General features: G+C 37.7%; 2 protein-coding genes and 2 pseudogenes across 3 annotated transcripts; 3 read left to right on the top strand and 1 right to left on the bottom strand.

The window, feature by feature from the left end:
• Positions 1-6166: 6166 nt before the first annotated feature.
• On the top strand, positions 6167-74942 carry BSH (transcription regulatory protein SNF5, putative (BSH)). Its single transcript, XM_010242503.3, has 10 exons — positions 6167-6411; positions 6632-6720; positions 9759-9853; positions 12197-12268; positions 12379-12426; positions 12562-12645; positions 71060-71098; positions 71238-71320; positions 71512-71574; positions 74545-74942. The coding sequence occupies exons 1-10, from the start codon at positions 6362-6364 to the stop codon at positions 74642-74644; spliced, it is 723 nt and encodes a 240-aa protein (XP_010240805.1). The 5' UTR covers positions 6167-6361; the 3' UTR covers positions 74645-74942.
• Positions 61243-70033, top strand: LOC148800665 (uncharacterized; annotated as a pseudogene).
• Positions 74943-76965: 2023 nt separating the features above from the next.
• Positions 76966-79592, bottom strand: LOC104585573 (pentatricopeptide repeat-containing protein At5g40410, mitochondrial pseudogene; annotated as a pseudogene). The gene has a single exon (XR_016085955.1). The product of XR_016085955.1 is annotated as a pentatricopeptide repeat-containing protein At5g40410, mitochondrial pseudogene (transcript).
• A 16058-nt stretch (positions 79593-95650) lies between these two features.
• LOC104585605 (agamous-like MADS-box protein AGL80) lies at positions 95651-96558 on the top strand. Its single transcript, XM_010242541.2, has one exon. It carries the CDS (start codon positions 95654-95656, stop codon positions 96377-96379), a length of 726 nt encoding a protein of 241 aa, XP_010240843.1. The 5' UTR covers positions 95651-95653; the 3' UTR covers positions 96380-96558.
• The last annotated feature ends 25293 nt before the right edge of the window (positions 96559-121851 follow it).

The raw sequence follows: 121851 nt of genomic DNA, 5'->3' as shown, positions 1-121851 counted from the left end.
TGCCAAGTCGGTTGGGGTGGCTTGTCTCAACTGCCAGGGTGAAACCTGAAGCATAGGTAGTGCGGGTTTGCTTGAAACCTTAAACTTGACCATTTTCCAGTTATGCCCTGGACCTTGGAGATAGATAGGCAAAACTGAAAAGTTACACCTGACCCTTAGACTTGATTATGGTACTGCATTAGGTATTGGATTGGGCTGTCTTTGATATGCCAATCAGTGAGATCTTTAGAGGGGGTCAAAACCTGGGTATGTTGGGGCAGTCCAAGAATTCACCTGAGTGGGTGATCATAGTGACATGATCAGCCCCTTTGTTGGACAAAGTGAATAATCGGGGAATGCACTCTTTCTAATGGAAACCTAAACCGCTGGCAGTTGATTTCAAATTTGTTGAGATTTGTTTTTGCAAACTATACTTATATAGAGATATACATATATATTATGGTTTCACAAAATGTTTTAATTCCTAGGATCCATGTGAGTAGAGAGTGCAACACTGTACCTTGCAGCCGAGGGAGAGGTCCTCTCTTGTCAGGCAGTGTTTGATCATTATGGGATGAGAGGTTAAGTGTAAGACCATTTAGAGCTTTTATTTAATGGGCTAATCTCACATCTTCCCACAGTCCTTGGGCCTTCATAAGATAGTTGGACCCAATGACCATTTAGTGTAAATGTTGGGCCCATTAAGAGCTTATACTGATGGACTCAGGGGTTTACTGTATTCAGCAGTGAATTCGGCCAGGCCTTGTAACATAGGGTAGGCTGAATCCATGTGGATTATGCGGAGATCAATGATAGAGTCCCACACCATACAAAGAGAGCCAAGCTAGCCAGCACTTAAAGGGAAATGAGTTTGAAAGCTTAATGGGCCTAAAGCCCAATTCAAAGTAGGTTTAATTTGATTAATTAAATAGGGGTGAATCTAGGTATGGATCAACAGATAAGGATAAGAGGACAACTTTTATCCACTTAAAGAGCCCAGATCCAAATAAAGATTTGGATTAGGAGAAGTTGATCCTGATCTGTAGATAAGGGATAAGCCTTATCACTTAAAGAGTCCAGATCCAAATAAAGATTTGGATCAAGAAACTCCTAATCAGATTAGAAGGTTAACTCTTTAAGGATTTTATAAAAGGAGGGTGAACTGGAAAAATGTTACACAGTTTTTTGCTTTCAGTTCTCTCTCCCTCTACTCTTGCCGCCCTACCCTATTCGATCTCCAGTTCTTGGAGTGATTAAGATTGGATCTTGATATTGATTCTTGCTAGTTGAGTCAATCTTGAACCTGTGCTCACATCCCTAGTTGATTCTTGCTAAAGAATTAGGGTTCTTGCTAAAGAATTTCCTTGTTGATCCTACCTCACCCTAAGTTGTGTCATATTTAGTGGAGGAAGGATTTGGTAACTTTTTTGGGCGTGAAAACCTACGTTGGGAGGAGCTTCTTGTGTGGATTCCGTATAAGGTATTCATCTCCCTAATATTGGTTTCAGATTTGGTCTGGTTTGTTTCAAGAACGAACATTGAAAAATGCAGTTTTTCTAAATCAAGGAATAGGATTCCCGGATGGAAGAAAGAAATTTTTTAAATTTCGCCTAGCCACCCTGCATGGTTCGGCCATCCATATGATGGATCTCCCTTCCCTTCAAATGGTTAGTCAAGGAATATCAGTGGGGTGGTAGCATTTATACTAAAAAGGATCTCAAGTTGAAACCACAATATTGGAATGTTAGGAATGTTGGTATACTTGCTATTGAAGCATGGCGACACAATAGGTAGCACATGCATCGACAAACATGCTCAACATATAAGGTGGAACATTTGCAGAAACAACACATCACATTAGTGGGTGCATGTTTGGCAGCATCATGGGTAAAAGCTGCCATTATATAGGATAGAACATGATCAAGACCTTGTGGCATAATAGGAAAGGGACCCCTTGAAGTGAATAGAGCATAAACCATGGCATGGTTTGAATAACCCTAACTCGAGAGGGAGTTTATAGGCTAATATGGTGAATTTGTTTTCCAAGAAAGGATCCCAACAACAGGTGAAGACCATCATAGCGTGTTTGGTAGCACCACTGAAAAGTTACCAAGGAGTGGGTCAAGCCTTTGATGTAAGGAGAAGACGAGGTGGGCCTCCTTGAAACATTACACACACAACATCTTTAAGGTTCAACACACACAAAGGGCATAGCCATTGCGTGGTTTGAGCAACCCTGAAATGGAATGTAAAGTCTAGGTAGGCTGGAATGGTGAAATAGTTTCATATTAGACATGGAGACCAGCATAGGCGAGACCTAGGTTGACCAAGCGACTCTATCTGCAACAAGGAGCAGCTAAACTAGAGTGTGTGGATAAGGTAGGACAAACACTCATTCACCAAGGATCTCATTGCCGAGGACAACAATGGATTGAGTGGGGGAGCCTATCATGGTTTGAAACAGGCTTAATCTATTTGGTAAACCTCCAAAAGATTAACATCTTCTTTGATAAGGGGTGGTTGACCTCCTTGAATGCCTACCCATGAAATTTCAAAGACCAACATCCCTTGTTGGGTAGTCTAAGCTTGTAAATGGTATTCGAAAATTCCACTTCAAATTCGATAACTGAATTAAACGAATCAAATTACATAATTCGATTGGGATGAATAGTCGAATTCAAATGTGATTTTAATACCGATTATTTAATCGAATCAAATTCAAATATTAGGCGATTCAATTTGACAAATATTTGATTCGGTTATAGGTATTGTAAATATATAAATAATATATCTATATATTGATATTTGTGTTATTGAATATTCATTTTTAAATATTATTTTACTACTGATTGAATGACAAACCATGATGATTTTTTATAAAACCGCCTTTTGTAATATTATTTTAATAATTAAAAATCGATGAAATGACAATTCATAGAGAAGCTATCATTAATTTTTGAAAGAAAATTTGATATTTTAACATTTTTAAGGGGAAACCCGCCCATCTCTTTTGTCTTTACTTTTTGATTTGATTTTCCTCTTCGTTTCTCTCCATTTCCATTTGGCTATTCTTCCTAGTTGCAGATCTTGAAATCCCTCTTCCGTCTTTTCATCTCTCTTAGGCGGTGGTCAGCAAGGGATGGTAGCCATCGGTCTCTCTCACACTCTCACTCTCTCTCTCACACACACACAAGCAGTGGTCAGCAAGCCATAGGATGGCAGCCATGGTTCACAACTTAGAGGTTTGATGAATCATATCTTCAAATATCTCACCGGAGAAGCACCATCGATCACAAGTTATAGCCATGTTGAATTATGCGACTCTATGATAAAAAACCTTTAGCAAAACCACGGTTGTTCACATTGTCATCACTCTCGGCATTGAATACCTCTCTAGATCCATCGCCGTTGTCCTTCCGTCTTGCAACATAAGAACATTTTTTTTCCATTACCGTATGGGATTAAGAGACCAATCTTGAATCCCTACTTTGTTTTTTTATTTTTGTACTTGAAATTCAAAGTTTATTTCTTCAATATTAAGATTGAGATTGTTAGGAACCTAATCTCTACTAAGTTTAATGGTTTATTACAACAGTATTGTCCTAACATCTCACTGCCACCGATATGCTTTTATTTTTATTGTATTCATTTCATGTCAATCGAATTTGAGTTGAATTCAAATATTTGATTTACTAGACGAATTCGAATTCACTTGGTTGTTTTAAAGATCCGTCGAATATCCAATCGAATTTGAATCGTCCCTTGCGTAATTAGTTTTTACTTTGAATCAATCCATATTTGATTTGAATTCAATTGGATATCCAATTGGCCTAAGGCAGGCTTAATTAATGGCGACATGATTACTAGGGTTCTTCATGGATACACAATCACTCATGGGGATAATGCTTGGATCAATAATGCACATTGCACATGAAGCGAAAGCTTTGCATGTGGGTTTAGCCTAAGCATGCCCCTACACTTCGCCATTCCCATGTCTAAGTTGATCAAGTTATCTTGTCATCCAAGAACACATGTGTTCCAAGGCCTAATGGTTGCCTAGCATCTAAACATTGGCATAATTCCCCTTTGGCATGTAAATGGCACCTCCCATGGACTGAAAAGGACACACACATACACACATACAAAGTCTTGGCCATGTGTACTTGAGGTCATGATTTAATTCCATTGACTTTGATGGAACCATTCAGCAGGTTGACACATGATTGTTACACACAAAAGACTTGTCCTAGCCGCATAAGCCTAGATGCTGCATGGGTCATTGCACAAGTTTACCCCATGACACTTTGGCCTTTGAAGATGATTGATTCCCTAGTCTTCTAGTGGAATGTTTTGGTTACGAGTGAACAGGAGACATAATTGTTAGGACTACAAATCACTAATAGACTACGACATTTTGTGGGGGCCTATTGCTTGTAGCTTGCCTAGTGTGATTAAAATTGGAAAGTCATGGACTTAAGACATATGGGACTTTTGCTAGTACACGAATCATGATGATACATAGACTTGTAATGTGGATTGTGCTATGCTGGCACAACATGGATTGAAGGTGACATGGACGCCATCTATGCCATGTTGTGTCGGCCCTCAAGCCTAGGTTGGCTATGCTTGGGCAACACAGTCTCCCTCCCAGGTTAGACCCAACACAACCTGTGGCCCGGTTCGCAATTGTGTCGGGCCGTGCCATATCGGGCCATGGAGGCTAGGCTTAGGCCGGTCCTATTTTTTTTTTCTAAACTAAGAAAAATTAGAAAAAGATAGCATATAATAGCAGAAAATTAACATGAATAATAAACAATAAGTTGGAAAAAAATGTGAAAATTTTATTTCATTTCAAATTTAATGTGTACAAAGAATAAAAAATACATTGAAAAATAATACAATGGAGTTGAATTAATAAAATGATAATATTGAATATAAAAATTACAATGTGATTGGATTATTGGAAAACATTACAAATAAAATTGAAAATAAAAAAATAAGAATACAAAAAATATTGATTCAACACTTTTTCAAGTTTTATGTTTATCATCTATATTTGGTGAACTATCAGTTGAGGTGTCATGTCCTCTTTTGTCTTGTAGCCTATCTTCTGCATCTACCTAATCCTTCAAGTAGATGCACATCTCCAAATATTGATCATTCAAGCTCCTCCTCCTCTTTCTAGTTTCAGGTTAGATGCCACTGTTGTGGCAGCTGAAATCATGTCTGCATTTTTTGCAAATTGCTTTTCTTCCCTTTCTAGGGATTTCCTCAATCTCAAACATAGTCTAGACATCACTAGTCCTTTTCCTACCAGAGCGGGACTTGGCATTACTAGATTGGGCTTCATCAACAAAAGGAAAAGGATTCTGGGAAGAGTCAGCCATCATAATGAAAATTAAAATTTAGAAAAAAATAAATGTAATCTATTGCGTAGTCAATCCAACTACTAGTATCTGATGAAGCTTTCTAACCCTCTTAGGTTCTCAAATTGGCAAATTATAGTATCTGATTTGGGATTGAGACACTTGAAGCAAACTCCTTGTTGAAACTTGGAAATTGGAATAGAAAAATAAAATTGAGAAAATTAAGAGTTAGGAATATGCGAGTATGTATATTGTAGAGAGTAATAGAATAAGAGAATATGTAAGATAGTGTGAGAGTTGTGTGGTGAGAATGAGGGAGGGTAGGGTATTTATAGGAATTGGGGGGATTAATTTGACTAAAATACCCTTTAAAACTAGCTATTTATGACGGTTGAAAGGGGCATTTTAGTCATTTTAGGGGTTATACACATTATTTGACTTAAATGCCACTGAATAGCTAGTTCACGGGTATTTAAGTCATTTTTTATCCTATGATGCAAAATACATAAAACCCCCTCATGGCGGTTTATAGCTATTGGGGTATTTTATTCAAAATTTCAAAAAATAAAAAGACAAATATACCCACCCCTTCTAATGGCTATATTCACATGACGCACTCGTGCCGTGCGGTGCTGTGCCTTGAAGGCCCGGTCCGCTCCGCAGCCTAGGCCCGGCATTGGCATGGATTCTGGAATCCCTGGATTCCGCGGAACTGTAGCGACCGTGCTGTGCCACGGCCCCTGTTGTGCTGGGCCGTGCTGACCCGCCACCGGACCGGCCCACATTACAGCTCTAAAATTGATACAGCCAAACCCAAACCCATAAACCATAGAAACTAGAAAGGGGAGTCCTGCTCGCCGGCAACGGGCAATGGGCAGATAGATAGTTTCAACTTTCAGAAGATTATCAGGATTCAGGATCAGTCACTGGAGTCTGATCCTCGGAGAGAAAGAGAGACGGTGGACAAGAGAAGAATATTAGAAAAAGGCGAAACATAAAGATCAAATTCAATAACCATGAAATCTCTCCCAGCAGTCGCTTCCAAGCCACCTATCAAGTTTAGACTGTAAGTTCTCCTTCCACCGACCCCTTCTCTTTCGAATATTACCCTTTCTTTTTCATGTCTATTCTTCTTCTGGGTCTGTTCGATTTTCTCCTTTGGTTCCTGAACTTGTATTTATCTTAACTCCTACCCAGAAAAAAAACCTTCGAGATTTCTTTCCTTTTTTTAAAGCCTTAAAGCCAACTTCAGTAGGTTCATTGATTTATGTCCGCAAATTGTACAGCCCAACTGCTGAAAATTTAGTTCCGATTCGTTTGGATATCGAAATCGATGGGCAACGCTTCAAAGATGCGTTTACATGGAACCCTGCTGGTAAGTTTGTTGTGGTTCAATGAACTTAGTGTGGATATTTTCGAAGCCATGTGACGGGACAAATTGGTGATGCCGTTCGACACAATTGGAATCCATGTTCGGTTCTTCTACCCCATTGTGCTTGCATTTGTCTGAACTTGATTATTAAGTATAACTGAAACCACTCTGTTAATATCACTTATGAGCAGGATAAGACAAAAATGATATTGAACCTTCGTCGAAGACTCAAAACTAAATTCCCTTTCTGAACTTTCTGGGCCATAGCATGGAGTCTAGTAATTTCCCTGTTGTTTAAAAAGTATTGCTAGACCTAGGCACGCATTCTATCACTTTCTGAAAGAAAGAAGACTGATGAAGAAAGAACTAACCATGCTCTTGTACCGAATATTGATGTGGTTCAGGTAAAACGTTCTAACGGGGCTGAAATTACTAGACAGTTAGGCCTTTCTTCCATCACCATGGACGGTGACTCAGCGAACACCATCAAGAGGATGGGGAAGCAGGGGAACGGGCCTTGGAGACTGGCCTATTACCTCTTGGAAGCCAGGGACACAGATGCTCTTTTGCATACCATGTTTAGATGGACCCCCAGAGAGTTAAACACGTTGGCCGATGGCTTAGCTAAGTCAGGAGTTCAAAGGGAGCTATAGTATAGTGATAGAATACTGCCTTTGTAACTTTTTCGGGGGCCTTTTTAGTGTCATGTACATCCCCTCATATACATCTTGCCTTTTGCTAATATAATCAGTCACACGTGGATACAGTGGTCCTATTAATATCTATACATAAAACATTCTTAGTATGGACAATGCTTGTGATGTCACAACTCAGTGTGATTTCCTAATTTCTATTTTGCTAATCTGATTAAAAAAAACTCATTGTTTTTCTTATTCTTTTACTCCACACTCACAGCTATTAAACCTTTTAATCCCATAGTGTCCAAATGAAACATGCTTTCATTTCATTTCCTCTAACTTTGAGATTCCTTTTGTAAGACTAATTACACTTTTTCCCATGATCCCATCCCAAAGTAATATTCTTTCCTGTCTCAAGTTGCTTAAGGCTTAAACCTTTGCAACTACCCCAGCCTTTCTCCTTGGACCAGAAGCTGGTGAGGAGTCTATAAAACTTCAAGCATAGGGAGTTCTTAACTGAACTGAAGAACTTTGAAGTTAGTGACTATTTAATAACAACTCAAGTGGCTCAACTGAATGGCATATTGCTTTGTTTTTTAATGAATATGCTGTTAAGGATGCTCTTGAATATTTTGTCCACTAAATGGCATAGCAATGAGTCATTAAGTTCAGCTAATTCAGACATTTTTAAATGGTCCCATGGATTTTTAATTTATTTTTCATAGCCATTCCTGTAGAGTGTAGACCATGTTAACCAGTTAACCTGCCTCTTACCATTTCCTTTTATGATATCTGGCATTTAAAACAGAAACTACACATGACCCACAGGGAATGTGTTACTTGAGCATAACTTATAAATAAAATAACTATTAAATTGTAGACCTCATTTACAATTTATCGTAGAAACTACACATGACACACTTATTTATCATAGATGAATTGACTAAACATATTTAGGAGGAGGTTCCATGGTGCATGTTGTTTTCTGGTGACATTGTTTTAATTTATGAAACGAATGAATGATTAAATGAAAAATTAAGTTTATGGACAAACACCTTAGAAACAAGAGGTTTTAAAATAAGTAGGACTAAAGTAGAATATATGATATTGTAAATTTAATGATAATAGGAGTGCATATTAGAGTACACTTAGGATTGGAGACCAAGAGATAACTCAATGTGACCTTTTCTGGTACTTTGGTCCAATAATTCAAAACAAGGGAAAGATTGAGGAGGATGTCACTCATAGAATTAGAACAACATAGGCAAAATGGAAGGGTGCATCTGGAATCATATGTGATAAGTGAATACCACTTTGATTAAAAGGAAAATTCTATAAAACAATTGCAAGGCTAGCTATGTTGTATGGAGTAGAGTGTTGGGCAGTCAAGAAACAACATATCAAAAAGATGAGTGTGGTAGAAATGGATATGCTGAGATGGATGAGTGGAAAAACTAGAAAGGATAGGGTCAGAAATGAAGTCATTCGAAGGAACCTAGGTAGGAGTAGTTCCAATAGGTGATAAAATGAGAGAAAATAGACTAAGATGGTTTGGTCATGTGCATAGAAGACCTTTGACAGCACACAACATCTATAAGAAGTGATTTGTTGCAAATTGAAGGGGCTAGAAGGGATAGGTAAAAAGGACATGGGTTGAAGTGGTAAGAAATGATTTAAGAGCAATGGATATGACATTAAACAGAACAGAATAGCGAAGCAGGATTCATGTAGCCAACCCCATATAGTTGGGATAAGGCTTGGATGGTGATGATGATATACAGAATATTATCTGAATCAAAATTTGTACTCACTATCCATGATGCGTAGATATGGATATTGGCACAGACACAGATACAAGAAATGGGAATATGATTCAATAACCTAAGATCCTGTACGTATATGTATATATATATATCCAATTTTGACTCTAATGTTCTATTTCTTTATGTAAAATGGCTGGAAATTTTTCTTGCTTAAATATTTTTTTAAGAAAGGCTACAATTTGCCTCTTTTACAATGAAACTTTGTTTTCCTTGTCATTTATCAAGACTTCTTATCTTGCCAAATTTCAATAATCATTAGACATCTAACACATACAGTTTTTTATAGTATAATTTGTTATACATACTTTTTTTTTTTTTGTTTACAAGGCATACCATTTCTTAATGCTATAAAGTGTACTCTAGAAGTGTCTATGCAGTGTCTGGTGTTGTATTGGTATGTGCTCTGTTTTTTGAACACTAGTACACTAGGCATGTACAAGTATCAAGGTGTCATAGCTCACCATCATCTTTCTGCTGTCACTGACCGTTTTTCAACTTCAGGATATATCTGTAACTGTTGACTTCTAATCCATTTCAAGACTCCAAGTAAGTTGTTTTCCATGAATTTTTAATCTTGCAGATCCAGATTCAGAGGTGGTAGTATTTGCCAAAAGGACGGTGAAGGACTTGAAACTCCCTCCAGCATTCATAACGCAGATTGCCCATTCTATTCAAGTATGATGATTGGAATTATGCCATGCACAGTTAATTACCCATTCTAATAGATGTATCCACAGTAACAGTTACTGTTCAAAAGATGATTGTCATCCCTCATGGTAAAATTTAAATGATTGTAATGTAAAGACTGAGATGTTGGGCAAGGGTGGTAACTAGAATAATCATTCTAAGCCTTATCCCAACTATATGGGATTGGCTACATGAAGCCATTCTGTTCTATTTAGTGTCATATGCATTATTAAATTACTAGCACTTAAATCATTTCTTACTACAACTCAAGTCCTTTCTGCTCTGCCCCAAGCCCTTCTAGCCCCTTCAACTTGCAACAGATCACTTCTTGTACAGGTGCTGTAGATGGTGTTCTGTGCATGTGAGTAAAACCATCTTAGTCTACTTTCTTTCATTTTATCACCTATTCACCTATTGGAGCTACTCCTAGGTTCCTTCAAATGACTTTTTTTTTTTTCTGAAGAGTAAGAGAAAAGATTTCAGTAAACAAGAAAAATAATACAATCTGAGAGGTGTCAATTTGACACTTCAACAAAAACAACTAAAAAAACAGCTACTCCACTGTGAACTGATCAACATTACAAGCTTGAATCTCAAGAATATTCCAGAAACTCTCCCCCAATTCTGCCCAGTTAACTTGAGCAAAATCAGGGAGAACCAAAATCCAATCCAGCACTAGTTTTCCAACTGACTCCACCAGCACCTCAATGCTCTTTGATTTGTTTTTGAACAACCTTCTGTTCCTTTAATTCCAAATGGTCCAACACACAGTAAATGGAATACAATTCCAAACTATCCTTGCTTTCCTGCAATCTCTAAGCTTTGGCCAACTAGAAAACATTTCTGCTGTAGTTCTTGGCTGAAATGCTCTTACCCCAAATAGGAAAGAACAAAATTTCCAAATGACTTCATTTCTGGCCCTATTCTTTCTAGTTTTCCACTCATTTTTTGGAAATGTTGTTTCTACTACTACTATTATTTTTGTTACTTTTTTTTTTGTTTGAAAAAGTAAAGTATATTGTATGAATTGAAAAGAAAAGTATGCATGTATGGTCCTTTGTACAAAGAGTTTCTGTACATTAACATTTCCATTAAAGATCCCCAAAAAAGTCTTGTTTTTGTTAGTGTTAGTGCTACTGTTATTGTCTTCGTTATTAAATTTGCATAGCATGTTTTCTGTTTTAGTCCATATTATAAAACATCATGTTTCTAAGGTATTTGTCCAGAAACTTAATTTTGCATTTAATCCTTTGTTAGTTTCTTCGTTTAATACAATTTCATCAGCAAATAACAAGCACCACGAGACTTCCTCCTGAATATGGTGCAAGCACGTTCCTTCGAAAGTGGCTTTCTTTGTTTGGGCTGCATACCTGAACACGATTCTTACAAGAGACAACTTGATTAGGAGGGGAATGATGATTAAGTCACCTAGGTGTGTGCTATGTAACAGGGTAGAAGAATCAGGTGTCCACCTATTATTGCAATACAACATTTGGGTGAGGATCTTTAGGATTTTTGCATTCAGAAGTTGCTGCCCAGCCTCAGTGGGTTCTTTTGTGAAAGGGTGGTGGATACAATGTTTGAGTAAGAAAGGAAAAATTTTCTGTTATTTGATTCCAGGTGCAGTCTTCTGGTTGATATGGCAAGAAAGAAACTCAAGGATATTTCAAAACTAAGGCTGTCAAAGTGTGGCAGAAAATTGTGGGAAAACTGTGTTCTTGGTCATCAGCACAGTTAACTGTTGATAGTTCTTTCTTTACTTCTCTTTTTGGCTTTGAAAATCTGTTTGTAATATCCAGTGGGATAGTTGTTTGAATGAAATTTGTACTCCCCATTGTACAGCCACTGGTTGTACATGGTTTCATTTTAATGAATTGATACTTTACCTCTTCTAAAAAAGTTAAAAGATTTTATCAGCTGAGCAAACAAACTGATATTTCATTAGTATATATCATCTGAAGACAAAGGATTATTTAAGTAGTACCCAGGTGACATTCAAAAACAAGAGATATATGATAAAAAGAGCCATTACTCGATGTTGATCCCAGCTATCTAGGATTTGGGAGGGGCAGACTGGATACCGGCCTAACCTTTAGCACTTTCTTGAACGAAGTGGTCCCTTGTTACCCTGAGATAACATAATAAATTGTTTAAATAGAAGTATTGGTAAGGCATCTGAGACGCCAAACTTTCAGGAGTGGCTGAATGGGAAGTCCTTGTTATGTCCACTTCTCCATCATTTCCTTTTTTATCTTTTATTTTTTATTTAAAGAGATCTATTAATAATCCAGCTTTTTGTCCATCTCTAAATTCTTTAGGACTTCATTGCAGACACAGCTGGCTGAATTTCGATCATATGAAGGGCAAGAAATGTATACAGGCGAGAAGATTGTTCCAATCAAGGTTTATTTAATTTATTTCAGTTATAAATTTCTAAGGTTTCCTCTCCCCTGTTAGATTTTTTACGATTACCATGTGGACTTCCAACTGTGCTTGTTCTTTCCTTGTTTCAGCTTGACCTTCGGGTAAATAGTACCATCATAAGAGATCAGTTTTTGTGGGTAATATCACTTTCTGTAACTGGTTTCTTCTATTCTGCATCATAAAATTGGATTTAGTATGTGAATATTAAAATATTCATAGTAAGATTTTGTTCTCCTTGTTTTATGTATTTTGGGTTAATTATCATGTTACAGGACTTAAACAACCTTGAGAGTGATCCTGAAGAGTTTGCAAGGACCTTTTGTGAGGATTTGGGCATTGTTGACCCTGAAATTGGAGTAAGAAATTATTATCAATGAACTGAACACTTTTTGGATTTTTCTGCCTATTCTTTATGACAAGTATATTTTAACAGAAAATCTGAACATTGTATACGAGTGTGCACATGGCATGGAATGACATGCTTGTACATATAAAGCTGGGGCTATAAAATGGGATTGTTTCTCTAGATCAGTAATTGTTCACCTTTTCAATTCCTTATTATGAGTCTCTGACTATTTGGGGCAGGCTGCATTTCTTTTGATAGGTAATTAAGTGATTCTACTAATAATGTAGAAATAAAGTAGATGAAAATAGCTGCAGTGTTACTTTGAAGATGAATGTGAAAAATTCCAATTATCCTTTGGAATCCAACATTTGATGAAAAATTGGTTAGTCTTCCTCCATATGACCACACAAGACATTCTTGTTTTCCAATTTCAAAATTTTGCATCCTAAGCTGGTATATCCTGATAGCCTTCCTTGACACACACCAACAACCACATGAAGTCTTATACTCTTGGAGAGATTTTTTTTTTTGATCAGCAACACAAAATTGATTCATTAGATTAAAAAGAGGTACAACAAAGATTTGTGGGCACAAAAAAGCCCACCCAGAAACTATTCACTATTTACAGAATTGCCCAGAACATAGAGCGTCTTTGAGTTCCTTGCTTTGCCAGACCATCAGCCAAACTGTTTGCAGACCTCCTAATCCATCTTATTTGGATCATCATATCTTTAGAAATCTGCTTGAATCTCCTGAATTCATTCCTTAACTTCCATATGATTCCTTCCCCTCTTTTCAACCAGCCCACAACTACTTTTGAATCTCCTTAAATAATCAGCTTAGTAATCCCCATTTCTTTAGCTTTTTCTACTCCATAGACTGCTGCCAATAATTCTGATCTCACCACATCTCCATGCTGAATAGGACCTGTTATGGGCCCGGGCGTAGGATCGCGTCATGGGTCGGTCCACGGGGAAAAGCTCCTGTTTTCCCTTGTTCCTCCCCTTCCTAGCTGAACCTATCTTGGCGTCCTAGAGGGTGATTTGTCCAAGAGATCACCGAACTCTCCTTTTACTCTCTTTCTTGACTGGAAATTTGATATCCTCATTCAATAATGGGGTCTCCTTAAATAGGAGATTACAAGAGTCCTAATCAAAAGGAGTTTCCTTGCTGAATAGGGAGACTTCCAGTTCTATCTTGCTAAGGATAAGATAAGCTAATCCTAATCTGATAAGCTACTAACAAGATAAGATAAGAGCAATAGTATAAGATAAGAACAAGCAAGATGATCTAATCTAATTTAGATAAGGCTGCTGTTGTCGAACTGGGTAGGATGAGAATCATTGAATCACTGCTGCTGCTGGCGGTGGGTCAGGTGCCTGTTGCTGCCAGTGGCGACGGTACGTCTTCCCGAGGAATGCGTCCATAACAGGACCTGAGTACAAAGCTAGAATGTTTCCATTTTCTCCCCTAATTACCCCAGCAATACCCGATGGTTCAGGATTGCCCATACAATTACCATCAAAGTTTAATTTCTTCCACCCAACACATGGAGGAGACCAGGCCTCATGAACAATCTGTCTTCTAGACGAAGAACCTGCAATTATTCCCCACGATCTGCAGAAATCTTCAACCTTAAAGTCAGCAAAGAACTTTAAAGTGCTCACCCAATGTGCTACTTTGAGAGTAATCACCTCAATCACAGCTTCTTTACTTCTTTCCTTGTCTTCAAAGATTCTTAGATTCCTTTCCTCACAAATTGTCCAAATCACTGCTGCTTTAGTGCACCTCCACATAATTCTGCCTCTTCGTTTAGGGCAGCTGAAAAGGTGAGAGCTAAAAACACCTTCCAAACAATCAGGGGGAAGCCAACTGCATCCAAAAAGAGATGAAAACCACTCCCAAATAGAAGTAGCAAAAGAACAGGAGATCAAAAGATGAAAGGCAGTCTCACCATACAACTTACATAAAGAGCACCAACTTGGGGACAGACACCACTTTGGTCTTTTCCTTTGAAGCAAATCACAGGTGTTAATGGATCCATGAAACACTTCCCAACAAAAAGCATTAACTTTTGGAGGGATGGGCCGAGAGCATATCTCCTTAACAGGGAAATGAGGAGAGGGGGTGGTGGAGGTAAGAGATTTCAAAAAGGACTTACAGGAAAAAGAGCCCAACTGACTAAGGGTCCACACTCTAGAATCTGAACCACCCTCCCCCAAACATACTGAACTCAACAGAAGAAGCAAAGCTGAGAAATCAGAAATTTCAGATTCTCTCAGATTTCTAGTGAAGCCAAGATTCCAACTCAGGTTTGAAAGGTACGAGGAAGAGCTGATAAAATCACAACTAGGTTTACCTTTGAAACTAGAAAGCTCAAAGAGAGAAGGAAAAACCTCCGAAAGGGGGGCTTCCCCTACCCACATATCCTCCCAAAATCTTATTTTCTGACCCAAAGCCAAATCATACCTTATGTGATTGAGGAACACAGGAAGATTGTCATGGATAGCCTTCCAAGGAGCAGCCAGAGTAGCTCTATGTAAGCAGCCCACATCCCAACCGTTGTTTGACAGCTCATGGATACTTGAAATAACTCTAGTCCACAACCTCTAATTTTCTTTAGGAAATCTCCAAAGCCATTTACTCAAAAAGGCTGAGTTCTTCAACTTAACATTTCCAATGCCTAGACCCCCCTCAATCTTCAATTGCATCACCTTATCCCATCTAACTAAATGATCTTTCTTCCCTTCACTAGGCTCCCAAAGGAAACCTCTCATTATCTTTTCAACTCTCTTTACCACAGCTCGAGGCCTGAACTTCGCCTTTTTCCGATCCACTCAATCAAGGGATTGTAAATACTCAAGTCTTTTATTACCGTTTCATCTCGTGTCCTTTTTGTGATTCCCCTACCTCTTCCTCTTTTAGATTCATTTACTTTCATTAGGTGTGGAGATTTTTCTTCCTCTTCATAGAAATAATCAGTAATAGTATATCTTTGTGAGTTTGTGTTGAGATGGTTATATAAGCATATAGAGGGTATTATGGGTATTTCCATTGTATTGGACTTGTAGGAGGGAATTATCCATTGTTATTGTATGGAAAATTATGTACTTTCATGCTATGTTCTCATAATGAATAAAATATTGGAAGAGAGGGTTGTGGGGCATACTCTCACCTGGACCTTCTCTCTTCTCTCTTCTTCTCTCTTCTCTATTCTTCTTCATTCTTAAACCTTAATCACATCATCTAATAGATCTAGAATAACCAAGTCTTTGTAATGGAGGAGCTGAAGAATCAAATTTGGAATTTTCTGTATTTTTATATATTTGGACAGTATGGGTACTTTCATCATTTTAACTAGTCCTGTGTGGGCCTGGGCTATAACATCTTGCTCCTCTAGTTTAGTAGGGCTTGTCTTTCAATTTTCAGTTTATTTGCATTAGTAGATAGAAAGTTATGTGTTTCTTGATGCACAAGGCAAGGAGTGGCATTTTTGTAATTATGGTGAACAGTATTCCAGGCCAAACAAGTCACTCTATAAATAGATGTATTCTCTTCCCTTTGAAGCTAATGAATGAATGAAAATTTCTTTAGAGCAAGTTTTCTGTATGGAGTGATTCCTACAAACCCTAGAGTGATTCTAGGACCCCTTGGAGTGATTCCTTGGGATTTCTTTCTCTTTTCTCTTTCTCTACCCTTTCTACTCTCTCTCTCTCTCTCTTCTCTCTCTTTTTTGTCTTGTGATAGTTTGTTCCAGCCCTACTGCATCAGTTTTGGTATCAGAGCTAATGGTTAGTCACCATGTTCTCACAAAGTGACCGATTCTATGGGCCTAGGGTATCATTTAAACAATCTCACGAGTCTAGAATCAATGATGATAGGGTTTTTGAACCATATGAAGGGTCTATGGTTGATTTACTTGAGAAATTGGTGGAAGAAAGTAGATCTGGTAATGTCGGCTATAGGAGTAAGGTTTTCAAGAATGTTAGAAGAGAAAGGGAAGTGCCTAATTTCAAGGGAGATGAAGATCGACAAGCATTCTTTGATTGGATTGCTATACTAGAAGAATATTTTGATTGGCATGATATGTTTGAAAAACAAAGATTCAAATTTGTACACATGAAGCTCGCGGGTATTGCTAAAGTATGGTGGAGAACTCTTGAGTAGCGACTAGAAAATAGAGGTGAATATCCTATTACCACATGGGCAGAGATGAAGAGGTATTTGCAAGAAAAGTACATTCCACAATACTTCCTTGATGATCTATGTTGAAATAGTTTATTTTATTTCTTGTCTTTTAGTCTTGTCTTGGTAGGGTCTGTTTGGTTGATTAATGTCTTTTTTATTTTTCTGATTATTGTACTTCACTTACAGAGGGGCACAAGGGTCTTTTCCCCTTTTATTTTAGTCGCCCTATATATACTAATAGAAGCTGGCGCCGCCAGCACTGTTCCATTGCCAATCTCATCTTCTCTTCTCCCTTCTCTCTTCTTCTCTTCTCTTCTCTTCCTCTTATTTCTGGCTGGCCACACTGTCAAGATGGTATCAGAGCGGGAATACTGACTGAGAGAACAGATCGAACAGGCTTCCTTCCTTTTCCAACTTGCTGAATCTGGGCGGAACAGAGATCTGAATCTGGGCTGAAGAAAATACATCTACGACTGGTACGTCCTTCCTTTTTTCTCTTCCTTACCCTCCTTGGTTGTGGACCAAGTGAAAAAACTAAATGAATCTGGGCTGCTGAATGCTGTCAGACCTTTGCGAGGTTTATACCTCTTGTTTTTTTTTGGATCGTGTGATCCTGTTCCTGTGTTAAAGTGACTGTAGGTCAAGGATGACCTATTATCTCAATTTTTTGGCTTGATTATAAGTGTTAAGGATCTCTCCTGCTGATTAATGTTCTTAGACATTCTGGAAGGCTGGTAGGTTGAGACTGTTAAACCGTACAGGTCTGAAATCTGCCGAATCTTTCCTTTTTTGTTCTGAAATTGGTACTGTATGTGCTCAGACTGATTTCAAACCCAAGTGTGTGGGTGTGGACTGAGTACGTGTGTGGAGCAATTTTATTTTTGGAGTAAGGAGGGATCCTAAGTCCAGTGTTTGGGACTAATTGTCTGTTTTGACCATGTCATTTGAGAATTCTGCTACATCGGGGGTTTCGGGAAATCATAATGGACTGAATGGGGGAATGGATATGAGCTTTCCCATGGCTGTAATCCCCTTCGATGGACTAAACTACCTTGAGTGGTCTAGGGGAATAAAACTCTACATTACTGCTAGGGGGAAAATAGGATACATTAATGGGAAAGTGAAGGAACCAAAGGATGGAAGTGCTGAATATGATAGGTGGAACCAAGAAAATAGTATGGTTATGTCATGGCTCTTGGTTTCCATGTTGCCACAAGTAAGAAAGACATTCATGTGGGCTGAAACAGTTTGTGAAATATGGGAACAAGCGAAGTCTACTTATTCAGAGCAAAGGCACTATGCCAAGATATACCAACTGCAAGCTGAGTCCTCTACTTGCAAGTAGGGGGAGAGGAGTCTCTCTGTGTACTATTTGGATCTGACATTGATCTGGAAAGAACTGGATCACTATTAGAATGTAAATTGGAAGTGTGATGAAGATGCAAAGGCATACAAGTCACTTGTCTCTCAGCAATGTGTATTTGCTTTTCTCTTGGGGTTGAACCCTTCATATGAGTCCATGAGAGTACAGATTTTGGGAAGTAAAGACTTGTCATCAGTTCATGAGGTTCATGCCTTAGTCCAATCAGAAGAGAGTAGAAGTGTGATGAATTGTGCGGAGGGTGAGCCAGTTGCCCTAGCTGTCCGGGGAAGTATAGATACTGTTGAGCAAGATCAAGAGAAGAGAGGAGAGGAGAGGAGATAGAGAGGAAGAGAGGAGAGGAGAGGCGAGAGGACTGAAAGCCCCAAAAGAATACTGCAGGCGTGTGCGGTAGATATTATTTATACTAGTCTAGTCGTACAACATAAAGATTGGTAAAATTACAATCATGCCCAACTTGTCACAGAGATCATGATGTTTGGAATGGTTTAGCCCCTTTGTAAAGATGTCTGCAAGTTGGTTCTCAGAGCTGACATAGGGAGTACACATTTGCCTGTGATGACTTTCTCTCTGATAAAATGCTTGTCAACTTCGATGTGTTTTGTTTTATCATGTAGCACTGGATTGGCAGCAATGCTTATAGCTGCTTTGTTATCACAGAATAGAGTCATAGGTTTGTCTACTAAGAAACCCAACTCACTCAACAGATTCTTTATCCACATGCCTTCAGCTACCCCGTGGGCCATAGCACGATATTCAGCTTCAGCACTGGATCTAGCCACCACGTTTTTCTTTTTACTCCTCCATGTAACAAGGTTCCCTCCTATAAAGGTGCAGTAGCCACTAGTAGACTTTCTGTCACTTTGAGATCCAGCCCAATCTGCATCTGTATAAACTTCAACTTTCAAATGCCCGTGCTTTTGAAATAACAAGTCGGCGCCTGGAAACTTCTTTAAATATCGAAGGATTCTCTCTGCTGCTTCAAGATGAGAGGACCTAGGTGCATGCATGAACTGACTGAGGACACCAACAACATATGCAATGTCTGGACGAGTCGTAGAAAGGTATAACAATGTCTGAAACTGTTTCACATCCTTGAAAGGTTCACCTTGGCTGTCACCTAATTTATGGTTGGGGTCAATGGGAGAGTCAACTGGCTTCACCCCCATCTTTCCAGTGTCTTGAAATAAATCTAGGACATATTTCCTTTGAGAAATGAAGATACTCCTCTTTGATCGGGCAACTTCAATTCCAAGGAAGTATCTGGCAGGTCCTAGATCCTTCACTTCAAACTGAGTGGCAAGAAAAACCTTCAACCTCTGAATTTCATCCTTTCAGTCACCAGTAACAATTATGTCATCCACATATACAATTAAGGCAGCAATTTTACCTTCTCTTTTCACAAACAGTGTGCGATCTGATTGACATTGCTTGTATCCTCTCTGCTGAACCACAACATGGAATCTGCTGAACCAAGCTCTTGGTGATTGTTTCAGCCCGTATAAAGACTTCTTCAACTTGCACACTTTCTTTCTGTTCATTGCCTTGAGCCAGAAAATCAGGGGGCTGAATCATGTAAACTTCCTCTTCAAGGTCACCATTCAAGAATGCATTCTTGATGTCAAGCTGATGTAGATCCCAATCCAGATTAGCAGCAAGAGAGAAAAGAACTCTAATGGAGTTCATCTTGGCAACAGGGGCAAAAGTTTCTGCATAATCAACTCCGTACACTTGAGTAAACCCCTTTGCCACTAAGCGAGCTTTATACCTCTCCACCGTTTCATCAGCCCTATGCTTGACAGTGAACACCCATTTACATCCAACTGGAACCTTTTCCTTAGGAAGATCAACAAGTTCCCATGTGCCATTTTTATGAAGGGCATTAATTTCTTCCTTCATGGCATTTGTCCATTCAGGAACTGAAAGAGCTTCTGCCACATTCTTGGGGATAGGGACACTGTCAATAGAGGTAAGGAAAGCACGAAATGAGGGTGAAATGTTCTCATAGGAAACAAAGTTGGAAATGGGATGTTTAGTGGTGCACAATCTAACACCTTTCCTATGAGCAATAGGAAGGTCAAGGTCATTAGCAGCAGAGGAATCATTTTCAATAGAATCATTAACATCATTGGGAGCCGAGTTACCCGAGTGAGTATGATCCTCTCCCGAGGAGTTTGGTGGCACTGGAGGTACAACTTCTGGATTCTCCATAGCTCTTGAATTTGATTGGCCTTTGTGACGACGAGAAAAGACGCAAAAAGGCGGAGGATCAGGAAGAGAAGGGAGCTGAACCAGTTTCTCCTCATGCTTACACTCCCCTTGAGGAGAAACAGGATAAAAAGGCTCATCTTCAAAGAAAGAAACATCCATGGAGACATAGAATTTCCGAAAAATAGGATCAAAACAACGGTACCCCTTCTGAGTGAAGGAGTAACCAAGAAATATGCAAGGGATAGCACGAGAATCCAATTTCCCACGGGTGGGAGACAGATTTTGGACAAAGCACCGACAACCAAATACACGAGGAGGAATAGAAAGAAGGGGGGCCTTAGGAAAGAGAAGCTGATGTGGGGTTTTGTAGTCTAACCAATGAGAGGGCATACGATTTATGAGGTAAGTAGAACAAAGAACAACTTCAAGCCAAAAACGTTTGGGGACATTCATATGAAGTAGTAAACCCCGAGGCACTTCAAGGAGATGTCGGTTCTTCCGTTCGGCCACACCATTTTGTTGCGGTGTGCGGGCACAAGAGCTCCAGTGAAGTAAACCACGCGAAGCAAAGAATTCAATGAGATCACTATGAAAAAATTCTTTTGCATTGTCTGACTGAAAAATTTGGATTTCAATCTGAAATTGAGTGAACCGCTGGAAATCTTGAATGATTTTTTGTACTTCCTCCCTGGTTCGCATCGGATATACCCAAGTATATCTAGAATAATCATCAATGAGGGTAATGAAATATTTGTAGCCACTCTCAGATGGTAAAGTAACAGGGCCCCATACATCAGAATGAACAATGTGAAAAGGAGATTCAGATTTACAATTTTTTTGAAGAAAATGAGTTCTACAATATTTACTTAACTGACACGTTTGACAAGAAAAATCAGAAACCGACATTGACTTAAACAGTTCTGGGAATACAACTTTCAAAGACTCAAAAGACAAATGACCAAGGCAACAATGCCATAAATAAACTTTACTCTTACAGGACTGACTCATACTCTGTAACATGAAGACCAGCCCTATTCTCCAGCATGTAAAGTCCATCAACCATATGTCCCCTACCAATCGTCCTCCCCGAGGCCAGATCCTGAATCACACAATGAGAAGGGAAAAAAGTCATGGAGCAATTTAAGGAATTAGTAACACTACTAACAGAGAACAAATTAATGGGAAATTTTGGAACATGAAGGACATCAGAAAGGGTAAGACCAAGAGGAAGAGAGAGAGTTCCTTGAGAGCAAGAGAAGAGAGGAGAGGAGAGGAGAGGAGAGGAGAGGCGAGATGACTGAAAACCCCAAAAGAATACTACAGGCGTGTGCAGTAGATATTATTTATACTAGTCTAGTCGTACAACATAAAGATGGGTAAAATTACAACAGTACCCTTGCGGTACTAAACCTGTGTACAATAACATCTGTCAACAGATACTAATGTCGGAGGTTCCTTTAAGAAGGGTGATTCACAGAAGAGAGCATATGACAAAAGTAAACTTTGGTGCACTCACTGCCAGAAAACAAGACACACCAGAGACACATGTTGGGATCTCCATTGAAAACCTAAATGGGCAGAGGATTTGGGTAAGAAGTTATCATCTGATCAGGGTAAGAAACCAACTCAGCAAAATAAAAAAAGGTATAACTCAGCTAATATGGAATCTCAAGAGACTAGTCCCAGTTCTGACCCTAAGGAAGAGATTATCAACTCCTTTCGTGACCATTTGGAGTTAAATGGTAGGACTCTTCGCCAGATAGATTCTGGTCCTACCCCTTTTACCTCATTTGCGTCTACATCAGGTAACACTGCCATTGCTCTCTATGTGTCATCTCATACATCTGATTCTCCTTGGGTAATTGATTCTGGAGCCTCGAACCACATGACCGGTAAGTCAAATTTATTTCAGGCATACAACCTTCTCTTTGGGAGAGATAAGGTGAGACTGGCTGATGGTTCATTCTCCACCATAGCCGACCAAGGAACCATATCTTTCCCACTTGGCATTACCCTTTCTAATGTGTTGCATGTTCCTAAATTGCCTATAAATTTACTTTCCATTAGTAGTATCACTCACTCTTTGAACTGTTCAGTTACATTCTTTCCATCTTCATGTGTGCTTCAGGATTTGGCCTCGGGGAAGACAATTGGTAGAGGAAGCATGGTAGATGGTCTCTACATGTTGGAGAATAAAGCTGGTCTTGCGGTTACAAAGTCCTTGAGTTCGTCCTGTGAGAGTCAAGCCTATTTATGGCACAATTGTCTTGGTCATATTTCTTTTGAGTCATTAAAAGTTATGTTTCCCAAGTTGTTTAAGTCTTTGTCAGTGAGTCAGTTGCAGTGTTAGACGTGTCAATTGAGTAAGCATTGTAGAAACTCTTTTCCTTTGAGAAATAAAAGATCTGAATTTCTGTTTCATATTGTCTATTCTGATGTTTGGGGCCCTGTTACTCTACCTACTGAGGTTGTTTATAAGTACTTTTTTACTTTGATTGATGATTAATCTAGATATACTTGGGTTTACCCTATGCGATCTAGAGATGAAGTGCCTAAAATTGTGAAAGACTTTCAATACATGGTGTTCACCCAGTTCCACACTGAAATTCATATTTTCCTGTCAGACAATGCAAAAGAATACTTCCATAGTGATCTCACAGAATTCTTTGCTTTGAGTGGATCTATTCAACGAAGCTCTTGTGCTCGGACATCCCAACAAAACGGTGTTGCTGAAAGAAAAAACCGGCACCTTCTCGAAGTAGCTCGTGGCTTGTTACTCCATATGAATGTTCCAAAACGTTTTTGGATGGATGTTGTTCTGTGTGCCACGTACATTGTCAACCGTATGCCATCTCGGTTACTAGAGTTTAAGGCCCCACATTAGCTTTTGTTTCTCACAGCTCCGTTGTCTCCCATTCCAATGCGTGTTTTTGGGTGTTGTTGCTTTGTTCATAACTTGTCCCCTACTCGGGGTAAACTTGATCCTCGTGCTATTCCTTGTGTTTAATTTGTTTACCCTTTATCCCAAAAGGGGTATCGTTGCTATGATCCCACCTCTCGTAAGTACTATCTCTCTGTTGACGTATCCTTCTTTGAGAATCAACATTTTTCTCGGTTTCTCCCCAGGGGGAGAGTAGGGATGATGAGAAACACATCCAGGCTCAACTACCTCCTCTACCTGATCCTCCTCCATTCCGTGCCTTTTTCCGTCGCCACAAAAGCCAGTAGAGTTCAAGAGTCGTGGAACTTGACACTATGCAACCAACATCATCAGATTCACCGGAGGCAGATCCTTCTCATAAGCCAGGTACACTTGTTCCTATTGATATGCTTGCACCTCTCAATGTTGATTCCCATGTCATTAATGATCTTGATGTTCCTATTGCTAAGAGAAAGGGTGTTAGATCCTGTACCACTAATCATTCTATCTATCACTTTGTGTCCTATGACCATATTTCACTTTCATATCGTGCATTCCTCTCTTCTGTTGATAGTATCCCGATTCCTAAGAATGTGACAGAAAGCTTTATCCAAACCTGAATGGACAGATGCAATGAAGGAAGAAATTGATGCATTACACAAAAATGACACTTGGGAGTTGGTGGATCTTTCTGAAGGGAAGGAACAAGTGGGTTGCAAGTGGGTGTTCACAGTGAAACACAAGGCTGATGGAACTATTGAAAGGTACAAGGCCAGACTAGTGGCAAAAGGTTTTACACAGGTATATGGAGTGGACTATGTAGAGACATCTGCCCTAGTAGCTAAGATGAATTCTATTAGGATTCTTCTTTTGTTGGCAGCAAACTTTGACTGGGAACTTCACCAATTGGACATTAAAAATGCCTTCTTGAATGGTGACTTAGAAGAAGTGTACATGACCCAACCTCCAGGTTTTTGTGCCAAAGGCAGTGAGCAGAAAGTGTACAGGTTAAAAAAATCTTTATATGGGTTGAAACAATCATCTCGAGCTTGGTTTAGTAAGTTCCACTTAACAGTTCAACAGATGGGGTTCAAACAATGCCAGTCAGACCACACACTGTTTGTGAAGAAAGGTGAAGGGAAAGTTGCAGCTTTAATTGTGTATGTGGATGACATGGTGATCACAAGAGATTGGGAGACTGAAATAAAGAAACTAAAAAAATTCTTAGCCACTCAATTTGAGGTGAAAGATCTAAGACCCTTACGTTTCCTTGGAATTGAAGTTGCCCGCTCTAGAAAGGGCATCTTTATTTCTCAACGGAAATATGTATTGGACCTACTAAAAGATACTGGCAAGCTTGGGGTGAAACCAATTGACTCACCAATTGAACCTAACCATCAACTGGGAGACAATTAGGGGGAGTTCGTGAAAGATGTGAAGAAGTTTCAGACCTACGACTCTTGTATTTGTCTATGACTAAGCCAGATATTGCTTATGCAGTGGGCGTCCTTAGCCAGTTCTTGCACAATCCTAGGACAACTCACTTTGAAGTTGCAGAGAGGGTCCTTAGATACCTCAAGAAGTCTCCTGGAGCTGATTTGTTGTTCCAGAAACATGGACATTTAAAGGTGGAAGTATATACTGATGCTGATTGGGCAGGGGCAGTTGATGACCGAAAGTCTACCAGTGGGTATTGTGCCTTTGTAGGAGGAAATTTGGTTACATGGAGAAGTAAGAAGCAAAGTGTGGTGGCTAGATCCAGTGCTAAAGCAGAATACAGAGCCATGTCTCATGGGGTTGCTGAAATCATGTGGATAAGAAACCTATTAGGTGAACTGGGTTTTGCAGTTAGTAATCCTATGTCACTCTATTGCGATAATAAAGTTGCTATCAACATTGCAACTAATCCAGTCCTCCATGATAGGATGAAACACATTGAAGTGGACAAGCATTTTATTAGAGAGAAACTTGTGAATGGAGACGTATGCACTCCATATGTCAGCTCAGAAGAACAACTTGCAGACATCTTCACCAAGGGTCTTCATCATGTGCGGCATAATGATTTGTGTGACAAGTTGGGCATGATTGACATTTATGCTCCAACTTGAGGGGGAGTGTTGAAATAGTTTATTTTATTTCTTGTCTTTTAGTCTTGTCTTGGTAGGGTCTGTTTGGTTGATTAATGTCTTTTTTTATATTTCTGATTATTGTACTTCACTTACAGAGGGGCACAAGGGTCTTTTCCCCTTTTATTTTAGTCGCCCTATATATACTAATAGAAGCTGGCGCCGCCAGCACTGTTCCATTGCCAATCTCTTCTCTTCTCTTCTCCCTTCTCTCTTCTTCTTCTCTTCTCTTCTCTTCCTCTTATTTCTGGCCGGCCACACTGTCAAGAATCTATATCAATGTTTTAAAAGGCGTGCCTAGGCGCAGAGGCGAGGCGCTTTCCAGGTTGAGCACCTCACCCAGGCCAAGGCACACAAACCTTGAACAGTTGCTCGCCTTTGCGCCTAGGCGTGTGCCTCAGGCCAGACGACTGGCGGCCCAGGCGAGCGCCTGTATGATATACACAATCCAACTTAAAATAGGATTCAAAATTATATTAAAAAATAAAAAAACACAAAATAGGAAACTTAGAAAAAAAGGAAGTTGAATTGACAACTCTTTGCCAAAACAACCAAAAGAAAAAAAAAAGAAAATTTGGAGGGAAGACTTCCTTCGTCGAAAAGTTAGACTCCAGAAGACAAACCAAAGGAAGCTGAATCTCATTCAAGCTCAAGTTTGTCCAGTCCAAGCCTGAATTGAACAAAGCTAACAGTATCGGCCTATCAGGTATGTTATGTTTTTTTTGTTCTTCTTCTTCTTGCGGTAGTTGGCAGTCCAGGCTGAAATAGGGGCTCCGCCCTATTTTTCTTCTTCTTCAGCCTCTTCTTCTTCATACAATACATGCATAAAAATAGGGGCTCTGCCCCTTTTATTTTTTTCGATTTTTCTCAGTAAAACAGGGGCTCCGCCCTTTTTATTTTTTTTCGATTTTTCTCAATAAAATAGGGGCTCTGCCCCTGTTATTTTTTCGATTTTTCTCAGTAAAACAAGGCTCCGCCTTCTTCTTCTTCATAAAAATAGGGGATCCACCCCATTTTTTTCAGTTTTTCTCATTGAATTGAAACATATTGCTTTTCAGTTTTTATCATAAAAACAGGGGATCCGCCCCTCTATATGTGGAGTTGACTAATTTCAAGCAAGGTATGCTATCTGTAGTTCAATATATGCATAAGTTTGATGAATTATATTTTAGATGCGACTTTACAGAAAGTGAAAGGCACAAATCACTTCGTTTCATTAATGATGGACTAAGGGATGATACCGAGAATGAATTGTGTACAATTTAGATTTATGACTTAGATCATGCTTTTGAATTATTTCTGAAGATACAAAAGAGGCAGCTGATTACAATAAAGAATTTGAAGCCAATGAGAAGAGAGTACAAAGTTTAAGATAAAGATGATTTCTTGCATGTTGATGCCCCTCCTAGAGCTAAAGTTGTGAATGAAGAATTTCAAAAGGGTGCTGGCCAAGAAAATATTAGAATTGTTGAAGAAGGAACTTCCAACACCCATGGTCAGCTTGAGGCTAATGATCAAGAAGAGATAGAAGTGGAGCAAGTTGAAGAAATTCAGGTGCAAGATGCAAATGTGTTGGTTGTAATAGATGTTAGTAAGGAAGTAAGTTATGACTTTACCTTATAAGTTCAATGGAACCAATTCAAGAATTACAAGTTGACATAGTACAAGTTCCACCAACATCAATAATGGCAGAAGTTCAAGAGTTTGCTGAACAACCAAGGGGAACTGAACACATAGAGATGGAGATTTCTCAACTAGAGATTGAAGGAAAAGTTCCAAATGTTGCAGTTGAGATTTTGGATATGCAAGTTCATAGTGATAAGCAAGGGGAAGATTCACCACAAGATAGGCTGATTGGTGATGTAAGTGGTCAAGAAGCTAACGTTATTTATTATTTAACAATGAAGGTTATGGAAAGCATTATTTCAGACATACATTGCTTTCAAGATCCATTTATAGCTATGTGTGTGACATCTACTCTGCAGTCCAAGTATGTTGAAGTAGCTATGGGAATTACTACTTTTGTCATTGAGGTACACCAACTTTTTTCATCCTCAAGTTCTTCAAAACTGAAGGACGAGTATTTTTGAACCAAGGGAGAATAATGCATGAGTTGAAGAATCAAATTTGGAATTTCTGTATTTCTGTATATTTGGATAGTATGGGTATTTTCGTCATTTTAACTAGTCCTGTGTTGGCCTGGGCTATAACATCTTGTTCCTTTGGTTTAGTAGGGCTTGTTTTTCAATTTTCAGTTTATTTGTATTAGTAGATAGAAAATTATTGTGTTTCTTGATGCACAAGACAAGGAGTGGCATTTTTGTAATTATGGTGAACAGTATTCCGGCCACACAAGTCACTATAAATAGATATATTCTCTTCCTTTTGGAGCTAATGAATGAATGAATGAAGATTTCTTTAGAGCAAGTTTGAACAGTATTCAGGGCCACACAAGTCGCTATAAATAGATATATTCTCTTCCTTTTGGAGCTAATGAATGAATGAATGAAGATTTCTTTAGAGCAAGTTTGCTGTATGGAGTGATTCCTACAAACCCTAGAGTGATTCTAGGACCCCTTGGAGTGATTCCTTGGGATTTCTCTCTCATTTCTCTTTATACTCTCTCTCTCTCTCTCTCTCTACTCTCTTATTTTTGTCTTGTGATAGTTTGTTCCATCCCTATTAGAGGTGTAAATCAGGCTGTGCTGGCCGACACGCAGGTCGAGCTGGGCTGTGCTTCCCTCCCTTGGGACAATTTTGGGGGTCGGCCCGGCACGGCCCATGGCCTGAGCCCATGCGAGCACATGCCATTCCGTGTTGTGCAGGTTGTGCCGTGGGCTTGGGCCGGGCCAAAAAGGTCCAAACTTTTTTTTTTTTTGTTTTTTTTGACATTTTGATTTTTTTTGCTAAGTAAAACTAAAATACTTAACTTTCCTTCGAAACAAATTGAAAAAATAAAAAATCTAACAAAGAAATGAAAAAAATACTTACTAAAATACAAAATAGACAACAAATTGGAAAAATAGAGATTTTATTTCATTTAAAATATAAAAAATTATAAATTGAAAATAAAAAGTTACATTGTTGAAAAAATAACAAATAATTTAAATAAAATTGAAAAAAACTACACCATCTCCTTGACTTCAATCATCTGTTTCATCAGGCATAGTAGTGTCATGCCCTCCTTTGTCTTGTAATTTATTCTCAACATCCAACAAATCTTTAAAGTAGATGTCTTTTTCTTGTTTCTCATGGAAGAGAAAATGTCTGCCCAAGTGGCCAGTACCACCCTTGCTATTGAAGCTAAAGTCAATCCTACATTTTTGGCAAATGGCTCTTTTTCCCTTTCTCTCAACCTCCTCAATTTTAAATACTTTCCAAATCGGGATAGTGAAGTTATTGTTGGGGAATTGGTTTTAGGAGGAGTTGGCATTTTTTAATTCTAAAAAAATAATAATTAATTTAATTGCGCTTACCTAGATGGTCGGATTTCCGGTTCAAAATCTCAACTTGATTTCAATGGTTGAAGGCTTAAAGGCCAAAGCCTCCTAAATTTCTAAGTGTATGATAGTATGAGATGAGAGACTGAGAGAGTATGACAATTGAAAAGAGAATTGCTGAATTGGTGTGATGAGAATGGTGGAGGATAGGGCTATTTATAGGAATTGAAAATAATTCAATTGCCCAAAATACCCTAAAAACTAGTAATTTTTTAATTGTTTGGAGGGCTATTTTGGCATTTATCACTTTACCCAAACACCCCCAAAGTCCCAAATTAGTTGTTATATTATAGGATATAGCTGTTGGAGGGACATTATTATCTTTTTCTTCTCCCAAAGCCAAAATACATAAATACCCCCTATATAGCTATTTATAGGTTTATAGTTGTTGATTGAGGGGGTATTTCTGTAAAAACCCCTACAAAAGCTGAAGCTAGCCATTTGGGGGTCCCCTAAGGGCCCCAACGGCTAGTTTTCTCGAACAGGCTGCACTCGGCTTGTTGTAGGCCCGCAGGTTGTGTCGTGTCGGCCCATGGACCTGAAACCCTTGGCCCAGCAAGGCCCACGTGCCGTTGTTTTGGGCTGCAAGCGGCACGGTCAGATTTACACCTTTATGCCCTATTGCATCACTTTGGACATGATGTAGAAGAATTTTCTTCTCCTTTTAAAGGATGCTTTTTTTATGTTCTATAATCCATTATGTTTGGGGTTTCGGTTCAGTATTTGCACAAGATGCATGAGGCATATGGTTTCTTGTTAGAATTAAGGGTCCATTTGGTTTGTAGTCAGAACCAGAACCAAAATCCTTTGGAATCAGAATCAGAATGGTCTATTCCCATAGTTTGTTTGGTTCAGATAGGAATGGGAATGAAAATTGGAATCGGTAGGAATGGAATTTCATTCTCAAGGGAGGGGCAGGGAATGGCCATTCCCTCAAATGGGGGAGTGGCATTCTAGCAGGAATGGGATTGGGATTCCGATTCTGCCCAACCAAACAGTTGGAATTGGAATAGCCCATTCAGATTCCAATTCCAGACTCCTATTCCTGCAAACCAAACGAGGCCTATATTTACAAATTTAAACTATATTAACATTTTCAAATCAAAAGACAAGGGCAACCTCCACAAGTAGGTTTGATTGATTGCTAAAAGGTCACTTCATTATCATGGCACTTGTATTACCATGCTATTATGGAAGTTATTTTTATTATAGAGACATGTCTAAGTGAGATTCTAATTAGGTTATAAGCTACATATTATTTATCTTCTCTATCGCTCTCTACCCAAATTCATGCAGTTTATGAAGTTATGAATGGCTTCAGTAGGGTGAAGGATGTTGAGAAGTTAATGGAAAGGTTGGAGTTCTTACATAGGTGTTTAGTGGGTCAATTCATACATTCAGATCCAGAAACCATTGAGTGGAGTTGGTTTGGCTTCATATTGGTGAGAAAACTGAATGGTGACTTGTTCTTGTTCAGTTTCAGGAGAAAGGATAGTGCACATTGGATCTTGTAAAGAAGTATTCAACTAGGTTCTCAGGATTGAGGCTAGATAGATGGGTGCCAAAGGTTGGACAGATGAAATCTTCAGATGAGAAAACATATGTTTAAATCCAAAGATGACAAAAATAATTGAATGTTTAACAGATCTCAGGCAAATAGATTCCATGAAGTTATTTCCAATTGTAATTTGACAGTGATGCATGAAAAAGGAAATAAATACACATGGAGAAAAGGAAACTTAGAAAAAATTGTGTTCTGACTACGGATAACTGGAGAACCCAATGCCTAGAGGCAACATTGGAACACCTCCCATTTCTTAGCTCAGATCATGCCCCCCTCCTCACAACTATAAATGGAATTAATTGGGGTCCAAAACCATTTAGATATGAATGCATATGGAATTTGGACCCCTTGGTTAAGGAGGTTATTAAAAGATAATGGGAACAAGAATATAGAGGTTCAAGAGGAAGCCAATTCATAGCCAAAACTAGAAAGCTGGCTATGGATCTCAAAACATGGAATAAAGAGAAGTTTGGTAATATATTAGTAGAAATCTACTGAATCAGAAAACTATAAAGAAAAGAAGTGTTTCTTGTGGAAGAAGAAAAAGAGAAGAGAAGAAGTTGAGAAAGAAAGAGAGAGCAAATCAAATCTGGCCGCTCTCTCCATTAGTATTTATACTTTAATTAAAAAAGAGAGTACATTGACTAATATTCCCTTATAGGGCGGCTAACACATAAAACTGCATATAAAACTAATAAACATCACTCCAAAGGGTCCCAACAAGTGTTTTGTGGTCCCCACTTCCCATCTAAACAAATAATAAACAAAACAACTAATAAATCTGCACAAAATCCTTAACACTCCCCCTCTAGTTTGTTGTAAATGTCATACATTCCCATCTTGTGTAGGTCATGTTCAAGCTTGTTCTTTGCAACCCTTTTGGTGAAGACATCAACTAACTATAACTCAGAGAAGACATAAGGTAAGCAAACTTCTTCAGCTGTCGCCTTTTCTCTTATGTAGTGTCTATCAACCTCAATGTGCTTTGTCTTGTCATGTTGAACTGGATTATGGGCAATATTGGTTATAGCTTGGTGTTTTGGAATGGTAGAATACTGATGTATTTCATTCTATTGCCAATTGGCATATTTATACAGTAAGCTGCTGCAATAAATAGAAAGAAAAGAAAATAGAAAGTACAAGAATAGAAAGAAAAACTTTCTAAATCAATCCTTCCACAATCCTAGGAATATATACAATTCTATTTTTACACAACTACCAAATATAGATCTGCACCAGTAACCCCACGTTTTCCAACACTCCCCCTCAAGCTGGTGAATAGAGATCCTCCATTCCCAGCTTGGCTATAATTCTTCGAAAGTCTGTACTATTGAGCCCTTTAGTAAGTACATCGGCCAGTTGTCCTTTTGTAGACACATAGGGAGTGCAAATCAACTTGCTGTCCAGTTTCTCTTTATAAAGTGTCGGTCAATTTCGATGTGCTTCATCCTGTCATGTTGAACAGGATTGTGAGCAATATTGATGGCTGACTTGTTATCACAATATAGTTTCATAGGCTCTTCTCGTGGAATCTTCAGGTCTTCTAAAATTATCTTCAACCAGAGTAATTCACACACTCCTTGTGCCATAGCCTTGAATTCTGCCTCTGCACTTGATCGAGCCACTACATTTTGCTTCTTACTCCTCCAAGTGACTAAGTTTCCTCCCAAGAAGGTACAATAACCGGAAGTGGACCGTCTATCTACTGGAGATCCTGCATAATCGACATCTGTATATGCTTCAAGAGCCAGTCCCCCATTTCTTCTGAATAAAATTCCTTTTCCTGGATTGGCTTTCAAATAGTGCAGAATTCGATGAGCAGCCTGCAGATGAACTTCTTTAGGATTATGCATAAACTGACTTATTACACTTATAGCGTATGCAATATCTGGCTGTGTATGTGCAAGATAAATGAGTTTTCCAACCAATCTTTGGAACATCTCCTTGTCTACACTTGCATTCTCGCTGGGTTCTCCAAGTTTATGATTGGGATCTATAGGCGTGGAAGCTGGTTTACATGCCATATTTCCTGTTTCTCTCAAAAGATCAACAACATACTTTTGTTGAGAGATAGAGATGCCTTGTTTAGAATGTGCTACTTTGAGAAAATACTTTAGTCTCCCCAAGTCTTTTATCTCAAATTCTCTAGAAAGGCAGTTTTTCAATGCTTCCTTCTCCTTTTTATCATTCCTAGTAATGATTATATCGTCCACATAGACTAATAGTGCAGTAACTCCCCCTGAGTCTGTGTGTTTGATAAACAATGTGTGGTCACCTTGACTTTGCTTGTAACCTGTACTAAGCATCACCTTTGTAAACCTTCCAAACCATGCTCTCGGAGATTGTTTGAGGCCGTACAATGCTTTCTTCAACCTACAAACTTTGTTCCCCTTAATGCCTTCTCCAAAACTCGGTGGAATGTCCATGTATATCTCATCTTCTAGATCACCATGGAGAAATGCATGGTTAGCAACCAAAGACAGCAACACCCTTACTGTATTCATTTTAGCTACTGGGGCAAAAGTTTCCTGATAATCTACCCCATAAGTCTATGTATATTCCTTGGCTACCAGTCGTGCTTTGTACCTTTCTAACGACCCATCAGATTTGTACTTAATTGTGAACATCCATTTACAACCTACAGTCTTCTTGTTTCTTGGTAGATCCACAACTTCCCATGTGTTGTTCTTTTCTAGTGCCTCCATTTCCACTCTTATGGCTTTTCTCCACTCCTTATTAGAAAGTGCCTCGGCTAGAGTATTAGGAATTGGAATGGTGTTAAGGCTGACTAGAAAACTTTAATGGGATTTAGAGAATCTTTGGAACGATATAGATTTGGCTAAAGGGTACAATGGGCGTTTGGTACATTCTCTGGTTCCTTTTCTCAGTGCAATAGGTAGGTCATACTCAGACTGTGAAGGTGCAAGTTCAGGTTCTGCATATCCCTCAGTTCCAGGATTAGGAGTTGAATCTTGGACTTGCACAAGTTGAGGATCTGGATTTCTTCTCTTAGAGTAAACTTGCATATATCTCACATCATCATGCACATCATTGGTGGGGTTAACAATGTCTGAATTTGGTTCAATGGTTGGGTTGTTTGACTTTTGTTGAGACTCGAGAATGTGGGGCTCAGAGGATTGTGACTTAGAGGGATGTGATTCTTGACGGTTGGATGACTGTGAGGAGGGTAATACATCTAAGGAGCTTAGATCCGAGGCCTTATCTTCCATTAATGAGGGCTCCCCCTGAAGATAAGGTTGAGCGAAAAAGGATTGTCCCTCCTCAAATGTGACTTCGATGGAGGTGTAAATTTTTCTGGTGGTTGGATGATAACATTTATAACCTTTCTGAGTTGGAGAATATCCCAAGAAGACACACCTGATTGCTCGTGGATCCAATTTTCCCTTATTATGGACATGAACAAAGGCAATGCAGCCAAAAATTCTTGGTGTGAGATTATTTGAGGTTCGAATATTAGGGTAGAATTGAGAAAGGACTTGTATTGGGCTTCGATTGTCAAGAACTTTAGATGGTAGTCTATTTATGGTGTATGCAGCAGTAAGGACAGCTTCCCCCCAATATTGTTTTGGCACCCGGTTTTGAAAGAGAAAGGCTTGGGTGGTTTGCAAAAGATGGCCATTTTTCCTCTCAGCTATCCCATTCTATTGGGGAGTGTTAACATAGGAGGATTCATGCACAATGCCTTGTTTCTAAAAAAATGGGGACAAATTCTGATTAAAATAATCTGTAGCATTATCAGATCGAAACCTTTTAATTCTCACACCAAACTGAGTTTGGACCATGTTATGAAAGTTGAAAAGAATGGTACCCACATCAAATTTAGACTTAAGAAGAAAGATCCATGTGACCCTAGTGCAATCGTCAATAAAGGTGACAAACCATCTAGAACCAGTAATGTTGGGAATTTGAGAAGGGCCCCATATATCCGAATGAATCAAATAAAAAGGAGTTGAAGATCTTTTATTGCTAATTAGGAAAGAAACCCTTTTGTGCTTAGCAAGTTCACAAACATCACAATGAAAGGTTTCAACATCAGTTCCATTAAACAAGGAAGGAAACATTGTTTTTAAAACAGGAAATGAAGGATGACCGAAACGGAAGTGATGACGCCAAATTAAATCTTTATTGGAGGTAGATAAGAATGACTCGTGTGTGACATGCATAACAGTGTGAGATGGTTTGCTGGTTGCTTCAAGGTAGTAGAGTCCATCTCTCTCTTTAGCAAGTCCAATCTTCTTCCCCGAAACCTGGTCCTGAAATACACAGTAAGAAGGAAAGAACACAACATTGCAGTTCACATCCTGGGTGAGTTTATGTATAGAGATAAGGCTAGTGGATAACTTAGGAACATGAAGCACATTTTTAAGCAATAGGGATGGAGTAATTTGAATATTCCCAATCCCTGCCACTGTGGTGAAAGAACCATCAGCAACGGAAATTTTTCAATTACTAGGACAGGGTGTAGAGTTGAGAAAATGTAGTGAAGAGGGTGTCATGTGGTCAATAGCTCCAGAATCAAGAATCCATGGAAAAACACTAGCCGAGGCATGTAATCCTAGAGATAAAGACTCACCTAAGAGAGCAAGAGAGGTAGAACCACTTCCTGGTTTCCAGGATTTCAGGAAGCTCCTTAGCCTTTCAATTTCTTCATCATTAAATGGTCCCTGACTTGAGTGTTCTTGCTGCGGGGTTGTGGAGACATTATGGGCATGTTGAACTCCTTTTGGAACTCCTCGATTTCCCCATTCCTTGCTGGATGTGGGTGGTTTCCCATGAAGTTTCCGGCACCGATCTTTTGTGTGTCTGGGCTTCTTGCAATAGGTGCACCAGAGGTTATCATTAGAGTCACGGGTAGTTGTCTCATGAGCCAAGTTGTGATTGTTCTCACCCTTTGAACCACTGTAACTTCCTCCCCTTGCCACCATGGCTGAGCCTTCGGGATCTTTAGGCTCAAGCATGATTCCACAGCGGCTTTCCTCAGCTCTGACAAGGGCTATGACTTCATTCAATGGAGGCACTTCTTCTTTGCCAAGAATTTGTATTCGGACCTGATCAAATTCAGCATTCAGTCCGACCAAAAAATCATACACCCTATCTCTTTCAATAAAATTCTTCAAGATCACAGCATCATCAGGGCATTTTGTCTAAAGAACCCGATAATGATCAAGCTCATGCCATAAATTTTGTAGCAGATTTGCATACTCTGTAACACTTCTGCTCCCTTGTTTGGTTGCCACTGTCTTCACTTTGACCTCATAGACACGAGCAACGTCATGGGCTTTGGAATAGGTTTGTCGGATAACATCTCAAATAGCCTTTGTAGAGGGAAGAAACATACAAGTATCACTGATCTCGGGTGTCATTGAACTCCACAACCATGACATAATCATGGAGTCCTCTTCATCCCAAGCATCAAAATTTGGTTCGCCCAACTTTGGCCCTGTTCCAAGAAGGTGACTAATTTTTCCTTTTCCCTTCAAATAGGTACGCACTAGTTGTGACTACTTCAAGTAGTTCTGGCCATTCTGCAAATCACTAGTGTGAGGATGAGAATTTGTTGCTCCTTCATCGCTTTGGACGGGAGCACTTGTTGCAGTCATGTCGGACATTGTTAATGGAGGAAAAATAAGGCCAGCAGGAAAGGAGAATAAAGGAGGGAAGAACTGGCCGAAATAAAGGAGAATAAAGGAACACTTCTGGTTACAGATCAACACTGAAGGTCAGAAGAGAAAGACATGAAAAACTGGCAATGAAGGCCGAAAAAAATCTCAAGGTTGACAAACCCAGAGCTCTGATACCATGTTTTGGAATGGTAGAATATTGATGTATTTCATTCTATTACCAATCGGCATATTTATACAGTAAGCTGCTGTAATAAATAGAAAGAAGAAAAAATAGAAAGAAAAGAAAATAGAAAGTACAAGAATAGAAAGAAAGAAATAGAAAGAAAAACTTTCTAAATCAATCATTCCACAATCCTAGGAATATATACAATTCTATTTTTACACAACTACCAAATATAGATCTGCACCAGTAACCCCACGTTTTCCAACACTTGGTTGTCACAATATAACATAATGGGCTCTTCTGCATCTATCCCTATCCCAATCTCACTGAGGAAGGATTTAACGAAAGTAATTCTGAAACACTTTGGGCCATAGATCTATATTTGGCCTTTGCACTTGACTTAGCCACCATTGACTGCTTTTTACTCTTCCATGAAACCAGATTTCCTCCCACAAAGGAGCATATGAAGGAATGAGAGATCCATCATATGGATGGCCGAACCCTGTAGGAAGGTTGGGCGAAATTTCAAAAATTTCTCTCTCTCCCATGTGGGAATCACAATCCCTATTTTAGAAAACTACATTTTTAAGGATCAATCTTGAAACCAAACCGGACCAGACCTGAAACCAAAAAGGGAGTAGAGGGATATACTTGATACGGAGTAATAGTAAACCCCCAATGAAGGTGTTCACGCCCAAGGAGAAGACCAAAGATTCCTTCCACCGAAGATGACACGGTGTGAGGTGAAGCAGAATCAGCAGGACGGTTCTTCAGCATGAACCGAATTCTTCAACAAGAATATGATGTAGGGCTGGTGAGCACGACTTCAGATTGCCTCTTCTAGCAAAATGCAATATCAAGAACCGTTCTTGATCACTCCCACTGGTGGAGATCGAACTGGGTAGGGCGGCAAGAGCAGGAAAGAATAAGAGCAGAAGACAATTGCAGTCAAACTATGTTGTCTCTCTCTATAATTTAGCAGACTGTGAGTGTGTTTCGAGGTCCGCCCTGCTCTCCTATTTATAGCCTTAAAGAGAGGATCTCCTAATCCCATTAGGAGTTTCCTAATCCAAATCTTTTATTTGGATCTGAACTCTCTTTAAGAGATAAGGATAATCCCTTATCTTATCTGCAGATAAAGATCAGCCTTCCTAATCAAATTAGGAGTTTCCTGATCCAAATCTTTATTTGGATCTGGACTCTTTAAGTAGATAGGGATAATCCCTTATCCTATCAGCTGATCCAAATCCCAGAACCGCCCTTTATTTAATTAATCTTATTGAGCTAGTTCAAATTGGGCTTTAGGCCCATTAAGTCTATGTGCTCACTAAACCTCTTAATCTGCTGCCCAGTTGGCTATCCTTGTATGGCGTGGGACCCAAACATTGATCTACACATCATCCACATGGGTTCAGCCCAACTTCTGTTACAAGGCCTGGCCGAATTCACTGTAGGAGGCAGTGAACCCCCAAGTCCATCACCATGGGCTCTTAATGGGCCCAACAGTTACACTAAATGGTCCTTGGGTCAAGCCACCTTATAAAAACCTAAGGACTATGGGCAGATGCAAGATTAGCCCATCAGGTATTACCCTCAATGGTCTTACATTTAACCTCTCAGCCCATAATGATCAAACACTGCCCGACAAGAGAGGACCTCTCCTTCAGCTGCAAGGAACAGTGTTGCACTATTTACTCACATGGATCCCGGGAATTAAAACCTTTTGCAAACATTTTGAAACCATAATATATATATGTATATCTCTATATAAATATATTTTGCAAAAACAAATTTCAACGGTTGAAATCAACTACCGACAGTTTAGGTTTCCATCAGAGAGAGTGCATCCCCGATCATTCACTTTGTCCAGCAAAGGGGCTGATGCTGTCACTATGATTACCCACTCAGATGAATTCTCGAACTGTTCCAACATACCCAAGTTTTGACCCCCTCTAAGGATCTCACTGATTGGCATATCAAAGACAGCCCAATCCGACACGTAGTGTAGTATCATAATCGAATCTAGGTGTCAGGTGTAACAATCCAGTTTTGCCCATTTTTCTCCAAGGTCCAGGGCAATGCTAGAATTTTGGTCCGGTTCAGGGTTTCAAGAAAACCCACACTGCATGTACCTCAGGTCTCACCCTGGCAGCTGAGATAAGCCACCCCAACCAACTTAGTGGCACATTAGTGTCAGCCTTGGCAAGATAAATCTCCCCTAGATCTATCCAACGGCTGTGAAGATACTAAACTAAAATGGGTCTCATATGTGTCCAGCTTAAGGGTATTACACAGAAACACACCATGATAACATGAATCAAATATGTAATTTATTCATTTACATTAAATGCCATAATGTACATTATTCTGATTGGAGCTAAGGGCATACACTATCTAACAGCATACCCCTGATGTGGATCTCCTATTATCTAGATAACCTGGCCAATTTGCATTTATATAGGTCTCCAGTTTCAAATTCCCATGATCTGAGAATAGAATTCCTCTGTCAGGATGCTTCTTCAGGTATGCAAGTATCCTATCAATGGCTTCCCAGTGCTGAACTTGAGGAGCATGCATATACTGACTCATAACACTAACATCATAGGAAATGTCTGGGTGTGTCATACATAAATATAGTAGCCGACCTACCAACCTCTGAAATCTCCCCACATCCTTAACCAACTCACCATCCAAAACATTAATCCTGTGGTTCGAGTCAATAGAAGTATCAACTGGTTTAATTCCTAGCTTCCCAGTTTCCTGTAGTAGGTCCAACACATACTTCCTTTGAGAGATGAATATCCCATGCTTGGATCTTGCAACCTCAATCCCCAGAAAATATTGTAGTTCACCTAGATCCTTAATCTCAAATCATTATTGCAGTGACTTCTTAAGTGCATCAATCTTCCTCAGATCATTCCTTGAAACAACTATATAATCCACATACACAATCAGTGTTGACACAAGTGCTTCTCTCCTCTCCACAAAGAGAGTGTGATCTGACTGGGTCTATGTGTATCCAAAATGGATCAATGCGCCCCCAAACCTGTCAAACCATTTCCTAGGTGATTGTTTCAAATCATATAATGACTTTTTCAGCCTGCAAACTTTTCCCTCTCCAACATTCTCATAGAAACTGGTAGGATGGTCCACATATACCTCCTCCTGCAAATCACTATTAAGGAATGCATTTTTAACATTAAGTCGGAAGAGCGGTCATGAATAAGTAGCTTGTAGAGACAATAGGATCTGAACTAAGCTCATCTTAGCTACTGGTGCAAAGGTCTCTAGATAATCTATACCATAGGTCTATGTATACCCTTTTGCAACCAACATTGCCTTGTACCTCTCTATGTTGCCATTAGCCCTGTATTTCACAGTGATTATCCATCTACATCCAACTATCTCCTTGTCTACAAGAAGTTCAACTATCTCCCATGTTTGGTTCTCAATCAAAGCCTCCATTTCTTCTTGCGTAGTTGTTATCCACTCGGGTTTGGAGAGTGACTCAATATAGGGAGGTGATATGGCACTATAGGAGAGATGGTGTGAAATGCAATGGACTGTACGCTTTCTCTTTCCATTGCGGAGTGCAATAGGAAGATCAAGATCAACTGCAACATTAGTGTTAGGTACAAAAACATCATCTAGGGAAGAAAGGAAGGCACGGTAGAAAGGTGATATGGCACTGTAGGAGAGATGGTGTGAAATGCAATGGACTGTACACTTTCTCTTTCGCTTGCGGAGTGCAATAGGAAGATCAAGATCAACTGCAACATTAGTGTTAGGTACAAAAACATCATCAATGGAATTAGAGGTAATAACAAACTCAAGGGAAATGCTTGGAACTGTATCAGCCAAATCTAGAACCTTGGATGGACTGATAGAGAGTGGTGCAGGTTCTTCTACTAGAGCATGTGTGGAGTCAACTCTCTTGCGTTGGTGCTGAAAGAACTGTGAGGCAGGCCGTAGTGGATCACATAGTGGGACTGTAGCTAATTGACATGATGAAGGAATAGGAAGAGGAATAGATATAGATTGTGATCTCTCCTCCCCAAAACACTCCCTCTGAGGAGAACCACTAGAGAAAAAGAATGTAGACTCAAAGAAAAGTAACATTCGTAGTGACAAACTTGTTCCCCGACACTGGATCATAACAACAACACCCCTTCTGGTTTTGAGCATACCCAAGAAAAATACATTTCTTGGCCTTATGATCCAACTTCCTACGATGAGGACCAAGAATGTGAACAAAATAAATACACCCAACAACTCTTAAGGGTATATGAAATATCTCCCCATTTGGAAAAAGAAGACTGAATGGCACTTTAAACCCTAGGATGTGTGAAGGTACATGGTTAATCAGGTACACAACCGTGAGAATTGCATCCCCCCTAAAACGAATAGGAACTGAAGCACACACCATAAGACTTCTTGCCACCGCCACAATGTGTCTATTTTTCCTCTTTGCTGTTCCATTTTGATGTGGTGTTTAAGCACAACTACTCTAATGAATCATCCCATGCTCCAAAAAAATGTGGCCAAATCCTTCTCAAAATATTCTCTAGCATTGTTTGATCCGAAAACCTTAGTCCTCACTCAAATTTGTGAGAATCATCTGGTAGAACTAACGCACCAAAATAGGCACCTCATACGTGATCTCATTAAATATATCCAAGAGTATTGAGTGCAATCATCCATAAATAAAAGAAAATAACGATAACCGTCCATAGAAGAAATATGATAAGGTCCCCAGTGTGAACAATATAAAAAATAGAAGAACTTCTTTTATTACTTGGTTTAAAAGAATGTCTACAATGCTTTCCCAACTGACAACTTTCACACTCTAGACTAGATAACGGAATAGACTTAAACAACTTTGGAAACAAACATCTCAATGAACTGAAAGAAAGATGACCCAAACGATTATGCCAGAGCATAACCTGACTCACTAACTTTGATCCATTACTACTACTACTAACATGGTGGCTCTGATGTCTCAGAATCTCATCTAGAAGGTAGATTCCTGCAAAACAATTACTAGGAAGGAAAGTCACTGAACAGTTCATTTTTTTTGTTAGGCTATTCATAGAGAAGATTAGTGTGAAGTCTAGGAACATGAGACAAAGGACAAAGTAATGCCATCAATCACCCTAACTGTCCCTTTCCTAGCAATGGGAATGTGGGAATCATTTCCTATAGAGACCCTATCTCTACCAGAGCACAACTGGTAAGAACTGAAAGTATATTTGTAGTGCCAAGTTCCTTAACCATTTGTGAGCATAGATTCACATAACCTTTGAACATCATTTAAGACATAAAGATTCTAAGAATGGTATAACGATAAGAGAGGTGCTTGTTAGATCAACATAAGGAATTAGCGATCGGTTAGAGGTTCTTCATAGAAGTTTGGTTGGACGTTTCGTTAATTTTGAACCAAATGTGGAAGACATGTGGACTTGGGTAGTCGCTGAATGGAAATCGAGCAATCACTTCCTGGTGAGGAGACTCAATGCAAGTTTCTTCCATTTTTCCTTTAGTTGTGAAGTTGAAGCTCTTGCTATTCTTTATTGCAATCAAGAAAGGCGTCGTTATCCAGAATTAAGGTTGGGGAGAGGGAATTGGGGCTTTCAAGTTTCGTTTGGATAAATGTTTATGGAATTCCGTTGCATGCCTGGAGTTTTCAAACTTTCAGGGCGGTTGAAGACACTTGTGGCAGTTTTAGGTTCGTTGATTCAAGGACCATCGACTGGAAGAATGTCGTCTCTGCTTGTATCCTTATTGAGGTGGAGGAAATCCATCTTGTTCCAACTTCTTTGTTGCTCCATTTTGGAGAACCGTATGATGTAAGAGTGGTGGTGGAAGGGTCTTACCCTGGGAGTTGGTTAGACAATATGGATCTGTGGAGGGAGGAGTGGAGCACTTCTTCTCATTCAACTGGCTTGAAGTTGCAGAAGTCGAATGGGCTCCAAGGTGAGGAAGAACTAGAGGTTGATGGAGAGGGCACTTTTGGAATAAATCAAGCTAAATATGAAAGTGGGGTTGGTAAGTTGGGGCTGATCAACTTTTGAGATTTTGGGAAGGTGAAGAGAGACAAATCAGGGGAGATTTCAAAAGAGGTGGGGTCCACTTGATATTAAAAAAGGGTGGCCTGTGTGACTTAACCTTTAATGTCGATGGAGGGAGGGCTGGAAGTGAAGGACACTTGGCAGTCCAAGAGCAAAAAGGATGGGGCCTGACGAGGGAAGTAATCAGGTATCTTCGAAGATGTACGAGGAGTGGACCATTAGTTCCTCTAGGGTCCATTTTCGATAGCCCAAAAATCCACTTGGAATGTTGGGTTTAAAATGTAACAGGAGTAATTTTCCTTTTAAACATTCAGAAGGTTTCAGGTGGAGGAGTCTGAACAAAATCTCCTCAAACAAAATTAAAAGAAGGAAGATCGATGGGAGTTGGTAATCTTCAAGTACAGAAAAAGAAGAAAAGACACTTTGGTGAAGACAATGGTGAGAAGCACAGGAAGCAATGCTGCCTAGATCTCCAACATAAGCAAGAACGCTTTGGATGGTTGCGATCAATTTGTGGAGGAAGATGAATCTATGATCCAGAATGCCTTTATGTCATTGGGTTTTGATCAGACGAAGAAAGCTATTACCAATATCCCAAAAGAGGTCAGTGCAGAAGAGCTCGGGGTGAAAGAGAAGGAGAAGCATGGTTTGAGTGGGATTGCTGTGGAAGATTTAGGAGGTAGTTAAGGGAGTAACGATAGAGGAATTGTTAGCCTGGATGTGGCCTTTGGCACACTTCCCCAAGTTGAGAGAAACAACTCTAATAATCGGCTTTTTGAGGAAGTGGTGGTTGGAAGGTTAGGCGTGGATCTAGGACGAAGGAGGGTGATAGAGACTGCTACAGTTAACCCAGTTGAAGAGTTTCACAAGAAACTGTATAGGGCCAGGAGAATACACACATCGTTCACATAACCAAGGTCTTCTCCCATTTGAATTTTGGTTTGGTGGGGATAGGACCTACAAAAAATTATGAAAAGGTTTATAAAAGAAGAGGAAGGAAGGTATTGGTAGCTCCAATTTCGAAGTGGCTGGAAAGGCAAATGCTTGGGTTCTTACGAGTTCGATCTCTTAGGTTGGAACAACTGAACATGAAAAATAAAATGATTCTGCTGGCAGTGCTGAAGTAAGTTTTCCTGTTAGAAGCCTTGAAGAGGAGGAGAGGTCTAGAAGAGTCCCTATCAAGAAAGTTGTGGAGAGAGAGGTCGAAATAGGTAAAAGTCTTGGTTTATTCTTTTGGAGGGATGAGGAATTTGCTAAGAGGGCCTTTGAGGAGTTTGAAAGAAAGAGGACAGACGGGAGGTTGAAGAAATTGGAAGCTAGAGAAAGAGGTGACAAGTGGGATGAAGAAGATGATGGGCAGGTTGAATGTTTTGAGGAAGAGGATTAGGAAGCTTTGGTGTTTGGGCTTTGTTTTAGGATCATTTGATTAGGAGCAGGGTGCAGGTGTTCATTTTGGAGTTTTCTCTTTGTTTTGAATGTTTTTGTATGTCAGTGTCTTTGGGTCTATTTTGGTGTTTGTCTTTTCTCTCGGGTAATTTCTTGTCACCTTTCCCTTTGTATTCTCTTTTTATTTTAAAGAATTTTTCTTTACCCTTAGAAAAAAGAACTAAAAAGGGTAGACATATTGGTCATGTGCTCAGATGCTTCCTTCTTACAAGGGTAGACATATGAACTACATGTATGAGCAAAGGAAGTAGTGTGATTGGCTCCTGCACTCTACTGCTTGCCTGCTTGAAGAACTAGAACTAGTCGAAAGTCATTCTTACTCATAAGCTGTCCATAATTCTCCAATTCAGTTTTGACTGCTATCACTGTAGTGGACTCCAAGTCGGCTTAGGTGAGAGGTCCTGAAGAGTCTCCAATAATTGCCACGTTTGCATTTCCCTTCTTGTTCTTGACCCGAGCTGGTATGAAATGTGGATGGAGCTTTTAATAGGTGTCTCTTGTATGCTTAGGCTTCTTGCAGTAGTCACACACCAAGTCCTTATCCTCCCTCCTAATCTCACTACTCCTCCTGTCTCCATTTGGCTTGGGTTTGACTGTACTAACCATAGCTGGCTGGTCAATCCCTGAATGTCTCAACATGACATTCCTCCTGCTCTCCTCTCTAGATACAAAGGCGTAGTTTTGAGAAAAAGTCACACTTTCTCTAGAAAGGATGTATTGCTTGAAAATATCAAATTCAGGGTTCAGTCCAACCAAGAACTCAAAGACCCTATTCTTCTCCACCAATTTCTGATAGGTTGTTGCATCCTTCGTACTCTCCCAAACCATAGCCTCTAAGTGATCTATCTCCTGCCAAAGTGTTTTCAACATGGAGAAATATATAACAAGTGGTTTATGTCATTGTTTTGTATCAATCACTAGATTCCTTAACTGATAGGCTCTAGCTACATTCTATTTCTTGGAATAGGTTTCAGTCACTCCATCCCAAGTCTCCTTTGGAGTATTAGCCCACAAAATTTTTACCAGTGTGTGGTAACATAAAATTACATAGCTAGGACATCACCATGTAATTGTCTTGTACCCACAGGGAGGAATCTGTATCAGGTTTCTTCTCCTCCCCAGTGATGTACCCCAATTTCCCATGAGCACCAATAGCTATCTTGGCTGATTGTGCCCATTCTAAATAATTTGTACCATCCAATTTTATTGTGGTAATAATCCCAGACCCAAAAACATCATTGGTACTTCCTACACCCAAACCCAGGTTACCGGTTGACTTCTGCTCAGTACTCCAACCCTCCATTTCAACTTCAAACAACTCAAAAATAAAAAAATTAACCATGTAGAAAGCCTCCAAGATTAGATTGATATCACACAAGGGTAGAAGACCTTTTTGGAGGTAGAAAAACCTACCCATTAAGAAACCTCTCTTCTCCCACCTCTCACTGGAGGAAAAGTGAATCGATCTCTCTAGAAGGCTCAAGAACTGCCAAAAACTAAACCGCCCCCTATATAAAACCTAGAGAAGTCAAGAAAAGTCTAAGCACCCAATACTAGGTCAAAAATGAAGAGTCCAACTTGACTAGGACTCTTCCTCTCACTCCAGTTATTCTTGATTTTGATGCCAAAACACAGATCACCCTCTTGATGACTGAAACCCACCAAAAAAGCCAAGAACTGGGCAGTCTAAAGTAGATCAATGAGCCCTTTATCTCCTCATGCAATCAACTAATTTAGGACTGCATGGATGAACTCCAAGAAACCCTAGTCTTGCTTTGATTCCAGGTAGAAATCTGCTGAATAAAAAACTGTAAAGAAAAGAAGTGTCTCTTGTGGGAGAAGAGAAAGAGAAGAAAAGAAGTTGAGGTAGAAAGAGAGAGCAAATCAGATCTGGCTGCCCTCTCCATTAGTATTTATACTTTAATTAAAAAAGAGAGTACAATGACTAATATGCCCTTATAGGGCGGCTAACATATAAAACTGCATAAAAAACTTAAAAACATCACTCCAAAGGGTCCCAACAAGTGTGTTGTGGTCCCCACTTCCTATCTAAACAAATAATAAACAAAAAACAATTAAAAAATCTGCACAAAATCCTCAACAATATTCCAAGAAAAGTAGATCTTAGATCTCTTGGGAGTAGTACAACATCAACTAAGTGACACTCGAAGTGGGGAGTTAGCAAAGAAAAGTCTCTTCAGAAAAGATTAAATAAAATATTAGAGAGAGAGGAGCTGTATTGGCTACAAAATGGGGATAAAAATACAAAATTATTTCATATGATCTCAACCATAAGGAAATACAACAAAAATTACCAAAATTAAGAACTAGAATAATGAATGGGTTTCAGATCCCTACCAAGTCAAAAAAGTTTTGACTGAGGCTCTAAAGGACAGACTAAAGCAAGAGAGCACGGAGAATAAGGATCAATTTTTGGAGATAATAGGTCAATCTCTATTAGAGGAAGAAAATGAAAGTCTAGGCAGGTAGGTCCAGGAGGAAGAAATTCTTGAAGCTTTGAAATCCATGGGTGATTTCAAAGCTCTAGGTCCAGATGGATTAAATGCAAATTTTTACAAAAACCATTGGGGTATAATTGGAGAAAGTGTTAAACAAGTAATTGAAGTTTTTTTTTTTTTTTCATTCTGGGAAATTAATAAGGATTTAAATAGTACTTTCATTGCTTTAATCCTGAAAACCAAGAAACTAGAAAAAAGCTGATCATTTTAGACCTATAAGATTATGTGATGTTATATACAAAATAATTGCAAAGATCCTAGTAAATAGAATAAAACCAATTCTAGCTAAACTAGTCTCTCCATTCTAATCGAAATTTGTCCCTGGAAGACAGATTGTGGACAATAGTTGTAATGTAATATAATTTATAATATACAACAGACTTAGAAATAGAAGGAGACTCACTATTGGTCATCTCTTGGGCCAAAAACATCACATCAGTACCTTGGAAGCTCAAATTTATCTTCAGAGAAATTGACACACTTGCAAGGAAGTTCAACTCTCAGTTTGGTTGGGTCAAACGGGATGCAAATGGGATGGTGGATACCCTAGCAAAACAAGGGGCAAATAGATCTTCATTGTACTGGGCAGAATTGTAACTAATTGCTGGAGATTGCAGTTTGTCCCTCTGCAATCTTTATCTATTGTAACTTTATTTGTCTGTTATTAATGAAAGTTTTTTGCTGATAAAAAAAATATAACTTGTAGTATATTCAAAATATATAATTATGTTCTGTTATAACATATTTTTTATTTTATTTTATATTATAATTGTTAGAGTTGACTATATAGGGGTAGTTTTTTCTTTTCAGTATATTATTAGTGTGATGTAATGTTTATTATGTTCAAGTTTAAGTTATATGTTCCATACTTAATTAGGGGCATAAGAGTCTATGTACTTAATAGAAACATATAAATACAATATGACCGACTAGAGAATTGTCTTCTTCTCTAGATTGAACCAGTTTTCTCCTCCTTCTCTTCTTTCTCTTTTCTCTCTTTCTTTTGTCTTTATTCTCTGCTAACCTAGGGCTGAAACCAGTACAGATTTGTTCTGTAACATGGTATTAGAGCAAATATAAATAGTTAAGGTTAACCCAAAATTTCCTTGTTCGTCTTCTGCCCTAGATCTCTGCAGAGATCTCATCGATCCCTTGGAGTTTCACAGAAAGGCTGAAAAGGAGTTTTCGTTTTTCTTTCTTGGAGGTTTTCATGCCTCAAGTTGGTTCTGTGGTGCTTGTTTCATGTGGTTTGTAGAAACCCTCTAATTGATGGATCGAAGAGGGCTGTTTTAGGTGGTGTGGTGATCGGATCAGTGTAGTACTGATTTATGAAGTTCAAACAAGTAGGTTGTATGGGTGATACCATGTGAGATAGGTAGTAATCAATTGCAGGTCTGGTAGTATGTGTTTTGGTGCATTTCGGTATCTTCTATGGTGCTGAAACAACAGGGCTGCAATGACAGTTAGGGTTAAGAAAGGTAAAAAAAAACACGTGCAGTGTGGTGGTTAGCAAATGAAGTGGTGTGAAGTACTAGTGAGTGGAGTTTTTTTTTTTCTATGGCAGCCATGGCAGCAATGGGAGGCAGCAGTGGACATAAATCTAGTGTTATGATTCCCCTTGATTATCTTTAGTGTGCAAATGACCTCTATTAAGTTGAATGGTGAGAATTATGTACCTTGGGAAAAATTTGTAGAAGTTTTTCTTAGGGCTAAGAAGGTGAAGCATGTGACAGAGGAGAAACCCTTAGCCGACTCTCAGGGTTACAATGAGTGGGAACAAGAAGATGCATAGATTATAATATGGTTGTGGAATAGTATGGAACCAAAGATTAGTGTGAATTTTATGTTCTTAGATATAGCCAAAGAGATTTGGGACCATGCAAAGAAGCTGTACTCTAGACAAGACAACACTACCAAAGTATATCAGCTTTACCAGGAGTATTTTAATCTGCAACAAGGAAATCAAAGTCTTGAGGAGTATTATGCTAGTATGAGGAATCTTCAGAATGAATTGAATGTTTATCATCCCCCTATATCTGATGTTAAAGTTCAGCAACAACAGAGAGAATAACTTGATGTAACCAGATTTCTAGTAGGGTTGAAGTGTGGATATGAATCGGTGAGAGCATAGATACTAGGCGGATATGCTCTTTCCTCTCTGGAGGAAGTGTTTGCTCGTCTCCGGAGGATTTCTGTTGGACCTCCAGAACATCCTACTGTGACTGATAGATCTGCCTTTGTAGCAACTAGAGCTGGAGGTCGTGGTGGTAGAGGAGGAGCTCGAGGAAGTCAGCTAGGTCGTGGTGTAAGTAATGGTCCCATGTTCAACCGTGGTGGTGGATGTTTTGGAGGTCGGGACTCAAGGGAAGCATGTGGTAATGGTGTGAGGAGGTGTACACACTGTGGTATTGAGGGGTATACTATCAAATTTTGTTATGATTTACATGGGCCATCCTCTACCTGGGCCAATCATTCGGTGGCTAATAGTGGTGGTACGAGAGGTGAAATTCAGCATAGTGATCCGACACCTTCTACACCCACAGATGTCTTTGGGAAAGAGATGATGAGTGTTCCACATGATGAGTACGAGCGGTTTCTTTAGGCTACATCACAACAGAATACAACTACCCTTGCCCACTCAGGTATGGCTTGTCTGGTATTCTAAATCCTCTCATTAGATTACTGATTTTGGAGCTTCCGATCACATGACTGGGACTCCAGGTGTATTTTCTTTTCTTTCTTAGTCCCCTACTTAACACACAATTACCCTTGCTAATAATGGCTTCACATCTACTATCTGTGGTGATGGTAATGCTAACCTAGACTCCTTACCCTTGTCCTCAGTTTTGTATGTTTCTGAATTTCCTTTTAACTTTATGTCTGTTAGTAAATTAACCAAGTTTATTAATTGATCCATCGCGTTTTACTTTTCCTCTCGTGTTTTTTAGGATCTCAATACGGGGATGAAAATTGGTGGAGGGCATGAAGCTGGTGGATTGTATTACCTTGATGGTGGTGGCTCTTCAACAATTCTTAAATCATCTCTTTTTCCTCTTTAGTGGCATTGCCAAATTGGTCATCCATCTCTTAAAGCTCTCAAGTTACTTGTTCTGTCTTTGGGTAGTCTTTCTACTTTGGAATGTGAGTCGTGTTAGTATGGGAATTACCATCGTGTTCCCTTTAGGTCTAGGAGTGATAGCCATCCGTCGAGTCATTTTTTTTCATCCATTTGGACATTTAGGGTCCAAATAAAATAGTGTCATACAATGGTTACAAATATTTTGTAATTTTTGTTGATGATTATTCAAGGATGACATGGCTTTATCTTATGAAAGGAGTGAAGTGTTTTTTATTTTCCAAAAGTTTCATGCTGAAATCCATACTCAATTTGGTGAGCCTATTAAAATCCTTTGTTCTTGTTTCTACTGTTGCTACAGTAGTCCGAACCAGTAAGGAGAAGAGGAAAAAGAAGGAGAAGAAGAAGAAGAAGAGAAGAAGATGAAAGAACTGTCGAACCTTATAGCTAAACCCTATCAGTCGACCTCTTAATAGTGATTAGGCTTCTAATTAAATGTACAAGGACTAAACTGCCCCTACTTAAGTATGGGACAGAGAACCTCTAATAAGACTGCCACATAAGCTCATAACTTAACCAAGGTGAGTTGACTAATCTACCCTTATTCGGCTAACTCTAACACTCCCCCTCAAGCTGGAGAATATATGTCATATAATCTCAGCTTGTTACATATATAGTTCACTCTCCCTGAGCTTAAGGCTTTTGTAAACAAATCTGCCCATTGATCACCTGAGCTTACATGTTCTGTGCTTATCTCTCCAGTAAGAACCTTCTCCCTCACAAAGTGGCAATCAATCTCTATGTGCTTTGTTCTCTCATGAAAAACAGGGTTGGATGAGATATGGAGCGCAGCTTGATTGTCACAGTACAACTTCATAGGTTTATCCATGTGGAACCCGATTTCTTGTAGGAGATTCCTCAACCACACTAATTCACATGTAGTGTGTGCCATGGCTCTGTACTCGGCTTCAGCACTGCTTCTAGCCACAACCGTCTGCTTTTTACTCTTCCACGTCACAAGATTTCCTCCAAGAAATGTGCAGTAACCTGTAGTAGATCTTCTATCAGACACAGAGCCCGCCCAATCTGCATCCGTGTACCCAACTACTTCAAGTTTTCCTCCTGGTTTATACAATAGCCCATGGCCCGGAGCTCCCTTCAAATATCTTACAATTCTAAGAACTGCATCCCAGTGAGATATACGAGGGTTCTGCATAAATTGGCTCACCACACTGACTGCAAAGGAGATGTCTGGTCTCGTGATAGTCAAATAGTTCAGCTTCCCCACTAGTCGTCTATACCTTCCAGGATCATCAAATACTTCCCCTGTATCACTGCTCAACTTAACATTTGGTTCCATAGGAGTCTCAGCCGGTTTTGCACCTAACAGTCCTGTTTCGTCCAATAGATCGAGAACATATTTTCTTTGGCACAGGTTTACACCTTGTCTTGATCTAGCAACTTCTATACCCAAGAAATACTTCAATGTCCCAAGGTCTTTTGTTTGAAAATGATTTTGCAGAAAGACCTTGAGTTTGTCGATCCCCAATTTGTCACTGCCAGTTATGACAGTATCATCCACATAGACCACTAATAAAATCTTTCTAGCTTCTGAGTCATAGCTGAACACTGAGTGATCAACCTGGCATTGTTTCATTCCAAAATTCTTCACCACTTCACTAAACTTCCCGAACCAAGCACGAGGCGATTGTTTCAACCCATAAATTGCCTTTTTCAGTCTGCACACCTTACCAGCCTCCCCCTGAGCAACAAACTCAGGTGGTTGCTTCATATATACCTCCTCTATAAGGTCACCGTGAAGGAAGGCATTTTTTATGTCAAGTTGAAATAAGGGCCAATTATACATAACTGCCAGGGAAATTAACACACGGACAGAGCTAATCTTAGCCACTGGAGAGAAGGTCTCCATATAGTCCACTCCATACAACTATGAATACCCTTTAGCAACAAGTCTGGCTTTCAGACGCTCCACACTACCATCTGGCAAGTATTTAACAGTATACACCCATTTACAACCCACAACATGCTTACCAGGAGGAAGAGTAGTGAGCTCCCACATGTGAGTATGCTGAAGAGCAGAGAGTTCCTCCTCCATTGCCTGCCTCCACCCATGTGAACTAAGAGCCGCTTGGACATTGTTAGGTATGGAAATAGATGACAATAGTGAAACAAATTGGCGATGTGAGGCGGAAAGGCGAGATACTGAAACAAAATTGGAAATGGGATGGAGAGTAGAACTACGTTTACCTTTCCGTAAGGCAATGGGTAGGTCAAGTCCTAAGGGTTCAGCAACAGGAGCAACGACAGGATCCGCGGACAAGGTAGAAGCTGGAGGAGGGGCCGGTGCCGTTCGACGTGTATACACTTGCCGAATTGGTGGTCGTTCAGTAGGGATCTGCACTGGATGAGGTGACGAGTCAACTCCAACAGGAACACCCGGAACGGGATCACTGACCGGAAGAGGAAGAGGAAGTAAAGGTGGAGACGAAAATGCTTCAGCTCTTGAGAAGAAGGGAACAGACTCAAAAAAGGTGACATCAAGACAGACATAGCACTTCCGAGTAATGGGATTGTAACACTTGTACCCTTTTTGAGTCCGAGAGTAGCCAAGAAAGACACATTTAATGGAGCATGCATCCAACTTGTCTATTCCAGGACTCAGATTGTGAACAAAACACACACAACCAAAGATACGAGGTGTTAATGGAAAGGGAGACAAGGTGGGGAACAAGATAGAGAAGGGAGACCGACCATGAAGAATAAAGGAGGGCATCCGATTAATGAGGAAACACGCAGTAAGTACAACATCACTCCAAAACCGTTTAGGAACACTCATATGATGAAGAATAGACCGAGCTGTTTCAAGGAGATGACGGTTCTTCCGTCTAGCCACCCCATTTTGTTGAGGAGTGGATACACAAGAAGTTTGATGAATGATGCCATACTGTTCTAAATACTGTTGAAAGGAAGTTAGAAAATATTCACGACCATTATCTGAACGAAGAACTTTGATTGGAACACCAAATTGTGTACGTATTTCAGCATGGAATTTTTGAAAAATGGAAAATATTTCACTCATTTCTTTCATTAAATAAATCCATATCATTCTTGAACAATCATCAATAAAAGTGACAAAATACTTGTAACCATTATAAGACTATTTTGATCGGGCCCCAAACATCTAAATGAACCAAAGCAAAAGGACTCAACATACGACTTTCAACTCTAGGACTGAAGGAAACACGACGATGTTTCCCAAACTGACACGACTCACACTGTAACACTGACAAATGACTCAAAGACGGAACTAGTATCTTGAGTGCCTTGAGAGAAGGATGTCCCATTCGACAATGCCACTGTAGAGGAGTGAGTGAAGTCTGAAATGCAACTGACGATCCACCACCGTCAAGATAATACAATCCACCAGCTTCATGCCCCCCACCAATCTTCTTCCCCGTCCTGAGATCCTGAAAAACACAAGAGGAAGGGAAAAGAGTAACAGAACAGTTAAGAGTCTTGGTTAATTTACTAACAGACATAAGATTGAATGGAAACTTGGGGACATATAGAACAGATGATAAAGAAAGAGAAGCCATGTCAACATTGCCAACACCACAGATGGGAGAGGAGGAACCATTGGCAAGGGTAATAGTTTGAGATGTGGAAGTTTCAGAGAGAGAAGAGAACACACCTGGAGTCCCGTCATGTGATCAGAGGCTCCAGAGTCAATAATCCAAGGAGAGGTTTTAGATGACAGGCAAGCTATACCTGAGTGGGCAAGAGTAGCAGTAGTGTGCTGTGAAATGGACTGAAGGAACCGCTCATACTCATCACGCGGTACACTCACCATCTTCCTTCCGGAAACAGATGTAGATGTGGAAGGAGTTAGGTCTGCCTGTTGATTATCACTGACATCAACCCCACCAGGAACAACATGATTGGCCCATTTAGAGGGAGGGCGGCCATGAAGATCATGACAGAAATTTACGGAATGTCCTTCCCTGCCACAGTGGGTACACTTCCTTGTAGAGCTGCCTTTTTCTTTGCCACAGCCTCCCCCTGAGTCACAACCACCACCACGGCCAAATATGGAACCACCACGACCTCCTCGGGAGGCATGTCCTCCCCCTTTCGTACCACGTCCACCTCCTCTGGCTGTCACAAAAGCTGATCTATCAGACTGTGTGGGATTCTCTGTCTGTCCCAAAGAAATCCTGCGAAGCCGAGCAAACACTTCCTCAAGTGTAGGAAGGGTAGAGCCCCCCAATATTTGGGCCCTAACTGGTTCATACTCTGATTTCAACCCCACTAAGAACCTTGTGACATCTAGTTGTTCCCTCTGTTGTTGCTGAACCTTAACATCTGGAGTGAGAGGATGATAGACATTGAGCTCATTTCTGAGGTTCTTCATACTGGCATAGTACTCTTCTAGGGTTTTATTTCCTTGTTGCAGACCAAAGTACTCCTGATAGAGTTGATATTACCCTTGTAGTATTATCTTGCCCAGAATACAGCTTCTTGGCATGTTCCCATAAATCCTTAGCTGTATCTAAGAACATGAAGTTGGCACTTATTTTGGGTTCTATACTGTTCCATAGCCATGTCATGATTTGAGCATTCTCCTGTTCCCAATCATCAAACCCTGGAGAGTCAGCCGGTGGTTTATCTTCTTTCACATGCTTCACTTTTCTCTTTGCCTTGAGAAAAACTTCCACCGACTTGGCCCATGGAACATAGTTCTCACCATTCAGTCTAATTGAGGTCATCTGTACACCTAGATAGTCAGAGGAAACCACCACACTAGGTTTCTGATCACTACAGCCATCTCCCATTGCTGCCATGATACTCTTCCAATGCTGCCTCTAATCTGAATTCCCAATCACCAACTAAGTGCTGCTGTCAAGAGTTTGATGTTCCAGAACCTACAGCAGTCCCTAAACACAATGATAGATACACACGCCTTTGTTCTTATCCATACCACTACTGATTTCACAAAAAAAAAAAAAAAAACACAGACTACACTGACATTAATTCAGCACTTACTAACCACATGCAAGCTCTCTTACAACTACTCAACAGAGTTTGTGCATCACAAGCACCACCACACAGCCATAGCTGTCACACACAATACAGACCTGCTTTAACGCTTTTAAGAGGGCACCACAAGACCAACAAAAACTCAACTAGTACCATTGCATTACACCTTGCACCATTCGGCCACCTACAGTAGCAGCCCTTACACCATTTGGTCACTGTAAACACAGCCTGTTCTTGGAATTTTTCCAAGAACCAGGGCAACAACCAACCTAGTTCTCTAGGTTCTGATCAGTCCTCTCAAGTTCTTGAAGATTTTCAACCCAGAAATACCAACAACACACAGAGGAGAGATAACCAACCTTCGTTTGAGAGCTTCAGCCAACCATTCACTGCTGAAGTTGTTTTCTTAGGAAAGGAGGTTCTGCGCACCAGAAAAAAGAAGAGCTGTGATGTTTCAGGCCTGGGACGAACCACTTTTCTCCATTGACAGCCCAGAGAAGAAAAAGGAGAGAACTGAAGCACAAACTGAAACAGGACACGAACTGAAGTTGTCACGCTCTGATACCATGTTTCTACTGTTGCTACAGTAGTCCGAACCAGTAAGGAGAAGAAGAAAAAGAAGGAGAGAAGAAGAAGAAGAAGAGAAGAAGAAGAAGAAGAGAAGAAGATGAAAGAACTGTTGAACCTTATAGCTAAACCCTATCAGTCGACCTCTTAATAGTGATTAGGCTTCTAATTAAATGTACAAGGACTAAACTGCCCCTACTTAAGTATGGGACAGAGAACCTCTAATAAGACTGCCACATAAGCTCATAACTTAACCAAGGTGAGTTGACTAATCTACCCTTATTCGGCTCACTCTAACAGTTCTGATGATGGCCGAGAATATTTTTATACACCTTTTCAGCAATATTTGGAACAACATGGTGTTAACCATCAAACCTCATGCACTTACACCCCTCAACAAAATGGGGTTACTGTAAGAAAGAACTGCCATCTCTTTGAAATTGCTCGGTCCCTTTTACACCATATGAACGTTTCCAAATGTTTTTGGAGTGATGCTGTACTTACATCTTGCTTTCTTGTTAACTGGATGCCCATGTCTATTCTTAAAGGTCATTCTCCCTTCTCCATCTTGTTTCCCTCTTTGTCTCCTTTACCTCTCACACCCAAGACTTTTGAGTGGTGTTTGTTTTGTTCATAATCTTGGGCTTGGAATGGACAAGTTAGATGCACGATCTACTAAGTGTCTTTCTTGGCTATTCTAGAACCCAGAAAGGGTATAAGTGTTATAATCCCAGTTCTCAATGTTCTTTTGTTTGTGCTGATGTAACGTTCTTTGAGTTTGTTCCATTTCTTTCAGGGTCAGATGTCTAATCTTTTTCTCCGCCTCCACTTTTAGTTTTGGTTGCGGATCACATCCCTCTTGTTCCAGTTCCAGTTGCGTCTTAGTCGTTGTCTCCAATGCAGCTCCCTGCTAAACGACCACTTATCAGACAAGTGTATATGCATTGACCAATGTTTTAAAACACAGATGTGTGACACGAGGCGTTCCACTACCTAGAGGTGTGAGGCATAGTTCAAAACACAAGAGACGTAAGCCTCCCCGAACACAAGGAGGCGTAAGCCTCCTTAAAAGGATGGGGGTTAGGAGGAGGATGAAGAGGAAGAGGGATCTCATTTTTTCTTTATTTTTAATAAAAATCTTTTATATAAAGAAGAATAAAGAGGGTGTACACTATCAAGTTTCTCACCACTCTTCCTGGAAAACATGTTTTGGGTTGTAAGTGGGTGTACACTGTCAAGTTTCTCCCAGATGGTAGTGTCGAGTGGTTGAAGGCTCGGTTGGTGAGAAAAGGGTATTCACAGCTAGATGGCATTGACTACACAAAGACCTTCTCTCTTGTGGCTAAGATTAGTTCAGTCCGTGTTTTGATTTCATTAGCTACTATGAATGATTGGCCTTTATTTCAACTTGACATCAAGAATGCCTTTTTACATGGAGCAATCACTAGGGTTTGTTGCTCACGGGGAGGATGGTAAGGTGTGCATACTCAAGAAGGCTATTTATGGACTTAAACGGTTTCCATGTGCATGGTTTGGTAGATTTAGTGAAGTGGTGAAAGAGTTTGGCATGAGAGAATGTCAAGTTGATCATTCAGTATTCGACTATGATTTGTCTACTAGGAAGATTTTGTTGGTGGTATATGTAGATGGCATTGTCATTACGGGTAGTGACAGGTTGGGAATTGACAAGTTGAAGACATTCTTACATGATCACTTCCAAACAAAGGACCTTGGGAAGTTAAAATACTTCTTGGGGATAGAGGTAGCAAGGTTCTAATTTGTGCCAGCAGGAGTATGTTCTTGATTTGTTGGACAAGACAAGTTTGTTGGGTGCCAAACCAACTGAAACTAGTGTTTTAAAAGCGAAAGGCGCAGGCAAGGCACAAGGGCCATTTTGCGCCTGAGGCGCAAGGCGCAAGGCCAGGTGCACGGCTTTTTAAAAAAGGCGCACAAAATTAAAAAAAAAAACTAAAAAAATAGAAAAAAAAACATGTAGAAATTCTAAGAAATCAGGAAAATATCAAAAAACAAAGTTAATTACTTAATTATTAGCTCAATTGGTTATAATTAGATACTTAGATTATTAGACATTACTCATTAGAGGTAATGTAATCAGCTTATCAGCAATCTGAATTCTGAAGTTAATGAATCAGGAAAATATGCAAATATGCAATCATCTTATCATCAATGATCAATCTGAATTAAGAAATCAGCATGATTAAATATATGCAAATGCAATATTGCAATCAGCATTAAATATAAAAGAATTAAAGAATATGCAATCAGCAATGATTCAATTGCTTAATCAGGAAAAGATGCAATAAGTACAGAATTAAGAAATCAGCATTAAATAATTAAAGGAGACTAGACTACAAAAAAAAAAAAAAAACAATAACAGAACGGTATAACACATTCAAATTTCAATTTCAATGATTCAATATAAAAATATAAAATATAAATATAAAGGAATTAAAGAATATGACATATGAGCACAAGTGCACAACCTATATTCCTGTACAACATTAGATAATCAACATTAATGAACTTAACACTTAAAAGACACTAACCTCTTGGTATCAGTATCCTCTCCATTTCTCACACCATTACACTCACGTAACAAAATCAATATAAAAATTAATCATTTATTTTAATAAGCAAGTAAGGAATCAGATTTGAAAAATATTTCAAAAAGCAAGCTATATATTAAGAGTCAAAAAAAAGACATAGATTATAGAATATAGATAGAGTCATTGACAGTTTTCTACCCAAAAAATGAGCCATAGACAATTTTCTATAAAACAAAATCATAAACAATTTTCTATATTAAAAACAAAAAGAGTCCAAGGTTTCAGTTCAGCCATTCTTCAAGACTCAATGTCTCAATCAGCATCCTCATCCTCTAATCATCTTCATCTTCACTTGGAAGTTCAACTTCATCTTCATTGTCATCTAACTTGTAGTCATCAAAATCCTCTTCCATTTCTTCTTCAACATCAACTTCAACTTCTTCCTCTTCTTCATCTTCCAATTGAAGCTGTCTTGGTCTTTTTCCACTAGATTTTGTTGCTCTTGCTTGGGAAGTTGAAGCTCTAGGCCTTGTATACCTTAGTGGCTCTTCAACTCCAGAAGCACGAGTAACATCTCCCCATGTTAGTGTATCATCACCAAACACCAAATCAGCTTCTGCACCATCCTCATCACATCCTACCTCCCCCATTAACCATTCATTGCTCTCATCTATATCTTTTAATTAAATGGGGTAATTGGTGCTACGTGAGTCAAAACTTTCTTTAAGCATCTGGTTCCATTCAATCGCTTCTCATCCAACCGATTTCTTTTCTTAGTATGAATTTGTTAATTCAAAAAAATAAATAAGTGTAAATTGAAGATAGTTTATCCAAAAAAATGGAAGTATTTGAATGTAGTAGTTTGACATACATGCTCAAATACGCTTCAATTTCGCTCACACCCCGATGCACTACATGTCAAATTTAGAACTTTCACTGCAATCTTTTGTAGATTTGGGGTAGAAGCACCAAATATGGTCCACCAATCAGCTAAAAAATATAAATATTAACTGAATTAGTGATCATTAGATAAACTAAAAATATTAAGATAATCAAATATTGTATTAATTATTAAATCAATGTTACTTACCTGGTGCTTTAGTCTTCCTCTAGGAAATAGCCATATCAAGACCAAAAATGCCTTCTGCATTCTTGTACTTGGATATTTCATCAGTGATTACACTTCTCTTGTTCTTGTAATTCTCAAGCATCTCAATTACTTTAAAAAGCCCTGTCATAACCTCTTCATCTGTTTCGATTCTCTCTTGATCATCATAATAAAATTGGGGGTTTAAAAAGTAACCAGCTGCATGCAATGGTTAGTGGAGTTGGCATTCTCACTTCTTATCAATAATTTCAAAAATTTCTTCATATTTTTCTTTCCTTCCACTAAATGCCTTGTCAATGGCCTCCTTTGCTCAATTCATAGCCTCATAAATATAACCCATGGAAGGCTTGTTTTCACGATCCACCAACCTTAATACATGAACAACAGGGCCACACACTTTAAGAGTAAAGATGACATTATTCCAAAATGTGGGCATCATGACTGTCTCCCTTATTCTTTTCCCTTTTGCTTCTTTTATCCATTTGCTATCACTCCATTTCTTTGAGTTGAATAAATCTCTCAAATTCTTTTTTTGTTTGTATATACTCTTTAATGTGAGAAAGGAAGTAGAAAAACGGGTTTTTGCTGGCCTAATCAATTCTCTTTGATTTGTGAACTTCCTCATCAAGTTCAATAAACCCGGATGGTTATAGATATTACCCGTAAGTGCAATTGCCCTCTCAATTGTTCTCTTCATAGTATGCAACTTCCCCATGTTTTCCAATATCAAGTCCAAACAATGGGCAGCACACAGTGTCCACGTCAGATGAGGATGCTTTTCCATCGAAAACTTCCCTAATAATTCTAGAAAACAATTCAAGAAATAAGAATTAAGAAATGTGACTTTAACATGTCAAAAGACTAAAGTTAAATAGAAATAATTAATAACAAAGTATAAAACTCACCGGCTAGGACATAATTTGATGCATTGTCAGTAATAACTTAGAGAACATTTTTCTCACCAATTCTCTTAACCATCTTGTCAAGCAATATAAATAACCTCTCAGCTGTTTTTACTTCACTTGAAGCATCAATGCTCTCTATAAACATTGTCCCCGCACGGCTATGGACCAAAAAATTTATGAGGGTCCTATCCTTTCTATCTGTCCACCCATCAGACATAAGAGAGCAGCCCCATTTTTCCCAAGACTCCATATGGTGCTGAAGCAATGTTTTTGTATAATCAACCTCCTTCAAGAAAGGAACTTGCAACTCATAGTAACTTGGGATTTTTAATCCCGGACCAAATTGCCCTATTGCCTCTACCATTGCTTCAAAACTTCTCAAGTGTACGATATTTAAGGGAATACCAGCTTGATAAAACCATCTAGCAATGCGTATGCATACTTGCTCTCTCCCTTCTTTATTATACGCATCACTAATAGTGGTTTGCCTCATCTTTTTCTGTTCTCTTCTCAAATTCACAATTTCTTCTGGGCTTGGAGTAGGAAAAAAATTATCCTAAGGCTCCTTTTGCCTTCTTAAGGGGGGCTGTTTAGAACTTCTTTTTGAACCGGAAGCAGAAGGAATGTGATCACCACCACCAACACCAAGAATTTCCACCTTGTCCCCCATCTCATCCTTATCTTCAATTATGTTTTCAAAATCATCAAAATCAGGAATTCTGCCCTCTTGACTTCCAACTATGTCCTCTTTCATTGATTTTTTTCTATGCATGTATGCTAATATCTCTTCTTTCACCTCTTTCGGGCATTTAGGACAGACTTTTACATTTCTTCTTCTACCAATCAAATGCTCCTTTGCTCTATAGATCCCTCCATTTGTCACTTTGCCACAAAATTTGCAAGTGACAGAATTTGTATTCTTTGGATCTTTGCAAATTACAATATTTCCAGCACGGGTCTTTCCTATTGCTTTCTTGAGTATTGTCGGACTTATTTCCCATCTATTTACTCGGTTGGAAAGTTTTCCTATTGGCAAATAACAAATTACAATTTGCAACTATCAATACTCATATTTGTGAACCTATCTTTGAAAATAAATAAACTATTCTAGTTCTACTTGATAATAACAGAAATAAATAAACTATATCCTATTTAATAACAAAAAAAACTGAATTGTTTTAACTCACTAAGAAGCAGGCCTGCAATTCTGTAAGTATGCAAGAAAAACTGAAAAAAATGGGGTGGATCCCCTGTTTTTATGATAGCAACCGAAAAACAATGGGAGAAGAAGAAGAAGAAGAAGAAGAAGAAGAAGTCTTCCCTCCAAATTTTCTTATTTTTTTCTAAGTTTCCTATTTTGTGTGTTTTTTTTTTAATTTTTTAATATAATTTCGAATCCTATTTTAAGTTGGATTGTGTATATCATACAGGCGCTCGCCTAGGCTACCTCTTGCCTGGCCTGAGGTGCATGCCTAGGCGCAAAGGCGAGCGACTATTCAAGGTTTGTGCGCCTTGGCCTGGGTGAGGCGCTCAGCTTGGAAAGCGCCTCGCCTCTGTGCCTAGGCGCGCCTTTTAAAACACTGGCTGAAACACCCATGGAATTGAATGTCAAGTTGAGTAGTGATGCAGGTGAGGAGTTTGTGGACCCAGGAAGGTACTGGAGGCTGGTAAGAAAGTTGAATTATCTAACCATTAGTCGGCCAAATATATCTTTTGCAATCCATGTAGTGAGTTAGTTCATGTAGAACCCTCGAGTTCCACATTGGGATGCAGTTTTAAGGATTATCTGCTACTTGAAGGGATCTCCAGGTCATGGTTTTTTATATAGGGGTGGAGGAAATCTTGAGATAGAGGGATATACAGATGCTGATTGAGCTGGTTCAATATCTGACAGGAGTCCACTATGGTGTATTATACCTTTCTTGGAGGCAATTTGGTGACATGGAAGAGTAAGAAGCAGACTGTGGTAGCAAGGAGTACTGTAGAAGCTGAATATAGAGCCATGGTACACACTAAATGTGAACTAGTATGATTGAAGAACCTTCTACAAGAGATGGGATATATAATTGATTGCCCCATGAAGCTTTATTGTGACAGCCAAGCTGCAATCCACATTTCATCTAATCCAGTTTTCCATGAGAGAACAAAGCACATAGAAGTTGACAGTCACTTTGTGAGAGAGAAGGTGCTTAGTGGAGTAATAAGTACTGCATATGTAAACACAGGAAACCAGTGGCCAGACTTGTTCACTAAGGTTGTGTTTGGTTTGAAGGAAAAAGTAGGGAAAGGAAGGGAAATGTATGAAAATCTTTACAAACCTTGTATAGGTTTCTTTACTTTTCCTTTTCTTTCCCTACCTTTTCTTTCAAACAAAACATAGCCTAAGGGGTTGAGTTGGGGAAGAGTGGATTACATTTGTGACAAGCTGGGACTATATGTTACATACTCACCAGCTTGAGGGGGAGTGTTAGAGTTGACTATACATGGGTGTCTTTATGTACTTAATCAGAAACATATAAGTACAACCTAGCCAACTAGAGAATTGTCTTCTTTTCTAGATCGGACCAGTTTTCTCCTCCTTCTCTTCCTTCTCTCTTCTCTCTCTTTCTTTTGTCTTTACTCTCTGCTAATCTAGGGCTGAAACCAGTACATATTTCTTTTGTCTTTATTATTTGCTAATCTAGGGCTGAAACCAGTACATATTTCTTTTGTCTTTATTATTTGCTAATCTAGGGCTGAAACCAGTATGGTTCAACCCCGGTTGAATCTCTGACCTGTGAATCTCTCCCTTTTTGGGGTCAATGCCTGGTCCGGTTCTTTGAGCATTGAATCATATAGGTTAAATGGACACCTCCAAAGCATGAAGAAATTAAAATAAATTTCGATGCATCAAGAAAGTTGGATGGACAATGTGCATTTGGTTGCATTGCAAGAAATTCCCGTGGGAAATAATTTAGATCCTAGCAGGCCCAATGGGCAGTACTACCATCCTCTTGAAGCCAATAAATTAAGCAAAGAAGTTGAGAGTGATACAATTATCATAAAGGGAGACTCGAGGCTAATGATAGAGGTTCTCAAAGGTTCGGTGAGAAGCTCCATGGAAATGCCAATCAATGTTCAAGGGATATAAGAGAATAGGAGAGAGATTGAGAACGAGAATCACGTACAAGCACATCCACAGGGAAGGTAATAGGGTTGTTGACTGGATAGTGTTGGAAAGTAGAAGATTGACTCTGATTGATTCTCCATAATTTTAGGTCCATCAGTTTGGGAAACTTAATTTCCTAGAATCATGGGATATCCTAGAATCATGGGATATTAATTGGAGAATCCCACTGATATAGAAATTAGTTTTTTAGGAAAAGTTAGTTTCCTATTCACCTTGTAAATTAGCTCTGTAATTCTATATAAAGTTGTGTATATGCTCCTTCCAAGACAATACAATAAATTCATTTTTTCTCTCAAATTTTCACATGGTATCAGAGCTGGTCACGACTTAATCCGCACATAGTATCTCTTTGGTCATCTCTGCTGCTGGTTCAAGAACTCTCTAACAGTATTTGGGAGGTTCTCGAGTGTCCTTGATTCTTCTTCGAGATCGACTACAGATCTGAGCTCTACATTTTTGCTTCTTCTGGACTGCTGCGCCATCAGATTCATCCTTTTTTTCTTGGATCTCTTTGTAGAGACATCAGATCAGTCTGAAATCTTAGATCTGGTGTTGCCCAAAGCAGATTTACTGAATCCCTTTGGTTTGGTTTGGATCAGTTTTGATTTTGAGTGGTTTCGATCCACTCTTCAGTTTGGTGGAGCATTACAGTTACCTTTTTTTTTACATTGGCTGAAAGATTCTTTAGGCCTTCATCGCCAACCCTTACTAAGTTTTTCAAACCTTCATTGTCTGTTTTTTCTCTCTTTCTTGAAGCCCGCCCAATATGTCAGAAGCCACTGCATCAAATACCACTGCACAATCGGAAGAAGTTTCCTCACATCAAGCATCTGGCGACCTGCAAAACATTCAGGCAGCATATAGGTTGAATGGGAAAAATTATTTGAAGTGGTCTCAGTTTGTTCGAACATATTTAAAGGGAAAAGGAAAGCTTAGCCATCTCTTAGGGACGGGACCGAAGGAAGGAGATCCAAGATTTGATGCATGGGACGAAGCTGACTCCATGATCATGTCATGGTTATGGAATTCAATGAACCCTGAAATCAGCGACACGTGTATGTTTTTATCCACGACTAAAGAGATCTGGGATGCCGTCCAACAAACATATTTAAAAGCACGTGATGCAACGCAAGTGTACAAAATCAAAGTCAAGACTGGAGCAACTAAACAAGGCAGCAAGACAGTTACCGAGTATGCAAATTTACTGCAGAACCTGTGGCAAGAACTCGATCATTATCGGTGCATTGAGACTAAATGTGCAGCGGATGCAGCAATCCTAAAGAGTTTTATCGAAAAAGATCGCGTTTATGACTTTCTTGCAGGACTCAACGCAGAATTTGATCAAGTTAGGGTCCAGATTCTCGGCAAAGAAGAGGTACCATCTCTAAATGAGACTATTTCTCTGATTCGTGCTGAAGAAAGCCGTAGGGGGGTTATGCTTGAACCCCAAGTACTAGAAGGTTCAGCCATGACTACAAGGATGGAACAACCGAAAATACTGGAAGGAATGAAGACATATTTGTCCTCTGCACGGGACAACAAGGAGTCTCTTTGGTGTACCTATTGCAAGAAACCAAGACACACCAAAGAGAAGTGTTGGAAGCTGAATGGTAAACCATCGAATAGGGAATGGGGCTACCGAGGAGGACAACAGAAGAGTCGAAGTCAAGCTAACTTCACCACAAATCAGCTGAGCCAAGAAAAGCCTCCAGACAAGACCGAGTTCAATAAGGAGGAGATCGAAAAGTTAAGGGGGCTTCTGGAATCGTTGGAGAAACCTAGTGGTACAGACTCTCTTGCAATCTTAGGTAAGTTTTCTATTCCTCATGGACTAAATGTCTCAGATGAACCTATTAGGGATTTATGGGTTATTGACTCAGGAGCCACAGATCACATGACTCACTCCTCACTACATTTTAGCACTTATACTCCCTGCCCAAGCAATCGAAAAATAGCCATTGCAGACGGTTCCCTTACTACCGTAGCTGGCCTTGGGGATATCCATATTAATCCATCACTTACACTAAAAAGTGTCCTTCATGTTCCAAAATTGTCCACTAACCTGATATCCATCCAAAAACTCACCCATGACATGAACTGTAATGTGCTTTTCTATCCTTCTTACTGTATATTTCAGGACCAGGATTTGAGGAAGAGGATTGGACTTGCTAAGGAGAAGAATGGACTCTACTATCTTGAAGAATCATGCAAATCAAATATTGTCCAGGATAAGTTATCTCTGTCATTCCTTTCATCATCCAACAAAGACACCATTTGGCTTCATCACTTTAGACTAGGACATCCATCTTTTGGAATTCTGAAAACTATGTTTCCCTCATTGTGTAAAGGATTGAGTGTTGAATATTTTCATTGTGATGTGTGTGAATTTGCAAAACACAAGCGTGTGCCCTTTCCAATCAGTAACAAGAGAAGTTCAGTCCCATTCTTTTTGATCCATAGTGATATATGGGGACCCTCCACAGTTCCAAATGTGTCTGGCTCACGATGGTTCGTCTCTTTTATTGATGATTGCACTAGGGTCTCTTGGATCTTTCTTCTTAAATCTAAATCAGATGTAAGTAGTGTACTCCCAAATTTCCATAACATGATCCAAAATCAGTTTGGCGTCAGAATCAAAAGATTTAGATCGGATAATGCACGGGATTATTTCAACCAAACTTTATCCCCATATTTTCAAAAAGAAGGGATTATCCATGAATCCTCTTGCATTAATACTCCACAACAAAATGGAGAAGCAGAAAGGAAGAATGGTCATCTACTAGCTGCAACCCGAGCCTTACTTTTCCACCAGCATGTTCCAAAAACCTATTGGGGGGAAGCTGTGCTTACAGCCACATACATTATAAATCGATTACCTTCGAGGGTGTTGGGATTTAAAACACCAATGGAAACACTTTCTCAATTTTATCCCGATCTACGTACAACAAATAATCTTACCCCAAGAATCTTTGGATGCACTGCTTTTGTCCATGTTTATACCCATAATAGAGGGAAGTTAGATCCAAGAGCCATCAAGTGTATTTTTGTGGGTTATTCGTCCACCCAAAAGGGTTATAAGTGTTACCACCCACCTACTAAAAAATTCTGTCTCTATTGATGTCACTTTTGAAGAAAAACACCATATTTCACTCAACCTTATCTTCAGGGGGAGTCCTTGTCATTCATTGAAGATAAGGACAGAGATTTGTTCCCGGTTGGTCTACTACAATTTCTCAACACCCAAACTCAGCATCTATACCAGTTAAATCCGTATTTGCACCTATCGAACCACTTCAAACCAAACCAACTTCTTCACCCATTCATACCAGACCCATGACAGAGAATGATGAACTTTGTGACTCTATGAGATTGTAGGTATATTCAAGAAGAAGAAACCAGGATCCTAATCTTGTGCAGGTTCAAGATTCAACTCCTAATCCTAAGAATGAGGTAAATACAGTTCCAGAAATTTCTTCTGAATTAGCATCTGACCAAGATCTTCCTATTGCCCTTAGGAAAGGCACAAGAGAATGCACTAAACATCCCTTATATCCCTTAGCAAATTTCGTGTCCTTTAAAAAATTCTCACCATCACATAGGGGTTTCCTAGTTAGTCTAAACACCATTCATATTCCTAATACTTTATCTGAGGCATTATCTGATGAGAAATGGAAAGATGCTATGAGAGAAGAGATGCAGGCTCTAAATAAGAATCAAACATGGGAAATTGTTGACCTACCACCAGGAAAGAAACCCGTGGGCTGCAAGTGGGTTTTCAAAGTAAAGTACAAGTCAGACGGCTCTCTAGAAAGATACAAGGCAAGACTCATGGCAAAAGGATTTACACAAACCTATGGTGTTGACTATCAGGAGACATTCGCTCCAGTGGCTAAGATGAATACGGTAAGAATTTTGTTGTCACTAGTAGCTAACTTCGACTGGTACTTGGAGTAATTTGATGTAAAGAATGCTTTTCTTCACGGTAATTTAGAGGAGGAGATATACATGGATATTCCTCCGGGCTTCAAAGGAAATCTAAAAGGAAATAAAGTTTGCAGGTTGAAGAAAGCACTATATGGTCTCAAGCAATCACCTAGGGCGTGGTTTGGAAGATTTACTAAAGTTATGCTTGCCATCGGATACAAACAAAGTCAGGGAGATCATACACTCTTTATAAAGCATTCGGATGCAGGGGGAGTCATGACTCTTTTGGTATTTGTCGATGACATAATTGTGATAGGAAATGATAAAAAGGAGAAGGAAGCCTTGAGAAGATGCCTAGTTAGAGAATTCGAAATAATAGAACTTGGGAGATTGAAGTATTTTCTAGGGATTGAAGTAGCTCATTCCAGAGAAGGCATCTTTATCTCACAACAGAAATATGTAACAAATCTTTTAAGAGAGACATGAAAGTTAGCATGCAAACCATCCTCCACACCGATTGAGCCAAATCACAAATTGGGAGAAGCAAATGAAGATCCAGCCGTGAATAGGGAAATGTACCAAAGATTAGTAGGAAAACTTATATATCTTGCCCACACAAGGCTAGACATAGCATATGCCGTGAGCGTGGCTAGCCAGTTTATGCACAACCTGAAAGAGGTTCACCTACAGGCGGTCTATAGGATACTACATTACCTAAAGGGGCTAATCCTGGCAAAGGAATCTTGTTTAAAAGAAACACTGGATTAACCCTAGAGGCATACACTAATGTAGATTATGCAGGCTCTCCCATGGATAGGCGGTCCACTATAGGTTACTGTGCGTTCCTTGGAGGAAATCTTGTGACCTGGAGGAGTAAGAAGCAGAATGTGGTAGCTAGATCAGGTGCAGAGGCAGAATTCAGGGCAATGGCTCAGGGAGTATGTGAATTACTATGGCTCAAGATAATTTTGGAAGACCTAAAGATCAGATGGGAAGGTCCAATGAGATTATTCTGTGACAACAAGTCAGCTATTAACATTGCTCACAATCCAGTCCAACATGACAGGACAAAGCACATTGAGATAGATAGGCATTTCATAAAGGAAAAGCTGGATAGCGGATTAATTTGCACTCCATACGTCTCAACGAATGGTCAACTGGCAGATGTGTTGACAAAAGGGCTTTGCAGTGTGGCATTCCAAGGACTTATCTCCAAGCTGGGAATGAAAGATGCATATTCACCAGCTTGAGGGGGAGTGTTGGAAAGTAGAAGATTGACTCTCTGATTGATTCTCCATAATTTTAGGTCCATCAGTTTAGGAAACTTAATTTCCTAGAATCATGGGATATCCTAGAATCATGGGATATTAATTGGAGAATCCCACTGATATAGAAATTAGTTTTTTAGGAAAAGTTAGTTTCCTATTTTATCACCCTGTAAATTAGCTCTATAATTCTATATAAAGTTGTGTATATGCTCCTTCCAAGACAATACAATCAATTCATTTTTTCTCAAATTTTCACAGATAGGTAATGAAGGTCACAATGGAATGATGCATGGAATGATAATAGCTTCAACACGCTTAAATCATTAGTCTTAGCTGATTTTCTTTGTTTTGCTTCTTCTTTTGTAGTATAATTAGTTTATCAAAAAAACATATGTTTAGATTAATGTCCTTGGAATCCCACTACACACATGGAGTACCCAAACCTTTAGAGCAATTGGTGATGCCTGTGGTAGACTTGAAAGATAGGATTTTCATAATAGGCTCTGGTATTAGGTACAATTCACAAGGATCCTTGTTGAACCAGAAGAGCTAAAATTAATTCCAGGAAGGATGGATTTGTTCTAGTCTAGAGAGAAATTTGATCTATAGGTCATGGTAGAAGGTGTCAATCCCACTTTTAGCCCTTTGAATTCAGAAGAGTGAGGGGGGTGGGGGTGTTGAAGAGTCTTAAAGAACTGTTCAACTTAAAAGCTTAAGCTGTTATGAGGTCCCTGAATAGGTTATTACTAGCGAAGTAACCCGTGCTGAGCATGGGAGAGTGATACTGGACGGGGCATTGAGTCAACACCAACTCTAGTGACATCTTTACCACATAATCTCGTTGATGAAGGGACAAAAGTCCACATCGATCGACCAATAGGTAGACTAACCTGAGTTGTGGGCCTCTTACTTTATTTGGCATTTACTCGTATGATACTACTACCTACTCTAGTGCCCGATACCGAAGATTAGGTTTTAGGTGCCTAAGCGAGCTAGGAGTAGACACAAAATTTGGCAGCTTGTTATGGCGTTCTTCTGAAAGACGTTAGGCCTCTAATGGTTCGCTCGGTGGCCCCTAAAAGAAATCGCTGTTGAATGGGTTGGTTGCCGTCCCTGCCCGCACCGTCACCAAGTTAATAATCTTCACCTGCTCTACTCCTTTGTAAACCCCTCCACCGCCACCTTGAGGATGCTGGCTCTTGTTCAACAGTAGCTGCTGGTTCTCAAGTATCACAACAGCGTTATTCTGAAAGGCAATTTCACGGTTAACATTAGCTGGTACGACAAGCTCTCCCCGGTCCAGCGCTCCATACTCGTCGACTTTCTTCAATCCCTGAACGCCCCTCAACTTCGTGCTACTCCCTTTGTCCCGTCGTGGTGGCGATCTATTGAAAGTGGGTTCTAGCAAACTCATCTTGGGGAGGCAAATCTTGGACGAGGAATGCTCTCTCGGGAAGTCTCTCAAGACCTCTCACATCGTTGCTTTGGCTGCCAAAGGAGACCAGAAGAACGCGATCAACGTGGTCTTCACGACCAAAGATGTTGTTGTAGATGGGTTCTGTATGAACCGTTGCGGTACCCTATGATTTTGCTTAGGAAACTACGGGAATAAAGAAGAGTAAGTTCGTCTGCGTGTGTGTCAGTAATTCTTAGACTCAATGCTTGGCCAGTGTGCTTGGCCATTCCACTAGCCAATTTACAGTCTACAGACACCGTAGTTGGTGCCTCCGAACGGCGATGTCGGGGTTGATGACAAGATTATTAACCAGGCAACGGTGCTGGCAGGGACGGTGACCAACCCATTCAACAACTATTTCTTTCAGGGGCCATCAAGCACACCATTAGAGGCCGTGCGCCAATGCCCTATTCGAGTCTGTTGCTGATCACCATTTCTTCGATAGTGACAGCATGAACATGGTTCATGCTGTTAGCATCCAAGACGGCTCGGTTGCCTTGAATGCAATTGGGGAAGAGGACAGGTACCCTATCATAGAAGAGGAGGAGCCGAGCAATTCCAAAGTGGCCGTGAAGCTCACCAATGGCCTTCGGAAAGACAGGGCGGCCAAGGGCTCATTCCTGAACGAAACGCTGCGTCTCAGTGAAGTGGCAAGTGTAGCTAGCCAAGCCGTTGTGGATGCTAACAGCATGAACCATGCCGTCACCATCGAAGAAATGGTGACTGGTGAAGGGCTCGAACAGGGGATCGGCGTCATTACGATTGTAGATGCCTTGAATGCAATCGGGGAACGGGACAGGTGGACCATGACTCCTTTTGAACAGAGGTTTTGATTTTGTCGGTTTTGGCATAGGGAATGCTATTTCCGCATGGAAAAAATGATTTCTTGTGCGGATACCTTTTCCTACGGGAAGAGAAGGCTACGTTGCCTAAAACAAAGGTCCATCCCACCTTAGTATATATAATAGATTATACAACATCCCTCACATGAAAGCCAATTGGGCTTAAAGTGTGGACAGGCACATGCCCACCCATACCTTGTGCTGAAATTTGATTAATTGTAATGGCAGCGAGAAGGATTGAATAGTTGCTGACTTGGTTAAACAAGCTTTGATTATTGATACCATCCCAAGGAACCATTCAACCTAAAAGCTTAAGCTGTTAAGTGAGGTCCCTGAATAGGTTTTTGTTCTCTAACAAAGAGAAAAGGAAACCTCCAAGTGAGGATAGGTCGTCATAGGGAAATAGAGGAGGTGAACATGTGGGAATGGAAGCAAATGGTCAAGAGGTTAGGGATGAGTTGAAGGGTCACATAAGATAAGGGCAAAAGTGTAATTTGTGAGGAACCTGATGATCAATTGAAAAGGTGATTTTTTGAAGGAAATGGGCCTAGTAATTTTAATGGGCCTCTGGCTGGCTCATCTAAAGTGGTTGGTCAAAATAGAAGGGTTCGGTTTGGGATTAACTTACGTTGTTTGCTTCCTTCTTTCTCTTTTACTTTTTTTTTTGATTGGTTCTCTCTCTTTTACTTGAGTTTCTTTCGAATATTTTTCATTACCTAGAACTGGCTTAACTTGTTAACTCCTACTTTGCAGCCTGCAATTGCAGTTGCTATCAGGGAGCAACTTTATGAGGTTAGATTTTTTACCTTTCTTTTGGAATGGACTTATTGAATCCAATTATTTGATATTATATCTTGCATAATTTTGTGATAATGTATGACAATAATATTTTTGGTTGCTATATTCTAAAAAGAGAACTTCTATGTTTTAGATTGCAATTCAGAGTGTTGCCTCTGCAAGGGAAAGCAGAATAAGCAAGAAAGGTCGCCGTGGAGCAGAACATGTCACAACTAGGTATGCTATGTAACAATCTCGTTTGTTTGGTATTACTTCTAATTGTTCTGAGGATCAAAGCATGAGTCTGACCTCTTCTTCGAGGTGCATTTTGTTAGAAATGTGTGTCAATGCTTGACATCTCTTTTTTTTTTTATTTTTTCTTTTGAGAAGACATGCTCATTTATGGTTTTTCTTTTATATACTTGCAGCAAAGCAGGTGGCACTGTCTTGGACTTGGTGAAGCTATTTGGTGGAAAATCAAGTGTCCTTCGGTAAGATTGATGTCAATTTTAGAAGTTTCATTTGATGTTATTGTTTATGAGTCAGGGAAAATCAGTTTGGTGCACTGTTCATGATCTAGCTGTAATGTCTAGATACTTCTTTTTCTTTTATTTTTGTGATAATTGTGTTTAGATACTTCTTTTGTTACAAATACATCAAGATATGAACCAGAAAGCTTTCTTCTTTTCTCATATGAGGGTCAAATATATTTCACCAACGTTTTCAACCTGCTGTTGACCCGGATAGTCAAACTGTCACCTGGCCCTATTTCCGGGTCCAGTTTTTCTAAAACCCACCATTGGACCAAAAACCGTTGACTTGGCCAAAACCCGTCCAACCTGAGAGGTTGATCTGTTGACCCACTTGACCTGGTAACCTTGTCATGGGTTACAAGTTGCATGCATCAAAGCTTCTGGAGGGCATAATTTTGTGCTCAGTTTTCCAATTGGGGTGATCTTCTTTCCTTTTTATTAACTTGGGGCAACTTTTTGAGATCTACACGTTCTAAGGTGCTGAAGGTGACTTGCCCTGCTATTTTTGCCAAAATAATGCCATTTTTTTTGCCTCAAATCCCAATTTTAGTTTTTTTTTATTTATAAAAATTAAAAACTGAAACAAAAAATGTAACTTAGACATAAAATAATACATATATTACATGTGGAATGTGATTATATATTATTTATTCTATATAATATATTTATACATATATACTTATATTTATGTATATATTATTGATGATGTGTCACGGTCTCACCTGTCCAACCCATATGGTTGAACCTTTTACCTGTGACCCGGAGGCAAAAACGGTTCAGCCTCTGGGTTAGTTTCTAAAATGCTGTATTACATGCTTTACCAGTTTCTCATCATCCATAGTCCATACTATACATCTATATGATTGCAGTTCTTAAAAATAACATCACACATGGGGCTATATAGATCTTACAAACCATTAATCCATAACATGTGCGAAAGTATATTTACTCCACATGCAGAAGTGACATTGATCTTATGATTCATGACATATTGACTTAATCCTCTAATTTATCAACAATTTTTTGTCCTAAATCTTAGCCTCTCAGTCTTGGGATGATGCTTCAGATTTCTGAATTTTAGTAACTTTGATGTTTGAGGTACCTCAGTTACCAGATCATGAAGTGGGGATGCACCCCATAATTGTAGAATGAAAAGCTCCAAATTTTGGAGAATAGTCTACACGATGCAAACAGATAAAGCAAATTGCATTAACCAACAGCATTACAGACTTGCTCTGCTACTGAGTCCATACCTCAGAGGCCAGATCTTGGAGTGGAAATGTTACAAGGACACCCCACCCTTGGAGATCACTTCTGAGTTGATGTCTTCATGAATTGACTTGTCTCTAACTCTTCAAAATATGTGTTGGATTCAGCAACAGTGTGAGTCAGGTGGATTTACCAAAACACCCACTGTATTGACTGACTCTTCAAAATTACATATGCTTACTTTAAATGCCTCTATGTAACAATGGTCCAACTGTTTAAACCATCCCAGACTTTAGTATTTGTAGTTTCCCAAGTTACATAACTTATTACCTATTGTTTATTGGATTTCTTTGCCCAATTAACATTGAAATTAGGAAAAGAATGAAAAAAAAACTAGTGTGGCCACATAGAAAATAGGCAAAGGATGTGAGTTTAACATGTCAATTGTAAAATGTAAGTTAGCTATTTAACTTGTTATGTGGATTATGCCTATATAATTATATGGGTTAAGAATATAATCATGATGTTTAATGATATAAAATAAAATATTTATGTGATGTGTCTGCAAATGCTACTTTTTGAGTTTACTGAGTTGGACTCCTAGAAATGTATTCTGATTCCACGCTCTGTCCATGCAACACTAAGAAATAAAAGACTTCAAAATTTTGAATTTGATGATCATATACAGACATATAGAGCAAAGTACATGAACTACATTAAAAGCTTGAAGTAATAGCGTTGGCACCTACAAACAATTAATTGTCAAAGACATCATAGATCCAATTTTCCATTCCTATGGTCCGGTAGATTATTTATTTATCTTTCCATCACAAGTTCAAGGACTCCTTATTTGACATTATCATAAGCGGGTTAGCAGGCAGCATGTGATATAAGTGTGGACCGCTCCTCAGGGAATCATTAAGCTCAACTTTATGGGTACACCTTAGGGAACCAGAACCCTTGGGAGCTGATGGCTTTTTCAGAGAGAGAGAGAGAGAGAGCAGAGAAGAGAACATTATGGTGTATTTTGGCCCTATGGCCATTGGTGATTCCACCAGAGTGGAGATTTGGTGCGATTTCAGGATCTTCTGCTTGCACTCTTTCTAGGGTTTGAGTGACTTGAGGTTGTGTGGGATTTAGATTGTTGGGTGGATGCTAGATGGGCCCTATGGTCCATGGACTTTGGTTTTAACAATCTTACCTTCTGGGTTTAAAACTATTGGCTAAAAACTGATTATAATCCAGCCAAACTATCGAAAAGACATGAATACATGTTATGTCCTTGGTTTTTAGCATGATGAAGTATGAAATAATCAGAGAAAGGTATAGTTATGATTTCCAATATTATAAGAAGCAACAGAAAAGATCATACTTCATCAATATGTCTCTGTTTTCTCCCTACACTTCAGAAGTCATTTTTTCCCAGTTTATTTATTTATTTTTTCTTTTCACTTTGGCCTTCTCTTCTCAATATATATAACTAGTCAAAACTGAAAACTATCTATCTATGATTCAACTGCTTCTATATGTGCATCTTTTATTTGTATCCTTGATTTTCTTAATTACTGCTTCTCTCACTGCCCCCCTCCCCCTTGCATTCACTAATTCTACCTACTTTCATTTCTCGTTCTGCTTTTAAAGTTATAACTGTCACATTATCTAAGCAATCTACAACCAGGAACTGACACTTCAAACCTATTTTTGTCTCTCATGAATCAGGAAAAGGAAGGAATGGGAATTGTATGAACCTATTATTGATATTTTATCAAATGAGGAAGTGAGTGCTCTTGATGCAAGGGAAGAGCGGAATGCTCGGTGACATTGACTTCTGCATTTACACTTGTAACATGTCTGCCAAAAGTTAAAAGTAGCAAGCACCATTTGATAGCAATTAGGTGCAAACCCAGTGGGTTCTTATTTTTCTGTAGTATAGGCACTTTTTCTAGGAGAAGCAGAAATTAATAAAACTGGAATACAGAACACCACAGTAACTTTCTGTTTATGCTTGTATGGATATTTACCTCTGAATCTATTATTTATTTTTATATATTTTAAGTTTGTAGTTGTGTGGCTTAAGGGAAGGTACAATCAAAAGATGATGGATATTTAATGTCATACACATACACAAGACTTCAATTTTGTGTAGCAAGACAAGATACCAAATGCATTACTACAATGGGGAAAATTATAAATCCTCATTATCACTGTATTGGATTTTTGAAAGGTTCCAATAATTGATATTTGGTTTAATCCTTCATAATTCATATGTTGCAAGATGGAAGAAAGTATTCTCCATATATTTTGCTGATGCATCAAACATTTTTAAGAAACTTGCTTAGCGTTGGTAAACTGATGCCTATAAGTTATGGGTTCAACTATGATGCTGAAAGACATGATAGCAGAAAAACTTATAACCAATCAACTGGCATCATCATAGTGATAACCAATCAGGTGGATTTTCATCAAAATTCATGGGGCTTTGATTGGTCAATGCCTTTCCGGTATCATGCCCTTGGCATCATAGATTTTTCCGGTGCAGATTTGGTAAAACCCAAGTTCTAACGAAAAGGATTTCTAGAGGTGCCAATATAATATTGTGTACCATGGTTAACGCTTCAATAAATATGAAAATGTTTTGCCAGCTATCTACAGTGAATGTCTGACCTTTTTTCTTTATTTTTGGGTAAACTGAATATGTAATTAGGGGATAGCGACACTTAGCCCCGCCAAACTTCTTTTGCGACAGGGAGCCCCCTGGATACATCTAGATGCATAAAACTAAAAAAAAGTAACCTTTGTTTGGAGATGGGGGCCCCCCTGGTTTATGTTCCTAATACTAATGTTTTATGACTTTTAACTCAAAAAGTCTCAACCAAACATAAAGTATATGTTTGGCATTGATGCTGCAGATACAGCACTAAAATGGAGAAAACGGTGATGCTGATGTGTGGGTTGAAAGTAGTGTTTTCTGAGAAAACGGTGTATTTTTTTTTTATGTTAGAATCGTTGTTGCCAGGTAAGGATGTTTCCTGGAACAATTTTTTCTGTTTGGTACCGATGTTTCAGGAAACGTTTTCAGCACTGCTACCCATTATCCAATGCCACATCATTGCTACCTTACATTCCTGTTGGCAGCAATGAGCTGCAGCTCAAGGAAACACCAAATTCAGCATTGCTTTAAGCCATGCCTTCCTGATTTCCAAGGCATAGCTTTGGAGCACCGTTTTTTTTTATGGAAAAACGGTTCCAAACAAACACCCGTTTCCAGGAGCACTGTTTTTTCCGACGTAACGTTGATATGGCACCGTTTTTTGGAGCAACAACAATGATGCCAAACAGATGCAAAATTGGCGTTTAAACTCAAATATGCTTAAGCGGCACTGATGTAGCAGCGTTTCAATTAGAAACATCCATGGCACCAAACATCACTTGAACGAAATAAAATGGAAAAGCAATAGATATTATATTAGGGATTAGGGAAAGCTTCCAAGCAAATGATAAAAATGGATAAGGAGACAATAGGTTTCCTTGTCTTCTCAATAGATGATGTCTCTATATCGGACATATCTTGGATGGTGTCGGATATGTCTCGGGTTGAGACACTATTGGATTACTTGATATATATATATAGTTTTCAACAAACGTATCCACGAGTCCATGCTTTCCTGTGTTATCGAATCAGATTCTTAGACAAGTGTAGAGTTGCAACTAACTCCTGTATCCACGACCATGCAACACTGGCATAAAATAAGCATCTGAAATTGCATAAAATAACCATTCTTGAACATGACTCTGGAAGTCCTCTGTGAAAACAACAGCAGGGGAACTATTAAAAGAAAAATGAAATGTCTGGTTTTTGAATGATCTGTATTGCCCTTGGTTTTGTGTTATCCAGTAGACTATGCTCTATTATCATTCCATGCCTACAGGCTGTAGTCCCTAAATGAGACTCAACACACTGTACCCCAATGAGTTTGTAGCTGCACTTGGATTTTTTTTCCTAAGCCCCAAGTCCCAGGACTCCCTACCGATCCTTCTAGCGTATTTTCCCACTTATAACGAACAGGGGACCTTTATGAGTATTTTGACCATCCAATTCTGATGGTAATCTTCATCTTATCCTGCTTCTCTTCTTTCCCTCTCTTCTAACAGAAGGTTATTGCCTTATTGACAGTGGTTCTGTGTTTTGTACTCTGACAGACGAGTTCTGATTAGCAACACTTGGTCTTTATGGCTCTGTTATGGTTGTTATTATTTGACCATTTTTAGATTAATCACTTCACTTGTATGGTGTATGCATTCAAGGAGATATCGTTGCTACTTGCTAGGGTTTAGTTCGAGTTTGGTGAACAACTTATTCAACTTATTAACTTAATGTAAGAATGGGACAAGCAAAATCTTTCAAATGATATGATACTAGTTTGGTTCATGTGAAACCCAATTCACCAATAGTCCCCACAAGAACATGAACCACTTACAAACCGGTGAAACCGATTTATATCCCTAACCACAATCTCTCTCTCAAAAATCTCCGACGCCAACTTCATTACTGTATGACAATCTCCGCAAGTTCTCAAGTTCTTTTTAATTCTAATTGGGGCGCCTGCAGGAAGACTGAGTAATCCAAAAGCAAGAGCTAGTTTCTCACTGTGATACCACAAGCTCTGCTCCTTGTAACTTTCAACGTCGTTAACTGCAAACTGGGTTTCAGCCACATATCCTTTCTTCTTCACCAACTCTATCATTTTGCTCAGCATCTCATAGATTTCATCCGTCCGAGAATGTGATTTATCGTGTACAGTGAACACATGAGTTGTGTTCTTAATATCAATCCAGCTACAGCCAGGCTCCTTTCTCGCCCCATTAATTCCCATTAATCTCCTTATCTCCTTGGCCTCTTCCAGCTTCCCATAATGCGTATAAATGTTGGAAAGGAGCACATAATTCCCGGGGTTATTTGGTTCCATCTCAAAAAGCTTCTCTGCAACTTCTTTTCCCATGTCAAGATACCCATAATTCCTACATGCTCCGAGCAAAGCTCCCCAAACTGATGGGTCTGGCCTAATTGGCATTGATTCGATGAACCTCTTGGCTTCGTCCAACCGACCAGATCGACCGAGCATATCAACCATGCAAGCATAGTGTTCAGGACCAGGTTTCATCCCATGAACTCTACCCATGGATTCGAAGTAGCCAAAACCTTCTTCAACGCGCCCAGTGTGGCTACAAGCTGAAAGAACACAGACAAAAGTAATGTAATCAGGTTTAATTCCCTCTGCAAGCATCTCCTCAAACAATTCAATCACTGAGCCTCCACAGCCATGTTGTTGGCAGGCTGCGATCATGGCTGTCCAGCATACCACATTCCGATCCTCAATCTCTTCAAACACCCGATGTGCATCAATCAAACTCCCGCATTTAGCATACATAGTGATCAAAGAACTTCCAACACATGTATTTTTCATATATCCAGTTTTGATTATCTGATCATGGATCAAAGTTCCTTGGTCCAATGCCGCAAGATTAGCGGATGCATGGAGGGCTGTTGAGAACGATGCCTCGTCAGGCGATATCCCTTCCCTCCTCATGACCCAAAAATAATTGCAAGCTTCTTCAAATCTGTCGTTCTGCACGCAGCCCATGGCCATTACATTCCACGTAACAACATCTCTATCTGGTATGGACCCGAACAACTGGATAGAATCTTGGAAGCATCCACATTTATTATACATATCCACAAGCGAATTCTTCACATAAGCTAAATGCATCAACCCATGCTTAACAACCACCCCGTGAACCTGTCTCCCAAAGTCCAAACTGCCGACGTTTGCACACGCGCTCAATACGCTCGAGAAGCTCACTTGATCGGGACTGACTGACTTGTCCCTGAGAACCTCCTTGAAGACGTCTATCGCTCGATCAAAAATCTTGTTATGTGAGAACCCCACGATCATTGCGTTCCAGGAAACGAGGTTTCTCTCGGGCATTTCATCAAATACCTTCTCCGCTGAGTCCATATTGGAGCATTTTGCGTACATATCAATCATGGCACTACCCACAAATACATCGGTTCCAAAGCCGTGTTTATGAATCAGTGAGTGTATTTGTTGACCATGAACAATGATGGTGGTATCGGCGCAAGCGGAAAGGATGGCGGAGAAGGTGAAGTGGTTTGGGCGGGTGCCAGAGCTCCCCATTTGGTTGAAAAGGGCCAAGGACTCAAAGGGTTTATGGGCATGAGAAAGCTGCGCGATAAGAGAGGTCCAGGTGACAATGTTCTTGGTGTCATGGTGGATGTTGGAGAATACAAGGACACTTTGATTGATATGGCCGGAAATAGCATACAAGTTGATGAGGTTATTGAAGAGAAAGGTGAGGGAAGAGTAGTTGTTTATGATGATTTGGGCATGGATTTGGGTTGCATGTCGAAAGCTTTTGGTCTGAGCCGTGGAGTTGAGGAGAGTATTGAGATGGGTAGGAGAAAAGGAACAAGTTTGGTGGGAGGAGGATGTGAAAGGGCTTGAGGTGGAGTGAGAAAGGGGTGTAGTAGTAGAGGTACTACGGTTGTAGCATCTTCTTACGTTGAACAAAGCTTTCATAATATGGTTAATAGAATAGTTCAGGCCTTGGGGGGGGGTTGGTATCGGTGGAAATAGACTAATAGCAATGGTTGGTTAAGTGTGAAGTGGCTCCACTTCTCTTTGTGCTTATTATTGGCCACATGATCTGGCTTAATGAGTATGATTAATGGATTCCCTCACTCTCGTATGAAAATTATTCCCAATGCGTGGGACGTTGTCGTTACGTTGGTTAATATAAGCTTAAAAATTGAGAGGATCAAGCCCAAGCCCATATGACCCAGTCCATCTGTATTTTGTAGCGACTTTCGACCCGACGGCCATGCATTTGCATCAGCTTATCTATCTAATCTATCTAAATATATTAAAGGAAGGTTTCCATGCTATAACTCCACTATTTAAACACGTGGTTTTCTTAGAAGTTGTTAAAGCCCACAACCCATTATCACTATTTATTTAAGTGGCCTTCTCAATTTTTAAAAAGCTAGACACATGGCAGTTTTCGAGAAATTCCTATTAAATCCACAACCCACTACCACCATCATTTAGACATGTGGCATTCTCATTTTATTAGAAAGTAGACACTTGGCATTTTCTGAGAAGTTGCTGTTAAAGTTCATAGCCCACTACCACCATTTAGACATATGGCATCCTATTAATTCAAGAAATAGGATTCAAAAAGTGGGTAGTTTCACTCCTAAACATTCTCAATATACAATTATTTATTAGTTTAATACATGTTCATCCATACTCTATTAAATGCAAATGGTAGGACCCATTAAAAAATTACCATTGACCCATGTTTGTTTTTAAATGATTTTTTCAAAAAGAAAACTTTATTAATTACAAACTTGATTTAACTTTTAGGAAGCAACCTAATTTAACTTTTAAAAATAAATAACTCAAAATAGATTTATTAGATAAATAGTAAATACCAAATAAAGTGGGTTATTGTTTACCAATAAGATCTCATTTAATATCTTAAATCAAATTAAAAAACATAAATTAATAGTGGATTTCAAATAAAATAGGTCAAAATAGATTGCCAATTACAAAGATGTAAGACCCATATTAGTTTTTTTTTTAATTTAATTTTTGATAACTAAATAGTAAACTTCATAAACTCATTGTGCATTAAAGTTATGTAAATTACCAGAATTTAGTGTAATTAGAAAATCTATTATAACAATAATACTCATTAATTAAATACTGAATATTAATAAAAATATGAGAAAATAATCATCACCTTTACTAATTAAAAATAATATTAATCTTTAACTAAATAATTAAGTAAATATTACATTTTGATTAATCTTTGAATTTTTACAGTAAAAAATTTAATTGTAATAATTATTATGATATTAAATACTTAATAATAACAATAATAATTAATTAACAAAATATTACAATACAAATAATCTTTAAAAAAATAAAGAAATAATAATAAAAATTTAGACATTTTATGTTTAAACAAAATAAAAATTATCAAAAAATACTAGCCCCATCTTAGTACGGGGTCATTCTCTAGTTAATATATGGGATTCAAAAGTTGGGAGGGACATATAGGAGTATCAGCATATATATATATATATTTATATTCAAATCTCACACAGACCTCCTCTTCCTCACATTTTTCACACGTGGTTACTTTTTTTAAATGAAATCATAAAAAATGTAAGAAGTCAAAATAAAAAAAAAATCTTTGGTCTTACTTGTCTCTAATAAAATCTCTCTCTCTCTCTCAATATTCAATGTTTCTAACATCTTCTCCCATTCCATTGAATCCTAAATCTATATCTAAATATTAAAGCAAGGATGTCCAAGCATAGTTCTTTTCTCTATTTTTTTTTATTCTTTTATGTTGTTATTAATTGCAACCAACCATTAAAATGATGATAGTGGTCTCAGGTTCCCATAAAATGAAATTTACTACTATGTGGCAATCTTTAAGAGAAGCTAGCCCTTATACTTTTCTAACAAACTCATAAGCTGGAAAAGTTTTACCCAAGTTATTACTTTATTGGCAATTTCTTATCAAATTCTTCCTGGTTGAGATTGAAATGAAAAATAGTCTTCTAAGTTCTAACATCAGATTTAGAGAGCACAAACAATCTCGCATAGTGATCATAATAAGCAAGATATTTACAATAAATTGAATGTGTGGTTTGTTGTAAATTGAATGATTAATTTATAGTACACCATACTTGCCACTATAATAATTTTTCTTACACTAAATATTAATTACGATAATAAATAGTAATTATTAAAACTAATAATTTCTATTTTATTTTACCCATTGATTTTATTTTGACAATAATCTTTTGCCCATTAATTTTATTTCCTATTATACAAAATGTTATAAAAATGATTTGACTTTTGACACAAAATGATTTGAGCACATGTAGGTAATTTAATTTGATATGGGCATACCATAGATGATTTAACTTGACATGGGCACGCTATGGGTGATTTAATTTTATATGGATACACGACAAGTGATTTAATTTGATATGGGCACACCATGGATGATTTAATATGATATGGCCACTGTTTCTAAAGTGATAATCTATGATGCAGAAAGACATGGTAGGAAAAGAGCCACCAGATTGGTTACCATGTGTATGATACTAGTTGATTGGTCACAAGTTTTTTTAGATATTATGTCTTCCGATATAATAATTGAACCCCTTTTAATATGCGTTGAGCTGAATTGCTTATTGCATTGGGTCGGGTATGATGCTGATGTTGCACCCTAGAGTCAGTATTCCTTTTTGGTGTTTTTATTTCTCATTGTGTGTATATGTTTCTAGTTTTATATTTCTAAATAAATGCGATTGGGCCATGGGTGGTGCAGATCCCAGATAATTAGTTTGTCAGAACATTAATTCAACTTTTATTTATGTGACTTCTACTTTGCATTTATGATTACTATTTATTCCTTTCATCCAAACAGGCAAAGGACTTAGGCTATGTTTGGTTTCGTGGATATTTATTGAAAAAACACCACCACACCAACGCTATATAGGCATTGGTGTTTATTGCATATAAAATCATTGTTTGGTTTCACCGTTTATCAAATAAACACTGAAAAACTGAAATGCTTTGATTTATGTGTATAGGGCATTTGGGGAAATGTCAAATTTTCGTTTCTCCCAATGCTACAACATTTTTTCAAATGAAATGCTTATGCGACATACTTTATGGGGTGTTAATTTGAAGTGGAAAATAAAAAATATTTAAAGTAATGCCCAACCAAACAACAAAAGCAAGAAACATTTAAAATAAAGTTATAAAAATAAATGTTTAAAGCAATAAATGAAAGAACCAACTAAGTTGTGTTCTACATCATCGTATGGCTATGCCCACTTCAAGTCAAGATAATCAAACTCAACCACAGGCATTTGGGATTGGAACCCAAATAGGAGGTTCTCAAAGTTTGGGCAAGCTTCTAATGTGACATCTTATGGTTATGGATATGGATATGAACATGGATATTGATGGTGCGCGATCTGAGCACTCCTAGCTGGCAGAGGCTGCGTTCCTAACTGGCACCGGACAAGATACTTGCGAGGAAGAAGGCGAAGGATTCCCGGGGAGCTCTCCCGGCGGGGACACTCCGATGCTTAAGTCAGAACTTGGTGGAGAGCTGAGAAAGAGAGAGTTGTAGAGAAATAAGCTAAGAGTGGAGATGCGCAATTTGCAATTACCTTTGCTCTTTGGGGGTTGGAGCTCTTATATAGCAGTGTCTTGTCAAATCAGGCATAACCGCCTCTGATTCTTTGCCGCAGCCGTAACTTGCCAGGGCTGCGCAGGTAACTGTTGCAGAGTACGGCCCTGCCAAGCGGAGGACACCTCTCAGGGTTGGCAGGCACGACGCTGCTTGGCGAGAGACGTGGGTTAAGGTCTCCAGGTTTGGCAGGTACGGTTGTCAGACAGATCTTCCTGTGATATGCCGAGCTGTAGGTGCCGTATCGAGGTGCCTCTACTCGAGGTGGCCTACTTAGGTTTGAGTAGGAATGAATTTATTCTAACTTAGGAAGCTCCCGAGCTCACCCTGAAGTGCCTTGAGCTCGGGAGATTCCTGTCTTGGGAGAACCTTAGCTCGGGATGCTTCCTTGGAAGAATCTTAGCTCGGGGTATTCCCTTCTTGAGGAGGAGCTCAGGGACTCCTTTACTTGGGAGGAACTCAGGACTCCTCACTTGGAGGGACCTCGGGGCGCTCCCCCATTGAGAGAGAGCTCGGGGTAATCGGAGTGTCATCTGGTACCGAGCTGCCATGCTGGATCTTGGCGGACTGCTCCCGCTGAGTTGTCACTTATGCTGAGTCATGTCCACGTGTCCTCTTATGATGAGGTCGGGTCAAATCACCCTCCATCAGATATGGATATGAACAATGCTCCCAAAAGAATTGATCAAGAAAACAATCAATGCTTTGTAGAAGATTTTAGGAGGTAGTATTATCAAAATGTGATGAGTTGGCAACAACATTACAAACCACCAAAACAATAGTATAATCGCCCACCTAATGAATGATTTTAATTTGAGTTTTTGTTTATGTAATAGATCATGTAGTTTAACTATTAACACTAACTCTTGAAGTTTGTAGGGTGATTTCATTTTTTATCATTTTATTATCAATCTTAGTTTTTTGGTTTTATGTGATAGTTTGAATGTGATGCTAAACTTAATTTTTATTTATTTAATAAATTATGAAATTTAGGTGTTAATTTTTTTACTTTGGAAGTCTATAGGGCAACGTCATCATTTACTAATTTGTTATTGATCTTAGTTTCTTAGCTTTATATAATGGTTGGGAATAAGATAATAATCTTGAAATATGTATTGAAGCTTCTTTTATCATTTTACAAAATATCATTGCATATTTCCACATATTTCATAATATTTCCATAATGTCTCTAAGTTTTACAATATTTTTCCTCGACATTTCTGACATATGTCTTATATTTCGGTAAGTGACATTTCCATAGGCATTGACATTTTAAACAATCAGTAACATAGAAAACAAAACATTGAAATATAATTAACAAAGCACATCAAGTAACATACAAGTAGAAATAGTGGTGTTTAGCATATGAAGCAATTAGAAATTAATGAAAAATAAATAATGCAACTTTTGCAGTATAGGCAACAAATGGCTATTAGAAGCTTGAAACAAAAGGGGAAAATTGAAGATGTAACATAAACTAGTAAACCTTGTGTTTAAGGATGCTCATATGTAAATTTCTAAGAAGGGTAATACCACAATACCCATGTTCAAGTAACATAGGGGTTAGCATTACACTAAAGCACAACCAACTCATTCAAGAGACTAATGGCAACCAGAGCAACTACAAAGTAGCTTCTTTTGGCTTTTTGGTGGGTCTCTAATCCAATGGAAGAGAGAACTAGTAGCACATCAATATAAAATATGTACAAGAACACATTATTTCTCATTTATTATATAGAATGATTAATCTCACTAGATTAGGTTTAGAGGGTCATGTTTCAATAAAAATAAACAAAATATAAATCAAAATATAACGTATTTACTATTTATTCAAAAAGGGTATAACACGCTTAGAAGGATACCAAGTATCTTGACATTCGTTTTATACATAATTGCATAGAAGGAAAAAAACACAAGTTCATTTTGATCAGCTAAAAGAGGGAGAGAGGAGTGGAACTAGAGGTGTCAATTGGATTGGATTTGGTTCAACCCGATCCAGTCCAATGTGAGTCCACTTACAAATGGACATGACTCAATCTAGTCCAAAGTCAATACAAACTAAATCCAATCCAATCCATTAAAATGTGAATGGACTAGATTGGATCCAATCCAAACCAAAAGAAATATAAAAAAATATATGTATAAAAAAATAGAACATATAAAAATTACAAAAATATATTAAAATGAAGAAAATCTGAAAATTACAAAAATATATCCTCTTAGCATTGAAAAAGCACTTTTGTAAAAGTGCTTTCATAAAAGTAATTTCATAAAAGTAATTTTATAAAAGTACTTGCATAGAAGTGCATTTATAAAAGTACTTTCATATAAGTGCTTTTGTAAAAGTACTTTCCTAAAAGTACTTTTGTACTTTCGTAGAAGTGCTTTTGTAAAAATGTTTTCATCAAAGTACTTTTGTAGAAGGAATGTTTTAAAAATTAACCTGGAGGCCAAACCGTTTTTGCCTTTGGGTCGTGGGTCACCGGTTCAACTGACCAGGTCGAACAGTTTAGACTATGCCACGTCGACGAATATATGTATTAAGTATATATATTTATATACATATACATATGTGTGTGTATAAATATATATTATAATGTATAAATATGTTTTAGATATGTAATATGTATTATTTTATTTAATTTATGTTTTTTAATTTTTTTATTTATAAAAATGATTAGAAATTGCAATTTGAGGCGCAAAAAGAGATTTTTTTTTCACGAAAATAGCAAGGAAAAGTGCCTATGGTCCCTTGGGACACATGGATCTCGAAAAGTTACTAAAAGTAAAAAATTACCCCAATCGAACTTTGGAGTGCAAAGTTATGACCTCTGAAAGTTTGCATGCATTGAGTCTACAACTCGCAACCCGGTCATTGGGTCAGACGGGTCAATGATCGAACCAGCCATGTCAAATGGTTTTTGACTAAGTCAACGGTTTTTGACCCTCTTGACTGAACCAGACCTAGAATCATGTTCTGGTGACGGTTCAAACGGTTTGACCAACTGAGTCAACGTCAGATTGAAAACATTGCATAGAAGTGATTTTTGTAAAAGTGTTTTCGTAAAAGTTCATTCATAAAAGTGTTTTTGTAAAAGTGTTTTTATAAAATTACTTTCATAAAAGTAATTTTGTAAAAGTGCTTTTATAGAAGTACTTCCATAAAAGTTCTTTTGTAAAAGTGCTTTCGTGTAAAAGTACTTTTATGGAAGTGCTTTTATTAAAGTGATTTTGTAAAAGAGCTTTTATAAAACTGTTGTAAAAGTGCTTTTATAAAAGTACTTTCATAAAAGATCTTTTGTAAAATTATTTTTGCAAAAGTGCTTTTGTAAAAGTACTTTTCTTAAAATTACTTTTATAATATTGCTTCTATAAAAGTACTTTCATAAAAGTGATACATATTATGCTGGTTTTAGTTTTGATCGGTTTCAAATTGGATAAGGATTTGGCCTGATGATCGGATTATTGGAAATTTGGTTTAGGTCCAATTCAGACCAATACGAATATAGACCAATTTATTTTGGATTGGCTAAAATCCAATAATTATAATAGACTGTCCAAATCTGATTTAATAAAGTTTGGATCAAATTGGATCCAATCCAAAGCCAGTCGATTGACACCCCTAAGTGAAACTGCAATATTGTCCAAATATGACTGATATGGAGTCAATGATTGAAAAATAATAAATCTTAAGAAAAGATAATTATCATTGCACATGGAGAACATAGAATCCTAATAAACTCAAAGAAAATCACCCAAAGGGAATAATCTATGAATGAAAGTAAGTAGTAATTTGGTGGCAGTAGTCGATCATGAAGGACCACAATGTTTCCATGAAATGATAAGATGAATATAAGTGTCAGAACCAAGGAAATATATAAAAAAAGACAGCCCAGTGCACGAGGCTCCTACTAAATGTGGGTCGGGGAGAGACAAATGTAGATAGTCTTACCCTACCAGATACAGAAAGATATTGTTTCCAAGATTTGAACGTTAGTCACCGAAGTTGCAATTGAGCAACCTAACTGTTTTGCCAAGCTAACCAGGAAAATATATCACAAATTATGGTTTTAAATGTCAAAGGGACAAATTGGGAGGGCTCAACTTTGTTAAGCTATTTCAGCTAGTCTAAAAATGTTGTTGTAGTTGAGAATCTTAAAAATGCTATTAAGCTGGTAGATGGTGGGAATTTGCGTATGAGCCTCAAATGCTTGGTTCTGCTTTTGGTATAAATGCCAATACTACTACTAGTCCTGGTAATCTGGGTCTACATAAAGACCCAATGTCTGGCATAGCATTTTTTTTGGTAGAAAGTTGCTGCTTGTGTTCTTATATGTTGTCAACCTGAGATCTTATCATTAATCCAAGAAACAACCACAGTCATAGGATTCCCTTTTAATAGATAAAGTGACAAACCTGAAGCAAGTTGTTGAAAGTTGGATTTTACTACAAGGAACTGGAAAAAAATACCAAGGCAATTGTATTCTGGGTAGGTGAAGGCAATGATTCAAGTCTTTAGGAAACCCATTTAAGACCTTACCATCAGGCTGGTGGTTACCTTCAAATAGGAAAGTGATTATGCATTGTTATTTAAAAGCCCAATAAGTTGGTGTATTTGACTAAAATGTGCTTTATTATCCCATGTTCTATCGCATCACACCATACACACCTAATGACCTAATCCTTTTACATTGTCTACACAACCATTTGATATTTCAAATTTCACTATATGCAGGATACAACAGGGATAAAAAATTAGATTCAACTCAATAGGTATTCTACTATTCTCGCCATGAGCAAGACCAATCAACCACTTTACCAAGATTTAATATCTTGTTGACACCTTAATTAGTGCTAATCGTATACATCGGATAGCATGGGCTCTCCTTCCCCTTTCTCCTTCTGGTTTCTCTCCCTCCTCCATCTCTCTCTGTTTTGAGAGAGCCTTCCTCTTGAGTTTTTCTCGAGGTTTTCCTCTTGAGTTTTTCAAGGTTTTGTTTCTCTGTTCGTGGTTTGAATCTGTTTGCGATTCTTGTTCAAGTTCATTGTTCGCCGGCGAAGGCAATCTTTTGGTTTCATCCTCTGTCAATTCATGGTTCTCCGGCAGTTGTTGTTCATGGTGAGTCCCGTTCGCGGTTCTCCGGTTGATGTTGTTCATGGTGAGATCCGTTCACTGTTTTTCGGTGATGGCAGTCTTTGGAATCCCCCCTCTGTCAGTTTCGTTTGCTGTTTGTGGTGGATTGGAGATGTGCTTGTTTACTTCTGTTGGTGATTTGATCTCACAATTTCTCGGTTGCAGAAGATCTTTTGGTTCTCCTTAATCCATTGTTTTATTTTGTTCTCTTGAGAAATTGTTTCTAGGTTTCTTGATTGGCCTTGGCGGCTTTTTTTTTTGTATCAATTTTTTGATTGAATGAGATATGATGCCTAAGGGCAATTTCAAAAAATACTGCATACATCGAGCAAGTTCAAATTTGTGCCCCACAAGGGGGCGCCCCACGATGCCCCACAACACATCCAGACCTTGTATTGAGAACATCTCCCGATAATGTCTTATCATCTTTTATACTATCATCGGGAGATGTTCCCAATACAAGGTCTGGATGTGCTGTGGGGCATTGTGGGGCACGAATGTGAACTCAGATCGAGCAGCCCATATTCCAACCCAAATGTTGAAGACAAATCTAGAACCTTCACTAGACCTTTTCAGTGATCAAAACAAAAATGAATACAAGATATACGAAAAGAAACCCTTACAAAATAGCTATCAAAGCCAAAGAAATTACTCAATAATTCAACATCTTAGGCCCCGTTCGCTTTTCGATAAGTTACTTATCCAGGTAAATGTAGTTACTTGGGTAAGTTTTTCCTAGGAAACACTTAACCGGGTAAGTGCATTTACCCATGCTCTTTTATTTCTCATGTAAATAAAGCAATGACCATTTTAGCCATAAAAATCCATTATTAAAAAGGGCATTTTCTTCCCATTCAAGTATTGGCAACTTTCCCCCTAGGTGGGAAAGTTATTTACCCACCTAGGAGATGTCGGGTGAGTGATACCCAGGAAAATAAACTTTCCTTGGTCCCCAGATAAATCTGAAAAAAGAACATGAGATTCTTGGTCAATGGGAACAAAAATCCCATTGACCAAATTTTCCCCTTTCAAAATCCGAAAAAAGAATGCCCCCTTAGTACTAACTAGACCCAACCTATGAAGCTCGAAATGGAAACTCCAGCCCACATTTGATAGTTATTACACAACAGTAATAAGCCCCTAGAAATCACCTATCCATTCCTACAAATCTATGGAGGAAAGAAGAGAAAACCTAAAAGTACCTCATAATGCTGCAAGTTCAGTCACAAGATCAAAGCAAATGAAAATGTCAAGATTTCATGAGAAAAATAAGGCTAAATTAATATAATGTTTTATATTTATCTCAATAGTACAGTCACTCCAATGACTCATAGAAGATTGTTACTAGGAGCACCTTTCTCTTAGATTCACATAGCTCAGAACTTGCCACCACTGAGAACCTAAAGTAAACAAAACAAAGAAAGAAATATATTGCTAGGGTTCATTCTTGTAAAAGAGATCTGGGTAACACATGATGAAAAAGAAGAAGAAGCATACCTTGACAACTACTCGGTTTGCTAAGTAAAATTAATTCTTCCCCTACCAAAATAGAGAAAAAAGGCGAGCTCTTTGATAGTTCTAGCCTTTCAGGGAAATAAGCTTAAGCTTTGAGCAGAATGCAAGATTGTGATGGTTCAGCCACCAGCATGACTAGCAGCACACCATCAAGCATGCCATCAGCACGCCATCTAAGTGTCGTCATGTGTCTTGGGTGGGTCATTGTATTCTTTTTATATAGGGGGTATGCCAATGGCAATCATGTAAATAGTAGTATAATTATTCAATATTTTGATGTATCTTTCTATCACTTCCCCAAAAGCTTAATGTACTCTTTGAGGGGAGGTAGGTAGTCGAGTGAATCAATAGCATGTAAAGGTTAAGTACGAGATCTCCTCGTCATTAAACTGTATGTTTGTACTTTACACCAATTTATGCAATACAAAGAGTCTTTTGTCTAATTTGTGTGCATTTGTTTTTGCTTTGGTGCTTACTTGTTTACTTAATAGGCTTACTCGTCGACTAACGAGTGCCGCACGGGGCTCCAACGCACAACCCCGTGACAAGATGGCATAGGGGTGTAATTATACCTGTTCACGGACCGGGTTAGATCGAGTTCAGGGCTGGGCTTTCTCTCTATCAGGCCAAATCCGCCCAAGCCCAACCAGATCATTGAGCCTTAAACCCAGGCCTATATATATGGCCTTTTACAAAAGAAAAAAAAAAACAAAATTAAAAAAGTTAACAAAATCTGATATAATTATAGCCTGATATTACATGTGAGAAGCTAGAAATAAGGCCATCTTTCAGAATGAAAATTGTGTTGTTCATAGCATACTAAATCAAATCCAACTGGCCGTGCAAGGTTTCCAATGCCCCGACAGACCAAGAGTCTTCAGGATATTTATTAATAACTCCACTATTTGTACCTCCTCCAACCCTCCTAATTTGACTGACTTTTCTTTGAATATAATGTGTGATGGCGGCACTCTTGATAATAATCAAGGAACTTAGGCTCAGATTGGAAGGAGTATAAATACAAATCTGTAAAGTATAAAATCTTATATTTTGTATGTATTTATACTGTAAATATGGGTAGCAAAGTGGAAAATGTGTGCAACCCTCTGGAAGTTAAATGTGTGTAGCTGTTTTTTAAGGAATACAAGTAGCAAGGGAGCATGGTTGGTTTTCTCTCAAGGATTTTTTTGACTGGAGAGTTTTACACTACCTGGACAAAATTAACTCCTTTATTTTGAATTCTGGTTCTATAAATATAATATATAAGCCTAGGCAAGAAAACTTTTCGGCTCACTTAGTGTCTGTTTGGCATCATTGCTGTTGTTCCAGAAAACTGCACCACATCAGTGTCATGTTGGAAAAAACGGTGCTTCAGGAAACGAGCACTTGTTTGATACCATTTTTTTATAAAAAAAGGGTATTTCAAGCAATGTCTTGGAAATCAGGAAGTTTTGACTTAGAGCAACGTCAAATTTGGTATTTCCTGGAACTGCAACTCCTTGCTTCCAACATGGATGTGAGGTGGCAGTGACATGGCACTGAATAATGGGTACCGGTGATGGAAACATTTCCTAGAGCATTAGTACCAAACAGAAAAGGTTACTGTTGCTCTAGGAAACGTCCTACTTGGCAACAATGTTTCCAAACAAAAAAGGCACCGTTTTCTCGGTACTTCCAACTCACACATCAGCAGTGCATGCCAAACATATACTTAGTGGCCCAAAGGGGTAAAAACCCAAACTTTTTTTTGCACGTGAGAAGATACTCCTAGTTGGCTGAACCCCTCTTCTGTTAGTTCTCTATAGTTTATTAGTATTTTCATCTATAAAAAAAAGATATAATTAGAAATATATTACAAAAACTGTGATAATGACAAAACGTTTTACGAACTAAATTACCCTTTCTTAAAATTTACACGTGAACCCAAATTTCAAGGGTACTGTTCATCGTCTCTTCCTTGAAAGGTCACAATAAGGGCCTTAGAGCAAGCTTCCTCTCTCTCTCTCTTTTGTCTTCTACCCTCAAACCGAAATAGAGTAGGCTGAGTAGGAAAACCAATGGTCCCCACCGCTTTTCCTCTTTCTTCTTCTTCCATCGCTGCCATCAACTTTGTTATTTCTAGAAAGAAGTAGAATGGGAGAGAGCAGTATATTTAATCAACGAAACTCTTCCAAATTTCCAACAATCCCATTTATTTGTAAAGCCAAGGTATAAGACAATCAAATCTCCTTTCTAAATGTCTTAGATTTGGAAAGTCAGATCTACCTTGATAACCTGTATCCGAGTTTTTCTTCAAACGACTTGATATGTTATTAGGGACTAGTCTTCTACGACTTAGCTGAATCTGTTGTCAAAGACTGTAGAAGAGAGCAGCAGCTTTGAGCTTTCCAAAGCTGCACAGTTAGGTCAAGCAGTTTGGGTGCCACTGTTGAATGCATCTCATCATGACAGTTAACAGATTTCTCTAGACTCAATAGTTGTTTAGCAGTACTCACAAAGAAAGAGTAAGGGAAGGGGTTTTGATTAGGAAACCTAAAGGTGTTTTTTATTAAGGGTAATTTTGTCTACAACTTTTTAAATTTGGTCATATTTTTCTAAACGTATCTGAATTTGTAAATTTATCAAACTGTCATTTATTTTGCAAAAGGCCCATATATATATGTATATATCAATACATATTTATATAATATTTATGCGATGAAGTTAAGTTAGGTTTGGTGAAGGCCTCAATCCTACTTAACCCAAGCCAAAATTAAGTCAGATTCATACTTTTTAATCCTAACCCTAATTTGAACTTCAACCCAACCCAACCCTAGTTATCAAGCTAGGTTTGGGCTAGTCCAGCCCAAGTTGCAACCCTAAGGATGGGGCTAGGGATACAACAAATCAGGTTTGATGCAGGTTGATTTCAACTCGACCCAATGCAACTTAATCTTACTCTCCTCAATCCACCCCATGAAAATTCAAAGTGGTGTATAGTTCATCTGAACTAATTTATAATGCCAACCAATACCTGCATTGGTATTTTGTCCAAACTGAGTTGGGATCTCCTTCATCTAAAAGCCATTTCAACATGTTTTAGTCAAAGTTCAAACATGAAGTATTAGTATCGAGTATTGTATTTTCGCAAGCCTGGATATGAATACATATTATGATATGCTTTGGACATGTATGGATACAATGAAAAGATATTTGATACATGTGGATACATTGGGAAAACATTAGAAATCTCACAAATACATCAATAACAATAAGAGAAATTTTCGATTAATACCCTGTACTTTGGGTCTAGTGCCACTTTGGTCCCTGAACTTTAAAATGTGACAATTCAGTATCTGAACTTTCAAAGCGTGACAATCCTGTTAATTGACTATTAATCAGCTGTTAAGTAACATTTGAAAAGGACACAAATGCCTTTCAAGTGTCACTTAATTAATTTTCTTTATCAACCATCTAAACATTGACAAAAAATTAAAAGTCCCAAATCCTTGCTTCTTCTATTCAAGAAAGTTGGGATTACGTTTGAATGGGCATTCTGGTGACCCCAACTTTATTGAATAGAAGCAAGGATTTGAGACTATTAATTTTTTTAGTTGATAAAAAAAATTAGATAACACTTGAAGGGCATTTGTGTTTTTTTAAAATGTTACTTAACGGGTAATTAATAGCTAATTAACGAAATGTATTAAATTGTCACGCTTTAAAAGTTTGGATAGCAATAGACCCAAATTACATAGTACTAATCGGAAAATTTTCCCAACAATAAATCTAAGGTTGAAATGACCATGACTATGGTATCAATACATAAGAAATGCAAACTTTGATAGCTTGTATGAAGATACATTACACTCAACAATACCAAAAATCTACAAAGTATACATATAAAACAATAACTTTACTAACAGTACAACAAACAATGTTTGAACTTCCAACTAATTCACTACAAGACATATGATGAATTATTGTTGGACCAATGAAGATAGATCATTGAGAAATCCATTTAATTTTATACTCATTTTCTATAACGAAAACCATTTAAAACATATAAAAAGTTATTTATGATTTTTCTATAATTTTTTATAGGTTGTTGGGGATAGCCTATAAAACTATCAAAAAGTTTAAAAGAAATAGCATCCTTATGGATCTCAGGCCGCCATTAGACATGTACATAGGCCGTAGGGGTGGCAAATGGGCGGATTCGGTTAGGTGTGGGTTGACTATCAATTCACTCATATTGACCCTTCAACCCATTTGCCACCCATATTTATTGATGTTGGTGGGTCACAACCCACCCTGACCCATCCTGATCCAAACTGATACTTTTTTTTTTTTAATTTTTCTCTATTACACATGCATTAAAAATAGAAATATCAATTAAGAAAACATACAAATGATAAAAAAGTGCATAAAATATTTTACAAATAAAAATAAAAATGCACAAAACACTGGATATTAAGATTGCCATCCCTAATAGACTAGGCTTTTGTCAAAATTTGAATGGGACCCGAAGCTTGGGCCTGAACAATATCCAAAACACCACCTATCAACAGGTATAGTTTACATAGGTTCAACACGTGCTCGCAAGGTTCAAGAACTTGCCCGATCGAGGTCAAGTGTCAGCACTTTTAGTTTCATCCCAACGCCCAAGCCTAATTAAAAGCAAAAGGTCGGCCTTGGCCTTACAGCCCTTACTCAGAAAATTAAAAAAAAAAAAAAAGAAACTTTAGTTTCATCCCCTGAAGAGTTCAATCCTTCGTCTCAGATTGCAGAAACTCCTCTTACTCTTCATTAACTACGAGATCCTACAGGGGAGCAAAAGTTTGGCCTCACTCATAGAATTCTATAGTCTAGACTTTATATTTGTGCAGAATTCAACTCCACTTTGAGTTTGAGGCCTTTGATTTGCATTCCACAACACACAAGATCTTTTCGTAGATGCATATATAAACACCTACAAACGTGTTCATTCGACTTCCTTTTCTTTCATATGCATTGATAAAAGAATTATAACAGTACAAACACTGGTTGCTGGGTTTTCGCCTGCTTAATTATTGTTGCTTCATATATAAATAAGTATTTAATTCTGATTTTTTTTTTCCAGGTGTCTTATAATACAAAGATACCATATACGAGGCATTAACTAAAAATTAACATAATTTATATATGCTGCATCTCATTATTGGGCCAAACCCAAAATTCACTTGAATTGGCTGACCTTTGTTTAGAGAAAAATTATATATGTTGATCCAATGGTTAAGCCCAAAATATACATGAGAAATGATTCACTAATTGGATCATCCTCTACGGCATATGTATATATTGTTAGAGGCTAGGTAGATTAATTGTAGAGTCAGTCTCCTACAATTTCCTGTGATTGTGACGAACAAAATTAAACATTGATAATTGATTCGACTTTAATTTGTGAACAAGATACAGACTTGCAGACTTGATGACTTGAGAGAGGAACCTGATTTTAAAACCGGCCGTTTGGACTTTGGGTAGTGGATACATTGATAGGAGCCCATGCATACATGCCATCATTCATTAAAGAGTAAAGAGTAATATATACAGCTAGGCTGTCCCACTTAAGACAAAACCTAGCTAGCATCCAACCATTACAATTTACAGTTTCACACATTACCTCAATCTCTCTACTCCGAGATTTTCTTTACCTAATTAAATACATAAATGACAATGTAGATTGTAGCGCTCTCAAAATCAAAAACTACCAATTCCATCGTCAATCTCCTCCCTCCCTTGCCCCTATCTACTACTCCCCAACAAAATCTTCTAAACTTAATACATCGTATCTCTTCACCTCTATATAAATAATATATACCCAACACCACACTTGTCCCCAATTCCCATCAATCCATGGCGAGGAAGAAAGTGAAGCTTGCTCTGATCGCTAATGAGACGGCTAGGAAGGCCACCTTCAAGAAAAGGAAGAAGGGTTTGATGAAGAAGGTAAGTGAGCTTAGCACCCTGTGCGGGGTGAGTGCTTGTGCCATCATTTACAGTCCCTACGACAGCCAGCCAGATGTCTGGCCGTCCCCGCCGGAGGCCCAACGCGTGATCGCAAGGTTCAAGAGCTTGCCGGAGATGGAACAAAGCAAGAAGATGATGAACCAGGAGGCATTCCTGAGGCAAAGGATATCCAAAGTGAAGGAGCAGCTCAAGAGGCAGGAGAAGGAGAACCGAGATTTGGAGATCACCCAACTTATGAATCAGGCCTTGACAGGGAATAAGAGCTTGCACGACGTGGGTGTTGAGGATTTGGGTGATTTGGCGTGGATGGTGGAGGAGAAGATGAAGGCAATACAAGAGAGGATCGAACTCCTTACGAGGACACCTCCCCCACCATTTCTTCCGGTAGACGAGAAGAGGATGATGATGAGGTATGGGAATGGGGAAGGAGGTAGTGAGGCGGAAAGGACAACCTTAGAGGTGGCCATGGAGGCCTTGCAGAGGCAATCCTGGTTCATGGACGTCATGAACCCACACGAACACGTCCATGTGGGTTGCGCTGGGGATGACATGGTGATGCCTGCTACTTATGGGGAACCTGCTAGTTCCTGGTCTAATCCTTTCTTTCCCTAATCAGCAATCAATTAATTTATTGAGTTCTCTCATGCTTGCTGCTCTCTGTAAAACTTTTACTGTGTTGGTATTCCATATTTTCCGAGGCCAAGGGTCATCCTTTTGAACCCTTACTAGTACTATATAGACACTATGTATCTAGGTTAATTAGGTACTTAGAATCGCTGTTTGTGGTGTGTTTCTCCATTTTTAAGTATATGAGATGATGTAAATGAATAACTCTCATCAACTAGTTTAATTTGCTTCCTTTTCCTTGCTGTATATGCATCTTAATCTTTGCAACCAGTTAATTTATCGATCCACCCAGATGCATGGATCCATCCTTTCTTCCGTCTAAACTCTGCAGCCACCGCCAAAGCCAAAGGCCCCACTCTTGAATCAAGAGTCAAGATTAATTGTGAATCCAATTAACGCATGAAGGAGCGCCACCCTCCATGGAGCTGAGGATTTAATTATAATTAGCTAGGGTTTCTGTGTCGCTTTATATGCCCTATCCTATTTGGTTCCGATTTCACCGAAGTTTATTCCATTATCCCAAGGCCCATGGGTGGGTCCTTGCTTCTCCAGCAGATAGGGGTGTCAATTGGACTGGACTTGGTCCAATCCGATCCAGTCTAATGTGAGTCCATTATAAATGGATCAGGTCCAATCTAATCCAATGAATATTTTGGACTAATTTGGACCGGTCTAATTCAATGTCTGGATTATATAATCTCTCCAAATTCATTTTTGATGTAGATTGGTTTCAATTTAAACCTGGTCCACTAACACATGTATTCTTATCCTATGTCAATGGACTAAATATTGGCTTAATTCAACCCAATCCAATATAAATTTGTTACGGATGGATTAGGTCCAATCCATTCTAATAAATATTTTAGACCAAATTAGTCCAATCCAATATATCTTATTGGTCCGTTTAATCCGTCTAAGTTGATTTTAGACTGAACACGTTCCAATCCAAAATCGGTCCATTGACACCCTTACCAGCAAGTATATTATTGCGCATATGCAATTGACTCTTTTCCTTCAATCTCAATCCTATTTTGTATATAAAAACAAACTCCTTTCTCTTTCTGCGATTACGATTAGCTTAGCATTCTAAAACTAAAACGACATCAAATTAAAGAAAAAAAAAATCTACAAAATTACTGGTCTGCCCGGCCATTATGATTTTATGAATTGTCTTCCGTAATTTTAATTAACAATATGACTAACGATATAATTGATTGGTTGCTGCATTCATTTAAAACGTGAGGAGGATGGATCAAATTAGCTGATCACCAAGAACCAGCTGGTCAATCTCACTACATTCCTTCAAGGAAATTTGCTCCGATGGTTCATTAAGAACAATGAGGTACGTAAGTGGTTATAAACTCTCTGGGTAATATTAATGCTATTAGGGAAAGAGGACTCCTAATCCATTTATTTGGAATTAAATCGGTTTTCCTTGTTACAAAGTTGGAAATCCAAACTCATTTATTTAATTATATATGTCAGGAGTAATTAAATACCATATATCATATATAATTAATACTACTTTGCACATATGCATACTTTACATTAGTCCATTAGGTCGGACGCTCTTCATTGGCTCTCTTGTCCAGCATTCCACTAATTAATCCATACGGAATATGGGATTTGGAAATTGCAAATCAATATATGATGACAAGGACCAAGAGTCTTAACTCAATAATCACAAAGACATGGATTAAAGGACACATGTAAAACCTGAATGTTCATATATCCAACCAATGCTTAACACTTTAATTTGGATTAACTGACATGGTGGCTATATACCATGGAATCAATGATAACACCCCACACCATAAAATATGAGAGGTTGTAGGCCCGTTGAACAACTATTGCATTCATCAATTTCATCTAATAAAAATTAAATCAGAGTATTTTAATAATCTTATATAATATAATATGAATACTTGTAAAAGGGTGGTTATATTTTAATCTTTAAATCTAATCACCAATGAATTGCAACACTTAAATAACTGCAGTAAAATATTTTTCACCTTTTTACCCTTTTATTTATCTTTTAATATAAGAAAAAAAAAGACCTTGTTTACATTGATAATTTTTTTGTTACTTGTCCTTATTCCATGGTGGAAATATATATAACACATTGCCACTTATATCTGGAACAACTGGTGGGTACAATTTCTCTTCAAGCATATACTTTTATTTATGGTGAGAAATGGTCTTTTCAAAAGGAATTATTCTTGCTTTTCATTTGAACACCAAACAAGCTATTTCTGAAAGAGATTCATTAAACTTGGTTTAAGCCCAGTTGGAGAATTCTTCTACTCCAACAGGCAACAGGGACCTTTAAAACTGATGATTCCTTTTCCATGTCGCATGTGGTGGTAGAATCTCGTCCTCATTTTCCACTTTGAACACAGTTTGGTTCCTCAAGCCCCATCGACTTTGGTAGCTGTAGCACTAGTTGCGTGTTAATTGAGGCCGAATGCTAGCATTTTCTGTTATAGCTTCTCTCTCTCTCTCATGAAGGTTTTGAGAAGGCTTCAAAATTGCCAAAATCATCCATGAAGTTAAGAGGACAATGAGGAAGTAGAAGAAGAGGGAGAAGAAATTGAAGACTTTTGATACAAGACAGGTCGATCATCCCGCCTATTATTGGCTTCCTCCCATCCTCTAACAAGGCCACGAGTACTCTCTTCTGCTTTCTCATATCCAATGCCTCTATTACCACAAGGACCTCAACAGAATCCTCATTGTTGCAATGAAATTGTCACCTCAACCTCGTGTACGAGAATTGAAGGGTGGTTTTCAAATGATAACAACCAAAGGAAGTAGTTTGCAGGGGGGTCCCTTGCCTTAGAGAAAACTCGTAGGCCATTGAGAACATTCTCAAAGCATGACATGTTGACTCATTCATGCCCTTGTTTGTTTTTTCTGGTCTAGAGATGCAAACGGATTGGATCGGATTCAAATCAGGGTATATTCGAATATGATCCAACGTTGTTCATGTCGGATCCGATCTGGTCTGAAGATTTGATCGGATCTGATAGGACTCGATTTGAATTCGAATTCTATCAGATCTTTGAATCTGATTTGATCTGACTTGTTTTCTTTATAATTTGATAAATTATTAAAAAAATAAAATATATCAATTTAAATAAAGAAAAAACAAAAATACAAGTATTTTTTAATTATTTTCATCATATATACATGTTTCTTATGCAAAATAAATAATATAACAAATTTATAAAAATACAATATAAATAATATATTTATAAATCAGTAAATAATATATATATATATATAACACATCGGATTGAATAGAGGTGATCCAAATCCAATCCAAAGATCCGACCAAGGGTGATCCGAATTTGACCAAATAGGACTGGATCGGATCATATTTGCACCCCTATTCTAATCAAAATAACATGAGAGCAATTACTCCTTTGTCCCGCACCATGGTAAAGTGTCATGCCTGAGAATGTTCTCACCGCAAACAGCCAAGGTTTTTCCCTTCGTGGAGAGAAAACAGCTGAGGGTCTATTCTTTCATCATTTTTCTCAAGTCCCTAGTCCCTACACCTAAATGGGGGATCAGGATGGATAAAAACAAAGGCATTCCCATTCATGATTGCTTCCCTTCCCTATATTCACGGGTACTGATTCTCTTTCTTGCCCCATACTTCCTCTTAGATTATGTTTGGTTTAAGGAAAAAGAATGGAAAGGAAGGGAAAGATGGGAAAACTTATACAAGCTTTGTAAAGGTTTTCTACATTTTCCTTCAAACCAAAAGAAATTGGTATCAACACTGATTAGAGAAAGTGGTATGTAACCACATTGCTTTTCAAGATAAGTTGAGCTGTTTTAGCTTTTATTTGATCCATCTTCTCGGAGAGCCATCAATCCTTATTTATCAATTCCAATGGGTGATCACAGGTTTTCCTACATTTTCCTTCAAACCAAAAGAAATTGGTATCAACACTGATTAGAGAAAGCGGTATGTAACCGCATTGCTTTTCAAGATAAGTTGAGCTGTTTTAGCTTTTATTTGATCCATCTTCTCGGAGAGCCATCAATCCTTATTTATCAATTCCAATGGGTGATCACTCCAATTTCAGTTATGAAGTGAGCCATCAATATCCATAAAAGGATTTTACTTCACGGCGTATTGGATGTGGATCTCCAGTGTTCGAACCTGGCAAAAAGTTGATCCAATCTGCAAATCCGGCCCAACCCAATGAACAGTTTATTTAACAATTAAATCATTGGTTTGGGCATCCGTTTACCCAATATCTTCTTTGGCCCACAAAATTTGCACCCCAATACCCTCTTTGGCCCACAAAATTTGGATGCATTATTTGTTTCAAATTGATCAGGTCAAGAATGTCAAAAAGTTGGGTTTGGCGTATGCTAGTATGAACCCTAGCCCACCAAGCTTAACCTGACTTAACCAAGTGCAAAATAATAGAGCACACTCAATCTGATAGGAACGCGTATTAATTTGTTTAAAGTGGAAACAGTCAGGTTGCTATGGGTGCCAAGAATGAAACTTTGAATCGATGAATTGACTAGAATCCTCCTGGTTCCATCCTTTAATCTCTGCTTATAAACCCGCTTTCAATGGCGAGATTGTGTAACATTTTGAACTGTTTACTCTTTTTTTTTTATTTTACAAAATGTACATCAAGGACACATCTATAGTCATGGGTGTGTGTCAAAGAACAAAATCCTATTTACCTATTTATGATTTCACATAACATCTTTAAGTTTTAAAGTTAAACAATTCCTTCAAATGGTATTAAAATCTGAGTTTGTTTGATCAAGTGGTCTAGTTTTTTTATCCTTATTACTTCCATTATAATTAATTAAGTTTTAGCACAAGTTATCAATAGGTTTATGTTTATTTATTCTTCAAACCCCAAAAGCTTTCATGTGAGGGGTATATTAAAATAAAAACCTATTCAAGGACTTTACCCCAAACTTAAGCTTTTAGGTTAAACAATTCATTGGAAATGATATTAGAGTAAGTGTTCAATTTTTATCACCCCTATTATAATTAACTAAGGTCATGTTTGGTTCATTGTTCCGGGACTCTTTTTTTTAATTCTTGCTCATTTTAGGTAAGAATGGGCAAGAATGAATAAAATTAGTGTTTGGTTACAAAATTCTTGCCATGGGCCATATTCTTTTTAGAATGAAAAATCAGCCCCATTGCACAAAAATTGAGTAGCCTGCAGCATGAAAAATAATCATGCCCCATCTTGCTCATTTTCATTCTTTAAGGAAACTTTGCCTACAAAACTGTTGCCATAGATGTTTACTTTTGTGAAAGCACTTTTATGAAAGTAATTTTACAAAAATACTTTTATATGAAAGCACTTTAATAAAAATACTTTTATAAAATTACTTTACTAAAGCACTTTTACGGAAGTAGTTTTATGAAAGTACTTTTGTAGAAACAATTTTATGCAAGTACTTTTACAAAAGTACTTTTATAAAAACACTTTTATGGAAGTACTTTTATGAAAATACTTTTATGGAAAAAATTTTACGAAAGCACTTTTATGATAGTACTTTTACAAAACATCTATGTCAATTGGTATACATTGACTGTTGGAGACCTAGGCTGGTGGTTTATGAATAACAACACAATTTTATTTTTTTTTTGAAGAATGAAAATGAGCAACATAGGACACTTGTCTGTCTGAAAAGAATTCATAGCAATATTTTGTCATTCTACCTATTTTTACCCATTTTTGTCCATTTTAGAATTTCATCTTGGGTAAGAATGAGAAAGAATAAGAATTGAACCAAACACGGCCTAAATTTCAGCACAAGGTATGAATAGGCTTGTATTTGCCCATTTTTCAAGCCTAGTAAGCTTTTATGTGAGAGGGCATGCTAAAATAAAAACCTATTTAGGGACCTCAAACAACATGTTAAGCTTTTATGTTAAACAATTACTTGGAAATGGCATTAGAATAGAGCAAGTGGTCTAGTGTTCTATTCTTATTACCTCTATTATAATTAATTAAATTTGTGCAAGATATGGATGTGCCTATATTTGTCAATGCTTGAAGCACATTAAGCTATCATATGAAGGGGCATACTAGAATAAAAACTTATTCAAGTACCTCACACAGTAAGCTTTCAAATATGGTTCACTATCAGAGGTAAAAATTCCAATTAGTATTCTATTCATATCTTTTTGGAATCTTTTCCTTTTCTCTTCTTTATTATAGCTAGTAAACATGCACGTGCGTTGAATGTGGCAGTTTCAAATGATGATGAAAATAATAATATTTTAATGTTTTTATTAGAATTCATAGTACAAAGAAAAGTGATCAAAGCATAGTATATTGGGGGATATGTTGTCTTTTAACTCAAAAGACCTAATGTGAGCATCAACATTTTCTTGGTCATTCGGGCACATTTGGATCTGGTTATAGCTAGAGAAGACATCCATGAAGCTTAGGAATTTGTGTCCAGCTGTTGCATCAACGAGCTGGTCTATCCTCGATAGGGGGAAGCTGTCCTTCGGACAAACTCAGTTGAGATCGACGAAGTCAATGCAGATCCTTCACTTCCCATTGGCCTTCTTTACCATCACTAGATTTGCAAGATAGTCTAGGTAGGTTAGTTCTTGGATGAAGTTGGTGTCTAATAGCTTTTGGAATTCTTCGTTGATTGCTTGGCACCGTTCAGAGGTGAAGCTCCTCTTCTTCTGCCTCATAGGTTGGTAACATGAGCTAGTGTTAAGACAATGGGTTATGACGTTGGGGTCAATCCCTGGCATGTCAACTATAGACTAGGAAAACAAGTCAGCGTTAGTCCTTAGGAACCAGCCAATGTTTTCCCAGAGACTATCCTCTAGGAGAGGCCCTATTTGGATGGTTTTCTCTAAGTCACCATCGAAGAGGGGTACCTGGACGAGGTATTCCACAGGTTGGCCATGTTATGTATGAAGCTCATCCCTGAGGTCTATGTTCTTGGTGGCAAGGGCTTTATTGGCATGAGATCTTCCTCTATAAGCCGTCACGTAACACTTCCTCACGATGCACTGGTTTCTTTGGGCAACGCCTACATCGTGCGTGGTTGGGAACTTCACAACCAAGTGGGTAAGTTGAAATCAAGGCCCGTAGTGCATTTAGCGTTGGTCGGCCGAGGATAGCATTGTATAGGGAAATGATGCAAATGATGATGAAATCTACAATCTTTGCGTTGGTGCTGAGGTCGTCACTTATCATTAGTAGTAGAGTGATCTTTCCCTCTAGTATTAGCGAGTCCTTGGAGAAGCCTACCAAGGGGTGTTGACTAATTGAAGGCACTTGTTCCCTATAATGAGCTTTCTGAACACCTCCTCAAAGATAATGTCGGCTGATCTTTCCATGTCCACGAGGATCCTACATACTTCAAAATTGGCGATCTCCGCTAATATCACCAGAACATCGTTATGTTGCACTTGCACTCCCCTGAGGTCGTCGCTAGTGAAGGTGATGGGGGTGTCTTGCTTTAGCTCCATGCCATCGATCTGGTGCAGCTAGGTGTAGGCCTTTCGGGTTGAGTTTCTCTCTCCTCCCAAGGCCATCCTACCTATGATGACAGCAATGACTCCTATTAGAGGAGTTTGCACTATGGGCACTTCAATGCGGCCATGCTCTTCACTCAGTTTCTTCTCCTCAATGTCAACAAATCCATCAAGGTACTGACATTGGACAAGGTCTTCCAAGTGGTGATGGAGGTTGTTGTATCTCTCAGTCTCTTGGCCATGGTCTCAGTGGAAGTCGTAGTACTTGTCCCAACTTCTCTTATTGCCTTGTAACCATCTTTTCTAGCCACCAGACAAAGTTGCGGTCACAAATTTGCATTAGAATCTCAGACTATGATGTGTTGAGTTGGATGGAGTTGCGATATGTCGGTGGCGGGGTCCTTGGTCTACTGTCTCTGCAGTAGTCTGGTCTCTAGTTGTCATGGTCTATCTTTTCATCATCTTGGTCTTGGCGCTTTTGGTCATTCCGGGCTTCCTGCTCTCTATTGCACAATTCTTGGGCTTCTTCGTTGTTCATGTACTTTTGTGCATATGTCATGAGCGCAATCAAAGGGGCTAGGGAATTCTTCTTTAGGGAGGAACTGAACTTGGATGAGCATAGTCTGTTCATGATGGTGGCTATGGTTACTGATTGATCTAGGCATTGGACTTGGAGGGCCTTAGTGTTGAACCTTGTCATCTAGTCCTCCAGCATCTCCCCCTCTTTTTGTCATACTTGCATCAGGTTGGTTGAGGTCTTCTAGTGTCGTTGGCTAGTGGTGAACTATGCCAAGAACCGGGTATCAATCTGTTCTCAGGTGGTAATAGATTGTGGTGGCAGAGCAGCGTACAACATCTGGGCCATGCCTTGGAGGGTTGCGAAGAACGCTTTGCACATGAGGCCTTTAGATGATCCATGGAGCATCATCATCGCCTTCAACCCTTCGAGGTGATCACTTGGGTCTAAGATTTTGTCATACTTCTCAAACTGTGGGGCTGCCAGCGTGGAGGAGGGAGCTCGTCCATGATCTCTTGTGTGAAGACTGACTCTTTGGTAGAGTGCATCTTCATGGGTTGGCTCACCGGAGGGGCCGCGCTGCAGTCTACTTGGTTACGCTCCAACTCATCTAGTCTTTCTTATAGGCTTTTGATCTCCGCATTTCGGTCCACCAGACCAATGTTTGTTGATTTCTCTACTTTGGACAAAGCTTGTTAGTCTCATATAGAGTTGGACTCGAGCAACGAGATTGGAGGTTGTTGGTGGTGTAAACGTTGGCCGAGCTATTCTTTGACAAGGAGTCGAATGTTGATGTGATGGGATCGATTATGGGCGTCGCTGGCTTGGGTTTGAAATTGGGAATTGGACTTCTGAGATGGGTGGGGTCGCTCAAGCTCTATCCTAGTCTTCTACTACTCTATAGGGCACCTTTCGGGGTCCTCAATCCGAGGTTCAGCCGTCACGGGCACTTGCGAAGTGAGGGGAGTGGTTGGGGGTACGTGTCCCTATTGTTCCAACCCTTCCATCATTGTTATTATATGGTTGGCCTTCTGTTGTAGGGTGTTGAACTGGGTAGGGTTGACCTGTGCTTGTGGTTGGGCCTCTCATGGAGGGGAGCTACATTGCGAGTGGGATCCCCAAGATGGGGAGCAGGCTCTAGAGTAGTCGAAAGTGTTATTAGGCATTGTCATTTTTGGTGCATGATGAGAGATAAAATGAGGAATAGGCTTTTTGTACGTTTCCCATAAATGACGCCAATATCATGCTGTCCAATCTGAGGTGTTTTGAACTGAGGATGCAGTTAGATAGTTCTGCTAACTAGACGAGATTGAGGTGGAAGGACAAAGACGTGCACTAAGGTAATATGCAATCACGAGAGTCAGAGGCTCAAGGAGTTGTTCCCCAAGTAGGCACTTTAACCCTTAAGTCAGTAAGAGATGGGATATCGTTCGGAATGATCTAAAGAGAACAAGCTCGTCCAAACCAGGGTAACTACAAAGGATGCCAAGCTAGGTTGAGAGTAAAAGTCCTTTACCTTGAGGGGAGATGCCTTTATATAATCAAACATTCATATCGTAGTTGGATAAGGTTCGCTAGGGTTATCGGGTTGAGGTTGCCTGCCGAGATTCCCAGGAGGTTCCCATTTCCTCGGCAGGGTGTGTTTCCTTGTCTACATAGAACTCTATCTCCTTGGCATCTTCCCGTGACACAACCGCATTGAGTGGTGTTGATGTATTCCGATGAAATAGGCCACGAAGACTGATACATGATGACTTTGGCTAGCATAGACACCACCAAAACACATATGAATGTTTCTTTATTTATAGACTAAATGCAACCATGGTGACCGCAATCGTAAAGGTGGCATGGGTTCCGCAAGGTAAGAGGACAGGTACAGATGTTGAGAGTCCTTCGTCAACCAATGCTGAAATCTATGATGAGGAACCCAGTGAAAGGTCAGAAGAGAACCAAGGTGACAAGGGGAATCACTCTAATGCCCAACCTTCACCCTATGTCACACGAATCCCTTTTCCTAAAAGACTGAAGAAGCAGCAGACTGAACAACAATTTTCCAATTTTTTTGATATTTTTAAGAAGCTGCAAATCAATATTCCTTTTGTTGAGGCTCATGCCCAAATGCCTCAATATGCTAAATTTTTGAAGGAGATCATCAATAATAAGAGGAGATGAGAGGATGACCAAACTGTCCCATTGACTAAAAAGTGCAGTTCAATCATCACCAACAAAATGCCTACCAAATTGAAGGACCTAGGGAGTTTTACAACTCCATGTGTTGTTGGTAGCATTGAGTTTCCTAAGTGTTTGTGTGATTTAGGTGCTAGCATTAATTTGATGCCTTTGTCTATTTTCAGGAAACTTGGTCTGGGAGAAGTAAAACCTACCTTGATGACTTTGCAGTTGGCGGATCATTCCATCAAGAAACCTCATGGCGTGGTTGAGGATGCACTTGTGAAAGTGGACAAGTTTATAATTCCTATGGACTTTGCTGTGCTCAATTTTGAGGAGGATCGTGATTGCACTTTGATCCTTGGCAGACTGTTTCTAAACACAGGGAAGGCCTTGGTTGATGTGTATGAAGGAAAGCTGACCCTTCGAATTGGTGATGACAAAGTGGGGTTTAACATGTCCAAGGCTATGAAGCATCCTATGGAGGAAGAACTTTGTTTGAGAACTGATGTGATCGATTCATGTGTGATAGAAGTATGTCAAGTTAGTGAGGTAGAATGAGATTTTGAAGATGATGTAGTGGACGGAAATGCTTGTGACACTGAATCTGTTGCTACACTTGACTTACTGGTAAGAAGTGCTAAACCCACTCCTCCTTTTATTGAGCAGCCCCCTAAGTTTGATTTGAAACTTTTACCATCATATTTGAGGTATGCATTCTTACGAGATGATAATACCTTGCCTATTATTATCTCAAACAAGCTGTCGAATAAGCAGGAACAAAAACTGTTAAATGTGGTAAGGCATAGGATTAAGGCTTTAGGTTGGCAGATTTTTGACATAAAGGGTATTAGCCCTTCTATTGTGATGCACAAGATTCACATGGAGGACGGATTTCATGCCACAGCTGAGAGGCAAAAAAGATTGAACCCTCACATGAAGGAAGTAGTGAAGAAAGAAATTGTCAAGCTTCTTGATGCAGGTATTATCTATGTTATTTCTGATAGTTCTTGGGTCAGTCTTGTTCAGTGTGTACCCAAGAAAAGTGGTATGATTGTTGTGAAAAATGAAGATGGTGAGTTTATTTCTAAGCGGGTAGTTGATGGATGGCATGTGTGTATTGATTACCGCAAGTTGAATGCTACAACAAGGAATGGTCATTTCTCTTCCTTTTATTGACCTGATGTTGGAAAGAATTGCAGGTCATGCCTATTATTGCTTTCTGGATGGCTATTCTAGATATAACCAGATCTCTATTTTTCCAGAGGATCAAGAAAATACCACTTTTACATGCCCATATGGCACTTTTGCTTATAGGCGAATGCCTTTCGGGTTGTGTAACGCACCAGCTACCTTTCAGAGGTGTATGATGGCCATCTTCTCTGACATGATTGAAGACATAATTGAGGTATTCATGGATGACTTTTCTGTTTTTGGTGATTCATTTGATCTGTGTTTGGCTAACCTTGACAGGGTTCTTAAAAGATGTGAAGAGACTAACCTAGTTCTGAACTGGGAGAAGTGCCACTTTATGGTGGAGGAAGGCATAGTTTTGGGCCACAAAATTTACAACAAAGGTATAGAGGTTGACAGAGCTAAAATAGAGATCATTGAAAAGTTGCCACCTCCTACATCGGTAAAGGGAGTAAGAGGTTTTCTTGGCCATGCGGGCTTTTATAGGCGTTTCATTAAAGATTTCTCACCTATTGCTAAACCTCTTACTAAATTGCTGATTAAAGATGTCCCTTTTGAGTTTGATGATGCATGTTTGAATGCTTTTCACAGGTTAAAATCAGCTTTAGTATCTGATCATCTCACCACCGGACTGGTCTTTGCCTTTTAAGATTATGTGTGATGCGAGTGATCAAGCTATTGGAGCCATGTTAGGGCAAAGGAAGGACAAGAAGATGCATGTTGTGTATTATGCAAGCAGGACTTTGACGGATGCCTAGCTCAATTACACAACCACTGAGAAGGAGATGTTAGCAGTGGTGTTTGCAATGGACAAATTCAAATCATATCTGCTCGGCTCTAAGGTAATAATTTATACTGACCATGATGCTCTCAGGTACTTTTTTGCCAAGAAGGATGCAAAGCCACGACTCATCCGCTAGATTTTACTCCTTCAAGAATTTGATATTGAGATCAGAGATAAGAAAGGATCAGAGAATGTCGTAGCCGATCGCTTGTCTAGGTTGGAGGGTGCTGAGAAGAGAGAGGATGAGCCTGAGATCAATGAGAACTTCCTAGATGAACTCCTTCTAGCTATCCAACATTTGAGTTCACCCTGGTATGCAGATTTGGCAAATTATTTAGCTTGTGATATTGTGCCACCAGATTTTTCTTATCAGCAGAAAAAGTGATTTTTGTCGGAAGTTAAGCATTACTTGTGGGAAGATCCTTACCTTTACAAGATTTGTGGTGATAATATCATTAGGAGATGTGTGCCCGAAGAGGAGATGCTTGACATTCTTACTCATTGCCATGACTCAACATACGGTGGTCATTTTGGTGCAACAAAGACAATTGCTAAGGTTCTAGAGAGTGGTTTCTTTTGGCCTACATAATTTCAAGGCTCTAGAGAGTTTGTTGCTAGATGTGATCGCTGCCAGTGAGTAGGAAATATCTCCAAGAGAAATGAGATGCCATTGACTTCTATTCAAGAGATCGAATTTTTTTATGTGTGGGGAGTTGACTTCATGGGCCCTTTTCCATCCTCACATGGGAACCGTTACATTTTGGTGGGAGTGGATTATGTCTCCAAGTGGGTTGAAGTGGTTGCATCACCCACCAATGATGTTAGGGTAGTGATTAAATTCTTGAAGAAGCTTTTCTCGAGATTTGGAGTCTCTAGAGCTATCATTAGTGATGGGGGTTCCCACTTCTACAACAAATAGTTTGATTCTCTCCTCAAGAAATATAATGTCTATCATAGGGTGGCTACATCCTATCACCCCCAGACTAGTGGGCAAGTCGATGTATCTAATAGGGAACTTGAGAAGATTCTGGAGAAGACTGTCAATGGGTCAAGGAAAGACTAGGCTGCAAAACTAGATGATGCTCTATGGGCGTATCGGACTGCTTACAAAACCCCTATTGGTATGTCCCCTTATAGGTTGATTTATGGCAAGGCATATCACCTTCCTATCAAGTTGGAACACCGGGCCTTTTGGGCAATTAAGGCACTGAACTTCGATATGAAGACTACAGGTGAAAAGAGAATGTTACAGCTTAATGTGTTAGATGAGATTAGACTGCAGGCATATGAGAATGCCAGGCTATACAAGGAGAGGACAAAGAGATGGCACGATGCGCATATTGTTCGGAAGGACTTCCAGGTAGGTAATTTGGTTTTGTTATTTAACTCTCATTTGAAATTGTTTCCAGGAAAGCTGAAGTCGAGATGGAGTGGACCGTTCGCAGTCACTCAGACATTTTCTCATGGTGCTCTTTAATTGGAAAACTCGAAAGGAGAGCGTTTTAAGGTGAATGGTCACCATTGCAAACCATACTTTCGTTTGATACTGTCATGTAGGGACAATTCCATGCTTAAGTGTAGCGGGGGGGGGATTAGGTGTGATGTTTAATTAATTACAGCAGTCTTTTCTTTTGAATTTCTCTGTTCTAGGCAAAGTTTTTGCAGAAATTGTGTGAACTATACTCAGTATTAATGGTGTTAACCTTTTTGAGAGTCAATGAAAGAATGCTACTCATGCTATTTTAGGACATATCAAGTTAAAGGAATTTAGGGTGAATTTACTAAGTTGTAATGTAAAGTGCATAAATTTAGGAAGTCAATTTGGTGTGTATGATACTTTTGAGATGTGGATTAATGGGTAATTCAGCAAGGTAGCTGATGAATGAAATTACATTTACTCCTTTGGATGCTACTCATTGCAACTGTAATGGAAGTCACCTTATTTAATTCTGAGACATGATTTAAGGTTAATTAAATTAAAATGTGTCTACTCCAATGTTTTTGGTTGCTTAGTAACCGGGAATCTTCATCACAAATATCGATTTTCGCGTAAAACGATGACTGAGAATAAGAGTATGCAAAATTCTATGTTTATTATATGTTGAGTAACTAGGTGCATTCGTTACCCACATTTGTATTTGTGTCAAAAGGCATATTAATAACTTAGGAAATAATAAAATGCCCCACAAGTGGTGTGTTGAAAAGCTTAAGTGTGGGGGTTCTTGCAAAAAAAAAAAAAGGAAAGGGGGGCTGACCTCAATGATCTCATGTGTTTGTTGGTGACTCAATTTTATTTAGTTGGTAAAATCCATGGCATTTGAATTTGCATTTGTAATTTCATTTGTTGACAATCTAGTTGAGTTGCTTATTATGAAGTGTTTATATACTCGTATTGATGTCTCTTGAATTTTTTGAATTTACATTGTAAGTTGGTGATTCATCCTGGATTTAGTTGACTTGTGTGCTCTTAACTAAAACATGGGCAGTGCATTAGTGAGACTCTTGTGATTAACATAGTGAACTGATCATAGTTGTATTTAATTTGATTTTTGCAAAGATTTTGCTTGACTCGTGTCTTTGTTACTTGGCGACAAGTAACAATTCAAGTGTGGGGGGATTTGATGAGAATGAAAATATCATATTTTTATCCCTTAATTTGTAGTCTTTTATACTTATTTAGTGCCTAAATAGACTCATTATTCTTATATTTCGATTTAGGACACGAAATGAGGCGTTAAGTGGAAAATAAGGCTAATCGGGTAATTCTGGACAGTTTCGGCACCGTGTGGTAATTTGGGCATAATGCTCTCATCTAGACTCCGATTGAGATGATTCAAGATGCATTGGAAAGATAAGGCAAAGTTATACAACTTTCATGTTTTTAGTTTTGATAGATACGGACTTTATCAAAGTCAAAATTGGGCCCGAATTATCTGCAACCGGACTGCTGACGTGCTGGAGCAATTCCTTAGCTTGCAAGTTTTCATCCGGGAATTCACCACTCTTTCACTTACACGAGAATAGAGTCTTATCTGAGAAGAAGGACATAAAAAAAGGAGAAAAATAGGAGATAAGGGTTCGAACCCCTGAAAGAAAATTGAAGAAGAAGGACTGCTGGAGAGAAGAGAAGGCTGCTGAAAGTGAATTGGAGAAGGATCACAGCAAGGAAATTGAAGATTGATTGCAAAGATTCATAAGTTATCTTCCTCTTTGGTTCTGCAATTTGGTAACCTAGATTAGATTAGGGTTCTTGAGGTTTCTCTATTGACTCTTTCTTCTTTCTTTCTTTTATGCAAACCATAATTAGTTTTAATTTTGATTTATAATTAAACTTGAGCAGATCTGATTGAGTGTGTTTTATTCTTGGGATTCTTGATTAGGGTTTCAATTTATAGAATACTCTTGGCTGAACCGTTCTTGCATCTTGGATTACTTGAATTGCTTGAGAAAGAGTTTAGGTAATTAGATCATCTAATCAAGAAACGTATTGCATGCATCTTAGACATAATTTGCATGGTTCGGTTGGCAATCATTCATACCTGAATTGATGACCTGCGAATTCTTTGTTCTTAATGCATCTTTGGTGATTAAATTTCTGATAGAGATATAGGAATTGTCATTCAGAGATAGAGTGGGCTGCGCTCGAGAGAGGCTGCTCATAAATTAGGGTTTCGCCAACCCAAGATTGAATTCACATCGGTTGGACAGCTTCAAGATCCGTTTGCTAAATCGGTTCTGTCAATGCTTGTATGCAGTACTCTTCGTATCATTGAAAGTGGTTTTATCCGAAATTAATTAGGGTAGTTTGCTTGTTTTTAATTACATCATGAGTGGGTAGGTTTCTATTGTTAGGGATTAATACTTGATCATGCATTGATTTTCAGTCATTAGTAAAATCGATGAGGTTCTTGCTATATTGTGTTATTTGTGCTGATTACTTATCATTGATTGATCACCATGGATTCGTTCCTTAATCAAGATTATGCATCGAGAGATGATAATCGAGGTGGAACTAATAACACTTGTTCGACCAATAATTAGGTAGAGATATCATTTGTTGGTAGGATTTCCTTATTGGTGTATTAACAGATGGTGTTTATGCAAAGAGGATTTCGATTGAGAGAATGGGAATTCCTTGATTGTAATTCCATTTAATTAAACATAGGTTTAACTAATCGACTATTGAGAAAGATTGACTAGTGCTTTTAGGAAACACCTTGGAATATAACAGCCCTCGTGAGATTTTATTAGTATTGAATCTTGATGATCGTGATAGGATTAATCCCTAGCAACTTTGTTATTGATTTCGTTTAAGTTCTTATTTTTGTCATTTAATTTCCTTAATCAGTAGTGCTAGTATAAATTCCTTAATTCACAACCCAATTGATTATTGCTTTAAACAAGTTGAGAAGAAATTAATAGGTGGCTAAATAATTCATTCATTGTGGGAACGATTCTGTACTCCTTACTATATTACTTGCACGGCTCCGTACTCTTGCGGATAGCGATCAGGACTGAATAGTAAAAACCCCTTTTTTAATAGCACCATCTCCATATCCAACCAGGTAATGCAAAAATGGCATTTTTGTTGCCAATTGGCACAACTTGCCATGCCATGTGAAGGATCACATGGACCTATTAACATGCCACATGAGGTGAATCCTTTCATATTCAATATATGACATTAGAATTCGGTTAAATAATCATCAATTGTATTTAAATATAGTATATATTAGAATTGACCCCTTCTTTTCTGCTTGAAGCATTTGGAATTGGCATATGCTTGTTATTTGAGGCTATTTATAGTTGAAACGAGCATACCTTAAGAAAATATAAGAGGTTATTTTGTCAAAACATCAAATTGGCTTTCTTACTCTAGGGGTTAAAGTATAAATCATTTTACTTGAAAGTGACTCATATGCCATGTGACAATAGAATATTTCACCAATATGCATTGATCAATCCAAAACATGTTTTGAGTTCGTGATGGTAACAAACACAATCCTAATGGGTTTGTGTGGTGGCTGAGATGCGCAGGGCCTTAGATAAATAAAGAGACGTGTTCATTTATTTAAAGCAATTATATATTGTTAAATATTTGAAAAGCATTTAAATTGATAATCCAAAAAATCATAATTTAAATTGTTAGTACATAATTTTGTGATATATTTTGTAAAAATATGAAATTATTTTTATGTTTTTAATAAATATTTTAAAGTTATTATATTATTTTATTAGAATATTTAAATAATTCTTAAATTTTTTAATCCAAACTTTTTTTAGATAGATATAGATAAAAAGTAGGGGAGAGGATAAATAGGAATTAAAGATAATTTTGGAGAAAGTGGGGGATAGTGGGAAAGGTAGTTTAGGAGAAATTTTAGGAGAAGAGATTATTTAGGTTATTGGGAAAGTGCATCTCATTGGTTGTTTAAAAGGTTAAATAAATGCATTTCAAAAAAAGGAGAAAATTTCTTGACCACTTTGTTTTAATATATACTAGCGGGGACCCATGCGATGCACAGGATTTGGTAAAAAAGGTTAAATAATGCATTTATAAATGCTCCTAATTAGATACTGTAATTAATAATATTAATTAATTAATACTGTTAAATATTAAAATATTTGAAAAATAATGCAATTATAAATACTTCTAATTAAATACTGTAATCAATAATGTTAATTAATTAATACTGTATTTTTATAATACTGTATTACAATAACAAATTAATATTATATTGTTGTTATAATAATACTATATTTAACTAAATACAAAAATACTGCAATTAATTAAATATATATTATATTAATTAATATTGTATTTATTAGTTAAATGAAATACTGTATGTAGTTAAGAGTAATTTAACATTAATTAACAGTAATTAAATTACATTTTACAATAATTAACAGTTATTAATTAAATGAAATACTGTATTATTCTAACAATGTTTATTATTATTATTATTATTACTATTATTATTATTATTATTATTATTATTATTATTATGTTTTTACGGATATAAAATTGCAACAACAGATTGATAATAGCAAAATAAAATTTAATTACACATCAATCACATAAATAACATAAATATTTCAAACATTTTCAAATAGATGGCAAAAGAAAAATAATCTACACCATTTTCAAATAAATAAACCAAGCATTTTAAACACAAAATGTTTATAAATAAATGCTTTAATTAATATTGTTAATTAAATAATACTATTAATTGTGAAAATACTGTAATTATGAAAAAATACTATTAATTAATAAAACTGTTTTTCAATAAATACTGTAATTATTAAATTACTGTATTTATTTAAACTACATTAATTTTTAGAAGTTATCATATTTTCAGAAATATATTGGTAATTTCTTTGCTAAAACTAATTAAATGTAATTTTTTGGTAAAAAACAACATAATTAAATTAATAAAAATAATTACTCACCCTTAAAAAATAATAAAATGATTAACATTTAATAAAAAATAAATAATCAATAAAAATTAATGGTTACTAATTAATAATTAATAATATTGAACTAACACGAATAAAAAATAATTAAATACATAATAATTGATAATAATTACTAAAAATAATTAATAAATAACATAATTAAATTAATAAAAATAATAATTAATCACTATTAAAAAATAATAAAATGATTTAAATTTAATAAAAATGAAAATAATTAATAAAAATTAATGGTTACTAATTAATAATTTAAAGTCAAATAACATTAAAAATTTTGAATAAATTCCATGTTTGATTAATAAAATCAAATAACACTAAAAAATCAAATAACCGACACGTAAGCAGCAACGAGCCACGTACAAAGAGGAGAAGCAATAGAGGAGGCTGCCATTGGAGAAGTAGATACCAACCCAGAAGATCAAACCAAAACCTAGATTGATCAAAGAAGAAACTCGGAGCCTTAGTACTCAAGGAAATCCAATCTAGGCCAAGAAAAACGCCGCCTCCATTGATGAGAAGGGATAAGTTTTTCTGGGCTTCTCAACACGAATAAATTTGTAATGTTCACTCTGATGGGAAACCAGAAGTAGAAGAGAAATAGAAGCTCTCATCGATTTGAAGCCATCTCAAATGCCCAACATTGGTGAATCTGAGCCGTGTTAGTAGAAGAACGACAAGTGCTCAATGAGCAAGAAAAAAATAAACTCACCTTCGCTGCTGCTTCAATGCTTGATAGGCGATTGATTGAAACCCTAAAATATAGAGAAAATGACGAGAGCTTGCATTTGCAACCACGAAATAGAAAAATGAGCAGAGAAAGTGGATTTGAGACATACCTGGAGTAGAGCTTCGTAGGTGCATTGCTTGTCTTCCTCGATAGAGAAGAACACGAATGTTTTAGGGTTGGGTTTAAAATGGGGCATAACGTGTCATTTCCAAAACAAGGTTGGGGTGTTTTTGTCTTTTGGCCACACCTGAAATGCGTTTATGTGCGTTAAGGGCCGGGCCAACCTCTTTGGATTTTAGATATGAAAAAGCATTTCAGATGCAATACAAACGAGACTGGCATCTGAAAAGTAAATATTTCAGACTTTAGATCTCTAAAAGAGTTATCAAACAGAGTCTGAATTAGAGATAATTTAAGAGATAAATGGGAGTTAGAGATAATTTAGGAGATAAGTAGGAATTAGAGACAATTTAGGAGGAAGTGGGGGAAAGTGGTGTCACTTGGCTAAACATTAGAAAAGCAAATCCCTCTTTCTTTATGATTGTTAGAAATAGTTAAGCATATGTTATTTCCTTATTGGTTTAATAGGTATTTATGTGCAATTAAAAAAAAGGAAAAAGAAAAAAGAAAACAGAAAATTAGAATGGGGGTTTCCTGCAAGGAGAGCTATGTTGACATGGCATGACCCATTTTAATATATCTATATATCTATATATATAGATGCTCGGGTCCAAATCGGTTCAGAACATGCTAGACTCGGTTCTGACTCGACAATAATTGGGATAATTTCACAGGATTTATTAAACGATTTTTTTGTTAAATAAAAAAAATAAATAAATTTATACATAATCATTGAAAATACATCTATCACAAAAACAATAAATAATTACTGAAATACAATAAATATTAACTTTAGTATATACAATTATATAATAAATACAGATTAAGAGTTTAAAAGTATTATTAATAAATATTAATTTTTTTGAAAGTTATTTTATTGAATTATTACTTGATATAAGTGAAATTAGTTATTTACAATATTATGTTATAATTATTTTTCTACTTTTCAGATTTTTTGTTTAAATTTATTACAAAATTTCTTTCTTTTAACTATTTAAAATCTAGTTATGGTAAATATTTTTTGTTATCTAAAATATTTTTTATTTAAATACTTAAATAATATGTAAAATATTTAAATTTAAAATATTAATTATTTATTGAATTTAATTATACATAAAATTATAATTTATGTTATTATTACAAAATTTCATTATTAATTTTCTAATATATTAAATTATTATTAATTTGAATATTATGTTATAATTATTTTTCTACTTTGATGAAATTTTTTAAATTTATTACACAATTCCGTTACTTTAACTATTTAAAATCTAGATATGATAAATATTTAAATAATCTATACAATATTTAATATTTTTTTGTTATTTGAATTTTATTTATTTAAAGCTATTACATATTTTTAAATATCTAAAAACATTTAAATTGATAATCTAGAAAAACATAATTTAAATTGTTAGTACATAATTTTGTGATATATTTTGTAAAAATATAAAAATATTTTTTGTGTTTTTAATAAATATTTTAAAGTTATTAGATAATTTTATTAGAATATTTAAATAATTCTTAAATTTTTTATCCAAACTTTCTTTAGATAGATATAGATAAAAAGTAGGGGAGAGGATAAATAGGAATTAGATGTAATTTAGGAGAGGAACTCTATACTAAATTAGATATAATTTTGGAGATAAATAGGAATTAGTGATAACTTAATAGATAAATAGGAATTAGAGATAATTTTGGAGAAAGTGGGGGAGATAGTTTAGGAGAAAATTTAGCAAAAGAGATTATTTAGGTTATTGGGAAAGCGCATCTCATTGGTTGTTTAAAAAATGACATGGAATAAAAAAAAAATTCAGAAAAGGAGAAAATTTCTTGACCGCTTTGTTTTAATATATATATATATATATATGTATATATATATACGTGCGATGCACGGGATTTATTAAGTGAAAACTAAATAATAGAAAGGGTCATTTACTAAAATACCCTTATAGTTTCATGGATTTACTAAAATCTACCCTATAGATAGCATTTCACTAAAACACCACTTATAATTTGCAATGGATTTAATCAATCTTCCATTAGATGATGGTGAAAATGACAGTGTTGACCCTAATGTTCATTTAAATAAATTTAATCAAAGGAAAATAAAAATAAAAATACCATTTTTGCCCTTAATAAGACACGTGCAACCACTCTATTAGCTATATTTGGTCAATTTTGTGTTTCTGTACAAGAAAAGTGTTAAGGGTATTTTTGGAATAAAAAATCATGGGCCTAATGGCAAAACAAGCACTCCTTAATGAAAGGTTGATTAAGTAAATAAGTTGTAAAGTATATGGTGTATTCTAGTAAATGACCCTAATAGAAACACATAAGAGTAAATGGTTGTTTTATATTTTCAACTTTTTAAATAATTAATAATTATTCATATTTTATATACTACTTTTAATAATTTTTTTATAATACAAAAATAACAATAATTAATTTTAGTTAGATTTATTTAATCAAACTGATGAAACTGACCAACCTGATCAACTCGACCCGAGATGGTCAATTTTCTAGTATTTTAGGTTCGCTTTGGTTCAAAAATTTCTCAATTTGACCAAGTTGGATCAGTTTCACTTTGGCCTTTTGTAAACCGACCAAAATCAAACTACCTAACCATGGATATATATTAATATTTTTATATTTTAAATATATTTTTTAATATGAAAAAGTGGGAAATTTTCCATATTTCTTAGTCTAAAGTGTTTTAATCATAAATCTAATTTTAAATTTATTTTTTAATGATTACACTATAATTTTTAAATTAAATAAAATTTTTAACTTTAAATCTTTTGAACCGACTAACCAAACCAAAAATCGACCCAAACCAATACAACTTGAGTGGGTCGATTTTCACAAAAGGTCAGTCGTTTTTAGTTGACCAACTCCCCAACCTGACCAGGTCAATTTGGTTAGCCAAATAGCACATCCGAATTGAACCAATTAATGAGCACTTATAGTTTTAGCTAAATTAATAGTCTCATCTCTGATAAATAATAATAGTTTAATCTCCAATAATTATGGAAAATTTATAGCGAAAATACATAATTATTGAATTTATAATGATAATTAAAAATACAATAATTACAAAAATACAATAAGTACTAAAAATATATTAACTTAGTCAATAAATATTATAATCTCAAATAATAGTTGATCTCTAATAAATATTAATCAATAAGTTATAATAAAAATACAATAAGTACAATATATTAAATTTAAAAATTTTAATAATAGTAGTTTAATCTCCAATAATTATTGAAAGTTTTTTGTTAAATAACGAAACAAAATAAATTTATACATAATCACTGAAAATATATTTATCACAAAAAACAATAAATAATTAATAAATACAATAAATGTTAATTTTAGTATATATAATTATATAATAAATACAGATTAAGAGTTTAAAATTATTATTATTATTAATAAATTATAATTTTTTTAAAAGTTATTTTCTTGAATTAGTATTTGATATAAGTGAAATTAGTTATTTACAATATTATAAAAATATTAAATTATTATTAATTTCAATATTATGTTATAGTTATTTTTCTACTTTTATAAATTTTTAAATTTATTACATAATTTTTTTATTTTAACTATTGAAAATCTAGTTATGTTAAATATTTTGCTATTTAAAATATTTAGTTATTTAAATACTTAAATAATATGTAAAATATTTAAATTTTAAAATATTAATTATTTATTGAATTTAATTACACATAAAAGCATAATTTATACCATATATACTATTATTACATAATTTCATTATTAATTTTGTGATATATTATATTATTATTAATTTCAATATTATGATATAATTATTTTTTACTTTGAAGATATTTTTTTTAATTTATTACATAAATTCGTTATTTAAAATATTTAAAATCTGGTTATGATAAATATTTAGTTATTTAAATATTTAAATAATCTATACAATATTTAATATTTTTTTGTTATTTGAATTTTATTTATTTAAATCTATTACATATTGTTAAATATCTGAAAATCATTTAAATTGATAATCTAGAAAAACATAATTTAAATTGTTAGTACATAATTTTGTGATATATTTTGTAAAAATATAAAAATCTTTTTTGTGTTTTTAATAAATATTTTAAAGTTATTAGATAATTTTGTTAGAATATTTAAATAATTCTTAAATTTTTTATCCAAACTTTCTTTAGATAGATGTAGATAAAAAGTAGGGGAGAGGATAAATAGGAATTAGATATAATTTAGGAGAGGAACTTTATACTAAATTAGATATAATTTTGGAGATAAATAGGAATTAGTGATAATTTAATAGATAAATAGGAATTAGAGATAATTTTGGAGAAAGTGGGGGAGATAGTTTAGGAGAAAATTTAGGAGAAGAGATTATTTAGGTTATTGGGAAAGCACATCTCATTGGTTGTTTAAAAAATGACATGGAATAAAAAAAATAAAAAATTCAAAAAAAGAAGAAAATTTCTTGACCGTTTTCTTATATATATATAAAGAGAGAGAGAGAGATGGCAGTCAGAACTGTTTATGGGTTGTTTGGTTTCCTGCAGAAATATTAATTTGGTTGTCTCCAAATTTATGTGTTAACAAGTTTCATAAGTCATAAACCTTTAATATTTGTTATTTTGTGTCTATTTTGATGTAAAATGGTTTTAAATTCAAATATAATCTAGAACAATTTCATGCAATTATAATTCAAAATGCAACATCACTGTCTCTATTGGCCACTGCATTTAGAGATGGCAATTTTATCTGTACCCATGGGGCCCCGCCTTGCCCCAATCGGAGCAGGTTCGGAGAACCCTGAAACTATGGGGATCAAGGATGGGGTAGAGATGGTATTTGTCCATTCTGCTCTGACCCCGATCCCGGCTTCAAATTTATCCCGACTATATTACATAACATAATATATATAAAAATATTAATATATGTTAATATATATTAAATTATAGGACAAAAGACTTAATTAATACCCTAAGTTTTCATAAATTGATTTAAATGTACCGTAATTTTTTCAAATAGAGACTTAAATATACCTTGTGGGTTGATCCCATTAGAGTTAAACATACTTTCCATTAGTGAAACATCACATGTGAACTTATTGAAAATATTGAAAATCCTTTTTCTGCCCTTATTGCATCAAATTTACATCTCTTCCCCATGAGACCTCAAGCTATTAAGAGGATTGATTACTAGATTCCCAACACCTGTGTCCTTAATGAAATCCAAGACAGTTTTTGAATTATCTAAAGGCCTAGTTCCCTTACCACTGAAATCTCCTTGAAAGTAAATCAATCTAAACAAATTAAAAATAACAGGGTGTCTTGGTTGGAAAATCGTCAGATTTGCTTTGGCATTTGCAGTGAGTATTGAAGATTCAACGGACGTTAATGTGATTCAAAACAAATTATATTGGTTGAGAAATAGTTTTAGATGCCATTTCTTTTCGAGGAATTCTATCTTAAACTAGCAGTCATGACCCTGGATAATCTCGTCTTTTTCCAAAATGGAAGGAAAAACTAGCGAAAGGTATATATACTTTGAAAATTTGACCCAAAATGAAGGGCAAAAGGTCATAAAAATAAGAAATAGTTCTAAATAGGTTTCAAAAAGATAAAAAAAATAAATTTGTAAGTATACAAATAAAAATAATCAGGACAAGACGGGAAAAATTTGCGATCTCTATTCCCACAGGAATGGGGATAAGATTAGGATTTATAATCCTGCTGGGATTCGGGGCGGTTTGGGGTTGGGCATGGGACAGGCAAAACCCGGCCTCGCTGTGCCCCGTTTCCATTCCTACTGTAGTACACTGGTAATATGGCTAGTTGGGACTCCAGATCTCCTGCTCACAAGATGATGTTCTCCATGTTTGATTGTGATGTTATGTGGGTATATGTTGGCAAAATTCTTGTGGAAAGGAGATTTGGACTCATTGATTGGAACA

The sequence above is a fragment of the Nelumbo nucifera genome, chromosome 4 (genome assembly GCF_055504915.1).
Source record: "Nelumbo nucifera cultivar China Antique chromosome 4, China Antique-T2T, whole genome shotgun sequence".
NCBI lineage: Eukaryota > Viridiplantae > Streptophyta > Magnoliopsida > Proteales > Nelumbonaceae > Nelumbo > Nelumbo nucifera.
The sequence above is the reverse complement of the archived record's forward strand: the minus strand, read 5'-3'. Positions and strand labels throughout refer to the sequence as shown.

Excerpts from the sequence above, each read along its gene's own strand:
- BSH (XM_010242503.3), top strand. The coding sequence starts at position 6,362 with ATGAAATCTCTCCCAGCAGTCGCTTCCAAGCCACCTATCAAGTTTAGA. Across the intron at positions 6,721-9,758 it reads GTTTACATGGAACCCTGCTG|ATCCAGATTCAGAGGTGGTA; the intron begins GTAAGTTTGTTG and ends TTAATCTTGCAG. Across the intron at positions 12,269-12,378 it reads AGAAGATTGTTCCAATCAAG|CTTGACCTTCGGGTAAATAG; the intron begins GTTTATTTAATT and ends TCCTTGTTTCAG.
- LOC104585605 (XM_010242541.2), top strand. The coding sequence starts at position 95,654 with ATGGCGAGGAAGAAAGTGAAGCTTGCTCTGATCGCTAATGAGACGGCT.